The 144,179-nt window shown below is 43.7% G+C and overlaps 3 protein-coding genes and 1 pseudogene across 3 annotated transcripts; all 4 read left to right on the forward strand.

The window, feature by feature from the left end:
- The first annotated feature begins 10,488 nt into the window (after nucleotides 1-10,488).
- LOC147456884 (CASP-like protein 4D1) lies at nucleotides 10,489-96,108 on the forward strand. The gene is made up of 4 exons (XM_086511987.1): nucleotides 10,489-10,644; nucleotides 10,878-11,091; nucleotides 11,455-11,593; nucleotides 95,718-96,108. Exons 2-4 carry the CDS (start codon nucleotides 10,901-10,903, stop codon nucleotides 95,892-95,894), a joined length of 507 nt encoding a protein of 168 aa, XP_086368113.1. The 5' UTR covers nucleotides 10,489-10,644; nucleotides 10,878-10,900; the 3' UTR covers nucleotides 95,895-96,108.
- A 27,758-nt stretch (nucleotides 96,109-123,866) lies between these two features.
- On the forward strand, nucleotides 123,867-125,624 carry LOC147456885 (uncharacterized). The gene has a single exon (XM_086513249.1). It carries the CDS (start codon nucleotides 125,142-125,144, stop codon nucleotides 125,622-125,624), a length of 483 nt encoding a protein of 160 aa, XP_086369375.1. The 5' UTR covers nucleotides 123,867-125,141.
- On the forward strand, nucleotides 125,582-126,855 carry LOC147456886 (uncharacterized). Its single transcript, XM_086513470.1, has one exon. The coding sequence runs from the start codon at nucleotides 125,745-125,747 to the stop codon at nucleotides 126,474-126,476; it is 732 nt and encodes a 243-aa protein (XP_086369596.1). The 5' UTR covers nucleotides 125,582-125,744; the 3' UTR covers nucleotides 126,477-126,855.
- Nucleotides 126,856-127,756: 901 nt separating this feature from the next.
- Nucleotides 127,757-129,112, forward strand: LOC147456887 (uncharacterized; annotated as a pseudogene).
- The last annotated feature ends 15,067 nt before the right edge of the window (nucleotides 129,113-144,179 follow it).

Consider the following 144,179-nt stretch of genomic DNA (forward strand, 5'->3'; position numbering starts at 1 on the left):
GCATCTTCTTGGTTGTGCCAAAATCTCTCTTGCGTCCTAGTTCACATACCATAAGTAGGTGGTGCCCCTATCTTGTTTGGGTTTGGCTGTGGGTTTGTTGTTGTGTTGTGCTTGTGGTTGCCCCAGCCCCAATTGAGCAGCACGGGAGCCTTGAGGGGTGTTTAGAGGCCGCCTCTCTTGTTGCCCGCCCCGGACCGCCTCAGTGCTTAAAGTCCCAATCGGAGCCTTCTTGCTCAAGTTTCTGAGCTTTGTATTCGGCTTGTAGGGACTTTGGCATACCCTAATCCCTTCCTATGTACCTTGTAAGCCCCTTCGTTTGGTTCACACCGGCATGACATTGTAGCCTATATTTTCAACCCAATGGATAATCGTTCATATACACCTTCAAAGCCTCCCAAGTTTGTATGATGATAGCATATTTCACTTTGGAAGCGACAATTTCATATTCATAAAATCAAAGCCCTCCTTTAGATAATGACAACTTAATAGTGAAAGTCTGTTGAGCTTGTGTGCTTGGAGCATGCTGATGATTCTTCAAACATTCACGTGCCATGCATGGTAAAAATCTCAAGGGCCAATCCATTATAGCCATACCTCATGCAAGCTTGCCTTGCCCTTTTTACTAACCCCAGCACGAGCTTCAAAGGTTTTGAAACCTTTAAGGCTTTAGTCTTGCCTGCAAAATCAAAGTTTTAGAAAAATGCAAGAAATGCGACGTACCTTGTTTACTAAGCCCAAAGAGGATGCATCAATGGATGAGATTGAATTTTGAAGCTTGATTGGCATGCAATTCAGCTTAACTTTTCGAGGGTCCAAGTAGATGCACTTGATATTCACTCCCTATTATTAGAAAGCAATATTAATAAAGAAAACAATCAAGTGAATATCCCTGGGAGAGCTTCGACCCTTGTTCCCCTCCTGCAGATCTCTAGAAAGCACCTGCACTCTTCCAAATGAAGATGGACCTTTTTGGCTTGACATCAACTATAAAGAACTAAAGCAACCGTTAAGAATAACTATCGCATGCCACACACACACACTATACTGGCAGGCTGTTAATTCAATTCACTCGAAATCTCCACAGACCTTCACCGAAAGCTTCATATGAGATCTCTCTCACCCTCTAAAAGGCGTATGTAGGATTTGAACACGCACTAGCGACTTGTTCTAACTACATTGAAACTTGCCTAGCCGACCCAAATTCCACGCAATCTTGCTACACCGGGCAACACACAGGTTAAACAAAAATATGAGCCTTCTGTGCACTCACCTCCCCTGCCAGTCGCCCATGACACTTCCCTTGCCAGACGCCGGTTTCACCTCACACCCCTCCTCTGGCCGCAAGATGGTACAAAGGGCTGAGAGCCTTGGCAGCACTGCAAGGAGGCTAGCTTGGAGAATTGTAACTCTCGGGGCATGGCCGCAGGCTGCCATAACTGGAGGGCATTTTGCATCAGCCCCCCTGGCTCCCCCACCCCCTTGTTTGCAGGATGTCGCTCAGACGTCCTCTCTCTGCCCCCAAAAAGTAGAGAGAATCTACTTGCCTATTGTTTGATTTTATGAATTTGTCGCAGCTGGTACCCCCTACTTGCTAGATAGCTTACATGGATTTAAGGTCTTTATGAGACCGCGGGGGATTGGACCATGCAACTCTCCACCCAACCGTGCCATATATAGACTCCTAGCCCCTAAATATAGCGCCCCTTGACCGCATGTCCATCCTGGCCCTTGGCCCTGCCCTTGGCCTGACATTACTCCCCCCTTGGAGAAGCGTTTTCGTCCTCGAAAACACAAGTGGTAGTATCTTCGTAAGAACACTGATGTTTTCCTTATTGGCATCGTCTACACGGGCCAATTGTCCATATGACCGATACCTGGTGCAGTGAGGAGGTTCAATGAAACCAAGAGCAACATCTTGATTTTCAACATTGTTGTCCTTTTGCAACCACCCGTATCTAAATGGTAACTCATGATAACTCATGTGAGTATCTTGAAAAGCTCATAGCTACTGAAAGATAGAATAGGGAGTGTCCTCATGTCAGACTTCTGAACATTTTGGAACACACAGAACCACATGTTCACCCCTAACAAAGGTTACATGCCAACATACTCTGTCAGCACACCTACTAAGTCCTTGACTTATGAAACTATCGGTATCCAACCCCACCGCAACAGGTGTTCAAAGTTGAAAACCTAACCTAAGAAAATACTAGAATAAGGAGAGAATCACCTATTCAGAATGCATTGTGCTAACGTATGCTCTTAGCAGATCCTTTAGCACGGTTTACTAACGTATGCGCTTAGCATATCCTTTAGTACTAAATAGAATACTTGTAAGCTGTCCATCCAATGTGGGATGCATAACAGCAGTAAGAGTGAGGTACTTTCCCCAACCACTTACAGAGAGTCTTCCACGACTGACGACAAACTATGACTCAACCATTGAGTATCCAGCCATATACTCGATATGGAATGGAGACAACCAACTAGGTTGAAGGTAGATTGGAGGTTCCAGCAACCAATCACTAACATCCATACTCAGCCATCACCTTGTATGGCAGGGTGTAAACTCATACAAAATTTGCAAGAGAGATTGCACTAGCAATGAAAAAGGGTGCAGAAAGAATAAAGTCCATGGATTTGCATGCCGCTCCAAATAAATTTGTGTTAAACACTAGGGTCCATAACACCTAGTGTGCATGCATTTAACACAAACATATCCAAACCACAATTCCATCACGAGACTTTCCACGATACTTACGTGAAACTCTTGCAACAAAGTTGGACCATAATAGAATGTGACAACCGGGTCACACCTAGGAACCAACCATGAGACCTTCTCATGAACGTAGCATACTTTGCAGCAAAAGTTGGACCATAATAGAATGTGACAACCCGGTCACACCTAGGAACCAACCATGAGACATTCTCATGAACGTAGCATACTTTGCTATATGTAGAAACGACCTTCCGTTAAGGTGGTTTTACAGCACTTGTAATCACAACAAGTCTGTACTTAGTACCCGACAATTTTTGGCCATTGAAATTGTTCCTGATACTGTGTGCGTCAATTGTTCTAATGAACAGATGCGACCAGCACCTAGGGACTTCGTCGCGATGCATCATTTTGAATTGGGCGCCCGTGTCAGTCCCAGAGACTCATATTCTCCACATGTGGAATATGTCTCAAGTAAGGATGCCAGGAAAAGTGACATCCATCAAGTACGAGTTGTACTTGTGTGTGGAGGTAACTACGAACACTCTGCGACACGAGTGAGAGGGACCCTCATTATCATGCTCCACACTGGCTAAACCAAGCTCCTTGAGTTCCTAGACCATGTTGTATCCCATGTGACAATATGTGCCAAATCGAACCCTACAAGTAGATTCGTAACAGCAGAAGACAAAAAGGTAGATTGGACACTTGGCCCAAAATACTTTGTGCCGACATGCCCTCGGCATGGCTCTGTAACATTCAAGCGTACTTATACGTCTTGAAAAACCAAGTAAAGCATACTGAAAAAGGAATAACACCAAATCAATAGATGCGTACATGGAGATTTGAATGGAATGTTCACTTACCCGTATTCAAACGGAGAGGAGCACGTCTCCTACCTGGAAAAAAAACAAACAGTATTGCACTCGAAACCATGGGTGTTGCCCTCGCAATCCAACCCCTTTGGTTAACATGTACGTAGTGAAAACCCCTTGGTAAGACCCTCTGTAGAAACTGCACAACTAGCAGGTAACGGTTATCAACATAGTCAACCGTATACATATTGATTGGAATCAACCAAAAGTTGAATTTGTCCACTACCGCGTGGTAGATTGCAAAATTCGTTCCTTGAAAGGCTAACTAGGAGAGATCAAACTGTGATCCTCAATGCCTATGGGATGATGTAGCAGTCACCCCGGGTCGTACCCCAAAACAATATGTCCATAGACACTCCGTAGTGCTATAGAGAGAACATGGAATCCACACAAGTGGACTGCCTAGCTCTGGTGGACAGCCATGCTGTCACAACTGATTGCTGCATCTATACTTCCTTGTATAGATCAGCTGCTATGAGTTGAAGATTTATCACAAACTCAACTTGAGTGTCGCACTGAAATCATGTAGTGCAAAAATGACACTGTAAACATCCTGAATGACAAGACCCTTGCTTGTCCATTAATGTCGATGTATACTTCCCTGGGTAGATCTGTTCACTCTTGAAAACAATCACCCAAAGAATGCCAATAGTTGGGCCCTACCCTTGGCCTGACAATGGCTCTTAGCCGGTGTGGCTCATAGCCCTTGTGCAAATTAGTGTTCAATGGACGAACCGATGAAGACTAATTTGAGTAGCATCTTAGCCACGTGGTAGCTGAGAGTTAGAGCACCTTGGCTCAGGTGGACTTACGAGCAAAACACGTATCAAAAGCTGCTGAGAAGATTTTGACGACTATGACGTGTATAGCTGATTTCCATGCTCGTGTGCATCTTATGCCTAACGTGCAGCGTATCCTATAAGCATGCAACAGGTTTCTGCTATGACTCTCTCATTGAGAGAGGTAACAGAAAAACACAACCACATCTTGATCTACCTGCCTTACAGGGTCGTGATTGTATGAAAATGACTTAGCATTGGCACTTTGCCTATGAAATAAGTCCTAGATTTAGGTGCCTTTTAGTGTTGTTGGGTGTTGATAGCAACCAACCATCAGGTTCAACAATCCATCACTTAGTTTGTCCTTGACAGAGTTGCGAGTATAATAGCGGAAGCATAATGCATAAAGTGGTGGAATCCATGCCACCTGCTTAGCATGCCTTGCATGCAAAAATGTAATCCCTTGGCTACTACAACAGTCTCAAGCGTGAGAACCAAAACCATAAGTGCCTTGCACAATCTAAATTGGTAGGAATTCTGTGAGATGATATTCCCTATTTTGCCAGTTTTTGCAAACTTGTGTGCCACGGCCCTTGATGACAAGTCATTGGGCAGTTCCTTGGCACAAGGGAGAAGCCGTGCTTCATGTAAAATTGCCAAAGCACTTTGCTTTGCACAATGACAGTAATTGCCAAGTAAAGTGTAAACATGAAAAATAATAAGAACATAAAATTGGCTAACCTGGTCGTTACGGTCACCAGTTGGCTCAAAAGTCCGTGGAACAAAACTCGCTTAAAATGACTCGTAGCCATATCTGCTGCACGGATGGGAGCTGTTGGATGTAATTATACATCCCTTGTATCATATACGCTCGTCTGTCATGTAATGAAATAAGCTGGAAGCATTTTGCCAAATCCTTCCCAAGTTTGTATGCTCATAGCATAAGCCGAACGTGGGAATTTTCCATGCAATATACTTGGCTTGAAGCCTTGCTTTGCATAAAGAATGTTGTGATACTAGACGACGAAGTCGGCTATTGAGACACAGATATCATGACAAAAAGCATCGACCTTGTCGAGTGATTTCAACTGAAAGTAACCAGTCTTGTGTGGCAAACATCCTCTGTTCGCTTCGAGAAACAGTGACACGAAGTCGGCCATGCCGAGCAACATGCCCCCCCGCATCAAGTCGAGCAATAGGATGTGCCAATCTCCTTGAGATTCTAAAGCATCACGAATTTGCTATGCTTTTGCATCAAAGTCAACCGCTGAGAAGCCATGCTTTGGAGCCAAGTGGTTGGGATTCAAGCCGTGCTTGATTCGAGTTTCCTAAGCAATACACAGCCTTGCTGTTAGAAACATCAGAACCATGTCATACTCAAGCCATGCTTGATTCAAGCTGGCCAGGGAAGCATGGGTCTTATGCTAATAATGGATGCAACATGGCATGCATAAAACAAATTTTCCAATGATAAATATGTCCCATATGCTGAAGTCCAACCTACCCCTTGGGTGGCCATCATGGCGTAAATTGGTATGCACAAACCCAACAGAATGCAGATGATGACATAACCAATTCCAAAAGTAAAGGGAATATCGAAAGCTACTGTTTACCTCAGTAAGTGCTCCTGCTGCCCATGTTCCTCTTGATGCACCTCGCCATCCATACTTGATCCGTACGAAGTACTCGAGCCGCGTCGTGCTCCCCCGAATGCGGTGACGTGGTGTGGTGCAAGAACCCTTTCTTGCGGTCGATCATCGACTCCTCGAGTACCCTTAGCAGGGATGTCTTCTCGGGCTGCACCACCACCACTTCCTTGTGCACATGCTGCATCCTCAAGGCCATGCAAAACTCCTCCGCCATGGGGATCTTCACGAACGTGAGAGAGAGAGAGGGAGAGAGATACCATGCTAAGCCTTGCTCACCTTGCATGCTCCTCCAAGCCCCCCTTCTCCCCGGTACCTTGGACAATACTGTGCCTTGACAATCTTGTCGAAAAATCGAAGAAGAGGATGGGGGAAGAGCAGGGCCTATGGGCAGCCTCCCTTGAAGTCAAGCTGGGCGCCATGGCCGTGGGCTATGACCCTTAATTGGGTGTGGGTACCCCAAAATTAGGGAGCCCCCAAAAAAGAAAAGAAAAATCGAAATACCTCCTGCAGCCATGGCGGCCAACTGCGCAGGCGAGCTCTTGATCACCTTCGCCTCTGTGGTTATCTCCCAGCCGTGCAGCAGGAGCGAAAGTTGATTTGCAGGCCAACGCGCATCCGTGGATGTGTTCCATGACCTGTAAGATGCAGGTCGAAATTCGACCCCGCCTCCTGCTAAGCGGGCTTGCCCACGGTGCGTATCGGCTTCCCCGCCTCGCACGGTTAGCCTCTAATCAAGGGTCGTGCCCGCCTTGCAGCAGGGTTTCCTCTACTCAAGGGGCCATGCCCGCCTTCAACACGCCCTTCCATGGCCCTCCATCGAGGAAGAGAGAGAGAGAGAAGAAAGAGACACGAGAACGATCATGCAATCCTCCATAGCTCCCCCCTTCCCCTGAGCTCTGATACCAATATGAGACCGCGGGGGATTGGACCATGCAACTCTCCACCCAACTGTGCCATATATAGACTCCTAGCCCCTAAATATAGTGCCCCTTGACCGCATGTCCATCCTGGCCCTTGGCCCTGCCCTTGGCCTGACAGTCTTCACAAAGGTAGATCTAAATCGCAGTATTACCAAATAAGAATTAAGGAAGCAGATATCCAAAAACACCCTTCAACATGAGTTTAAGATGTGATATAGCCATTTTGAATTTATATTGATGTCATTTAGACAGACTAATGCAGTGGCTATATTCAGTAGATTGATTCATGACATTTTTAGGCCTTACCTAAACGACCATGTTCTTATCTTCTTCAATGACATTCTAGTCTACTCAATGATTGAGGAAGAGCATGAAGTCCTTGAGGAAGGTGCTAGATCTTCTTTGAAAACACAAACTGTTCTCTCCAAAGATTGAATAATTGGGATTTATTGTATCTCAAGAAGGCATCTTAGTGAACCTTGTTAAAATTCAAGAAATTATCGAATGACCAAGCTTCAGCCAACCATTTGATATGGTCAATGATGCAAGTGCTATAACAATCGGAGGAGTATTGGCTCAAGAAGGCCTACCAATAGCTTGTGGCCTTGATTGTGGACTTTCTTATCAAAAATCCTTTTTAAGTCACATGTGTGTACCCGACAATCCTTGTCAAAAGGATCATGAAAGTGGCATTATCAGATTTGGATTATCAAAGGAAACTTACCCTCGTTTAGAGTGGGGAATCAAAGCAATACCAACAATGTAGCACTTCACATGTAACGAAATATGGCTAATAACATGGATTGTAGCAAAATTAAAGTAACAATAGTAAGCATTTTTTTAAGAGCATTCTTAATGAGCATAAGGAGAGTACTTGATTGAAGGTATCAAAATAATTTTTTTACCTAGTTAGCTTGGCATGAACAATACTTGCAAAAGAGAGAGAGAATTAGAGAAATTTGACAATAATTGAGGACCGGATTTACTTGGAGCCGGTCCCCCCTTGAAAAGGCTTTTCTTTTGTATTATAGATTCTCCTTTGAAGAGAGACTTGGTATAATACATGCTTTGTGTTCCTTGAGACCTTGTTGATGCCATGAAGATGGTAAGCTTCATGCACCAATATTATGCACGTAACTAACTTGCAAAAACATTAACTTGTCCCCGGCCTCAATCCCGAGACCTCAAACACCTTCAAAGGTGGAGAGAGATAGCAGGGAGTCAGGAAGATGAAGAGAAGAAAATGTATCTCTACAAGAAAGAAGTAGAATCCTTACATATAATCAATCACTCTTAGAGCATAGCTTAGCATAGTGAAGATGGAGAGATTGATAAGCATTGCTTTGAGCCTCTTGGTTGGATTTGCATTCCATAGCCAAGGGGTGTTGGTGTAGGCTATGCACTTCTCAAGCTTGGAGAAGGAGATGATTTGTGTGCACAACACAAATGGGGGAGTGTGTGTGTGTGGCTTGTGGAGTATATATGTGTGTGTGTGTGTGTGTGTGAGAGAGAGAGAGAGAGAGAGAGAGAGAGAGAGAGAGATTTGATTTTGCTACTTTAATCTTGCTATAAGCCTATTGGCTCAAGCCTTTGGCTAGCCAATGAATTTCCCTAATCATAACAAGCAAGGGGTGTAAGCACCTCAAGCACCTTAGTCATCAAGCACGACAAGCACCTCAAGAACATGCCTCGCTTGCCTAAGGTCTAAAGTACCTAAAGGTCCTAGATCTAAGGACTTTTAACACTAACCTTTGGAGGTCTTTAGTGAAGCTAACCCTAAGGTCTTTTAAGCTCCATTAGATGCACGTTGCTCTTTGCTAGACTATCTCCTTTTGGACCCTATTGGGATGTAACCATCTCTCCTCTTGGTCCCCTCCTGAGATAAGTCTAGAAGCACTTATTGCACATTGCTCTTTGGTAGACCATCTTCTTTTGGACCCCTATCGAGATGCAACCATATCTCCTTTTGGTCCCCTGCTGAGATAGGTCTAGAAGCACATATCTATATCCTAACTCTTGTTCCCCTTTTATCTTCCCATGTTAAATGATCAGTTTATCATGAGAAAATCATTTGGTAAAGTTAGATATTAGATTTTATGACATCTCATAAGATGGCCATTGCTTATATTATAGAGATAGATTATGTGCACCTAAGGTTACTAACATAATAATAGGCTTCATTGAGTCCAGAACATAATCCACATAGTTTTTCCCAAGGTAGGCTAGCCAAGAAGAATTTTAATATCCAATTAGAACTATGTCTATGTATGAGTGGGCCCGATTAAATTGTTGTTAGTTGAGGATTAGTTTCATACTATGCTGGTTGGCAACCATGCCTCTTAAATGTGGTAAAAAGGGAGTCATCTATAGAACTTAGCTTGTTGAGATTTGAGTCTAATTGTTATAGATGTTCACTCTCATCTTAGTCTTCTGGTTATTGACTTGACTTGTGGTGTAGGACCCTTACATCCACTCATGAATGACAGAGGCTTCCTTCATTTATATTGCTTGTATCTTTGCTTTTCTAAATGGGACTAAGATGTTCTCAATGGAGCCCAAGTACAGAGCAAGATATAACTATCAACTATCCCCAACCTCTTGTTTAGGGACCTTATAGCCAGGAACAACCCAAGAATAACTTTGCTATTTTTAGTGAATACTCAGTGAGGTGTTGTATTCTAAAGCAAGTCCCTATGCTCATTTTTTCAAGGAGGTTATCAATGAGCTACCTATCTCGTATGTGGTCTCTTGGCATGTAATGATGGTTGGATACGCCAAATGCAGGGAGGGCAATGAAGCATTGCACTTTTCTCGAAATGCTAATAAAACACGTTGTTCGGCAATGCTTTGATTGTCAAGCATGCTAAATGTGGTGTACTATCGAAAGCACACACAAGTTTTTTACAAGCTTCCTACGTAGAATGCCATCTCTAGCAAGCACATTAGCTGGATCATGAAGGTCTGTGGTGGGTGTTAGAGATGTAGGTTGTTGGCTAACTTTTGTTATGAGGTGTCTCCCTCCCTCCCTATCTCGCCTTAACCATAGATCGTTGCCAAAGTGGATAGACAGACTAACCTCCCTCGCGACTAAAGAACACGGGGTCTTCATTGACCCGTCATGGGATCTACGACGGGGAGCTGGATGCACGAGATGTGAGGTAGACTCAGCCGTCTAATTTTAAAGGGACGTGTCTGAGTTTACCTTTTTTGTCCTGGTTACTTTCCCTTGCAAGAGATTACTTTATAATATTTTGTTTGGGCTTTGTAGACAACAAAATGCACGCGCCCGAGTGGTTAGCTCGTTGTGCAACCTCACCCCAGGTGGTGGGTTCTAATCCAAGGTGGTGGGTTCAAATCCAAGGAGATGTGGACCAATGATTTTATGCTGGACATTCGCTGTCCTCGAGATTTGTGCGTGTGCTTGCCTGCTGTAGATCCCCGTGTTCTTTATTTCGTGGCTAACCTCCATTGGCCGGCCGGCTTGGACGATGATAATTAAAGCATCAAAGTTTCGAACTCTTTTGCTAAAATGGAATCGAGCGTGGAAGTCACTGGAAGACGTTGGGAAGGCCAACCGAGCAAGCTTTAATTTTCTAAGTTTGGGGAGATTACGATGTTAATAGAACTGCGGGTGGCAACAGTCTGTACATGCTTTCAGGTTAATCCATGCGTAGCTGCCATCTTACTGCATCACAGAGCATTTCGGTAAGTTTCCTTCATACTTTGAGTGCGTGCGTGTGTGTGTGTGGATTTACAATAAAAAAGAAAAAGTGCGTGTGCGTGTGTGTGTGTGTGTGTTGATAGTCTGCATATGAAATCCTCTCACTGCAATGAATTTGGGTTAGATGCGCGCGAACTTGTCCTTCTGTTTGCGTGGTAAAGAGTCTGCATGTCCATCTTCACGTGGGTGCAGTAACAGGTCATGATAGTGTTTCCAGGTTAACAAGACCAAACCCATGCCATGGAGGATGATATGGGAGCAGGTAGAGGAGCGATGGCGACAGAGTCAGGACCTGGATTTGGTGCGCCTGCCCCTGGCAAACGTGCAATGCTTATTGAGTTCTCACTGCGCTTGTTTGCCAGTGTTATCACTGTGATCTCACTCAGCCTTATTGCTTCAGATAGAAACTTCAATTTTGTGCCAGCCTTCAAGTAAGTATGCATTTGCTTACACATGCATTGTGTATGCACAGCCTTGACTTTGGGCCAAAATGGCACAAGAGTGCATTATGATATGAAGTTTCCATTTGTCTAACAATGCAGGGCATGCTGTCTGTTTGGGTGTCTACATGGCATTGATGTATCTACATTACACATATGAAGACATTTGCGCAAGATATGTTGTACTATGTATGTACCTACGTGCTAATATATGTGTAAGACATTCCTCAACCATCCTGTATGTACATGCTAATACATATGTAAGACATGCTTGCAAACATGTAGTAAAACCTCAGTTTTATGGTTATGCAGCTTCCAAACATGTTGTAAAACCTTAGTTTTATAATTATGCAGCTATCTACTTGCAACGACGATTTTGGCTTTTCTCTACTCGGCTGCTCAAAGCATAATCTATATATACCATTTGGCAGCATGTGGGCCAAGTCTGTTGGCAAACACCATTTACATGTATTTCACGATTGCGGGAGACTTGGTAACTTCAGCCTTTCTCTATGCATGACTATGCTTTTCAAAAAAGTAAATTTTCTTTTGTGTTTCAATTCTGGTGAAGACTGCTATTGCGCCACTAAACATTGTGGCCACTGTCTTCCCACTCGCGGATTTGAACAACTTAATTGTGATGGGTGCTGTTTGTGACATGCAACAGAAGGGATTAACAATGCAAATTGCTATGTCAATTATAGGTAGATGCGCACACACTACGTGAAACACGTATATATGTTAAATAGATAGCTGACGGAGAGCAAGAGATCAGAAAGTATTTAGCCTGTGGGAACAATTTTGAGAGACAGCATCGACCAAAGATGTGGAGAGAGTAGAATGTGTCACCACTTTCTTTGGGCTAGAGCTATTGTGCTAGAGGTACTGGGGTCATAAAGTATCACATGTTATGGTCATCAAGCTGCTGCATGAGGAGTTTGGGGTCTCACTTTAGGTTCCCACATGTTGAGATTTTGTTTAGGGCCTATTCATTGTACAACAAGGATTGTGGTGAGTAGAGACTATCACCTGGAATTCGATGCCAGCTAGTCAGCAAGATACATATGGATGCCGCTTTGATGCTGAACTTGTAGCTTGTGGCTTTTTGTGATTGTTTTGACTTGAGTCCTACTTTGCTGAAGTAGGTTGGTAGAGACTCCTAGTCTCCTAGAGAGCCTTGATTTGGTGAGCGGTTAGATTCTTGTCTATAGGCCCTAGGTCTGGGTTCCTGTCTGGTACTAGTTCATGACCATGTAAGCTAGTGCTGGTTACCTGTGACAAGTTAGTGGCGTGGCACCACCAAGTTCCAACCAATGGAATAGATCACGGCCGATAGGCCTAAAGCCTAAAGAAGAAAGAATAGAAGAAATCCCAACTTATGAAGTCCTGCCAAGTGGCCCAAATTATTGATGGGTTAGGATTATCCTAACCCCCGACAACTTACAAGAGTGGGTCGAGTGGCCTAAACCATAAATGAAGCAGATGCTTTTAGATTTCGATGCTTTTCATGTAAAGCTTTTGAGTTTGGGCCAAGGGCCTTTTAATATGTAACTAGGGGCCTCTCTTTGGCATTCTATTATATTCTACCGCAAGGAGGAGAGGAGAGCCCCTTAGCTTTGTACCTTTGTGAAATGATAATAAAGAAATACTGAAAGGGGCGCCAGTCTTTGGGGCCAGTGCCATCTAGGGATGAAACTTTGCCACTTCGTGTCTCACGTGGATTTGCCTTCACTTTCTCTTTTTCAGCTGTTTTGAAGTACTAAAAGTGTTGCCGAGAGTGTAGATTGCGGGTTATCTCTATGTTTCCGTCTGGTCGAGCTCTGGAATTGATTATGGTGGTTTCAAAGTCGAGCTTGCTTCCTTGCCCTTTGCAAACCGAAGCACGATCCTAACAACATGGACGGAGAAACATGGAGATTCCACATATTGTTAATTTTTCCTTTTTTAGAAGAAAAACCGGTCCTAGGTCAACCTATAGAGGGAAGCTATGGAGTTGGATGAAGAAGAAACGACAAGAGGAGAAGGAGAAGAAGAAATAGGAGTTTGCTTCTGTACTAAAAAGCTCTACTATATGTTTTTTAATGATTTCTGTGTTGTAGAGGTCTCTAAAAATCGCTTCAACGGTTGAGAAACAAATGTCAAAGTTGATTCTCTCGACAAGCTCTGCGCACTGAGGCGAACGTGTTTTGATTGCGACAACTTTGGAAAATTAGGGATTTTAGCAGTAAATTAGAGTTCGCACAAAAAATTTCAGCGTGTGTAAAATTGATGTCTTTGGAAGCTCTCGCTATTTGTGTAGAGATAAACAGGTAATGGAAGCGAGAAACATGCATCTGAAAGCCTTTGGCAGCCTAGGAATGGATCCAATAATTTTTCGATTGATGTTAAGAAGCATGAATTTTGTTTTGTTTTATGAGATTTGAATGAATGATGAGTAATGGTGAATGATGAATGATAGAATGAGATTTTAGTGCATGAAGATTCCTATCTGGATGAGATGACCGGATACTATTGTGAACACATCAGAAGTTTTGGAAGGATGAGATGGCTACACAAGGATCTAGGTGCATCAAGAATTCTGTGTGGATAAGATGGCTAGATTGAATGATTGAAACACAATGTTCAATGTGAACTAAGTGCGTGATTTGTGAAAGTGCATGTTCTGTGAATGTACTGTCTTGTAAACTCTAGTACATGGTTATGTAGAGTGAGTGTCTATTGAAGAAAGTTTTTGTCCTTTAGCTATTTTGCAGATGTAATTGAGGACGATTACTTTTATTTAAGAAAGGGGTATGTGATAGGTCAGTGATGTGGCACCATCAAGTTTCGATCAAATGGAATAGATCACGACCGATAGGCCTTAAAGAAGAAGGAACAAAAGAGATCTCAACTTATGAAGTCCTGCCGAGTGTCCTGAAACGAACACTCAGAGAGGATCTCCTGGCTACACGGACCGCCTATAGGCATGCGTCGACGAACCACCCGACCATAGCCACCATCCGACAACACCCCCGTGCTGGGGTTTACGTAGACGTGCACTTGTAAAACCGAGCGTCATACTATCACAAAGTGATAATGTGGCATGGCCTAAAGGACAGAGGGGTGAGAACCCTACTGAAAGTGTCACAAACGAGAGGGCACAACAATATAAAATATACTTGGATTGTCACGAGGACGTGGCAACTGCTAACCTTAGTTGGTTTCTTTCCAATGTTTTTTATTTAATTTTTGGGACCCTCTTTTTGAAGTTGCAAATGGCCAGACATTGTATTGCCAGTGTGAGACAGAGTTTTACCCGCAGATGAGAAGGCCTTGTCGCCACGAGTTCGTCCGGTCGACTGGCACTGGAATCTGAGCAGTAAAAGGGTGTCTAGGCTTAGTTCAAAGTCATTTAGGCCCCCTCGCTACACTTATAAGTTGGTGGGTACTAGTAGGAAATTAACTCAAAAGAGGCAAACTGGACACATGGTGGCCCGGAGCAAAAATGCCAAGCCAGCATGAAGAGGGGATGCCCAAATTGAGAGAGGAGGCTGATTTTAGTTCATTAAGTGAACTACAGTGTGTGGGTGAGTAGTGAGTGCAGGTTTCACAGCTTCAATGGAAAGCTTGCTGTGCTTTATGTAGCGCAATGATTCTGCTCTCGCGCACCTCTCTCCCCTTTTGAATACAGAATTGTGATGCCCCGCTTGAGGGCTACTCATCTGTATGTGGGATTACGCGTGTATGTCGAGGCAAGAGCCTCTTGTCCAGGTACTGGATTAGCTAATTGCTAATCCCTCGCAGGTACAGGTGAATTCGGCGAGATTTCTCGCGAGAAATCTCGTCCGATTCTGAGGGCAGGTAGCCCAACATGTGCGGGAGTACAAGGGCTCACTATGGATGCGTTCGGCTCGCGAAACGGAGCCCAAAACAGGAAATTACAGCCTGTTGTGTAAGTTTGCAGGTTTAGGGTTTTGGCCCTAATCGATCCCTAATATTCCAGGAGGTCTGGGGAAGCGAGGGGATCGCTGTACATGCGATTTGGTGCGTTTTCGAGGCAGAAAACAGAGAATTTAGCGTGCTGCAGATTCACGTCAGGTTTGGGAAAGTGCCCGTATGTGCCGGGAAAGTCATCCATTGTGTGGGGATTTTGTATGTGAAGCTTCCTAGTATGGTTATGCTACCGAAATCGGGCTAGAACAGGTCTTTTCAGCCCGGTTTATGCAAGACTGTTCGTAGGGAAACGCAGGTTTTATCCCCATTTTGATAAGAATAAAAAAATACCAAAAGGGGCGCCAGTCTTTGGGGCCAACAGGTTGTCGGTGTCGCTCTCTAGCTTCCAAGTTGTGTGTGTCTGAAGTGTTATTTTCAGCAATTGGTAGATATTTGCAAAGGTTCTCTGTGTCCTAAAGTCTAAAGTAAAGTTTTGGGTGAAAGCCAAAGTCTACCGCCCTACGGGCCCGTTTTGTGGATAAATACAATTTATCACTTAATATTGAAGCCAGAGAATATATATATATATATATATATGTGTGTGTGTGTGTGTGTGCGCGCGCGTGCGTGCGTGTGTGTAGAGAGAGAGAGAGAGAGAGAGAGAGAGAGAGAGAGAGAGAGAGAGAGAGAGAGTTTATCACTTAATATTGAAGCCAGAGAATATATATATATATATATATATATATATAGAGAGAGAGAGAGAGAGAGAGAGAGAGAGAGAGAGAGAGAGAGAGAGAGAGAGAGAGAGAGAGAGAGAGAGAGAGAGAGAGAGGAGATGGGCTGGTCCCCCCCCCCCCCCCCCCCCCCCACCACCACCAAAAAAAAAAAAAGTAGCTTTATCATTGGGGAGAAGTCTATACAAGCACTTGAAACGAACATATTACCACGCTCGTTCTAGAATAAGACTCGATGGTTCTTGGAAGCCTCAGTCTCCTATTCCTAGGACAGAACCTTATTCCAAGGAACTTTTGTTCCTTATTTCGAATCCTCGAGAATCAAGGTTCTCGCCTTTGGATCTCGCCTTCCAGACTCAGGGCATGGTATATCCTTGCAACTCTTTCCGGACTCTGTTCCCAGAGTCCCACTTTCGTAGAAATCCTTGTAGCAACTCTGCTTTCCTGGACACAAGGTCCTTGGGGAATCTCAAGTCCCGGATCCCAACTCGAGAGCCTAGCGTTCTCAGATCCTTGGATCTACTCCCCAAATTCCGGGTACGCTCTAGTTCCTCTGAGTGCGTTTTCTTCTGCAGAGGCTTATGCCTTCCTTTGCTCCTACTCCCTCGCAAAGAGGAAGTACACCTGCAAACAAACACTCAGAGATCATAACATGAAAATACGTTACCTTCGAAGTCTTGATGCTCGAAATGCAACTCGGTTCTCAAAAAGCAACTTCTTAGAAGAGATCTTTACACAAAGAATCCTCTCTTCCAATCCTACACAGAAAAGAGGTGCGCTCTCGGGTTCCGTCTCATAAATCAGCCCCGTCTCTGACGTTTATGGGCTGAAAACAGAGAAAAACAGCAACTTGTGGTGGTGATGGGCACACTCTCCGTAGGCTCTTCTTCGTGATGGAACTCGCCTACTTGGTCTTTATGACATCCGGTACACTCGGGGCAGCCATGGGCATCACCAGCGGCGGCGTCTTCTCGGCTGAAATCTGCAGTAGCATCTCCTTGTGGCTAGCGCTAGCCTTTTTCTGTCCCTGTGAGTGAGAGAGAGGGCGCTCCTGGCAGCAGGTAGGAATAGGGGGGTTCCTCCCCGCAAGAATAGGGAAGGTGGGGGGCACCTCAAATAGAGAGAGAAGAGATGGCTTTTTCTTGTGCCAAAAAGAGAGGGATAGTGGAGGCGCTACTATTTTGCTGCTTTTTTTATGTGCAGTTGTCTACTTATTAACTGGGCAGCCGGCCTCTTTTTAAAAATGGTATGAACCTTACTAAGTATAACCTTATTAGCTGAAACAAATGCTTGCACAACACTTTCCAGGCGTCCTTTGATGCAACACCAGTGACCACACACAAATGTAATGCAATGTCACAAATTGATGAGGTGGCATCCCTAGCAGACAATAACGAGTTTATAAGTTGTCCCAACTTATGGGTACCTGCCGACAGGGCCCTAGGGACACTAGGGAAATTAACAAAAGCTGGCGGGCTTGCTGTACAAACGCGGAAATTGCGGACAGGCTGTATGGACGACCGGATTTTATGCTGACAGCGCTAACGTTGCAGACCATACGGAATTACGGAAATTGCGCTGACAGTTTTTGCGCTATAGCTTTTGGAGCTTGGTGCTTTTGAGTTGAAGGCTTTTCATGTAACTGCTTTTCCATGGCCAAGGGCCCTTAAATAAGACCCCCCCTGGGCCTCTCCGTGGCTCATATGTGCTGACGAGCCTGTGAGCAGAGAGGACCCGCAAGCAACTCTACTTTGCTCAAGCATTAATACAAAAAGAGATATCGAAAGGGGCGCCAGTCTTTGGGGCCAATCTCTCTGGGCACAGAACAACACCGGACCGTGTCGATTTAAATTTAACCGTGATTTAAGTGTGAAGTATTTTTAAAGCGATTCTCTCGTGTGTCGTGCCAGATTCTCGACTTGGGGTGTCCAAGTCTATTACAGTGATATCAGAGCTTAGTCAATTTCTCTTCTACTGGGAATTCTGATCCCTTTTTCCACGACACACATGGATTTCGGCAAGAATCAGACGAATCCTCCCGACACTTCTGAAACGGGAGGCAACACGGGAAACTTGATGAGCAGATCAAGAATACGGGCCACCTCGGCCTACTGACTATCAACTAATGGAGATGTAATGTCTGCAACAGGTTGATGACCGTCACAAGACGGGCACCACGTGCCAATAGAAAAGAACAAACTGAACAGACTTTTAACACTTCAATAACAACTGAACTGAAAGAGAGAGACGACACGTGACACGGAGTGGCGGAATTCCACCCCAGAGAGTATTGGCCCCAAACCTTGGCGCCCCTTTCGGTATGTTTTTATATTGCATCAACACAGTACAAGCCGGTACTCCAGACTCTGCACCTTCTCCAGGAAGCATGCCAGAGAATGAGCCCTAACCTCATATTTAAAGGCCCTTGGCCTAAAAAGCAATTACAGTGAAAAGCCTTCAAACTTAAAAGCATATGGTGCAAAGCCAAAAAGCTGCAAACGTAAATCATGGAAATCCGTACAGCTTGCCACGTCATCATGCCAGCGTAATTTTTGAAAATCTGCCACGTCATCTTTTTTCTTTTTTTTATAATGCGTGTGGGTCTTGCTTTATTTTAATCCTTTATGTCACTTGGGGCCCCATCGGACGGGTTCCCCATAAGTTGGGAGGACTTCTTTTGTTACTTGTTCTTCTTAGGGTTTAGGCCCCTCGGCCGGCATCTGTAAGTTGGCTCCATTCTTTAGGCTTTGACACGTCAGCAGTTTGTTACAATGATTGCGAACAACAAATGCTCCAGTTTGCAAAGGATCCACAATCTGCCAAATTTTTGACCCGGCACTCGATTGACAAAGTGCATACTCATTGGCAGAAAGCGATTGACACACCAATAAAGTCAGCCCTCAAGAAACCTCCTGTCCTAAGGATAGAGAATAAGGATTTAGCTCGGATCTAGTACTCCGCACACAGACACAAGGGTTGCTTTACTTCACTTGAAAGAATTGAAAGAAAGAGAGACACACAAGAGAGAGAAAAGAGACGACACAAGGATGTTGGGTCCCAACCCTTAAGGGCCCCCTTGCTCTGTTGCCAGAGCAAGTGCTTTCTTTATTCTTGCACAAATGCTACTACAATGACTAGGTGCTGAGATGCTGATGCTAATGGATACTGATGCTACTGATGCTGGGTACTGAAGGGGCACTGAGGTATACTGAGGTTCTATGTCGTAGACGATTATGTCGATGACGAGGTGCTGATGGTCTATGTCGACGACGATGATGTTGACGACGGGTACTGCTGGTCTATGTCGAAGACGGGGAGGTCTGCGACGGGTATTGTTCGTCTATGTCAAAGACGATGATGTTAACGACGGGTATTGCTCGTCTATGTCGAAGATGATGATGTCGACGACGAGGTTAGGGTTGAAATCTGAAACGCTAGGGCTGAAAATTGAGATCGCTAGGAATTTGCTGTGATCGGGTACTGTGCCGACGACGACGACGACGATTGCTGTTCTAAGGGCTGAAAATTGAAAACGCTGGTTGATCTATAAGGCTAAGAATTGGCGCTGATGTAAGGGCTAAAAATGCGGTACTGTGTCGTGGCGATGACGACGACGACGATGGGTTGTCGTCAAGTCCGGGACCTGCGATGACGATGACGATGACGATGACGATGTCGACGACGACGACGGTGTCAAGGTTGAAAAATATTGAAGCTGAAAACTGAAATCTGTCGCAATGGATGGCTTTCCGGTGAGGTTCTGCTATTGGGAATGGAATCGGGAATGCAACTGGGCTAAAGGGATGGTACTGTTGCAAAAACGGTGATGGTTGAAATCTGCTTCAAAGCCGCTAGTGTTGCTGGGTACTGCTGAGAGAAAGACCACCTGTCGGGTGCAACACTTGGTGCAACACCTTTTGCTGCCTCCTCTACCTCTATTGAGTGCCCAATGGTTTTCTTTAGCAATTTGCCCTACCTACTTTTCCAACAAAAGTCACTTATTAATAGATACGTGAAAAATGTGTACTTTGGCAAAAAGGGTTCTATGCTTTGGAAAATGCTCATGCTGAAATTATTACATTGTGCAAGAGAGGGTATGCAACTATCATCGGCCTGGGCATGCACATTCTGCTGGAGGCTCACAAGGTGCAAGGCTAGGTCTTACGCTAGGACTGACGCTAGACTATGGCAGAAGCATGTCCACGTGGCGCAAGTGAAGTGTGCACGTGACAAATGTTTACTGAAGATGAACTTGACAACGTTGTTGAACGACGCGTCAACCAACTTTTGGGGGCGAAGAAGCAATCGAAGAAACGTAATAAGGGGACTGATTACCTTGGTTATCTGGGCTGTCAATCTTCTTTTGCAAGTGCAAGAAAACAGACGAAGCATGTATGCTTCGAAGGACTGTCCAGCTCGTCCTCATCTTCTTCTGACAGTTCAGATAACTCTTCCTCTTCCGATTTGAGTGATGACGACAGAAAGGCAAGAAACGAAGAAAGAACCAGAGATTGGGGAAGAACCAGAAGAAGGCCAAGAAGAGCATACTATGCCACAAATCTTGACATTTTTCTGACAATTTGGACGAGGACTCATCCTCCTTTGAGAGGTGGACTCTGATGACCATATGTTTTATGCAAGAAGAAGCACTTTTACAGAGCCAATCAATATGATTTTCCCGAGGACAAAGGCCAGGACAGGTAGTAAAGTTTGAAACCTTTTGACGGTTTCAAGATGCTCCCAAGGCTTTAGCCTTTATTCAACAGTTTGACATAGCATTCTCTGGAGGGTGCTGCTCAGAGCACTCCAAACTCAGGAGGGTAGCATCATTTTTGAAAGGAAATGCACGAACATGGTGGTCCACTCTTCTCTTAAGAAAAGAAGCCCCGACAAAGTGAATGACTCTTTATTTCCTCTTGGCTGACGCATGAGTACAAACGAGGTGTGATTACCACAAGATGACCAAGGCTGACACTTTGGATGCTTCTTGTGAGAGATTTTGGGATGCTTTTCTACCTGCCTCTTCGTTTAAGAAGATTACTTTCAACAAATCGAGCAATTTTGTTGTGGACCTCCCAAAGTAATCCAAGATTACTGCCTTCAACAAAAGTCCGAGTCCATACAACAACTGATGGGACATTCTAAGCAAAGATTTGCTATGCATCCGGGTGACTTGATTTACCCCACCGATCAAGTTTTGACACCAAGGACTGGATAGAATTCGACAAATGATAACAGAAGGAGAAGGAAGTTTCAGATGAACAAGGATGCACGACCCCGATTGTCCGAGGAACAAAAATTAGAATATCTCAAGGAAGGGAAGTGCTTTGACTGTGGAGAACAAGGACACATCTCTGCAAGGTGCCTTCTTGAGAGGACAATTAGAAGATAGGCTAGAGAGTTCCAGAGCAACTGAAGAACCTGGTAGAAAAGGAAAGATGAAAGCAGGACTGGTACCAGATTCTATGGGGACCGACCCCACATCAGACGGACGAAAGCACATAACTTTGCCGCGCATGGGGCAAAGTATGAGATCAGGAAGCCCTCAACTTCTTCGATGGAGGAGCCAAGGCCAACTTCATTTCACTTGAATTGGCGGCTCGACTTGGAATTACGCCCCATAAAATGGGGAGGCAGTTCTAGCGGCACTCGAATGGGATGTTGCCATTACACCTGTCATTGGCAAACTCCGTTTGCATTGTCAGGGGTATTTAGGGCACAAGGACTTTTACATCATGCCTCTGGAAGGGTGTGATGTCCTCCTAGGAATCCCTTGGTACTACAAGAACAACGCTGTGGTTGATTTTTGAGCCAAGAAGCTACTTTGAAGAATGAGAAGGGTAGGAAAATTTTACGTGATGTAAAATTGTTGGAATTAGGGTTGCAGAGAAACACAGCTTGGAGAAGACGAAGGAAGCTCAAGGGACACAATAGAGAGTGTATTACTTAGTGTGCAATGGAAAGATAGATAGCCCTAGAGTGATGGGCGTATTTACAATGCTCGGGGGAAAAAACCTCCTAAAGAGGGAAAAAATGCCCCGGCGGTCCTAGTGTGTTCACACACATCACTACCACATGTATATGGTAACAAATCCCCCTTGGAGTGATGCGGTGAACGAGAGCTGGTACATGAGTAAAGGGAAGTGCCATGCCCTAAGGACATGATCAATCCACAAAGGGGAGTAAGCCCAAAGCTTTGCGGAAAGCTTCAAGCTTCTCACGAGACAATGCCTTTGTGAACAGATCTGCAAGGTTGTCCTGTGTTGGCACATAAGCCAAGCTGATCTCTCCTGCTGAGAGCCTCTCCCTGACATAGTGGTAATGCACCTCAATGTGCTTTGTGCGAGCATGAAAAACTGGGTTCCTCGCAACTGCCAATGCGCTCTGACTGTCAGTGTAGATAGTGTTGGTAGTGTCTTGTCCAACACCCAAATCAGCCATAAGGCGTCTGAGCCATACACACTCAACCGTAGCTGTGAAGACCGCCCTGTACTCAGCCTCACAACTCGAAGTGGCCACAGTAGGTTGCTTCTTGCTCAACCATGATATACATGAACTGCCAAGCATGAAACAAAAACCACTTGTGGGCACTCGCGTGTCAAAACAACCAGCCCAATCTAAGCATGTAAGTCTGGCGGCAATGATACTCGCGTGTCAAAACAACCAGCCCAATCTGAGTCCGAAAAAGCATGTAAGTCTGGCGGCAATGATCCCCCCTTGGGATAAAACAAGCCAAGATGTAAAGTGCCACTAAGGTAGCGGAAAATCCTCTTGACAGCCTGCCAATGCTTAGACCTTGGGCTATGCATAAATCTGCTGACCTGTGAGACTGCAAACTAAATATCTGGCCTCGTGTTGCATACATAAATGAGGCAGCCAACAGCAGTTTGGTAAAGAGTGACATCAGCAGGATCGCCAGCATCATGTAGACTCAACTTCAAACCTGTTTCCATGGGAGTGGCAATAGGTTTGCAATCCTCAAGTCCAAACTTACATAGCAATGTCTCTATGTAACTTTTCTGACACAAGGCAATACCACCATCACACTGCTTAAACTGTATACCCAAGTAATGATGCAACAGTCCCAAATCTTTCATCTTGAAAGTAGCATTCAAATCAGCCTTAAATTCAGCAATATGTCTCTCATTTGGTTCAGTGATCAGCAAATCATCAACATAAAGAACCACAATGAGAAGTACATCACCCTCACGCTTTACATACAATGTGCTTTCTGTTGGACTGTTACGAAAACCTTGTTTGACCAAATGAGTGTCAGCTTTCTCATACCAAGCACGAGGAGATTGCTTCAACCCATACAAAGCCTTGTTACATTTGCACACTTTGTCCTCTTGTCCTTTTATGACAAAACCGCGAGGCTGCGTTACATAAACTTCCTCAAATATGTCACCATTCAAGAAAGCAGTAACAATGTCTGATTGATGTACATCCCAACCAAAATGAGCTGCCAATGCACATAGAAAATGCACAGTAGTCATACGACAAGTGGGAGCAAAAGTCTCTTCATAATCAATGCCTTTCTGCTGTGCATAACCCTTTGCAATAAGTCGAGCCTTATGGCGATCGATCTCACCATCCGGCTTGCGTTTCAACTTGTAAACCCACTTCATACCAATGGCCTTTTTGCCAGGAGGCAAATCACATAAAGTCCATGTGTCATTTTCTATAAGTGCATTATATTCTGATTGCATGGCAGTCATCCATTTTCTGAATTCTGTGCTTCATCAAAAGACAAAGGCTCCTCAACATCATGTAAACTAGACACAACCAAAGCATTACAATCTGATGCATAAGATGCATGGAGAGAGCCTGAACGAGTACGACTAGACAAAGGTGCATCCAATTGACAGTCACGCAAAGTGTGCACCAGCCATTTTGGCATACCTCTAGCCTGCTCATTTTCAGCCCTTTCCTCATCAAGTACATCATGTACATCTGCATCAGTAATAGGCTGATCTATAACATTTTCAGAAACCCCCATAGGCTGTACATTTGCCTCATTGGAACTTACATTCGTATTTCCACCACCGAAAAGAGGCAACAAAGTGTCATAAATGTCCTGTGAGCTTACATTACTGTCTCTAGTACATGACAGCAAGGGCTGAACAAAATCTTTCACAAACACTACATCCCGAGAAACCAGAATACGTTTTGTTTGCGGATGATACAACCTGCAACCTTTGCTTTCAGCACTATAACCAACAAAAATACATTTGACAGCCTTATCATCCAATTTTCTGCGCTGCACTTGTGGTACCAAAGCATATGCCAAACAACCAAAAACACGCATGTGCTCAATAGAAGGCTTTCTATCATGCCATGCTTCATATGCAGTAATAGACTGCAAAGCTTTTGTAGGACACCTGTTAAGTACATAAGTGGCACACATGATGGCCTCAAGCCAAAAAGAATGTGGCAAAGCTTGACTTTTGACCATACATCGTGCCATTTCCGTCAGTGACCTGTTTTTCCTCTCAGCAACACCATTTTGTTGAGGTGTATAAGGCACTGTACATTGGTGTTTTATCCCACGACTAGCCAGAAATGCATTAAATTCATGAGACATCTACTCCCCCCCTCGATCGGAACGGAGGGTGCCCATAGTACATTTCGAGACATTTTCAACCATAGCCAGAAATTGTTTGAAGCACATAAAAATTTCGGACTTCGCTTTAAGCGGAAATACCCATGCATGCCTAGAGTAATCATCAATGAAAGTCACGAAGTACAGGTAATTGCCCAAGGATAGAGTTTGCATGGGCCCACAAACATCACTATGCACAAGCTGCAACCTGCATGTGGCTTGAACTGAACCATCGTTTGGAAACTTAGAACTCTGCATCTTACCCAAAATACAGTCTTCACAAACATGTTTGACAGGTGCTTCAAGAGGCGGCAAAGAAGCACCCACATCAGATTTCTGCAAACGTAGCAAACTGACAAAATTTAGATGACCAAAACGTGCATGCCAAAGTTTTGTATCTGAAATAGCCCTTGAATCTGCAACAGCATTTGCAAAATTTTGTCCACACTTGTCATACAAAGTGAGCTTATATAGCCGACGGCACAAAAGGCTAGATGCAACAATTTCATCACCAAAACTGAGATCATGAATTGTACATCTGTCATCCACAATTTGACTACAAGTCCAAGTCTAGCAAGTGCGGATATAGACAAGAGATTCTTCTTGATCCAAGGTACATAAAGTGCATCAACAAGTGTGAAAGAACTGCCATTAGCAGCAGTAAGCACAATCTTTCCAACTCCCTGAACTGGATAAGAGGCATTGTTGGCACAAGTGACTGAATTCTCATGAGGGATAGACTCGAGAGAGGTAAACAATTCACGATTTGAGGTAATGTGCTTTGTAGCACCACTGTCGAAATACCACACATGTGAATCTGCAGCAACTGACAAGCATGCATCGTGGACAGCAGGATTGTAAGTGCACTCTGCACTAAAAGCCCATTCTGCATCAACATCAGCATTACAGTCTCTTTTTACAGAAGACTGAACAATGGTTGCATTTGTAGTGGAACCAACATTTGTAGTGGAACCACTCTCTTTCTTCTTAGCCTCTTTTGCCTTCAACTTAGGACACTGCTTGATCAAGTGATCATTAGCTTTACAATAATGGCAACGCATCTTCTTTTTGCCCTTATCACCAGAATTTCCAGACGAATTGCTGCCAGCAGAAGCATTAGGAACAGAATTTTTGCCACTCTTAGCAGAACCATAAGAAGTGGCTGCATTGCTGTTACCACCCTTTCTTTGAGAAGCAATAAAAGCCTATTCAACTGCACGTTGCCTAGTTCTGTTTTTTTTGGAAAGTGACTCTTGTAACAGCAATGTGCATAATGTATCAAACTTTACAACTTCTGGATTTCCTTGGGTCATAAGTCTCCAAGTACTAGCAAAAGTCTGGTAAGAATCTGGTAAGGCATCCAGAACAGTTTGCACAAGTGAACTGTCTGAAATGACTTCATCTGCAGAAATAAGCTGCTCATTGATATCCTTGACACTAGCAAGGAAAGTGTCCATATCATCTTCCTCATGCATAATCTTCGACTCCAGCTCTTTACGCAGCAAAGCAATTTTAGCCTCATTGCGGCTTGCATAAAGACCTGCTAAAATATCCCAAGCCTGTTTTGCAGATTTTGCTGAACGGATGTGAGGAACAATGGTGCGCTTCACAGACAACGCAATCAATGCATGAGCCTGCGCATCCTTAACATCCCAACGAGCTTGTTCTGCCGTAGGCAAAACAACTCTAACAGCTGCAATCCTTGCAGCAAGACCTGCAACATCCTCAACATCGCCTACATCCTCAGAACCAGGACGTACATCAATGCCCTGCACAATGTTCCAGACACCCTTTGACACAAGAAAATGTTGCATCATATAAGCCCACATAGGGTAGTTGTCCCCATCCAAGCCGTCCTCAGCAGTAAACATCTTGAACACATGTGTGTTGTTATTGTCAGCCATGGTAAATGTTGACCTGATGTGAAAACTGTCCGAAAATAGGAGAAATGGAGCAGGAACAACGTGTGCTATATAGCACAAACCGTAGAAGACTATAAGGCACCTGTTATGCAGAAAACGGCACTGACAGAAATTCTGCACAAAATGACGAAATAGCCTGTGCAGTACTGCCTGTAGTGGAAACGGAGGTCGAAATGAGCCCAAATCAAAATTATGAGCAGACCAAGCTCTTCGAGCTATTCCAAAATTTTTGTCGACCTGCGAACGCTCGCCAAAGCTCACTGAAATCGGAGAAAGTGAGCAGGCGTGTGCTGGAGCAGTTGGCGACTAAGCCCGGGAGGACGCAACCTGCTTTGATACCAATTGTTGGAATTAGGGATGCAGAGAAACACACAACTTGGAGAAGACAAAGGAAGCTCAAGGCACACAATAGAGAGTGTATTACTTAGTGTGCAATGGAAAGATAGATAGCCCTAGAGTGATGGGCGTATTTACAAAGCTCGGGGGAAAAAACCTCCTGAAAAGGGAAAAAATGCCCCGGCGGTCCTAGTGTGTTCACACACATCACTACCACATGTATATGGTAACATAAATTGAAGGGCGAGTCCGTCGCACTTGTATTGGCTTTGACCATTTTCAAATTAATGAAATTCAGTCTTTTTCTTTACTCGGTGTCATGTGCACATCTAACCCTATGTGTATGTGGACAATTACTTCATGACTAGGGTTTAGTTTAGCTTAGGAAGTGTTCTGGCACCTTTGTGAATTTGTTCGCAGGCCGTGCATGTCCAGGCACTTAGAGTAGTTGCATTTCCTCTGGTTGCACACACCATGTTCATCAGATTACATTCTGTACCCATCAGGAGCATTTTACAATGCATAGAACCCATTTTCCCTATTTTAGCCATTTTTCACTTATTATTATTAATTGACTTTGTTGGGAAACTGGGTAGGGCAACTTTGGCTAAGTTAATATATAAGAAAGCTAGCGCTCGCACTTTTTGGCAGAAGAGGCAGCAGAGACCCAGTGTCTGACAGTGCACCTTCTCAACAAGACCCCGGTAGGATAACCTAGCGTTTTTCAGCCAACCAAACCACCTAGCGTTTTTGCAGTAGATGGCCCAAGCGTTTTCTGCAGCAACTTAGCTAGCGTTTTTCATCAAGATCAGTCCCAACGTTGTCGAGAAATTTGCGGTCTTGCCAGGAAAGCACCGGGCTTTTGGCTGTGAGTTTGTGAGAGAACTCCAAAAACTATACGAAGGAGTTAAACCATAGATGCCGTGAAGTATAGAGTTTGGAAGGAAGTGCAATCAAAGAAGCTTCATTCTCTCTCGCTTCATTCAGCCAAAAGCACTGGGCTTTTGGCTGTGAGTTTGTGAGAGAACTCCAAAAACTATACGAAGGAGTTAAACCATAGATGCCATGAAGTATAGAGTTTGGAAGGAAGTGCAATCAAAGAAGCTTCATTCTCTCTCGCTTGTGCTCACACACACAAAGAAAAAACACAAAAGAGAATATCAAAACAACACAAAGATGAAAACATCAAGGCTATGGTCATATCGTATCATGGGTAATATGAAAGGGTTAATAGATGAGTTAATGGCGTTCAATCTTTGCCGACCAAACAAACTACAAATGGTTCTTTGGAATTGTAGTTTTGTGCTTATCATAATATATATGTTTTTGTCTAGTGATTGGGATTAATTGTGTGTACAAATCCTCTTGGTTTATAGCAAGATAACTACACTTACATCAAAAGAAAAGTTATAGTCTATAAGAGGTAGTATGATGGGATCCAGTGAAAGAAGTATTTCATTGAGCCTTTCTGGGCCAAAGAGAAACACTCCACGTTGCTGGAAGTGTATTTTACGGCTAATCCATACGTTAATTCTAATAGATCGCACAGAGTGAAAGCGATAGAAATTCTCATCATGTGGATTATTCATCTAGGATAACTCTAGTATGTGCAAAATGTAAATATGAGAGAAGAGAAGGGAAGAAAAGAGAAGAGAGTTCCCTCCCAAGCTCTGTTCTTGCCCGTAGGCAATAAGGATACTGTGGGGAGAGATGTACCTGTAGCAAGGAGAATCTCGAATCGGTAGAGAGAATGAATTTTTAAGAGTGAGAGAGATAGGTTTGGTTAAGGAGATGAGATTAGGTATATATATGTTGGATTAGAGATGAAAAAGAAAACAACAAGAAATCAACAAAGTATCAATGTAGAACACATCTTACTTGTCAAACCCTTCGGCACCATTTTTGATGGAGAGAGAAGAAGAGGAAGAATTTAACTTTGATTGATACACCAAATCCAAGACCTTCTTCGATTAGAGTTGATCTTCCAAGAATAGCTTACAAGAATGGCTAGTCTTTCTCTAGAAGAAAGTGTAAGCTTAGGCTTATGTTAATGGCTAAGTACAATTAAGCATTACTACTCACTCCCTCATGAATTCCTCTCATCAATGGCTTGAATGCTTCAATGGTTTTCAAGGAAGAAGAGGTCCCCTTTTATAGGTGAAAGGAACCCCAAGGGTTTACACAAGAAGAGAAGAGCCAGTGTGAACAGAAACTAGAAAAGTTGGGAATGAGCTGTCCCTGCATGATGTGGGCAGACTGGGGTTGAGTATTTTGATCATATCTCCTCAACTATGGCTCCAAATAAAAAAGTAAAAATATGGGCAGAAAATTGAGCTCATTAGCTACGACTCCCATTTTATATACTTTTTCCAATTCGGATTGGAACCTTGTGTAAAAAAAAATCATCAAAATAGGGTACAGTTTTGGCAGCAAAAGTCTTCTTGTGGTCTCCTTAGCTTAGACTTTTATTTGATTCTAATGGACACCTCATGCCATATGCAAGCATGACATTGCTCCTTGATAATGTTTTGTAATCATGCTTGCAATAATGCGTGTATCTTTGAAATCATGCCACCTAGTGTTTCTCACTAGGATTTGATTCCCTCCTAGTAGCTATTTAAAAAGAAATATAAGAAAAATACATAGAATATATATATATATATATATATATTGGAAGTTACCGTAGATATAGGATCTAGCTACTGTGTGAAATAATATTGAGATAGTAGAAAGAAAAAATCAATGCTTTTTGTTCCAAGTTAAAGAGGCGGAGCTATTGACGCTTTTCCCATAGTACTTTTTGATGGTAAAGTCAGAATACGTTACCTTTGAGATAACTAATAGAAATAGATAGAAAGCATATTATTATACTTAAATATGCATATGTACATTATAGGAAATATAATTATGTATCTAAAAAGTTACAAGATAACTCTTGTAGCATGCGTTTCCACTATGTACGTGTCACAGCACGACATCCACCCTCTCTAAACCTGCACATCCTCTGGTATGTGCCACATTGTCTCTTTGTAAGATTAGCCCTCTTGTACATCTTTCTTACTTTCTTCTTCACTAGATGATTCCAAAGCTTCATCTTCACTTTGATCTTCACCTGTGTTTTGTTCTTCCTCCTCGTCAACATCTTCTGGATCATTGTCTCCTCTGCTCTTAAACATTTTGATCCTTTTTCCTACAATGGGAATCTTTACTTCTGTACCATCTAGTTCGGACAAGCTGTAAGTAGCATTTTCATGCACATGTTTTACAACATACGGCCCAAACCATCTTTTTGAGAACTTAACGCATGACTGTGTGGTGGTTATCAAGGCTACTATTATATACTAAAACCTAGTCACCTTTGTCAATTGCTTTGCTCCTGAGCCGATCTCGCTTATCAAAGTTGTTAGGTGCAGTGGAATGATTGTTTGCGCTTTGCTCAAGATGAGTACTCCGAACTGTGCTCAAGGTCCCCTTTTGTTCTTATGGAAGGGAGAGCCTTCCGTTCTTAATGGAAAGTGCTATGATCAGAGGGCTGTTTTGGGTGGCTGAAAATGACTGTTTGGCTGCGTTTTCGAGGACTAAAAATGGCTATCTTTTGCAACCAACTAGGGCTGAATCTACTACTGTGTAGAATGCTGAAAACGCTGCTGCAAGTGCTGTATTTACTGCTTAAAATGAAAACGCTGGCACATCTGCTAACGCTAGCAAAAACGATAGGGACTGAGGAAAGACTGGCGATGATGGAAACTAAAAACGCCAGGGCTAGGCTTGAGGCCGGCTTGCGGTAGGAATCTGCTAGAACAGAAAACGCTAGGCTGTAGGGTGTCTGTGGTGATGAAGGAATGCTGAAAACGCCAGAGCTTGGAGAGGTACTGCTGAATACCAAAAACGCTAGCTGCAGGGAGAGGTAGCGCCAAGGTTGGGGGGTACTGCTGGTTCTTGCTGAGAAGACGTGTCACGAGGACGTGGCAGTTATTAACCATGTCACAAAGATGTGGCAACTGCTAACCTTGGTTGTTGGTTTCTTTCTAATGGGGTTTATTTTCGTTGTTTTGAGACCCTCTTTTTGAAATAGCAGACGGTCGGACATTGTATGGCCAATGTGAACTGTAGTTTCATCCGCAGACGGGAAGTGGTCGGCACTGGAATTCGTATGATAAGAGGATGTCTAGGCTCAGAACAAGATCATATAGGTCCCCCCGTCGCACTTAGCAAGTTGGTGGATACTAGGAAGTGAACTCAATTAAGGCGTAAAGTCAAGGTGGGACTACCAACAAAAAGTATCCGAGAGTTGGGCCACATTGCACTTTTGGATGCGGTCCCAATGAGGATAGATGGTCAGAAGACCAGTGGGAGCCCAACGGAAGCATCTCCTAAAATTTAGGGAACTGCTATTTTGGGCCGTGAAATGTGTTCGCGTCATTACCTCCGGTATGACTAGGGGAACTTTTATAACTGTGCCGCGAAGTCAACTGACGCGTCGGTTGGGATATTTTTAAGCGGCGAACCCGAAACGGGAAAATGCTTGTAAATGCGCCAAGTGGCACATTTTTGTTCACTTTCCAATGCAAGGAAGAAAGGGCGCTTAATTTTAAGCTTGGAGAGGCTCTTTTTGGAAACTGTCACAGGTTAAGAGCTATGGAGTGCTTCCTTTTCCCTCTTATGTACAATGCGGTGCTAGGAGTGATGCCCTGCACGCTACGCACTGCCCTCTCTCTCCCCTACGAGCAGTATGTTATGTCCCACTAGTGGGCTTTTCATTTGACCAATGTACAGTTATGTGGGTTCATGCGCGATTGCTGAGGCAAGAGCCTCTTGCACAGGTACTGGATTAGCTAGCGGCTAATCCCCCGCAAGTACAGGTGAATTCGGAGAGGTTTCACGCCAGAAATCTCGTCCGATTCAAAGGGCAAGTAGCCCTACAGGTGCGGGAGCTCGAGGTCTTGCTACTGATGCGACCGGCACGCGAAACGGAGCCCAAAACAGGGAATTACAGCCTGCTGTGTATTTTTGCAGGTTTAGGGTTTCGGCCCTAGACGGACCCTAATACCCCCAGGAGGTTCGGGGACGCAAGGGGACCGCTGTACAGGTGAACTGGCGCATTTCCGGGGCAGAAAACAGAGAATTCAGCGCGCTGCAGATTCTCGCCAGGTTTTGCAAAGTGTCCATAAGCGTCGAGAAAGTCGCCTATTGTGTGGGGATACTGAATGTGAAGCGTCCTAGTACAGTTATGCTGCCGAAATCGGGCCAGAACAGGTGTTTCTTAGCCTAGATTGTGCGGGGCAGCTTGTGGGAGATCACAGGTTTTATTCCCTTTGATAAAGAATAAAGAAATACCGAAAGGGGCGCCAATTTTGGGGCCTACAGGTTGTCGGTGTCTGCTCGGAGCATTCTAGCCCCCGAGCCGTGTGTGTGATTAAGTGTTAATTCCCGTTACAGGTTACCTTTGCAAAGTACTCTGTGTGTGTCTAAAGTAAAGAATTTTGGGTGAAAGCCAACGCCTACCGCCCTACGGGCCGGTTACATGGTTCCATCGCTGGGATATCAATCACTTTTTCCTTAAAGAGTGAGCCTGGATTGTTTTGGGATAAAGACACAGAGTGCAGGAACGCGGGGATTACACTATGGCCGACAAGGGGAAGGGAATTATGGAAGAGGGTTCCTCTTCAAAGGATAGGCAGGAGATTCCTATGGTTTTTGAGATTGGCGAGAGCTCACGGCCACGTCAGTCTGTACCTCCTATCAACGTGAATGTCCCTCCAGTAGTACAGGGATTTATGACAGGGCAACTTGAGGATGATGCGTTCAAGACTCAGTTAGTTGCCGCGGTGAATGTCTTTTCGCAGCTGGTGCAGAATCCGAGGTTTATGGAATTCTTGCAAGCGCCATCAGTGCAACAGCAAAATAGGCAACCTACGCCGCGTACGGAGCTTGTTGATGCTCAAGCCTAGTTACTTCATGCGACACAGGAGGAGAGGGAACACTCGCATGTTGCGGAGTTGGGGGCTCCAAAGCAGGTTCCTCCCGTGCTTGAACAGGTGGCTAGAACGCCTATTCCACAGGTTATGCCAGTTCAGCCCGCCACCTCTCAGAGCCAGCATGCTGTCTTGAATGGACAGGGAGCTGGATACCAGGCTATGCACTCAGTTTTTCCACCACCCACGGTACATCCTGGGTATTTCGGGGGTGGATCAGTGTTCCAAAGTATGGCTGGTTATGCGCCTGGAAGTCAGCCGTACATGCCAGGAACAGTGTTCGGGGGTATGCAAGGCATCATGCCAAACCCCATGTATGGTAGTATCGGCATGCAGCAGGGTTTTCAGAGCAACAAGGGTCAGTTTGGGATGCCACAGGGTCATTTTGGCATGGCTGGTTTTTCTGGACAGCAGCCAGACATGGCACCTCTGACGCAAAATGTGAATGGCCAACACGTGCCGATCATGCCTACTACAGTGTCCATGTTGCAGACCATCCCTTATGACAACTTGGGGGCACTAGAGAAGCCGAAGGCTTACAAAGAAGGTGGTGCAGCGGTAAAGTTAGGTACCTTCAGTGGTTTTGAGGATAAGACAAAGGCCCTCACTTTCCTCCAGCAGTTTGATACAGCTTATGCGGGAGGGAATTTTAGAGAGGCCTCGAAGGTCAGGAAAGCTGCCACTTTCTTAAAGGACAATGCGCTTACATGGTGGACGACATTGTTAATGCAAGGACAGGCACCTGCCACTTGGGTTTACTTCAAGCAAATGTTTGCATCTGCTTGGCTGTCAAATAAATTTGAAGCTGACGTCGTGACAGATTGGCACCGGCTTACTTCAGCTTCGTGCAAGAGCTTGTTGGAGTACAATAGGAGGTTTTGTAAAGCGTTACTCTCAGTGACCTCCTACAGATTTGTGCCATTGACAGAGCAGATAGAGAAGTACTGTTGTGGGCTGCCTAAAGGGCTTCGCGATCACTGTACAAAGAACAGAGTGGCTACCCTTACTCAGCTTATGGAAGTTGCGAACACTGGTCTTGCCTTGTTGAAAGGAGAGGACAGTGGATTTCCGAGCAGTGACAAAGGAGGGCAGCAAAAGAAAAATTCAGCGAAGAAGCCCTTTGTGAGAACGGCTCCTGATGTGTCACAGGGGTCAGAAAAGGCTACCAAAGACAAGGATTCAGCCGGGACTTCTGGAGTGCAGGCAAAGAAACAGAAAAGGAAGCCTTTTGTGCGCAAGTCGCTCGAGGAAAAGAAGGTCCTAATGGCTGAGAACAAATGCTTTATATGCGAGCCGCCTGGTCACTTTTCTATCAATTGTCCACAAAGGAAAAGGCCAGCTGACTCAGAGGATAAAGAAGACCAGAAAGGCAAGAAGCCAAAACCCACAGCAGGTTTAGTGCCAGACATGGTGGGTGACAGGCCCAACACATATGCCAGCGAGTTCTGCAGGGCATGGGGTAAAGTTAGGGATCAGACGGCACTCATCTTCTTTGATCCAGGTGCCAAAGCCAACTTTATCTCACCAGAGTTAGCTATGAAGCTGGGCATCAGAGCTGAAGAGATGGGGTACACAGCAGAGGCAAGGTTGGCATGTCCTGGCCACTCAGAGTGTGTTACTCCCATCATTGGAAAACTGTGTCTGCATATTCAATCGTATGTGGACACTAAAGAGTTTTACATCATGCCGCTGGAAGGTTGTGACGCCTTGTTGGGGATCCCGTGGATGTTCCGAGTGCATGGAGTTTTGGATGCCTACAACAAAAAGATCACTGTACAGCATAGGGGCAAAACTCACATCTTGGATGCAAAGCTTAAAGGAGAGTCGGTCCCTATTGTATCTGCTTCTGCTATCACTTCTGTAATAAAGAATCATCTTTCTGTGTACTTGATTTTTGCACGTGATGTCTCAGATAGTGATCAATCAAATTTATCTGTGTTAGATGAAGAAAGGTCAGCATTTTTGCAAAAGTTTAGTGACCGTTTTTCTGATTCATTACCGTCGCAATTGCCGCCAGAGAGACCTGAGGATCATCGGATAGATTTGGTGCCAGGGTGTAGCCCACCAAATAGACCTCCCTACAGGGTTAGTGCGGCGCAACAGAAAGAGATTATGGGCCAGGTTGAGGAGTTATTAGAGAAGGGGCTGATTCAGCCTAGTTCTTCACCCTTTTGCTCCCCAGTGCTCCTAGTGCAGAAGAAGGATGGCTCATGGCGCATGTGTATTGATTACCGTGCGTTGAATAAGAATACCATCAAGAATAGGTTCCCTATTCCTAGAATTGATGATATTCTCGATCGTTTAGAGAGTGCTGCAATTTTCAGCAGGATAGACCTTAAGAGTGGGTACCATCAGATTCGTATAAGGCCAGAGGATGTGCACAAGACTGCGTTTAGAACGACATTTGGTCTCTATGAGTTTCTAGTGATGCCGTTTGGGCTAACAAATGCTCCTGCCATGTTCAACAGAATGATGGACCGGATTTTCCGCTCGCATCAACAGTTTGTTGGAACGTTCTTCGATGACATGATAGTGTATTCGAAGAATGAAGAGGAGCATAGGCGTCACTTGACCATTGTGTTTGAAGAGTTGCGCAGTCTCACAGGTTACTTGTCAATCCTAAGAAAAGTGAATTCTTCCTCGAAGAGATCCACTTTCTGGGCCACATAGTCTCAAAGGATGGTGTTAGAATGGATCCCGCAAAGGTCGAAGCTATCAAGACATGGCCAGACTTGAAGACTGTGCACGATATCAGAAGCTTCTTGGGATTGTGTTCCTACTATAGAATCTTTATCAGAAATTTTGCAGAGATAGCATCGCCTCTTCACGCATTGCAAAAGAAAGAGGTCACTTTCAGATGGACCCAAAAAGAGATTCTAGCTTTTAGTCTCTTAAAGGAAAAGTTGACTTCAGATCCAGTTATTGTTTTGCCAGATCTCAGGAAGTCATTTGTGGTCCAGTGTGACGCGTGTGGCAGTAGCATCGGAGCAGTGCTAATGCAAGATGGACGGGTAGTAGCTTATGAAAGTCGAATTTTGCAAGGGCCAGAGAGGACTATGCAAGTCTATGAGAAAGAGCTCTTGGCCGTGATTCATGCGCTTTCTAGCTGGAAGCACTACCTCTTAGATGCTGATTTTGTTGTCCAAACAGATCACCAGACCTTGCGATACTTCTTGACACAGTCAAAGTTATCCGAAAAGCATATGCGATGGGCAAACATTCTTTCCATGTTCCACTTCCAGATTATGCATGTGGAAGGCAAGAAGAATGTTGTGGTTGATGCGTTATCAAGAAAGCCACAATTTTCAGCTGTGTCAATTCCTTATCATCATGAGTTAGATGACATGAAGAAACAGTATATTGCTGATGAAGATTTTGCAAGGATCTTTGAACAGTTACAAGAGGGGCAATATCACGAGCACTACCTCCTCAGAGATGGTTTTATGATGATGCATGGCAGACTTTGTGTCACTAGGCCACTGCGACATAAGGTCATGGAAGAGAGTCATGTCCCACCGTATGCAGGGCATCGTGGCATTGATGCAACAGTTAAAGCGGTAGAGACATTCTTCTATTGGCCTACCTTGAGGAGAGATGTGGATGCCTTTGTGCGAGCATGCATAGTTTGCCAAAAGGTCAAGTTTGACAGGCAAAAGGCACCTGGGTTGTTACAACCACTGCCGATTCCGGATAAGCCATGGGAAAGCATTGCTATGGACTTTATCTTTGATCTTCTAAGGACGCCAACAGGGAGTGATGGTATATGGATCATTATCTGCAGGTTGAGCAAGCAGGCCCATTTTATCCCTGTCAAGAAGAAGATAAAATCTGATCAGATGGCACGCTTGTTCATGTACAATGTGTTTAAGTACCATGGTATGCCACAATCGATTATCAGTGATCGTGATCCTCGCATGACCAGTTTGTTCTGGAGAGGATTGTTGAGAACATGGGTACTACGCTCAAGTTCTCGTCTTCGTTTCATCCACAAACTGATGGACAGTCAGAAGAGGCTAATTCTACTGTCTTAGATCTGTTGAAATGCTATGTGTCAGATAATAAGGGTAAGTGGGAACAGTATTTGCCTATGCTTGAGTATACGTACAATAATACGGTGCATTCGTCTACTGGCAAGGCACCTTTTGAGATTGTTGAAGGCGGCAAAAAGGTTCCTCCCATTTTGCATACAAAGGACAAGATCTTTGAGGCAGATCGATATGTTGAGAACATGGATGAGATGTATAAGAAGATTAAAGTTGCCTTGGAGAAGACTCAGGCAAAGCAGAAAAAGGCTGCTGATCGTCACCGTCGTGAATTGCTGCTATCACCTGGTGATTGGGTTCTGTTAAGGTTCGAAAAAGCAAGGTTAAAGAAGATGAAGGGCAAGGAACGGCTGTTTCCTAAGCTCAGCATGCGTTACTATGGGCCTTTTCAAGTGCTTGACAAGATCAGCGATGTGGCTTACAGTTTGAAATTGCCTGATGCATGGAAGATTCATAATGCGTTTCACGTGAGTCTTCTAAGGCCCTTCGTGGGTGATGTGCCAAAAGATATGCCAGATAAGGATCAGCCAGAAGTTGAGGAACTTGATGAGATCCTGGTACCTGAGCAAGTTTTGGCACATAAGGACATAAAAATTAAAGGACAAGTTGCAAGACGCTATTTGGTGAAGTTCAAGAACTATCCGCCTATGGATGCAAAGTGGATGGAAGAGTATGAACTGTCAGAGTCACCAAATGTATTGCAGCTTTACCTTGAAGCCTTTGGGTTACAGCCTACTTATGCCCCAACCCAACGTGTGCAAAGGGGGGCTAATGATAGAGCTAGTACATCAAATGTACATATGAATTCAGAGCCATAGATGGAAATGGCAAAAGTATGAAGGTCTCATTAAGTCATTTGTATCTATGTATGTTACGACCTTTCTTGCGGATACATGCGATGGTAAAAGAGTGTTAATAGCACAAGATCATCAATGGCGTGTATTTATGGTATGCACTTGAGGATGTTTGCGATTTCAAGAGGGGGGTATGTCACGAGGACGTGGCAGTTATTAACCATGTGGGGTTTATTTTAGTTGTTTTGAGACCCTCTTTTTGAAATAGCAAACGGTCGGACATTGTATGGCCAATGTGAACGGTAGTTTCATCCGCAGACGGGAAGTGGTCGGCACTGGAATTCGTATGGTAGGAGGATGTCTAGGCTCAGAGCAAGATCATATAGGTCCCCCCGTCGCACTTAGCAAGTTGGTGGATACTAGGAAGTGAACTCAATTAAGGCGTAAAGTCAAGGTGGGACTACCAACAAAAAGTATCCGACAGTTGGGCCACATTGCACTTTTGGATGCGGTCCCAATGAGGATAGATGGTCAGAAGACCAGTGGGAGCCCAACGGAAGCATCTCCTAAAATTTAGGGAACTGCTATTTTGGGCCGTGAAATGTGTTCGCGTCATTACCTCCGGTATGACTAGGGGAACTTTTATAACTGTGCCGCGAAGTCAACTGACGCGTCGGTTGGGATATTTTTAAGCGGCGAACCCGAAACGGGAAAATGCTTGTAAATGCGCCAAGTGGCACATTTTTGTGCACTTTCCAATGCAAGGAAGAAAGGGCGCTGAATTTTAAGCTGGGAGAGGCTCTTTTTGCAAACTGTCACAGGTTAAGAGCTATGGAGTGCTTCCTTTTCCCTCTTATGTACAATGCGGTGCTAGGAGTGATGCCCTGCACGCTACGCACTGCCCTCTCTCTCCCCTACGAGCAGTATGTTATGTCCCACTAGTGGGCTTTTCATTTGACCAATGTACAGTTATGTGGGTTCATGCGCGATTGCCGAGGCAAGAGCCTCTTGCACAGGTACTGGATTAGCTAGCGGCTAATCCCCCGCAAGTACAGGTGAATTCGGAGAGGTTTCACGCCAGAAATCTCGTCCGATTCAAAGGGCAAGTAGCCCTACAGGTGCGGGAGCTCGAGGTCTTGCTACTGATGCGACCGGCACGCGAAACGGAGCCCAAAACAGGGAATTACAGCCTGCTGTGTATTTTTGCAGGTTTAGGGTTTCGGCCCTAGACGGACCCTAATACCCCCAGGAGGTTCGGGGACGCAAGGGGACCGCTGTACAGGTGAACTGGCGCATTTCCGGGGCAGAAAACAGAGAATTCAGCGCGCTGCAGATTCTCGCCAGGTTTTGCAAAGTGTCCATAAGCGTCGGGAAAGTCACCTATTGTGTGGGGATACTGAATGTGAAGCGTCCTAGTACAGTTATGTTGCCGAAATCGGGCCAGAACAAGTGTTTCTTAGCCTAGATTGTGCGGGGCAGCTTGTGGGAGATCACAGGTTTTATTCCCTTTGATAAAGAATAAAGAAATACCGAAAGGGGCGCCAATTTTGGGGCCTACAGGTTGTCGGTGTCTGCTCGGAGCATTCTAGCCCCCGAGCCGTGTGTGATTAAGTGTTAATTCCCGTTACAGGTTACCTTTGCAAAGTACTCTGTGTGTGTCTAAAGTAAAGAATTTCGGGTGAAAGCCAACGTCTACCGCCCTACGGGCCGGTTACAAGACGCCTGTTGAGCGGGGAGCTCCCGCTGCCTCTTCTGCCAGAAAGTGCTAACTTGGGTTTGCTTATATATTTTCTTAGCAAAATTGTCCTGCCTACTTTTGTTGGAAAGTCACTTAAAAATAATAAGTGAAAAATGTCAAAAACAGGGAAAATAGGCTAAATGCATCAGAAAATTTCCCTAACTGATTTTAATGGATTCTGATGGGAATTCTGATGATCATGCTGTGTGCAACCAGAGGATATGCATCTATGCTAAGTGACTGGGCATGCACGGTCTACGAATAGACTCACAAAAGTGCCAGATCTCTTCTAAATCTAGACTGACTAGACTGACTGAACCCTGATCATGCTGTAGCTTGTCCACGGTCACATAGGGTTGGATGTGTCACGTGACATCCCCTCCTTTTCAAAGTGAGGTACTGGTACCGAACTGTATGGCGTCGAGGGAGATCGCCAATAGCATCCGGAATCCTGGAAGGGACTCTTCGTCGGCCCACTCTGATGTGTGGGTCCTACGGTACTTGAACTTCATAAAGGTTTGCAACGCTTGCCTCTTTGGGCCGCGCTGAAAGCGACACAAAGTCTTCTGTGGCTCCTTCCTTGCTGCAACTTTGTCTAGAGACGTGCTTCTTCGTCTTCAAGAATCTCCATGGCTGAAAATTCGTGAAACCATCTCCAACACAAAACCATGAACATACTTATTCTATGTAAAGTGAGTGGAAAAAATCTTGTCTTCTCTAATGATTGTGTATACAATGTAGATGAACATAGAGACGGAGTGAGAAACCGTTCACCAAACATATGCAAACAATGAGATCGAATCTTTCTCTTTTGATCTAAAGCAATCAACTGTGGCAATTCACAACGGAAATGCCCATGCGTGGTGCTCATACTTTCATGTGCTCGTTCGGAAACTGTGTCATACCAAGTAAGAGACATGGAATGTGGCTTCCTTACATACATACTTTTCAGCTTTTCACGAAAAATCTGCATACATTCGTGCTCATCCATGAGAGAAACGTGCTCAACATACAATATGTCATGCCTAGGAAAAGGGATCACATAACGATGTTGACTAAAATACAGGAAACGATCACGAATGAAACATTCGAACAATGCGTGCGTATTAATCATGCGAACACATAATACTTCCTCTGAGGGTTCTTTGAACCTAGGCTCGAGAGCCAAGATCGATCCTTCGGGATTGATCGAATCTGCAACGAGGTTAGCTTCGCTAGAAAAAGCATCCACTAACACATCATCCTGGTGAACAATCGCAGCTTCTTCATGCAACTCATCATGCTTGTGAGAAATCACATCTTGATCATGCAAATCATGCTTATCTTTGTCATCCAGCGCATCATGCAAATCATTATCATTCAAATCATCATGCTTCTCATAATCATGCAAATTCTGTGTGTCATGCTGTGGAGAAAAAGAGACTGAGAGAGTCTCCGTCTCTTGAATCCTTTCAATCTTGTCCTGCATATTAGCAATGAGAGATGGAGAATGAACAATGTCCTCTCCATGAATGACAATAAGAGAATCACTCGTGGCATAGAGAGTTAAAGTATTAGCCGCAAAATCCATGAGAGCGTTATTATCACGAATGAATGACAATAAATGTCCTCTCCATGAATGACAATAAGAGAATCACTTGTGGCATTGAGAGTTAAAGTGTTAGCCGCAAAATCCATGAGAGTGTTATTATCACGAAACAATCGAATGTCCAAAATCATATCACATCCTGAGAGAAGAGAAACAACAAATCTTCTAGTGAAGGCAGCTTGTTGAATTCCAAAAAACACATCAAGGCACTTCTGCGTGATGAGAGCGTCCATACCGGGAACAAAGCCAGAGACCTCGAAAGGAGATCTCGGACTAACTTCGAGGCGGGCTCTTTCAACAAGAGAGGGACTGATCACATCATGCATACTACCTGGGTCAAACAATATCACAAAACGTTGCCCCGACGTACGACCATAACATTTAATGAGAGAATCATCAATGGAAGGCATAGTAACAAGGAATGGCCGTTTTCAGGTCTCCGTTCCCCGTTCCCATTCCAAGTTCCCGTTCCGAATCCCCGTTCCGTGTTTCAAACGTGAGTACCCGTAACAGGGAATGGCAATTTGTTCCGCGTTCCCGTTCCCCGTTCTCGTTCCGGTTTCCCGTTCCTGGTAACTATGATGGAAGGGTCCTGAGAAACTTGGGGCACACTCGTGTTATCATTAATTGCATTGACAGAGGAAGTGGGTTCTGTGGATTCTTTAGATTCATTCGATTCAAGCTTAGGACATGTTCTTTTTATGTGACCCTTAATGTGACAATGAAAACAACGACCTTCCTTATAATAAGTGCTTTGCTCTTCCGACGTGACGTATCCTTCTACAATTCCTTGTGCTACCTTTTCATCTGGAGTAAGCTTAGGTTTAGCAATCGTGTTAGCCTTACCCTTAGATTCATTGGAAGAATTCTTTTCTGAGAGACTATTGGAAGTTTGGTTAGAAGAGTTGCCATTCTTACCATTCTTACTGAAGGGGATCGAGGAGCACCACAGACGGAGAGTGAGAGAGAGAGAAGGAGACACACACGATGTGGGTGGGGAGACTCAAAAGAGTGAGCTGCCCCCTATACACTTATGCTATGTATAAGGTATACATGTGGGCGCCCAGACTCTGGGCGGTCGGGCAAGGCACATGCGCCTATACCCCAACAACCTCCCACTTAAAGGCGAATGTGCCTTTAAGCAAGGGAACCTAGTCAAAAGACTACAAAAGGTGAGAGAAAATCTTTCTCAACCGATGCCCACTGGCTGGCTGTGATCGTGTGCATCCGACTGTCCTGTTCCCGTGTAAGTCCATACACCACCAGACGTACCGCACACGTACTGCAAGTATGTACGCAATACCTGCATATCTCCCTTGTGCACTATGCCATCATCAGTCAACAAACGACTGACAACCCCAACTGCAAATGCTCCCACTGTAGCTGCGATATCCGGTCTCAAGATCAGCATCTCATACATGAGACCACCGAATGCCGATGCAATGCTAGCGGGCCCTGATAGCTCTACGGAGCATGCATCAACATATATATCCCTGGCAATAGGCATCTCTGACTGACAAGGCGTGTCAGCCACATGCATCTCCTGACTGTTCGCAAAAGACGCATCAACCTGTCGTGCAACCTCAGAGCAAACCAGCTGCTCTAGGTGTCTGCTGGAAGACATTTCCTGCACAACTATATCCCCATGCTCATTGTCGAGCATAGAAAGGAACGACTGCATAATCGCTGACATCTCAGTCTCCTCTGCAATCATCCACTGCAAACATGACCACTCAATCTGCTGTGACTCACTAGATCTCTCATGCTCTAACTCCGTATGCATAGACTCTTGCACAACCTCCTCCTGGCGTGACTCACTAGAGCAAGACCGCTCTACCTGTCTATCCTGTATAGAAGTATCTCGCACAACTGATTCTCTGCTTTGCTCCCCACTAGCAAAGAATGCATGTCTGACTCTGTCACCTCTCTGTGTGACTGCTCAAGTCGTGCCCCAACTGTGTGCACAACGAGCTCACTACTCTGCACTCCATGCAAAGCATCCTGCAACCCATGAGCAAAAGAGACTCGCCTGCTCTCTCGCTCTCTACCTGGCTGCGTGATCACAGAGACAACACCGTCTCTCTCGTGATCCACATGCAATGGGTAACCTGTACCACTCCTGGTATCTCTCGCAATCACTAGCGAACCCAAATGCAACGCAAAAGATCGCTCAAGCAGCGATACCCGACATCCACTATCCCGAACTGTCTGACTGAGATCAAATCCCGTCTCAGATCTGGCACATAACGCACATGACGCAGGGTAAATCTCATACCAATGGGCAAGGACAAACATACGTCTCCTGCACCCTCAATGTCATACACAACACCATCAGCCATGTGCACACAACCAAGTCTCCCACTAGAAAACGTGCTAAACCACTCACGATGCGACGTGACATGGAAAGTAGCATCTGAATCTAGTAACCAATGTGAAGACAATGTGCAATCCGTAGACATAAGATCGTCTGAAGACAAGCTAGATGTAAATGTGACATCGCCGTCACAATCATACTCAGTAACCACCGTACTGATCTCACTAGCATCTGTCATGCCCAAATCTGCATCACGCATCTGTCGCCTCCATTGTCTCAAACGCCTGAAACATCGACGCCTAATGTGCCCTCTATATCCACAATGCCAACATGTCAAGTCTCTATGCCGTCGAGACTTGCGTGTGGGATCAATCTCTCCCATGGACATAGAAGTGGGACTAGACTTCCCTGTAGACATGGATGTCGCGTACATAGCGTGTAAACTCTGCCATAAAGCATGAGTTGTAGTCTCCCTCGAGACCTGCCAGTCAACAGACTCAACCAGATGCAAACGAATCGTAGACATTGCTAACTCATCAAGATCCTGCCAATCATCATCACGCATAGACTTGGGCTTCGTCGATAAACCACACAAGGGTTTATCCTGCCCCAAATCCGCCAATGCAACAAGCATATGCTCCTTCCAAGCAACAAAATCTGCACCATCAAACTGTGTCATACCATAACGCTGGAAGTCAAATGAAAAATCAGCCATAATGCTCGCAAAAGAGCAACCAACAATGAGTAGCAAATGTCAACCAAATCAGCCCTAAACTGGCTCGAATCGCATCAAACAAAAGTCTGCAAATATGGTTGCAAATCAGCCCCAAAACAGCCCCAAAATTCAGCTCTTAAACAGTTGCATAAACAAGTCACAAACGTGTCCCAGATCAGCCTAAAACTGAGTCATACATGGACACCTGCAAAGAGGAAACAATGGCTGAAAATTCAGCGCCCAAATAAGCCCTCAAACCTGCCTGTAAACTTGTAAACCTGTAAAACCTGCTGAAAAACCTCAAGCCATTAGTGCTCGAATCCGGCTACCTAGCTCGTAGCCACACAAGCATACATCACAATACTCACTCCTGTGAGTGTGCCAAGATAACTGTACGCCCACACTGTGCGGTATCGATGCATACACACGCACAAGAGCTCTCGCAATGTCAATACAAGCCTCGCGTGCTCTAGTATCACATTGCAATCTGTGAGCTAATCACCAAGCCCACACTGTACGGTATCGATGCATACACACGCACAAATCTCCCATCTACAGAGAACACCGTACGCAAATGCTGAGTGCAACCCGCAATCTCTACCTAGATCGCATAAATGATGCGCATAAAACTCCTAGGAAAATTTCGCCAGAGTTTCATCAGTAAAACGGCCACAAAACCAGTAACCAAACTGATTGCACGCTCAAAACCATGAGCAACCAAAGCGCATCAAACCGCACTCCAAATGCATGCACCAATCTCCACACTTTGCATACATCATTGCAAACACCTGCAAATCTAGTACACAAATATCTGCTCTACCTGTGACTGCCAAAAAACATGCTCGAGGCATACATTGCTGAGCTCAAAATGCAATCACATTAGTCTCCCTGAGCATCAAACCACATAAGGCATACATCGTATCCTCCCACCTGTGAGGAAACTTGCGGCAAATATCACTCTCACATCTGAGAGCAAACCATGTGTGGAATCCTCGACACACAATAAACAACTGCTGCTGCAGAAAATTCAACGTTCAGAATTTTAAAATTCTGATATGACGAGCGCGTCCGGAGCATGCCAAAACCCCAAGGTAGACTCTTGGATCACATGTATCCGAGTCCGGGTGTGAAAGCTATGCCAAAAAATCTTCGTTTCGATCCAAAAACGCAGCATAAACTGCCAAAAGAGGGCTGAAAAATGCAGCTCCTCAACCGTAGCTCGAATGAAGTTTTTGATGGCTCGAATGGCTCGAATGGCTTCAAAAGGGGGGTAAAATGCCAGGACGCCTAGTGGAAACGCTCTCGGAAAGCTGAATTTGCCAATGCCGAAGTCGAAACCCTGTTTGCACTCTTGAAAGTGCGCGCGCGCGGACGCGATTTCGGGAATGAAACTGGCTCTACACTGTCGTCGTGACTGTGCACACACGCGCTCCCTCCGCACCTACGCTCTGATACCAATTGAAGGGGATCGGGGAGCACCACAGACGGAGAGTGAGAGAGAGAGAGAAGGAGACACACACACGATGTGGGTGGGGAGACTCAAAAGAGTGAGCAGCCCCCTATACACTTATGCTATGTATAAGGTATACAAGTCAGTGGGCGCCCAGACTCTGGGCGGTCGGGCAAGGCACATGCGCCTATACCCCAATACTTACCGTTCTTACAGTACGGAGGGTTCTGAGAAGTCTGCGAGGTACTAGTGGATGTCTTGTTCTCCTTAGGCTTTCCCTTGTTGTGCTTCATCTCCTGTACGAGAGCAATCGCTACCGCCTTGTTGAGATTGATTGGATCGAGTACCTCGACCTCGTACTTGATATACTCGTCCAATCCAAAGAGAAAAGCCTCTTTGCGCTCATCATCCGACTTGCGTAATTGGGTACCTAGCTGCAAAACACGATTAGAGAAAGACATAACCGGCATACCATTTTGCGTGAGAGCGTGCCAATCGTCCTTCAATCGTGCAAGGTACTGAGGTTGCATAAACCGCGCCTTGAGCTTGTCTTGGAAATCAGCCCAATTGAAGGAAAGGGGCGTGAATTCGTCGGCTTCCTCTAGGTGCGCGGCTAACTGTGCCTCTTGCCATGCGTAGTACCAATTAATGGCATCACCGGCAAGGTACATAGCTGCCGTCAAAACTTTGCTATTTCTTGTCTTCTTAGTTGTCGCAAAATAAGCATTAAATTGATGCAACCAACAATGAATAACCGTAGCATCCATCTTAGTGTCATACTTACTGAAAGTCAACATCTTTGTGACTGGATGGTTGGAATCCGCATCGTGGCTTGCACCACTTGAGGAACTTCCACGATCTTTGGGTGGTTCGGTCTTCGCGGCTAGCACTTGTCGCAGCAATTCTTGAGTGCGTAGCTCTCGTTGAGCTGCACGCTCGGCTTCCCTTTCTGCTTTTCGGTCATTTCTTTCATCGCGCTCGCGTTCGAGAGCAAGGCGATTGGTTTCTTGTTGTGCCAACGCAACTCGATTCGCTTCTTGTTGTTGTATTGCATTTCTTTCATTGCGTTCTATCGTAATGCGAGTCGCTTCTTGTTGTGCCAGCATCATGTCCATCATTGACTTGACCATCATCTCCATGGGAGTTAGTACAACTCGTGGCGTAGATGGCGAAGGGGGAGGGTCGAAAAAATCTCCTGGTGGGGAAAATTCTTCGTCGCCTCTCTCATGCTCATCACCTGTATGCGAAGTATCCATTCCGCTTCGGGTGACGACCATTGATCTTTGGTTCTTAAGTTCACGAGGAACTTGGATTCTCGAGGGTCTTGGGTTCTTGAGGATCTTGAGATTCTTGAGGTTCTTGAGGTTTTCTTTCGCTTGCAAATCGCGTTTGAGAAGGATCTTCTCTTCACCCGAGTTCTACTCCTTTCTGTGGGCGCACCCCTTGGCGGCCTTGCGCTCACACCAAGGTTGTTTTTTCCCACCTCACGTCGATTGGCCGGCTGCTAAGTGCACGGTCCGCTCTCAATGAGTGAAAAGAGACACAAGGGGAGGCTGGACAAGCCCTTCTTTCTTGGGATTCCTGTCACTCTTCAAAAAACACGATTAGGAATCGACACGCCCAAGCGAACTTGGGTTCGTGCGATCGCAACAAGCAAGAAAAATTCTTGTGATTCTTGTGGTTCTTTCCTTGAGTGATACTGAACACTGCCAAAGCTCTGATACCAATGTTAGGTGCATCCGAATGATTGTTTGCGCTTTGCTCAAGATGAGTGCTCCGAACTGTGCTCAAGGTTCCCTTTGTTCTTATGGAAGGGAGAGCCTTCCGTTCATAATGGAAAGTGCTATGATCACAACAAAGTGAATGGATACTGTGTGTGCAAGTATATGAGACTGAAAGATAAAGAGAGAAGAGAGATATGACACCAGAGACGTAAACCCTCCTCCGAAGGCCCCACTCTCGTCAGCGAGAGTGGTCTACTTATGATTGCACAAAGTGGTACAATGACGATGCATGGAAACTGATGCAACTTGGGACTATGCCGATGACGACGACGACTTTAGGGCTGAAATCTGTGGTCTTCTATCTGCTGAAAATCTGCTAATCTTTGGGCTGTTTTGGGTGGCTGAAAATGACTGTTTGGCTGCGTTTTTGAGGGCTGAAAATGGCTATCTTCTATAACCAACTAGGGCTGAATCTACTACTGTGTGGAATGCTGAAAACGCTGCTGCAAGTGCTGCATTTACGGCTGAAAATGAAAACACTGGCACATTTGCTAACGCTAGCAAAAACGCTAGGGACTGAGGAAAGGCTGGCGATGATGGCAACTGAAAATGCAAGGGCTAGGCTTGAGGCCGGCTTGCGGTAGGAATCTGCTAGAAAAGAAAACGCTAGGCTATAGGGTGTCTGTGGCGATGAAGGAATGCTGAAAACGCCAGAGCTTGGAGAGGTACTGCTGGAGACCAAAAACGCTAGCTGCAGGGAGAGGTAGCACCAAGGTTACTGCGGGTTCTTGCTGAGAAGACGCCTGTTGAGCGGGGAGCTCCTGCTGCCTCTTCTGCCAGAAAGTGCTAACTTGGGTTTGCTTATATATTTTCTTAGCAAAATTGTCCTACCTACTTTTGTTGGAAAGTCACTTAAAAATAATAAGTGAAAAATGTCAAAAATAGGGAAAATAGGCTAAATGCATCGGAAAATTTCCCTAACTGATTCTAATGGATTCTGATGATCATGCTATGTGCAACCAGAGGATATGCATCTATGCTAAGTGATTGGGCATGCACGGTCTACGAATAGACTCACAAAAGTGCCAGATCACTTCTAAATCTAGACTGACTGAACCTTGATCATGCTGTAGCTTGTCCACGGACACATAGGGTTGGATGTGTCACGTGACAAAAGTAGTCCTTGTTTTTCAGCCTTGCATTTTTGAGTCGTTCTTTTGCAGCCTCAATGTCTCCAGGTCTTCTTTCTAGTTGCCTTATGCGCAATGCAAGGAGACCTTTCCTGCTAAGCCCCTCTTGCCAAGGTAGTACATTCCATGTGGGAATTGTATCTTCAATTGGCATCACTGGCTTTTGACCATACATTAGCTCCGCAGGCATGTAGCCAGTTACCGAGCTATGTGTTGCACGATCAACCCATAAAGCATAAGGTAACTGTTTTGGCCATTCACCTACTCTTCCTTCGCAAGCCTTAGCCAAAGCTTTGATGATAGGAGGATGCCCTCTTTCACTCTTTCCATTGCCTTCAGGGTTGTAAGCTGTGGTAAGAGAAAGCTTGATTCCTAATCTGGTAAAGAACTCCCTTGCTTCCTCCGCATCCAGCTCACCTCTATCTGCAGCGATCTTCCCCACACAACCATAACGGCAAATCACCTCATCAAGAAGGAATTTGCACACAGCTTCTGTGGTTTTAGCTCTTAATGCTCTTCCTTCAACCTGGTTAGTTAGGTCCTCTAGTGCAAGAACCAAGTATCTCATCTGCTAGAGTCCTAAAGGCATTGTGACTAGATCCACAACCCATTTATAGTGCATGGCTAGTGGATATGTAGGGTGCAATCCATCACGATGTCGAACATTTGAATACATTTGACAAGTTACACATGACTCTACAAATTGAGATACATCTATATACATACCCTTCCACCAATATTTTTCTTTTGACTTCGAGAAGGCTGCCCATACACCCCTGTGTCCAGCCCATAGACTCTCATGAAACTCTTGCATGAGCTTTACTTGAGTCTCTTTTTTACATATAACTCGTTGTGGTGTCGCACCCTTTTTGTCATGTGACACATCCAACCCTATGTGTCAGTGGACAAGCTACAACATGATCAGGGTTCAGTCAGTCTAGATTAGAAGTGATCCGGCACTTTTGTGAGTCTATTCGTAGACCGTGCATGCCCAGTCACTTAGTGTAGATGCATATCCTCTGGTTGCACACAGCATGATCATGAGTATTCCCTTCAGAATCCGTCAGATTCAGTCAGGAGAATTTTCCAGTGCATTTAGCCTATTTTCCCTATTTTTGGTATTTTTCACTTATTATTTTTAAGTGACTTTCCAACAAAAGTGGTAGGGCAATTTTCCTAAGTTAATATATAAGCAAACCCAAGTTAGCACTTTCTGGGAGAAGAGGCAGCAGGAGCTTCTCGCTCAACAGGCAACTTCTCAGCAGTACCCCCGCCCCCCCCCCCTCCCCCTCAGCACCCCCTAGCGTTTTCCAAGCATTACCATCGCCATCCTCACCCCATCCTTGGCGTTTTCCCCCTACAACAAGCCATCGCCCACAACCTCCATTTCCTGGTGTTTGTGTCTCCTTCAGGCAGCCCCCAAAGCCCAGCGTTTTTGGGATTGCAAAGCAGCAGCAGAATCAGCGTTTTGACATCAGCAATTTCAGCCAAGCTAGCGTTTTTGCCTTGCTGCAACGTTTTGACTTTCAGCCCCAACCTGCCGCAAATACACAGCATTTTCAGCCTTTAGCAAGGTAGCAGATACATCCCAGGTCGGTTGCAGAAGCTCCCCCATCTTTAGCCCAAGAAAACGCAGCCAAAACAGTCATTTTCAGCCACCGAAACAGTCCCGAAATTCAGCGATTAGAAGATCTCAGATTTCAGCCACCAAGTTGTCGTCACCGTCGTCGTCATCGGCATAGTCCAACTTGCATCAGTCCATTGCATACGCATTGTACACCTTTGTGCAATCAAGGTAGACCACTCTCGCGGACGAGAGTGGGGCCTTCGGAGGAGGGTTTTACAAACTCTTGGGTGTCGTATCTCTTCTCTCTCCTTCTCTCAATCTCATTCACTTGCACGCACAATATCCACTCACTTTGTTCGTGATCATAGCACTCTCCATAAGACGGAAAGCTCTCTCTTTCCCTAAGAACTAAAAGGAACCTTGAGCAATAAAGATCACTAATCTTGAGAAAATACAACATTCATTCCGCTGCACCTTACATTGGTATCAGAGCTTTGGCAGTGTTCTGTATCACTCAAGTAAAGAACCATAAGGATTTTTTTTGCTTGTTGAGGTCGCACGAACCCAAGTTCTCTTGGGCGTGTCGATTCCTAATTGTGTTTTGTTGAAGAGTGACAGGAATCCCAAGAAAGAAGGGCTTGTCCAGCCTCCCCTTGTGTCTCTTTTCACTCATTGAGAGCACTTAGCGGTCGGCCAATCGACGTGAGGTGGGAAAAAGCAACCTTGGTGTGAGTGCAAGGCCGCCGAGGGGTGCACCCGCCGCAGAAAGGAGTAGAACTCGGGTGAAGAGAAGATTCTTCTCAAAGACGATTTGCAAGCAAATGAAAACCTCAAGAACCTCAAGAATCAAGACCCTCAAGAACCCAAGTTCCTCGTGAACTTAAGAACCCAAGACACACAAGAACCCACAAGAACCCACGATTGCAGAATGGTCATCACTCGAAGCGGAATGGACACTTCACTTCGCTTGGAGGTGATGAGCATGAGAGAGGCGAAGAAGAATTTTCCCCACCAGGAGGTTTTTCTAACCCTTCCCCATCTACGACACCGATTGCACTAACTCCTATGGAGGCTTTCGACAAGAGAATGATGGACAAGAAGTTAGAAGACAAAGCAAGAGATGCCGAACGAGAAGTAGAAAGAAAAGCCTACGAAGAAGACATGGCAGCCATCGAGCGTCATTACCAAGAAAGAATGGCAGCCATAGCGCGTGAGAGCGAGCAAGCACGCTTGGAAGTCAAAGCAAGACAAGCAGAATATGACCGTGAGACCACAACAAGAATGCAAGCGATGTTGCGACTCTTTTCTCAAATGCAGGCACAGATTCAACAAGATCGGGAACAGGAGACTCTCTCAGCCTCTTCTTCCCCAAAGCATGATACACAGGATTTGCATGATTGTGTGAAGCATGAGGATGATTTGATTGACAATGACTTGCATGACGTTTTGGACGACAATGATAAGCACAATGATTTGCATGATGATTTGTATGATGATTTGGATGACAAAGATAAGCATGATGATTTGAATGATATTGCTAAGCACGATGATTTGGATGCCAATGACAAGCATGATGATTTGTATGACAAGCATGATGATTTGGATGACAAAGATAAGTATGATGATTTGAATGATATTGCTAATCACGATGATTTGGATGCCAATGACAAGCATGATGATTTGCATGATCAAGATGTGATTTCTCACAAGCATGATGAGTTGCATGAAGATGATGTGATTGTTCACAAGGATGATGTGTTAGTGGATGCTTTTTCTAGCGAAGCTAACCTTGTTGTAGATTCGATCAATCACAAAGAACCGATCTTGGCTTTCGAGTCGAGGTCCAAAGAACCCTCACAAGAAGTATTATGTGTTCGCATGATTGATACGCACGCATTGTTCGAGTGTTTCATTCGTCACGGTTTCCTGTATTTTAGTCAGCATTGTTATGTGATCCCTTTTCCTAGGCATGACATATTGTATGTTGAGAATGTTTCTCTCATGGATGAGCACGAATGTATGCGGATTGTTCATGAAAAGCTGAAAAGTTTGTATGTCAGGAAGTCACATTCCATGTCTCTTCATTGGCACGACACAGTTTCCGAAAGAACACATGAAAGTATGAGCACCCAGCATGCGCATTTCCATTGTGAATTGCCACAGTTGATTGGTTTCGATCAAATAGAAAAGATTCGATCTCATTGTTTGCATGTGTTTGATAAACGGGTTGTCATTCCGTCTCTATGTTCATCTACATTGCATACACAGTCTTTAGAGAAGACAATATTTTTTTCCTTCACTTTACATGGAATGGGTATGTTCATGGTTTTGTGTTGGAGATGGTTTCAGGAATTTTCAGCCATGGAGATTCTTGAAGACGAAAGAAGCAGATCTCTAGACGAAGTTGAAGCATCGAAGGAGCCACAGAAGACTTTGTGTCGCTTTCGGCGCGGCCCAAAGAAGCAAGCGTTGCAGACCTTTATGAAGTTCAAGTACCGTACGACCCACACATCAGAGTGGGCCGGCGAAGAGTCCCTTCCAGGATTCCGGATGCTGTTGGCGATCTCCCTCGGCGCCATACAGTTCGGTACCAGTACCTCACTTTGAAAAGGAGGGGATGTCACGTGACACATCCAACCCTATGTGTCAGTGGACAAGCTACAGCATGATCAGGGTTCAGTCAGTCCAGTCAGTCTAGATTAGAAGTGATCTGGCACTTTTGTGAGTCTATTCGTAGACCGTGCATGCCCAGTCACTTAGTGTAGATGCATATCCTCTGGTTGCACACAGCATGATCATCAATATTCCCTTCAGAATCCATCAGATTCAATCAGAGGAATTTTCCAGTGCATTTAGCCTATTTTCCCTATTTTTGGTATTTTTCACTTATTATTTTTAAGTGACTTTCCAACAAGAGTAGGTAGGGTAATTTTGCTAAGTTAATATATAAGCAAACCCAAGTTAGCACTTTCTGGGAGAAGAGGCAGCAGGAGCTTCCCGCTCAACAGGCAACTTCTCAGCAGTAGCCCCCTCCTCAGCACCCCCTAGCGTTTTCCAAGCATTACCATCGCCATCCTCACCCCATTCTTGGCGTTTTCCCCCTACAGCAAGCCATCGCCCACAACCTCCATTTCTTGGTGTTTGTGTCCCCTTCAGGCAGCCCCCAAAGCCCAGCGTTTTTGGGATTGTAGAGCATCAGCAGAATCAGTGTTTTGACATCAGCAATTTCAGCCAAGCTAGCGTTTTTGCTGGCGTTTTTGCCTTGTTGCAGCGTTTTGACTTTCAGCCCTAACCTGCCGCCGATACACAGCATTTTCAGCCTCTAGCAAGGTAGCAGATACATCCCAGATCGGTTATAGAAGTTCCCCCATCTTTAGCCCAAGAAAACGCAGCCAAAACAGTCAATTTCAGCCACCGAAACAGTCCCGAAATTCAGCGATTAGAAGATCTCAGATTTCAGCCACCAAGTCGTCGTCGTCGTCACCGTCGTCGTCATTGGCATAGTCCAACTTGCATCAGTCCATTGCATACACATTGTACACCTTTGTGCAATCAAAGTAGACCACTCTCACCAACGAGTGGGGCCTTCGGAGGAGGGTTTTACAAACTCTTGGGTGTCGTATCTCTTCTCTCTCTTTCTCAATCTCATTCGCTTGCATGCACAATATCCACTCACTTTGTTCGTGATCATAGTACTCTCCATAAGACGGAAAGCTCTCTCTTTCCCGAAGAACTAAAAGGAACCTTGAGCAATAAAGATCACTAATCCTGAGAAAATACAACATTCATTCCGTTGCACCTTACACTTTTGTTTAAGATGCTTCCACAAGTAACCATCCCTTAGAAAGTACCCATATGCTTTTCTGCGTATCCTCTTGAATTCTTGTTCAGACCAATCATCCTGTTTTGCTAGAGTATTCAAGTAGCTTCCAATAAGAAGCCAATCACTTTCATAAAGCTCTTTCAAGAATAATTGAAGTGGATTAGTCATGCAAACATTGTTACCTTTGACATGAGAGATAGAATAGAACTTTGTGCCTACATCATCTGCCTCGCAATGATCTGTGACTCATCTTCATACCTTGCCCTTGATAGCATATCTGCCACTGTATTGTCTTTACCGGCAATGTGCTTAAACTCAGGGTTTAAGGACTTAATGTAGGCAATCCACTGCAACATAGCAATGTCTGGCGTTGAGCAACTTGTAATCATCCCAAGAAGTGGTAGGCAATCTGTTTCTACAACCACACATGCACCAATTAGGTACTCTTTCCCATTTTTCAAGTCTGTAACCATACCCTATAACTCTCTCTTTATCTGTGGATAGTTTCTTTGGCGAGCACTTAGTACCTTTGCTCCAAATCTTACCACATACCTGTGTCCTTCTTCATCATCTTGCCCTATTGCCCATCCAATCCCTGTAGGACTGGTGTCTACTGTCACAATTACTGGCCTTTGATACTCATAGTCTACCTTTCTCAAAGTTGGTGCTGACTGGAGCAACTCCTTCAGTTTTTTCATAGCTTTTACATGTGCTTCTGTCCATTTAAACTTTTGATTCTTTCTAAGCAATTGATAAAGAGGATCAACTACATACGCATAATGTGGAATCCAAATAACATAAAAGACACATGCTCCCAGAAACCTTCTAATCTCAGTGATGCTATTGCATGTTTCTTTCATTCTTTGGATGGAATCTACCTTTGTTGGACAAGGTTTCCTACCATATGGCCCGCACATGTGTCCCACAATGAGCACTTCATTGACACCAAACATAGACTTTTTCCCTGACAATGTAAGATTCACTTCTTCCAACTTGGACAAAATTTTATCTCAATCATATGTGATTTACGACAAACTTGCGACATCCCCTAAAATCCAAAGATTCATCTTTCTCACTTTCTTCACATTTTTTGATAGGCAAATCATCAATGAAAGGCATTGTGATTTGAGGAATAAAGTCACGTAAGACCTTATTCATCCCATTCATCATATGTGCAACCAAGTTGGTTGCTCCCTATGGCAAGGTACACATCCTTACCAAACCCAAAGGTGTCCTCATGGTTGTCAAGTCTCTGCATTCGATTGCAAGCTGAAATTGATCATACTCTAAGTAGAGATCCCCCCATCGAGTAGATTGCCCTCCCTGCAAACGCCTCGACAAACTCATCCACAATTGGACCTGTACCTACATTTCTAATTGTCACCTTGTTCACTGGTTGCATATCTTGAATGAAGCGTAGAGCACAATTCTTCTTCGGAACTATGAACCACCTGTTTGAGTATGGAGCAAAGAAGGCTCCAAAATTCCCATTTGATCCTCTCATTCAGTAGCTGCAGATTCCAAGGCACATGAGGTATTGTGAAAAGTACCATAGGAGCTACAATAGAAGGATCAATACATCCTATCTCATGTGGCTCAAATGCAAAAGCCTTACCATGCTTTGAAAGCATTTCTTTGAAGCACTTTGTCTCCTTCTGTGTTAGAAACTCCTTGCGACCAATCTGCAACTCTTGAAAAGACTCCTTTGTGAAGGTATGCCCAATCTTTTTAGGATTCCTCAAACTTAGTTGCAAAGAAGCCTGCTCAATCTTTTCCCTATTGTTGGCTGGTAAGGGTGAAGCTACTGTTTTCACCTTTTTTGCTACACTCTTGTATTTAGTTTCGACATGGACTTCTGGGCTAAGTTTTTGATCTTCTTTGAAGGCTTCTATGACTAGATACATTTCCATAGAGCATACTTCCACAACACTATTTTCAAGATGCAAATTAGACTCGATTATAGCATCAAGCGCACCCATAGTATCTACAAAAGAAACTTGCTCACACAAACCCAAATCATTTTCAGTAGGCTCTAGCAACCCAATCTCTTTCATGCCTATCTGTGCATTATGTACATATTGCCTCTCACATCTCTTTAAATCTTCAAGTTTTGTAAAACATACTGATCCATTCCTTGTTACCAAGGAGCCCGTTGAAAAAGTTTCACCTATTTTTGGATCAGGCGAGACCCTTTTTCTTTCTGTATCATTGCAATCCCGCTTTACAATTGTACTTGGCCAAAACCCATCATTTCCCTATGGTCATGAAACTCTTTTCTCACCTTTGGTAGAGGATGTTCTCTGAGGTTGTCACGATTTCTTTCATAGTTTACACAAACTTTGAGAAATTGGACAGCACATTTACCATCTTTGTTGCGTATCCTAGCATATGCTGAACCATCGTCCATTACCTTTGTTTCCATTCGAACTCCCACAATGTAGGGTTGTCCAAGGATGAGATGATATGGAGATGTATCCTGTACAAAGAAGTTTTGGTCAATTTTTACATCACCTATTGTCACCTTCACAACTGGACATGCTGCATACAATTCACTGGATGAATTGTTTGCTACTTTTACCATCCAACCATGATCTGTGTCCATCGGCCATTTGCACTTGTTGTAGAGACTCTTTGACATTATGTTTATTTCTGAACCATAGTCAATCAAGGCAACAAATGGATCTTTAAGGTCACCTACCTTGACCAAAGTTTCTGTAGTAGCCCTTGTATAGTGACTTCGTGAATATTAGCTCCTAGGAATAGCTTCAACTTCTTCATCATCATTTGAGAAATGCACTTGCTTCACTTTCCCACTAGATTGGTAGCATCCTACCACAGCTCCATCATCGTCCTTATTTTGCAACTGCATCCCTTGTGTCTTCAAGGTTTCCCCTTCAACCTGTGGACGAGAAACTTCAGCAAGAGTTCCCCTCTTTCTCTTGATGATGTCAATGATCTCCTCATGGAATTCACGCTTTGCAATGCCAAGAACTTTCCCAGAGTAAATTCAATCTTGCTATTCAAGATCCTTTCCTCCGAGACTTTCTTTAAATCTGTAGTAACCTCAATATCAGATTGTAGTTTATAAGTTGGCCTTTTGTCTTAACTTTTGTTGTCTCTTTCTTCTTTCTTGTTGTAGACTCCTCCATGAGTACTTCAGGTGGAGATGCTCCTTGTGTCGAGTGTGTTTTAGAAGGCATTGAGTCGCTTCTTCCCCCACTTGTAAAAGCTCTTTTTGATGGTTCTTCATCAGCATTCTCACGTCTGCGCTTCTTTTCTACAATAGCCTCATTTTGTTGGCATTTTGTAATGTAGGTATACACTGACAATGAGTCCACTGGATCATTCCATCCTGTTTCTAGACGTATGCAATCACCTGCTTCATGTAGAATCTCTTTTGTAAGCTTTCCCTTTTTAGCTAATTGCATGACATTTGGCCAAATTTGACCATGATGGTCACTCACCTCTTCATCACTAAGATGCTCAATTTTCACTCCATAAGTAGCTGCCTTAACTGAAGAGGTGGCTGGTTAGTTGTCATATCTTCAACTAAGGTTTGCATTCTCCCCTTCCCAAAGTTAGTTCTCAAGGGTAGACCTATCTCTCTTAAGTGGATTTTACCATCCTTAAAAAAGACAACATCTTTTGACAAAGCATCACTAAAATCATCACAATCCCTTCTTACACGGTCTGTACTATCACACCAAATACATCTATTAACAAACCCTTCTTTGGGCTGTTGTCTTTGCCTAGGAAGTAGCCCTGATGATTGGCCTTTTTCTTTAAGCTTTGCAAGCTTCACCTTCAAGTCACGCATTCCCTTCACAAGCTCATCTAGCATGGACTCATAAAACTTAGGAGCGATAAAAGTAGGCTTTACCATTTTGTCAGAAGTTGAGGTGGAAGGACTTGTAGTGTTTACTACCATCTTGTCCCTTCTTCTTTGTCGCTTGGCAAGCAGTGAGACAGCACCTTCAACCTCATTCCAGTCGGTCTTTAGTCCTTGCTCAGCATCTTTATAGTCCTTGCTTTGGCTTGACTACCCATTCTAAGAATGTCCTTTTGGTTACTCTCTCAGAGTCCTCCATGAAATATTCCTCCTTCAAAGCTACTTTGAGTTCTTCCCAGTTTCTCCCTTGCCCATCTTTAATTCCCCTAACATGTTCCCTAATTTCTGGAGCAACAACTAGCTCAAAGCTTTGAATTATCTCACCTTCTGACACGCGATGCAACTCCATCTCCTTCACATACTCGCGTAACTACTTGGTTACATCTTTGCCATTGAATTGATCCATTCTATTGGCGACTGCCTGTATGGCCTTCGTTGCTGAATCTCCCTTCTTTCAGTGGCATGTTGTTGTTGCATGAACATTGCAAATGCTTGAAACATTTGCATTGTTGCTGGGTCAAAATGCATACCTTGTTGCTCAACATGATCATCCATGGTTACCCAAAAACTATGTCGGGTTCACAAAAAATATGTCGAGAAATTTGCGGTCTTGCGAGGAAAGCACCGGGCTTTTGGCTGTGAGAGTTTGTGAGAGAACTCCAAAAACTATATGAAGCAGTTAACCATAGATGCCATGAAGTATAGGGTTTGGAAGGAAGTGCAATCAAAGAAGCTTCATTCTTTCTCTCTTGTGCTCACACACAAAGCAAAAAACACAAAAGAGAATATCAAAACAACACAAAGATGAAAACATAAAGGTTATGGTCATATCGTATCATGGGTAATATAAAAAGGTTAATAAATGAGTTAATGGCGTTCAATCTTTGCCGACCAAACAGGCTACAAATGGTTCTTTGGAATTGTAGTTTTGTGCTTACCATAATATATATGTTTTTATCTAGTGATTGGGATTAATTGTGTGTACAAATCCTCTTTGTTCATAGCAAGATAACTACACTTACATCAAAAGAAAAGTTAAAGTCTATAAAAGGTAGTATGATGGGATCCGGTGAAAGGAGTATTTCATTGAGCCTTTCTGGGCCAAAGAGAAACACTCTACGTTGTTGGAAGTGTATTTTACGGCTAATCCATACGTTAATTCTAATAGATCGCACAGAGTGAAAGCGATATAAATTCTCATCATGTGGATTATTCATCTAGGATAACTCTAGTATGTGCAAAATGTAGATATGAGAGAAGAGAAGGGAAGAAAAGAGAAGAGAGTTTCCCTCCCAAGCCCTATTCTTGCCCGTAGGCAATAAGGATACTGCGGGGAGAGATGTACCTGTAGCAAGGAGAACCTAGAATTTGTAGAGAGAATGAATTTCTAAGAGTGAGAGAGAACGTTTGGTTAAGGAGATGAGATTAGGTATATATATGTTGGATTAGAGATGAAAAAGAAAACAATAAGAAATCAACAAAGTATCAATGTAGAACACATCTTACTTGTCAAACCCTAAAGCACCATTTTTGATGAAAAGTAGAGGGGATAATTCAACTTTGATTGATACACCAAATCCAAGACTACCTTCGATTAGAGTTGATCTCCCAAGGATAGCTTACAAGAATGGCTAGTCTTCCTCTAGAAGAAAATGTAGGCTTAGGCTTATGTTAATGGTTAAGTACAATTAAGTATTACTACTCACTCCCTTATGAATTCCTCTCATCAATGGCTTGAATGCTTCAATGGTTTTCAAGGAAGAAAAGGTCCCCTTTTATAGGTGAAGGGAACTCCAAGGGGGTTTACACAAGAAGAGAAGAGCCAGTGTGAACAGAAACTAGAAAAGTTGGGAATGAGCTGTCCCTGCATGATGTGGGCAGACTAGGGCTGAGTATTTTGATCATATCTCCTCAACCATGGCTCCAAATAAAAAAGTAAAAATATGGGCAGAAAATTGAGCTCATTAGTTACGACTCTCATTTTATATACTTTTTCCAATTCGGATTGGAACCTTGTGTAAAAAAAAATCATCAAAATAGGGTACAGTTTTGGCAACAAAAGTCTTCTTGTGGTCCTCTTTGCGTAGACTTTTATTTGATTCCAATGGACACCTCATGCTATATGAAAGCATGCCATTGCTCCTTGACAAAGTTTTGTAATAATGCATTAAAATAAGTGTATCTTTGAAATCATGTTACCTAGTGTCCCACCAGGATTTGATTCTCTCGTAGTAGTTATTTAAAAAGAAATATAAGAAAAATATGAAAAATACATAGAATATATATATTGGAAGTTACCCTATATATAGGATCTATCTAAGGTGTGAGATAATAATGAGATAGTAGAAAGAAAAAATCAATGCTTTTTGCCCCAAGTTAAAGAGGCGGAGCTATTGACGCTTTTCCCATAGTACTTTTTGACGGTAAAGTAAGAATACGTTACTCTTGAGATAAATAATATGAGATAGAAAGCATATTATTATACTTAAATATGTATATATACATTATAGGAAATATAATTATGTATCTAAAAAGTTAGAAGATAACTCTTGTAGCATGCGTTCCCACTATGTACGTGTCACAGTACGACATCGTGTTTGCAATTGCAGATTACCATCAGCGTTTTGCAGATTCCCAGGGACAGAACCATCTAGTGCATCAGCGTTTTCAGTTTTCAGCAGTGAGACTCCGCACAACAGCCTCCAAACCTCGCAGATCTCACCTTCCCGCAGCAGCTCCTCGTTGCACGGTCAGATCATCCAACGTTTACAGATTCAGTCCGCTATTCGCAGATTTGAGTATCTGCGTTTTTAGCGCATCCTCGTCGTGTCATCCTATTTTAGGGTTTAGGCCCCTCGACCGAGATTTGTAGGGGTTAGGCTCGGGGAGCCCTAATCCTCTGGGTCTTTAGTGGATCTGCATTTTGGCTAGGGTTATGCCCCTCGGTTGGAATCTGGAGGTTGGCTAGGGTTAGGCTCGAGGAGCGCTAACCCTTGACACGTCAACATTTTATGACATCCCTCTTCTTGAAAGAAGAGTAATTGACCCCGATTACATCTGCAAAAAACTCAAGTTAGCTGAAAGATTTCCGATGGTCATTTTGAGGTCATTTAATCCTCTCATTCTATATTGGAGCTCTTGATATTCTAGCGTAGCAAAATTAGCCATCACACCCAGGCCGCGTTGGTTTGTAACGGATATCTCAATGCACTAAAGATACATACCCAGGAAATATCGCTCAAGTGGCACATCACAAAAGCAACACAGATGCTTACATATGCATGTTACATGTCACAAAGTGATGATGTGGCATGACCAACTGACAAAGAAATGGCCGACTGGACAAGAGAAACTGAATGGACTAACTTGAAGAACTTATGAAGCACTGGTCGTGGGGCCTAAAACCCTAAAGACCAAAAGCTTGAGCTCTGCAAGAGGTTCCCGTAAAATGTGTTGACATGCTGACCTGGCAGATCGTACGGATGATGACGTGGCAGGGCCGTACAGAGTTTCCGAGAATTACGTTGCAAGCTATATGGACTTCCGCGATTTGCATTGGGCTACTGACGTGGTAGTTTTATGTGAGCTTTTGGGATTAGCTGCTTTTGGGCTTAGTTCTTTTGAACCTGCTTGCTTTTGGGGCTCTGCTTTTGGGCATCCCTTGTAAGAGTAAAAGAGCCCTTGGGGCCTCACTCTAGAGAGTATTTGGATGCAGAGTCTGAGAGCAGAGGTCCCTTGGGAGTTATACTTTGCAATGATCAATGATAAAGCAATACCGAAAGGGGCGTCAGTGTTTGGGGTCAATGCTTCTGAGCGCGGAAATCCGCCTCTCTCTCTGACTCTCTCTCTCTCTCTCTCTCTCTCTCTCTCTCTCTATTTGCGGAGAATCTGATAGAGAGAACACCTCTCGGTAGGCAGGCAAAGAAAAGGTTGAAATTCGGCGTGGGAATTGAAGAAAGAATGAAGAATTGGGCAACTTTTTTTTGCCAGAGTGGAGTACAAACGTCAACTGCAGGTTGACACGTGTGTGAAAAGATTGATAAAGTACTTCAGAGACCCGAGATTCGAGAAACACTTGAAGGTTTATCCGATGGATGAGATTCGCTCGAGATGATATAAGGCCATTGATTCTCCTCTCAAGAAGGGTAGAATGAGTGTAGAAAAGCGGATGCTCTACTCGCAGAAAGAGTTAGACAAAACTCTTGAAAAGAAGATGAACCAGATACCGAAAGGCTTAAAGCACTCTCGGAAGAAACAGAAATCGGTGGGTTTTCCCGACTATTTGGGCCGGAAATCGAGTTTCGAGGTGGCAAGCAGACCCAAGAAGCGTGCTCGTTTCGAGGATGACTCGGATTTTCTTCGTCTTCAGAAAGTTGGACAGTTCGTCATTCTCTAGTTTCAGAGAGGTTGAGAAAAGGCAGAAGAAACGGGGAAAAAACAAGAAGAGCAAGAAAAGTAGATTTTTGAAAAAGTCGAGAAGGCATGGAAGGCGATCTAGCAGTTCAGAGAAGGAGAGCTCGTCCTCTTTTGATAGTGAGCAGATGAGCAAGAAGACCAAGGAGTTCAAGGAAGGGGCTCAAGCCCTCAGGTTTGAGACGTTTTTAGGCTACCAGGACACCCTTCGAACCCTTGAGTTTGTATAGCAGTTTGACGTCGCCTTCTCGAGAGTTGTTTCACGGAACACTCCAAGGTGCGAAGGACGGCATCTTACTTGAAAGAAATTGCACAGACATGGTGGTCTACTTTGTTGTTACGCAGAGAAACACTTGCGATGTGGGTAAAATTCAAGAGAATTTTCAGGTCAACTTCGACATTAGACGAATATGAAAGAGATGTCATCACAACTTGGCATCATTTGAGAATGATTAAGAAAGATATATTGGATGACTACTGTTAAGAGGTTTTGGGATACTTATTTGCCAGTTTCTTCGTTTCGGAAGATTACTTTGAGAGACCAGATTGAGCGGTTTTGCTGTGGTTTGCTAAAAGAGAGTATTGTTTGTAACAGAAGTTTGACTCTATTCAGAGACTTATGGGACATACTAAGCAACGATTTGGGATGCATGCCGGCTAAGACTAATCCTATGGACTCCTATGGACAAAACAATATCCACCACATTAGGGCAAGAGTCTTCCAATAAAGAGAATGAATCGGAGGAGCCGGATGACAGATAATGACAGGATTTCGGAGTCGTACGAGAATCAGATGATAGCGCATTCGAGGGTCCGACGAACTAAGGGAACTTGATCCAAGGTCATTAGAGGAGAAAGAGGAAAATTATGAACCCAATGAAAGAGCTTCTAGAGAAGGGTCTCATTCCGCCCAGTACATCTGTCACGAGTTTGCGGCAACTCTACTTGTTGATTTCTTTTTGGGGGAAATTTTATTTGACTTGTTTTAAAGCACCCCTCTGGAAATGCCAATGCGTGAGTTGCATGGTGTGAGGCGGATAGTGAGAGTCTAGGCCGGACGGCCGGTGAGCACTAGAGTTGGGCAAATGGACTAAGGTTAGCCACCGTGGGGCTATGAGTGTAAATCACCTGATAGCTGGCCGACATTGCATTTTTTGATGTGGTTCCAGTGGTGATTGATGGTCAGATGACCAGTGTGAATGCCATGGAAGCATCTCCTAAAATTTAGGGAACTGCTATTTTGGACCTGAAAATGTGTTCGCGTCATTGCCTCCGGTATGACAAGGAGAACATTTTACAACTCTGCCACGAAGTCACCTGGGCAACCAATCGGGAGATTTTTAGGTGGCAACCCCAAAACGGGAAATGGCTTGTAAACGCGCCAAAGTGGCACATTTCTGTGCACTTTCCTCATGCAAGAAGAAGTGGCGCTGAATTTATAGCGGGGAGGCTTATTTGCAAGTTTTCTGTCACAAGTTAAGAGCTATGGAGTGCTTTCTTTCCCTCTTATGTACAGGGCGGTGCTAGGAGTGATGCCCTACACGCTACGCACTACTCTTTCTCTCCCCTACGAGCAGTCATGTTATGCCCCTCAAGTGGGCTTCTCATTTGACTAATGCACAATTGTGGGGATTTATGCTTCTATGCAGAGGCAAGAGCCTCTCTGAACAGGAACGGGTGTAGCTAACTGCTACACCAAAGTAGGCACCGGTGAGGGTGACAACCTAACCTCACCAAACAGGTGCGATTTCAATGCTGTGTAACGCTGAATTTGGACTGTTTTGCAGCCGTCATGATGTCGGGAGCATTGGGGACAGTGCCCACTGTTAGATGTTCGGGGGCTGTTTAGGGCTGAAAACAGCGAGAAAACCAGTAAATACAGCGCGCTGTAATTACTGTTTTTGTGTAGGAAATAGGGGGACTATGCGAAGCGAGTCAGAGCTTGGGAAACCGTTCAGGGCAAGTTTTGGGGTGGTTGTGCTGCCAAAATTTTGCCTGCACAGGTGATATCTAGTCGTAGCTTGGAAGACTGTCCAGGGCAAGCTTTGGGGTCGTTATGCTGTCAAAATTCTACCAGTATAGGTGCCATCTTGTTGGATACACATAAAGGTCTCAAGGACTCTGGTTTTTGTAGCCTATTCCTCATTCCTGAAAGATAATTCCTCATTCCTGAAAGATAATAAAAAAATACCGAAAGGGGCGCCAACCATTGGGGCCTACAAGTGTCACTGTTTGCTTGGGAGCATTCTAACTTCTTGACCGTGCTTTTGTTTTGAAGTGTAATTCCAGTTTCAGTTACAAGTTCCTTTAAGTCTTTGCTTTGTGTCGTAAAGTCAAGTGTTAAAGAATCGAGTGAAAGCTAACGTCTACCGCCCCACGGGTCAGTTTCATGGTTCCGTCGTCGGGACAAGATCACTTTTTCCTCAAGAAGTGAGCCTTGGTTGGTTTGTGGTGAAGACACAAAGCACAGGAACTTGGAATTACACTATGGCTGACAGGACAGAGTCCAGACGATGCTAGAGAAGAGGGCTCCTCTTCCCAGGGTATACAGGCTATTCCTTTACAACATGAAGTTGGCAAGAGTTCACGACCGCCACTGTCTACACCTTTTGTTTGTGTGAATGCACAACAAGAACAGGTTCAAGGGTTCACAACTGGGCACGTTAAAGAGGATGCATTTAGGACACAATTAGTTGCTGCTGTAAATATCTTCACTCAGTTGGTGCAGAATCCCAGGTTTATGGATTATCTGCAAGCACCATCAGAGTCACAGTAGGCAAGGGAATACCCTCAGCGTACAGAGGCTGTTGAGGCTCAAGCCTAGGTCCCCATGCGACTCAGCAGGACAGGGAACACTCGCATGTTGCGGAGCCAGGGGCTCCAAAACAGGTTCCTCTCGTGCTTGAACAGGTGGCTAGAACGCCTATTCCACAGGTTATGCCAGTTCAGCCCGCCACCTTTCAGAGGCCGCATGCTGTCTTGAATGGAAAGGGAACTGGTTACCAGGCAATGCACCCAGTATTTCGGAGGTGGATCAGTGTTCCAAAGTATGGTTGGTTATGCGCCTGCAAGTCAGCCGTACATGCCAGGAACAGTGTTTGGGGGTATGCAAGGCATCATGCCAAACCCCATGTATGGTAGTATCGGCATGCAACAACGTTTTCGGTGCAACCAGGGCCAGTTTGGGGTGCCACAGGGTCAAGCATGGCTGGTTTTTGTGGACAGCAGCCAAATATCGCACCTTTGACGCAAAATGTGAATGGCCAAGATGTGTCGATCATGCCTACTACAGTGCCCATGTTGCAGACCATTCCTTATGACAACTTGGGGGCACTGGAGAAGCCGAAAGCTTACAAAGAAGGTGGTGCAGCTGTGAAGTTCAGCACCTTTAGTGGCTTCGAGGACAAAGCAAAGGCTCTTACTTTTCTCCCGCAGTTTGATACAGCTTATGCAGGAGGGAATTTAACGGAGGCCTCTAAAGTAAGGAAAGCTGCCACTTTCTTAAAGAACAATGCGCTTACATGCTGGACGACATTGTTAATGCAAGGAGAGGCACCTGCCACTTGGGTTTACTTCAAGCAAATGTTTGCATCTGCTTGGCTGTCAAATGAATTTGAAGCCGATGTCATGACAGATTGGCACCAACTTACTTCGGCTACATGCAAGAGCTTGCTGGAGTACAATAGGAGGTTTTGTAAAGCGTTACTCTCAGTGACCTCCTGCAGATTTGTGCCATTGACAGAGCAGATAGAGAAGTATTGTTGTGGGCTGCCTAAAGGGCTTCGCGATTACTGTACCAAGAACAAAGTGGCTACTCTCACTCAGCTTATGGAAGTTGTTAACACTGGTCTTGCCTTGTTGAAAGGAGAAGACAGTGGGTTTCCGAGCAACGAGAAAGGAGGGTAGCAAAAGAAAAATTCAGCAAAGCAGCCTTTACGAAAGCGGCTCTTGAATCGTCCCAAGGGCCAACGAAGTTCAATAAAGGCAAGGGTTCAACCGAGACTTTTGGAGTGCAGGCAAAGAAGCAGAAAAGGAAGCCTTTTATGCGCAAGACGCTCGAGGAAAAGAAGGTCTTGATGGCTGAAAACAAGCGCTTTATATGCGAGCAGATTGGTCATTTTGCAACCAACTGTTCACAAAAGAAAAGGCCAGCTGACTCAGATGACAGGAAAGGAAAGAAGCCTATGCCCTCTGCAGGTTTAGTGCCAGACATGTTGGGCGACGGGCCTAGTACAGATGCCAGTGAGTTATACAGAGGGTGGGGTAAAGTTAGAGACCAGATGGCACCAATGTTACATGAAACGTTTCGGGGTTTCGAGGTTTCTGAAACGTTTCGTTTTGGAGCTCAGAGAAAGCGAAACACAGGTTTCGTTTTACATGTATGTACTTATAAAATATACATTGAATATACATATAAATTCACCTGTCAAGACATGTGAAATACCAAAATCTAGATATGAGACTTGAGTCACGAGTGAACAAGGTAGGAGTAGAAATTGAAATTCCTAGCCAAGCCAAAACCATGATAAATTACAACGACAAAACAAATAACAATGTCTAAACTCATGTTCGCATAACAAGAATCATGACTCAAATCACACCAGCAGTTCCTAATACATGATCTGAATCTTGAGTCCTGACCAAAAGACCAATAATACATGAGTTGAGTTTTGGCCATACTACATAAAATGCCCAAATATCAATAAGAAACTAGCTAGAGTCCTCCTCATATAGCTTTGTAATGGCTTTAAAAATCCTAAACCACCCGTTTTGGGTCAGCAGGTCAAAAGGGGAGGAAAAAAAAACATCGTCTCGTTTCGCCCGTTTCGTCGAAACGTGTCGGCCGTTTTGGAGTTTCGGAGGGCCGAAACGCGTTTTTATGTCACAGTGGATGGCACTCATCTTCTTTGATCCAGGTGCCAAAGCGAACTTTATCACGCCAGAATTAGCTATGAAGCTAGGCATGAGAGCTGAAGAGATGGGGTACACCACAGAGGCAGGATTGGCATGTCCTGGCCACTCAGAATGCGTCACTCCCATCATTGGAAAGCTGCGTCTGCATATTCAGTCGTATGTGGACACAGAAGAGTTCTGCATCATGTTGCTGGAAGGATGTGATGTCTTGTTGGGGATCCCGTGGATGTTCGGAGTTCATGGAGTCTTGGATGCCTACAACAAAAAGATCACTGTACAACATAGGAGCAAAACTCACATCTTGGATGCAAAGCTAAAAGGAGAGTCAATCCCTATTGTATCTGCTTTTGCTATCACTTCTGTAATAAAGAATCATCTTTCTGCGTACTTGGTTTTTGCACGTGATGTTTCAGATAGTTGCCGTGGAGGGGCTCTTAGAGAAAGGGTTGATTCAGCCTAGCTCGTCACCCTATTGCTCTCCAGTGCTCCTAGTACAGAAAAAGGATGGCTCGTGGCGCATGTGTATTGACTACTGTGCCCTGAATAAGAATACCATCAAGAATATGTTTCCTATTCCAAGGATTTGATGGTATTCTTGACCGCCTACAGGGTGCAACGATTTTCAGCAGGATTGACCTTAAAAGTGGGTACTATCATATTCGAATTAGACTTGAGGATGTGCACAAGACTGCGCTTAGAACGACATTTGGTCTCTACGAGTTCTTAGTGATGCCATTTTGTCTTACGAATGCTCTTGCTACGTTCAACAGGATGATGGATAGGATCTTTCGTCCATATGAGAACTTTGTTGGCACATTCTTTGATGACATGATAGTCTACTTGAAGAATCAAGAGGAATATAGGCATCACTTGACCATTGTGCTCAAAGAGTTGCGCAGGAACATATTGCTCATCAATGGCAAGAAAAGCGAGTTCTTCTTGGAAGAGATCCACTTTCTCGGACACATTGTGTCAAAGGATGGTGTCCGAATGGATCCTGCGAAGGTAAAAGCAATCAAGACATGGCCAGCTTTAAGGACTGTGCACGATGTCCGTAGCTTTTTAGGGCGGTGTTCTTACTACAGAAGATTCATTCGCAACTTTGCAGAGATTGTTTCACCTTTACATGCTTTGCAAAAGAAAGGTCACTTTCAGGTGGACCCAGAAAGAGATTTCAGCTTTTAATCTCTTAAAGGAAAAGATGACTTCATATCCAGTCATTGTTTTGCCAGATCTTAGGAAGTCATTTGTGGTCGAGTGTGACGCTTGTGGCAGTAGCATTGGTGCAGTGCTAATGCAAGATGGTAGGGTAGTAGCCTATGAGAGCAGAATCTTGCAAGGGCCAGAGACGACCATGCAGGTCTATGAAGCTGGGCAAACATTCTCTCCGTGTTTCACTTCTAGATTGTGCATGTGGAAGGCAAGAAGAATGATGTGGCTGATGCGTTATCAAGAAAGCCACAAATTTCAGCTGTGTCAATTCCTTATCATCATGAGCTTGATGACATGAAGGAACAGTATGCGAGTGACGAAGATTTTGCAAGTATCTTTGAACAGTTACAGGAAGGACAATGTCATGAGCACTACCTCCTCAGAGATGGTTTTATGATGATGCATGGCAGACTCTGTGTCACTAGGCCATTGCGACATAAGGTCATGGTAGAGAGTCATGTCCCAATGTATGTAGGGCATCGTGGTATAGATGCTACAGTGAAAGTGGTTGAGACATTCTTTTATTGGCCTACCTTGAGGAGAGACGTGGATGCCTTTGTGCGAGCATGCGTGATTTGCCAAAAGGTCAAAGTTTGACAGGCAAAAGGCACCAGGGCTGTTACAGTCATTGCCGATTCCAGATAAACCATGGGAAAGCATAGCTATGGATTTTATCTTTGATCTTCCAAGAACACATACAGGGAATGATGGAATCTGGACCATTATTTGTAGATTCACTAAGCAAGCTCATTTCAGGAAGAAGATAAAACCAGATCAGATGGCACGTCTCTTTATGTACAATATCTATAAGTACCATGGTATGCCACAGTCGATTGTCAATGACCGTGACCCACAGATAACAAGTCTATTTTGGAAAGGCATATTTGAGAATATGGGCACTACGCTTAAGTTCTCATCATTGTTTCATCCACAGACAGATGGGTAGTTAGAAGAGGCAAATTCTACTGTCTTGGATCTAGTGCTATGTGTCAGAGCACAAGGCGAAGTGGGAGCAGTATTTGCCGTTGGTTGAGTATGCGTACAATAATACAGTGCATTCTTCAATAGGCAAAGCACCTTTTGAAATTGTCGAAGGTCATGTCAAAGTTCCTCCTGTTTTGCATACCAAGGAAGATTTTTCAGGTAGATCAATATGTACAGAATATGGATGAAATGTACCAGAAGATAAAGCATGCCCTTGAAAAGACTCAAGCAAAGCAAAAGAAAGCTGTTGATTTCCACCATCGTGAATTGTTGTTTTCACTTGGTGATTGGCTACTGTTGCGGTTTGAAAAGTCACGCTTAAAGAAGCAAAAAGGTAAAGAAAGTCTCTTTACAAAGCTTAGTATGCGTTACTATAGGCCTTTTCAAGTAACAGAGAAGATGTAAGGTGCAGCGGAAGTGAATGTTGAACTTTGCTCAAGATGAGTGCTCCGAATTGTGCTCAAGGTTCCTTTTTCTTAGGGAAGGGAGAGCCTTCCGTTCTTTAATGAGAGAGTGCAAGTGATCACAAACAAAGTGAATAGACACTGTGCGTGAAGGTGCTGAGACTGAGAGATAGAGAGAGAAGAATACGACACCAGAATGTTGTCAAACCCTCCTCCGAAGGCTCCACTCTCTATGGCGAGAGCTGTCTACTTATGATTGCACAAATCTGTACAATGCTTGGACTTGCCGACGATGTCGACGACGAGACGGTCTGAAATCTGAAAACGCTAAGGGCTGAAATCTACAAATCTTTTGTTGAACCTACACCAGATCAGTACTTGTACTTATGTTTAATCAATCAACTCTAAGTCAGTCGGATCTTAGTTAGTCGGAATTTGATAAGTCGGATTTTGGTCAATCGGATGTAACAGTTATAACTGTCAGAAGTTCCTATTTAAAGGTCATGCTGGTTCACGCGAGAATGTAATTTTTGGGTTGAAATGGAAATTATCCGTGGACCAAGATGAATCAACTGTGTAGTCTCTTGCTCTATGCTTCATGCTTGTTCTGCAATCTGCTGTGTCGGAAGTTGGTGAATAATGAAATGCTGATGAGTTGAATGTATTTGCCATTGTTTTACTGTGTCTTTAGTGTGTGTGACATGTTGTCAACACTTTAGTTCTGTTTGTGTTGAAGAACCCCAACATCTTTATCTGCTGAATTCTGACCCTACGTCGGTGACGATGTCGATGGTGACGACGATGCGCTGAAAACGCAGATGCTGAAATTTGCGTTTTCCGTGCTGAAACTGCAAACTTCGATGGATCTGACGTGTGGCAAGGATCTGCTGTGGGAAGGTGAGATCTGCGAGGTTCGGGGGTTCTACTGCGGGTACTGACTGCTGAAAACTGAAAATGCTGAGTCTAGGGCTGATTCCATCGCGAAGATCTGCAAAAACGATGAGGTGTCTTGCAGATGTAAAAACGCTAGGGCTGAATATGATCTTGCGGGGAAATCTGCGAACGCTAGGGGATCTCCTGCTTCTTGCTGTCGCCAGGCTGTTGCCAATGCAAAAACGCCAAGGCTGGTCTGTCTTTTTGAAAAGGCTAGGTTGTTGTTGAAGAAAAACGCCCAGTCTTCCTGCTCCAAAAACGCTAGGTTGCTGTGGGGAGTTCTACTGAGAAGGTGCCTGTTGAGCAAGTGCTCCTGCTGCCTGTTCTGCCAGAAAGTGCTAGCGCTAGGTTTCTATATATACAAACTTAGCAAAATTGCCCTACTCACTTAAAAATAATAAGTGAAAAATGTCAAAAATAGGGAAAATAGGTTTATGCACTGTAAAAATGCTCCTGATGGGTTCTGATGGAAATCTGATGATCATGCTGTGTGCAACCAAAGGATATGCATCTACTATAAGTGTCTGGACATGCACGGTATGCGAACAGACTCACAAAGGTTCCAGATCACTTCCTATTCTGTGAACCTTGGTCATACTGTAGCTCGTCCACGGACACACAGGGTTGGATGTGTCACGTGACAGAAGATCAGTGACGTCAGTTATAGGCTGAAATTGCGTGAGAACTGGAAGGTTCACAATGCTTTTCACGTGAGTCTTCTTAGACAATTTATTGGTGATGTGCCAGAGGATATGCCAGTTGAAGAGCAGCCAGAAGTTGAAGAGCTTGATGAAATCTTGGTCCCAGAACAGATCGTGGCACACAAGGAAAGAAAAGTCAAAGGCAAGCTTACAAGGCTTATTTGGTGAAGTTCAAGAACTATCCCACCTATGGATGCAAAGTGGATGGAAGAGAGCGAACTGTTAGAGTCACCAAATGTATTGCAGCTATACCTTGAGCCTTTGGTTTACCACCTACGTATGCTCCAACTCAAGAAGAGCAAAGGTCAAAAGGAAAGAGACCTGTGCTAGAGGGGGGTGATCCAAGAGCTAGCACTTCTCATGTATCTATGGATTTAGTGCAATAGAAGTGTACCTTGCTTGGCAATTGCCCTTGGGGAATAAAAGTTTTGTCCAAAAGTCTGTTCAGTGCTATAGAAGTAAGTATGTCTTGTCAGTTGTCTAGAGTACAACAATTGCTTCTAATGAGTACATGTTGACTCATTTTTAAACTGTTGGTTTATTATGCTTGAAAGGATTCGAAGTGTACTAAAAGTTATGGACTCTATTAAAGCCAGTGGCTTAGTGTGAAAGCTATCCACTATGTCAATGGAACAGTCTCACTGTAACAAACTGCTGACATGTCACAGCCTAAAGAATGGAGCCAAGTTATAGGTGCCGGCCGAGGGGCCTAAACCCTAAGAAGAACAAGTAACAGAAGAAGTCCTAACAACTTATGCGGACCCCGTTCGATGGGGCCCCAAGTGACAAAGGATTAATGTCACAAACTCCTGACGTGTCAAAACCCTAAAGAATGGAGCCAACTTGCAGATGCTAGCCGAGGGGCCTAAACCCTAAGAGAACAAGTAACAGAAGAAGTCCTACCAACTTATGGGGACCCCCTCCGATGGGACCCCAGTGATATAAAGGAAGTAAAATAATGCAGGACCCACATACACACATGAAAAATTGATGACGTGGCAGCTGTATGATAGATTTCCGAAATTTGTGTTGACATGATGATGTGGCAGGCTATACGGATTTTCGCGTTTTGCACTGGCTGATGACGTGGCAGGTTGTACGGATTTTCGTGATTTACGCTGACAGCTTTTTGGCTTTGCTTTTGGACCAGATGCTTTTGAGTTTGAAGGCATTTCACTGTAATTGCTTTTTAGGCCAAGGGCCTTTAAATATGAGGTTAGGGCTCATTCTCTGGCATGCTTCTTGGAGAAGGTGCAGAGTTTGGAGTACCGGCTTGTACTGTGTTGATGCAATATAAAGAAATACCGAAAGGGGTGCCAAATCTACTATCTGGGGTGGAATTCCGCCACTCCGTGTCGCATGTCGTCTCTCTCTCTTTCAGTTCAGTTGTTATTGAAATGTTAAAAGTCTGTTCAATCTGTTCTTTTCTATTAGCACGTGGTGCGCGTCTTGTGATAGTGGTATCAGAGCATCAGGCGTGTGCTTTTCTGAAAGCATACAGGTCCTACAAAAGAGCAGACAGAGCTATTGGAAATTTTATTTGAGGTATCTTCGCTCTCCAACCCAGACTTATTAGCCACTGCCACCCTTACTTCATTGCACATCGGGTGCGCTCTTGTCTTCACCGCTCATGTCTTACAGGGCATAAGCCATTAAGAACCCAAGACTTGGAACTCATGGATTCAACATAATATTTGTAGTTTTTGCTCAACGAACTCCACGACATTCTTTCGCGGCATCCTCAACAGAATCTTTCGATGCTGCAAAGTTTTCAACAATTTTTGAACTACATGTTACCCCCTCTGATGTCCCAGGTGGTACCTCCTCCTCCGGCACCAAAAAGTATGAGAGCTTCCAACCGGCAACCTTCTCAGCCGTCTGTTCCGATCGGGGGAGTCTTCATGAATATGGTGCAACCATCTGACCCTGATCCAGTGCAACCGCCTATGCCACCGCCATTGCCCCCACCTCCACCACCACCGCCACCAGGCTACAATGGTTGGAGCCCATATGGATACCCTTATTATCCATACCTGGGATATGCGCCTAGCCAACCCAAAGATTTCAAAGATGGTGGCACGACAATCAAATTTTTCACTTTTTCCGGGGTGAAAGATCGCAAGAAAGCATTGCAGTTCCTACAGCAATTCGACAACATCTATGATTTAGGGAACTATACATAAGAATCCAAGATTTCTCGAGCAGCGGGATTTCTTAAAGATAATGCTATGCAATGGTGGAGTTCAATCGCGACACAACTGCATGCTCCAAGGACCTGGCAAGCTTTTAAGACAGTTTTTGCACGTAGTTACATGAGTCCGGATTTTGGCAGAGTGGGGCAACTTGAAAATGCTTGCCACTGAAAACATGGACGAATATAACCAAAGGTTTCTCGACGTGTATCTTCCGGTGTCCTTTAGATCTGTTCCCTTGGAGGCCCAATGCGAGCGATACACCATTGGACTACCATCACCATTGCAGGAATATTGTCTATCCAAGCAAGTCTCTACCATGCAAGAACTTATGGACCATGCCGCGGTCGGCTACAAATTGATGAAGGGAAAGCTAGAGTTTACCATAGAAGAATCGCTGACCACTAACCACAACTCTCGGCAACAACGAACAAATTTTGGAGAGTCTCGTGAAAATCAACCGCAAAGGCCTCGTTTGACGCCTCAACAACGAGACACCTTACTACAAGAAGGCCGATGCTTTGGATGCTTTCAAACAAGGCATAATCATTCTAATTGTCCTAAGCGCACTGATAGACCAGAGGAGCCGATGCCCGCACCAACGGTCGACAGAACCCCAACGCCACCTCTTGCTAAGAGAGCTAGACCCGCTATTGGACTAGTTTCTGATATTTATGGCATACGCCTTGAGAGTACAAATGAATTGTGTCGAGCATATGGCAAAGTCAATGGCTTCAAAGCCCTTATTTTCTTTGACCCCGGAGCTACAGGGAACTTCATCCATCCAGAATTCTTAAAGCATATGCACTTTGATTATGATACAGAGGGTGGAGAAATTGAAGCTGAGCTAGCCACAGGGCAAACTCAGAAAGTAGTACCGCTCATTGGTGCTCTTCCAGTGACTATTCAAGATTATCATGGAAAAGCTAATTTCCACATCATGAAGTTGGGCAATTGTGATGTTCTATTAGGCATGCCTTGGTATGACAAGAATGATGCGACTCTCCAGGTCCGGAACCGAACCATCACCGTGATGCAGAAGGGCAAGCCAATCGTCCTCCAAGTTCGGTTGTCCAAACAAAACCTTGAATGAACTCTCTAATTGTTTTATAGTTAGATACTTTTGAACTTTGTTTGAGAAAGTATTGTTTGAAATGGATAATATCTGTGTTGAACCTATCTTGGTGCCGATTTGAAATGTTTGACTCTGGTTTTAAAACTGGTTTCAATGATTGGTGATTTTACTCTCGGGTGGAGTAGTGAGAAATGATGTTTGAGAATGCTTGTTCATACTCATGGCTTGGACCCTTGTGGTTATTTGCAGAGGGAATATTGAATGATTGAAAAGTGTTGTTTTTACTCGTGGCTCGGACCCTTGTGGTTATTTTACGGGGGGAGTATTGTTGTTGTGACTCTCGGCTCGGAGCTGGATGGTTATGTGGGAGGAGTATTAAGAACTGGTTATGCGGGAGCAGTGGTTACTCTTATCACCTCCAAACGACGCAGGCTACAGTCTGGGGGGCGTTTGGTTGTAAAAGGCCTCTATATCTCCCGGCCCGGACCTTTTTAGGTTATCCGGGAGGAGTGATGAGGGAGTCGTTGAATATCTCCCGACCCGGACCTTGTTAGGTTATGCGGGAGGAGTGTTCATCGGCGGCTTCATGTTTCTATGTCTTGTAACATGCATATGTGAGCATTTGTAATGCATTGTGATGTGCCAACCACTCAATATTCCTAATTGGATGAGATCGCTTGGGTATGTAATTTTAGTGCATCAAGACACCCGTGGAAGATCAGTACAGTCTGGGTGTGATGGCTACTTTTACTACGCCGGAATATCAAGAGTTCCGATCGGGAAGAAAGGAGAAGCTAACTCCTTGATCAAAACAGCCAAAAGGAGAAGCTAACTCCTTAATAAAAAGAGCAAACTAATTGTCCTTCGGAATGTCCCTTAGAAATTTTTTAGCTAACTTGAGTTGTTTTGCAGATATGTTGTAATCGCGGATGATTACTCTCTTTCAAGAAGCGGAGATGTCACAAACTGCTGACGTGTCAAAACCCTAAAGAATGGAGCCAACTTGCATCGGGCCTAAACCCTAAGAGAACAACTAACAGAAGAAGAAGTCGTACCAACTTATGGGGACCTCGTCCGATGGGGCCACAGTGACATAAAGAAAGTAAAATAATGCAGGACCCACATACACACACACAAAATTGATGACGTGGCAGCTGTACGACAGATTTTTGAAAATTGCGATGACATGATGACGTGGTAGGCTGTACAGATTTTTGCGTTTTGCACTGGCTGATGACGTGGCAGGTTGTACGGATTTCCGTGATTTATGTTGGCAGCCTTTTGGCTTTGCTTTTGGACCAGATGCTTTTGAGTTTGAAGGCTTTTCATTGTAATTGCTTTTTAGGCCAAGGGCCTTTAAATATGAGGCTAAGGCTCATGCTCTGACATGCTTCCTAGAGAAGGTGCAGAGTCTGGAGTACCGGCTTGTACTGTGTCGATGCAATATAAAGAAATACCGAAAGGGTCGCCAAGGTTTGGGGCCAATACTCTTTGGGGTGGAATTCTGCCACTCCGTGTCGCGTCTTGTCTCTCTCTCTCTCTTTTAGTTTAGTTGTTATTGAAGTGTTAAAAGTCTGTTCAGTCTGTTCTTTTCTATTGGCACGTGGTGCGCGTCTTGTGATAATTAAAATAAAGCAGGACCTGCGCACACACACAAGAACTGATGACGTGGCAGAATTCCGAAAATTGCGCTGACATGATGACATGGAAGAATGTACCGATTTCCGTGTTTTGCGCTGGTTGATGACGTGGCAGGTTGTACGGATTTCCATGATTTATGCTGGCAGCTTTTTGGCTTTGCTTTTGGACCAAATGCTTTTTAAGTTTGAAGGCTTTTTACTGTAAACTGCTTTTTAGGCAAAGGGCCTTTAAATATGAGGTTAGGGCTCATTCTTTGGCATGCTTCCTGGAGAAGGTATAGAGTCTGGAGTATCGGCTTGTACTCGGTTGATGCAATATAAAGAAATACCGAAAGGGGCGCCAAGGTTTGGGGCCAATACTCTCTGGGGTGGAATTCCGCCACTCCGTGTCGCATGTTGTCTCTCTCTTTCAGTTCAGTTGTTATTGAAGTGTTAAAAGTTTGTTCAGTCTGCTCTTTTCTATTGGCACGTGGTGCCCGTCTTGTGACACTCACAAATAGACCATACATGAGCTAACAAGTGTTGGATACACAAGAGTGTTAACTACGAGCATGTATGTCTTGTACCATGTCGACCAGGTGTGTGTTGAGCGCAAGGAGTATGCGAGAGCAGGAGGAGATGGTCACACACTGCAGGAAGAAGGATGCGCAGCAGATTGAAAGAGAGAGAGAGAGAAGGCTCAAGCGTAAGAAACCCACAATTATTATTTTTGAGGGTTCTTTGTTTTATTAAGTACACTTATAAGTTGTCCGGCCAAAGTGGCCGGACACTTAATAAAAATGTGTGTACTCACTTGTAAGTGAGTTTTAAGTATAAGTATGTGTACATTATACAAGAGGGGGGCCACAGGGGGCCTTTACCCCCAACAACCTCCCACTTAAAGGCCCAATGTGGTACCTTTAAGAAACTCCCACTAAGCGTATGCAATGCTCATGTTGAGACTTTGCAAGACTTTTAGTGAGGACATGTGCAGGGTTGTCTTGTGTTTTGATCTTTGTCAATGAGACAAGACCATCATCCAAGACTTGTCGTATAAAGTGGTACCGCACATCTATGTGTTTGGTACGAGCATGAAACATGGCATTCTTAGCTAGGCATACAGCACTCTGACTATCACAACCAAGCACTGGAGCATGTGCAGGAAGACCAAAATCCCTGACCAACCTGCCAAGCCATATGGCTTCCTTAGAAGCCTCTGTGGCTGAAATATATTCAGCCTCTGTAGTGCTCAGTGCGACAATCTTTTGCAACCTTGAACACCAAGAAATAGCACCTCCAGCAAGTGTGAAGACATACCCACTGGTAGATTTCCTAGTGTCAAGATCACCTGCCATGTCGAATCACAATAACCCCGCAGCGCAAGTGTACTCCCACCATAGCATATACATATGTCCTGTGTACCTTTCAAATATCTAAAGATGCATTTCACTGCCTCCCAATGTGGTTTGCCAGGATTGGACATAAACCGGCTAACAACTCCCACTGCATGAGCAATGTGTGGACGTGTAGCAACCATGGCATACATCAAAGAACCACAGGTAGATGCATAAGGAATCCCTTTCATGACTTGTTTGGCAGCATCATCTTTTGGGCAATCAAGCTTGCTAAGCTTTGTGTGTGGCGGTAAAGGCACACCAAGAGGCTTAGCATCAGCTATATGAAAACGTTCAAGTACCTTCTTGATGTACTTGTCTTGTGAGAGAAACAACAATCGTTTCTTTCTATCTCGCTTAATGCGCATGCCCAAAATATTTTCAGCTGCACCCAAATCCTTCATAGAAAAGGCTGAATTCAGCTCTTTCTTCAATGCATCTAATGTCTCTCTATGCTTTCCTGCAAGTAGCATATCATCCACATAAAGGACCAACACAATAAGGCTTCCATCCTCAGCCTTTTTAGTGTAAAGACAATGATCTGCATGACTTCGTTTGAACCCATGGTTGAGCATAAAAGTATCAAACTTCTTGTACCACTGTCTAGTGGATTGTTTCAACCCATACAAGCTACGTTTCAATTTGCATACCAAATGCTCTTTCCCTGGAATGACAAAGCCCTCAGGCTGCTGCATATACAGCTCCTCATCCAAGTCACCATGTAAGAAAGCAGTGATCACATCCATTTGATCCAACTCCAAATCAAAGATAGCACATAAAGCAAACAGCACACGGAGAGTGGACATCTTCACCACAGGTGAAAAAATCTCCTGGAAATCAATGCCTTCCTTCTGTGCATAACCCTTAGCAACTAGACGTGCTTTGTACTTGGGTTTGTCAGCAACACATTTGACCTTATAAACCCACTTACCAGGAATAGCTTTCCTTCCTTTGGGCCTTTAAAGGCACAAGCTGCCATGTATTATTTGCATACAATGATTGCATCTCAGATTTCATAGAAAGCTCCCACTTACTCTTATCTTCACATGACTAGGCCTCTTTGTATGTATAAGGCTCTCCCCCATCCGTCAACAAGACACAATCCAAAGAGGGCTGAAACCTCTCTGGTTGTCTTCTTACACGTGTAGACCGCCTCACCCAATGATTTACATTAACCGGCAAGGGTTCTACATCATGCGGAACATTAACCCGATCAATTAGAGGCTGATTTTCAGCATTTATACCCTGCTGTAATTGATTTTCAGGCTGCTGTAATTGATTTTCAGCATGCTGATTTTGACCCTCAGGCTGAATTTCAGCATCCCCTTGCTGTCCATTATCATCTGGCTCAATGATAACACGCTGATCCTCATGACCAGCATCAAAAGGAGCTGAATTTTCAGTAGAAAATGGCTGTGAAAGTGACTGATCATGCTGAAATTTCACCTTTTTCTTATCAAAGTCACTGGATGTGGCATTTTTCAGCAGCTTAGGTTCATTAAATACCACATCCCGGCTGCGAATTACCTTATGTGACCCCGGAATCCAAACTCTATATCCCATTTCACCTTCATTTCCATAACCCAAGAAGATGCCTTTCAAGGATATCATATCGAGTTTGGTCCTCAAGTCAACAGGCACATGTACATAGCATTCACAACCAAAGACTTTTAAGTCGTCATATGAAGCCGGTTTGCCAGACCAAACCTCTTCAGGGATGCCACCATCAAGTGCACGATGTGGAGATCGGTTGCATATATGCACCGCTGTTTTAAGTGCCTCTCCCCAAAACAATTGCGAGAGATTAGCTGTAGACAGCATGCACCGAATCTTCTCACATAACGTGCGATTCATATGCTCAGCCACACCATTTGAAGATGGATTATAAGGGGCAGTGAGCTCCCTTTTAATCCCATTCTCATCACAAAAAACATTAAAATCTTTAGAAACATACTCCCCCCCATTATCTGTACGTACGCATTTAAGTTTCAAACCCTTTTGAGTACAAACAAAGGCATAAAACTTTTTAAATGCATTTAAAACCTCACTCTTGTCCTTGAGCAAATAAACCCATAGCTTACGTGAACAATCATCAATGAAAGACACAAAGTAACGAGAACCACCATGAGTTTTTATTGGCATTGTGCATACATCAGAATGTACAAGATCCAAAATACTAGCCTTTTTAGAGGCTTCATGAGAGTAAGAAGCTTTTACATGCTTCCCAAGTACACAATCATCACAAAAATCAAGTTTAGAGCTTTTTACATCAATCCTACCAAGGGAGGAAAGAGTCTGCAGTCCCTTATGACTCATGTCCAAGACGCTTATGCCAAAGCTCCATGTGTGATTGCACTTCTGCAATTGCAACAAAACGACCAGGTAATGCCTTGCAATGCAGATAGTATAAAGTACCCTTCTTACTGCCTCTAGTCACAAGCATAGATCCCTTTTGGATCTTCCGCATGCCACCACCAAATGTAGTGAAGAAGCCTCTGCTATCCAACTGTCCAACTGAAAACAAACTCTTCTTCATACCAGGCACATATCTAACATCATGAAGAGTGAGTTCGTGGCCATTATCAAGTGCCAGGTGTATGGTGCCAACTCCCTCAATGTCACAAGCATAGTTATTGCTCAAATACACTTTTCCAAGGTTTCCTGCAGTGTATGAGGCAAAACACTCCAAAGAGGGAGTTACATGAGAAGAGGCACCACTGTCAACAATCCAAGATTGTGACAGGCCATCATGAGTAGAAAGCAAAGCATCTATCACATCATGCTTAGTGATATGCATATCCTCACCAGTCATGACATGTGGATCTAAAGATGCAACATAAAGATCACTAGTGTCTTCATTTTCATCAATCTCTTTAATGACAACACTAGAGATCACATTTGCCTTTTCAGGTTCACTTTCCTTAGGGGTAGAGCTGCCCTCTTTGTCATTTTTCTTGCCTTTTGCATTCATTTGCTTCTTGCGCTCCTGCTCTTTCTTAAAATACCTGCAATCGGGCTTTTTATGCCCCTTTCTTCCGCATTGATAGCAAGTGATGTCTTGTTGTTTTTCCTTGCTTTTGCTGCGATTTCTTTGCTTATTTGCAACATTTTGCCTTTTTTCATTGCGTGCACGCACATTATAGGCTGATCCACTGCCACTCCCACTTGACTTGCGTCTAATCTCCTCATTGAGGATAGAACCACACACACCATCATAGGTCAAGTTGGAGTTGTTACTCAAAGAAACAACCAATTCTTCCCAAGACTCTGACAGTGTCATAAGTAGAAAGATAGCCTTGAGCTCATCATCCTCAAAAGCCTGCAAACCTGAATCACTCAACTGACTCAAAATCCCACCAAAGGCATTCAAGTGATCAGAGACAGATTTGGACTCATCAAGCTCTAAGCTTACAAGCTTTCTCATGAGATGGACCTGATTTACAGGAGTCGTATTCTCATAAGTTGCTTTAAGCTTATCCCACACAGCCATAGCTGTGTCAAGTCCCTTGATGTCAACAAGGATATCACCAGTCTCACAGCCATCTTGATGTAAGTAATGGCTTTCCTGTTAAGCTTAGTCCAATCTGCATCTGACATACCCTCTGGCTTTTTTGCAGACAATGCATCATCGCACTCTTTCAAGAAAAGAATGCCCTGTTTGCAATCCTTCCACAAATCAAAACCTGTACCATCAAACCTACGGATCTCAAAGAGGCTCTTAGAGTCCGAGGATGACGAAGTGTCAGTCATAATGAGGCAAAACAAAAGCTGATAATTTTCAGCCAAGAAGTACAATCACTGTACCGCAAAAGAAAATGCAAATATACACTGTAAAAGTGTCTGCAAGAGCAAATATAATGCTGTAATTTACTTCAAAAGTAAAATTTTCAGCAAAATGACATATTGAGCATGTCAAACTCAATGCATAGAACAACCTCACATCAAGTATACATCACCAAATGCATTTGCAATGACCCCAATGTTGTACATGCCACAGTTTCACTGCATAAAGTACATTTGGCAATACACATAAGAAGTGAAAGTTGCTCAAATAATTGAATAAACACCTGTAGGCTCCACAAGCCTCAATCTCTCTGCTCAAATTGACCACAAATGTAAGTGCATAAGTGAAATTTTGCCGAAATTTTCAAAATTCAGCAAAAACCCAAAATTCTCACTGCTCAATGCTCCACTGTAGCTTTGCCACCTGCACCTGTAAGGAGTAAACTTCGTAGTTTTTGCTGAAATTAGCAAAAGCCCCAAGTTCTGTCGCGAATAATTGCTGAAATTTGACAAATTTCAGCAAAGTGGTAGAAAGCCCCAATTCCAAACGTGAAATTGGGTTCCCAAAGTGCCCTGTGACAGTCTGTAAACCTGTTTTTGTTGTTTTTACACCTGAATATGCAGAAAATGGCCTGTTTTTAGCCAAAAACAGCCCAAAAACACTTGTTTTGGACCTGTAATTCCTTGTTTCAGCGTGTAAGCAATGATAGTCGACGTACCGTACTTGGAGAAGAGAGAGAAAGCTACTGTGCTGTTGTTTCTAGAGAGAAAATTTGCGTAGGACAGAGAAACTCCTTCCTACGCGCGAGAGATTTGCCCAAGACACGTAGCCTTGCTCTGATACCAGTTTGTTGAGCGCAAGGAGTATGCGAGAGCAGGAGGAGATGGGAACACACTGCAGGAAGAAGGATGCGCAGCAGATCGAAAGAGAGAGAGAGAAGGCTCAAGCGTAAGAAACCCACGATTATTATTTTTGAGGGTTCTTTGTTTTATTAAGTACACTTATAAGTTGTCCGGCCAAAGTGGCCGGACACTTAGTAAAAATGTGTGTACTCACTTGTAAGTGAGTTTTAAGTATAAGTATGTGTACACTATACAAGAGGGGGGCCACAGGGGGCCTTTACCTCCAACACTGTGTACACACGAAAAGGTTGACAGCCGTGTTACGGTGTCCATGAAGTGCTGTACACACTAATGGATTGATATTCATGCAAACGAGGACGTTTGCGATTTCAAGAGGGGGGTATGTCACGAGTCTGTGGCAACTTTTTCTTTTTGGGGGAAATTTTATTTGACTTGTTTTAAAGCACCCCTCTGGAAATGCCAATGCCCGAGTTGCATGGTGTGAGGCGGACAGTGAGAGTCTAGGCCGGACGGCCAGTGAGCACTAAAGTTGGGCAAATGGACTAAGGTTAGCCACAATGGGGCTACGAGTGTAAATCACCTGATAGCTGGACATTGCATTTTCCGATGTGGTTCCAACGGTGATTGATGGTCAGATGACCAATGTGAGTGCCATGGAAGCATCTCCTAAAATTTAGGGAACTGCTATTTTGGACCTGAAAATGTGATCGCGTCATTACCTCCGGTATGACAAGGGGAACATTTTACAACTCTGATGCGAAGTCACCTGGGTAACCAGTTGGGAGATTTTTAGGCGGAAACCCCGAAACGGGAAATGGCTTGTAAACGCGCCAAGTAGCACATTTCTGTGCACTTTCCTCATGTAAGAAGAAGTGGCATTGAATTTATAACTGGGAGGCTCATTTGCAAGTTTTCTGTCACAAGTTAAGAGCTCTGGAGTGCTTTCTTTCCCTCTTATGTACAGTGCGGTGCCAGGTGTCACGAGGATGTGGCAACTGCTAACCTTAGTTGTTGGTTTCTTTCCAATGATTTTTGTTTAATTTTTGAGACTCTCTTTTTGAAGTTGCAAATGGTCGGACATTGTATGGCCAATGTGAACGGTAGTTTCACCCGGAGACGGAAAGTTGGTCGGCATTGGAACTCGTAAAGTAAAAGGATGCCTAGGTTTAGTTCAAGATCATGTAGGTATCCCCCGTCGCACTTAGCAAGTTGGTGGATACTAGGAAGTGAACTCAATAAAGGCATAAAGTCAAGGTGGGATCACCAACAGAAAGTATCCGACAGTTGGGCCAGATTGCACTTTTGGATGATAAGGATAGATGGTCAGATGACCAGTGGGAGCCCAACGGAATCATTTCCTAAAATTTAGGGAACTGCTATTTTGGGCCATCAAATGTGTTCGCGTCATTACCTCCGGTATGACAAGGGGAAAATTTTATTATTCTGCTGCAAAGTCAACTAATGTACCAGTTGAGAGATTTTCAAGCAGGAAGCCCAATGCGGGGAAATTGCATGCATGAGTGCCAAGTGGCACTTTTTGGTCAATTTACCAAGTTTGGAACAACTGAACTCGTAACTGACTTTTTGGAGCAGTTTTGGAGGCTGATAACACTGATTTTCAGCCATTTCTCTCCATTTTTGAGCTTCCCATGACTTTACCTTGGACCAAGGAGCTCATTTTCAGCATTGGAAGGCATCAAATGCGTGTTTACAGGGCTGTTTTGCTGCGTTTTCAGCGATATGCAGGTTTTGGCAGTCATGAAAAACTTTCCCTTTTTGCATCTATTTGTTCACAAATGCATTACAGGTCAAGGGCAGAAGAGGGGGCGCTCGATTTATGCTTGGGGGATGCTTCATTGAGAACGTGTCACAGGTTAAGAGCTATGGAGTGCTTTCTTTCCCTCTCATGTACAGTGTGGTGCTAGGAGTGATTCCCTGCACGCTACGCATTGCTCTCTCTCCCCCCTACGAGCAGTATGTTATGCCCCACTAGTGGGCTTTTCATTTGACCAATGTACAGTTAATGTGGGTTCATGCGCGATTGCTGAGGCAAGAGCCTCTTGCACAGGTACTGGATTAGCTAGCGGCTAATCCCCCGCAGGTACAGGTGAATTCGGAGAGGTTTCACGTCAAATATCTCGTCCGATTCAAAGGGCAAGTAGCCCTATAGGTGTGGGAGCTCGAGGTCTTGCTACAGATGCGACCGGCACGCGGAACGGAGCCCAAAACAGGGAATTACAGCCTGCTGTGTATTTTTGCAGGTTTAGGGTTTCGGCCCTAAACATACCCTAATACCCCAAGGAGGTTCGGGGACGCGAGGGGACCGCTGTACAGGTGATCTGGCGCGTTTTCGGGGCAGAAAACAGAGAATTCAGCGTGCTGCAGATTCTCGCCAGGTTTTGCAAAGTGTCCATAAGCGTCGGGAAAGTCACCTATTGTGTGGGGATACTGACTGTGAAGCGTCCTAGTACAATTATGCTGCCAAAATTGGGCCAGAATAGGTGTTTCTTAGCCTAGATTGTGCGGGGCAGCTTGTAGGAGATCACAGGTTTTATTCCCTCTGTTAAAGAATAAAGCAATACTGGAAGGGGCGCCAATTTTGGGGCCTACAGGTTGTCGGCGTCTACTCGGAGCATTCTAGCTTCCGAGCCGTGTGTGTACTTAGGTGTTAATCCCCGTTACAGGTTACCTTTGCAAAGTACTCTGTGTGTGTATAAAGTAAAGAATTTCGGGTGAAAGCCAACGCTTAACGTCCCACGGGCCGGTTTCACCAGGAGTGATGCCCTGCACGCTACGCACTGCTCTCTCTCCCCCCTACGAGCAGTTATGTTATGCCCCTCAAGTGGGCTTCTCGTTTAACTAATGTACAGCTGTGGGGATTTATGCTTCTGTGCCGAGGCAAGAGCCTCTTTGAATAGGAACGGGTGTGGCTAACTGCTACACCAAAGCAGGCACTGGTGAGGGTGACAACCTCACCAAACAGGTGAGATTTCAGCGCTGCGTACACGCTGAATTTCGACTATTTTGCAACCGTCATGATGCCGGGAGCATTGGGAACAGTGCCCCACTGTTAGACGATGGTTCGGGGGCTGTTTAGGGCTGAAAACAGCGAGAAAACCGGTAAATACAGCGTGCTGTAATTACTGTTTTTGTGCAGGAAATAGGGGGTCTATGCTATTGGAAACAAGTCAGAGCTTGGGAGACTGCCTATGGCAAGTTTTGGGGCTGTTGTGCTGCCAAAATTTAACCTGCACAGGTGATATCTAGTCGTAGATTGGAAGAGTGTCCAGGGCACGCTTTGGGGCCGTTATGCTGTCAAAATTCTGCTAGTACATGTGCCATCTTGCTGGATACATATAAAGGTCTCAAGGACTTTGGTTTTGGTAGTCTATTCCTCATTCTTGAAAGATAATAAAGAAATACCGAAATAGGCGCCAACCTTTGGGGCCTACAGGTGTCATTTTCTGCTTGGGAGCGTTCTAGCTTCCTGGCCGTGCTTTTGTTTTGAAGTGTAATTCCAGTCTCAGTTACAGGTTCCTTTTAAGTCTTTGCTTTGTGTCGTAAAGTCAAGTGTTAAAGAATCGGGTGAAAGCTAACGTCTACCGCCCCACAGGCCGGCTTCAACATCACCTTATTGTTTGCTAGTGGTGTCGGTTCTCAAAAAGATGGATCTTGGAAAATATGCATTGACTTTAAAGCTCTCAACAAAATCACCATCAAGAACAGATTCCTTGTTCTAAGAATCAATGACATAGAATTGATGTGGAGAGTGGTTATCATCAAATCCGAATTGCTCTTGGGGAAGTCTATAAGACAACATGCAAGACGTCTCTTGGCTTGTACGAGTATTTGGTGATGCCTTTCAATCTTACGAATACTCCAACAATGTTTAACAGGATGATGTACAGGATTTTCAGAGAGCATAGGTCATTTGTGGACACCTTTTTCGACAACATCATCGTCTTCTCCAAGAGTGAGGCAGAGCACAAACACCATCTGTTACAGGTTTTTCTAGGCACTAAGGCAACATTGGTTGCTGGTGTATGGGAAGAAGAGCGAGTTTTTCTTACTTGAGATCCGCTTTTTGGGACACTCTTCTAGCTACAGGGAATGGCTGTTTTCAAATCTTTGTTCCTTGTTTCCTTTCCAGGTTTCGTTCTGAATCCCTGTTTCGTGTTTTAGACGTGAGTATCCGTAATAAGAAATGGCATTTCTTGGGAGTTGCCGTTCTGCCTTCCTCATTCCGATTTCTTGTTTTTGGTAACTATGACAGTTCCGGATCCGGAGTGTCGCGTCATTCTTGTCATGCCAAGGCATGCCCAAGAGAGCGTCGCAATTGCGCAACTTCATGATTTGAAAATGTGCCTTTCCATGGTATCCTTGGATGGTTACTAGAAGAGCACCAATGAGAGGTACCACCTTCTGAGTTTGCTCGATGACTAGCTCCTCGGCTTCAAGTTCTCGAGGTTTTGGATCGTAGTCAAAGTCCATCTGCTTGAGAAAGTCGGGATGGATAAAATTCTTGGTAGCTCCCGGGTTAAAGAAGATAAGGGCTTTCAAGATGTTGATGGCAACACACGTGCCTCCGTCGAAGGATGTAGTCATGCTGACGGCCATAGAAGCACAAAACACAGGTAATGACCCTCTTACTGATCTCTTTGGATCTGTGGTTGATAGCCATATTTCTTTAGGTTGGATTGATGCACATGTTGTGTCATACAATCACTTGTTTCCACGAATCCCTCTTTGTCGTCTTTTAATCCGGCCATTAGAACAAACAATGATTGTGTGGCAGAACTCACGATCTCTATAGCCGAAAGAGGTCACTAGCCCACGATGGTTCGTTTCAATTCATCAGACATAAATATAAGGTACAAGTTCAATTGTAGGTCTAGCTCGCTTAGCTTGAGATTGTCCTCTGTTCTCGGAGCAAGAGGCTGCTCTGAGGGTGTATCTATTCTTTGAAGACATGAAATGTAATTATGCCCTATTTGAAAACACTCAAAGCATCGGCCTTCTTGTAGTAGGGTGTCTCATTGACGCTGTGTCAAACGAGGCCTTTGTGGTTGATTCTCATGAGATTCTGGGGGGTTTGTTTGTTGTGGCTAAGAATTCTGAGTGTTTGCCGGAGTTTCTTCTGTTATAAACTCTAGCTTTCCTTTCATAAGCTTGTATCTGACTGCAACATGGTCCATAAGTTCTTGCATCGTTGATACTTGTTTAGAGAGTCAATACTCCTGTAAAGGTGATGGCATTCCAAATGTATATCGCTCGGATTGGTCCTCGAAGGGAATCAGCTTGAAGAAAGACATCGGAAGGTAGAGATTGAGGAACGTGACAAAATTTGGACTTTGAACAGGGGGGTCATGTAACTGCTCCTGAAAATAGTCTTAAAAGCTTGCCAAGTCCTTGGAGCATGCGGTTGGGTAGCGATTGAGCTCCACTACTGCATAGCATTATCTCTAAGAAATCCCGCAGCTTGAGAAATCTTGGATTCTTATGTATAGTTTCCCAAGGCATAGATGCTGTCAAATTGTTGGAGGAACTGCTAAACATTCTTCCTATCCTTCACTCCAAAAAAAGTGAACAATTTTACTGTCATTCCATCATCCTTGAAATCTTTGGGTTGGCTTGGTGCAAACCCTGGATGTGGATAGTAGGGTTATCCATAAGGGCTCCAACCATTGTACCCAGGTGGCGGCGGGGGAAGTGGTGGCACCGGCGGTTGCACGGGATCAAGGTCAGACTGTTGTACCGTGTTCCTAAAAACACTCCCAACTGGAACAAAAGGTTGAGAGGGTTGTCGGTTAGAGGCTCTTTGTAATAGACTTTTTTTTTTGGAGAAAAAGATCCTTCTATTAGTTAATGAAAACTGCCCATAGGGCTACATCCACCTCTGCAAGAGAGGGCTTCAGCAAGCATGATGGGGAGACTCTCCCAATGAAAAAACAGCATATATACAATGAGGCTAAATCAAGAGATGGGAGGAGGGAAGAGCCACACAGGTGGACAGTAGTGCCATCTGAGCACCCCCTGGACTATGGTGTAGAAAGGCCCAGGGCGCCAGAGTTGAAGGAAAGCCTCGCGACGCTCCCGCATGCGGTCGGAGCTGCCCTGTAGTCCCTCAAGCTGTCCTCTGAGAGTATGGATCAGCTCTAGCCAAAAGTCACGAACAGTCTCTGCTGGTGGCACAGGGTGAGCCTCAAAGATGCGGAAACAGCGGGCCCGCCAGATGAACCAGAGAGCTAGGCCGCTGATGAGCTCCCAACACTCCTCTCTCTCACTACACCACTCTTGTGGAGTAAGCTTTGTAGCAAGCTGGAGTGTAGGTCGCCCCCCCTGCATCACTATCATCCTGCTGGTGGAAGATAGCTCAAACTGAAGTGCCGGGCCCGTGAGGGTGGACCAAGCTGCTGCCCCCCAAGTGTACTGTCGAGCCGTGGAGAGAGCAGGCATCAGCCGAAGAACTCGTAGCCACACCTGCTGGGCCGAGGGACATTCCCAAAGACAGTGACGCTGACTCTCCACCAACTGGTCACAGGCTGCACATGCGGTCGAGAGACCACTATGCACAAGCCAGCTCCGTACTGCTGTGGCTCTGTGTGCAACCAGCCACTGGAACAAAGTGACGCGCCTCGGCTGTCTGGAGTCCCACAGCCTCTGCCAAAAGGCTGCCAAGAACTCGACTGTGAGGTCCTCCTCCTGCCAATGACGTGCTGCAGCGGGGCGGGCCTCTCTCTGTGCTGCAAGTATATGACGTCCAAGCCGAACAGTGTACTGAAAAAAGGGGACTCCTGGGCGGTCTGCAGACGAGAAGGGGTCCCTCCATAGCCACTCACCAGGATCCCACTGTACTCGAGCTAGTGGACAACACTCCCAAGTCCATAGCCTCCAGTGTCCAGTCTCAAGAGCTGCTGGGTCAGGGTCTATGACGCAAGTCCTCCCACAGATGTCCACAACTCGGATCCTCTGGAAACAACACTCTGCTACCTGCGGGGCCTCTACTGCAACTCGCTATAATCGTCCCCCACCCTGAAGCTCGAAGAACAGGGCTGGGACAGTCTCTGAGCAGGCCCTGACTGAAATGAGAACCTCCAGTCGTGTGAAGGCTCCCATCCACCGGGGTGCTACTGGCTCGAGAGGCGTGAGCCACTCAGCTGGAACTGACTCGGAGATGTCCTGACACATGCTCTGCACCCCTCTCATGCCCTGTAGCTGGACAGCCTGTACCTCCTCTGACAAACCTGTGAACTCTAGCCAGTCACCTAGAGAGCGCGCTGGACCTGCTGCCATGGGACCCCAAGAAACATGAGGCCGACTCCCAACCAAGTGGCCTCTCTGAGTGCTAACCATGGGGTTCCAGACGAGGGGCTACCGTAGGCGCTCCTCTGTGCACGTCGGCTGTCTCTGCTCTAGGCCACGCCGCTAGAGCTCTCAAGATCGAAGCAAACTCACAGTGAATCGGTCCTCCAGTCTCTTGCTCAAACCAACTCGGCGCAACTCTGTAAAGATCCATCTGGTCGAAGGTTGCTAAGGGCCTCCTGACTGAGGCACCCTGGCTCGAAGCCTCTACAGCAGGAACTCCTTCCAGGGCTCCTCGCCTGGAAGAAGTCCTCAGACGACGAACTTCCCAAGAAGGGCTCTGCTCTGCTGTGCTGGATCAATGATCCCAAGCCCTCCCTGAGAACAAGGAAGTGTGATGACCGACCAAGCCACCTTGGCTCGGGCAATCTGAGTGTCACGATCTGACCAAAGGAAGTTCCTGATTAGCCTCTCCACCTGGCTGATACAAGAACTCGAGAAGATCCAGCAAGAAGTGATGTACCACATAGTCGCCAACAACACCTGGTTGGCAACTACTACTCTACCAGCCAGCGAAAGTCGTGCTGAGCTCCAATGTAACAGCTTTCTCCTGATGGACAGGAGAAGAGGAGCAATCTGCTGCTCGGGGGACAAGTCCAAACCAACTTGACATCCCAAGTACCGAATTGTAGTCTCTGGAGGAATCCACCTGAAACCCTCTCCTGGCATCCAATCTGGCACAGGAGCACTGCCAACCGAGAAAGCCATTGTCTTTCTCCAGTTGATCAGTGCGCCCGATGCACAGCAGAAGGTCTCCAAAGCCTGCTCACATCTGTGTAGATTGGCCTCCTGGCCCTCTAAGTACAAGGCTGAGTTGTCGGCAAACTCAGCGTCCAGAAGCTCATCTCCCCGTATAGGGAGTGCTAGGCCCCTCAGACCAACCTGCTGTGACACCAAAAATCTGCTCATCACCTTCGCATAGAACAGAAAGAGAAAGGGGGCAAGAGGACAACCCCGTCTGACCGATCGTGTGAGCATGAAGCGCTCACCTCTACCTCCTGCCAAAAGCACCTGACCGTGAGCCTGTTTGTACAAAGCTGACACCCTTCTGATCCAAGCATCTGAGAAGCCCATCCTGCGTAGAGTGCCCTCTAGAAAGTCCCAGTCAACTCTGTCGTATGCCTTCTCAAAATCGAGAAGAAGAATCACAAGGTCCTCCCCACGTAGCCGTGCCAGGGCAGAAGCCTCCCAGAAAGTGAAGATGTTGTCAAGGATACTGCGTTCCTTGACAAAACCTGTCTGAGTCCCATGTATAAGGCTCTCCAAAAGTGGCTGAACCCTCAAACTCAGAGCCTTGGCAAGAATTTTGTAGGTTGAGTTGAGGATGGTGATGGGGCGCCACTGTCGAATCTCATCCAAGGAGCCATCCTCCTTTGGAATGAGGTAAATCAGGCCCTCACTCGTGCTATTTGGCATCACTCCTGGGTGCAGAATGTACTGAAAGGCACTACAAAGATCTGGGCCAAGCAGGTCCCAGTACTCCAAGAAGAAGCTGGGAGTCAGCCCATCGTCACTTGGACAGCTACCATGAGGGAGGGCCCTAAGAGCCGTGTGTAGCTCCTCAAGCTGAAGAGGCATCTCTAGCCTCTGGCGCATCTCCTCCGTCACACAAGACAAGGCATCTGAGCCCAAACCTGCTCCCTGCATGCATCCTGTTGCTCTGACTAGGGCTCAGCCGAAAGTAACTCACGGTAAAAGTCAGTAGCAATTGCACGCATATCCTCGGGCTCACAAACAACTGACCCATCGGGACTCCTCAACTGATTGACCTTGGCATGTGAGTGCCAAGGTTCCACTGTCTCAAAAAAAGCACCTGTCACTCTGTCACCCACCTGAGTCCACTGAGATGCCTGTCGGTGAAAGGCAAACTCATGACGCCTCTCCTCTGTGCAAGCAAGCTCCTGTCGAGCATGTTGTAACTGCTCCTCCAACCATGGACTATCTGGATGCTGCTCCTGCATCCTCTGTAGTGAAGAATGCCTCGTCTGAGACGCTGCTCCTCCTCTCTCGCTGCAGACGTCGAGCCAGAGACTCCTGGAGAAAAAAGTGGCTAGGCTGAGCTAGGCCTAAGGCCACTCTGTCTGGAGGTAGAGCCTGGCTGTCCATGCCCTCTGTCCAGAGAGCCTCTACCCTCTCTCTGAGTGCTGAGTCCAACAAGACCGGCTCTGGGATGCGAAGCATCGTGCTCCCACTCCTCTGTCTGTCTGCCACTGTGAGGATCACTGGTGCATGGTCCGAGAAGGATGTCTCTGTCAGGATGCCCACTGATCCCCCCAAGTCACTGAAGTGGTCACTAGTGTAGAAGCGATCTATCCGCGATAGATTCACTCCTCCCACTCTGCAGTCCGACCTAGAGAAGGCAAGACTCTCTGGAGGCCTCACAAAGCCAGAATGCTGCCATGTATCCGAGACCCTCAAAGTCATACACAACCTCTCCCAAGCTGCTAACTCGACTCCATGCACAATAGCATGGCTGCCTCCGATCCTGTCAGAAGGGTCCTCCAACATGTTGAAGTCCCCTCCTACACACCAATGGTCAACCTGTGGTAAAGACTCAACAATCTATGACCAAAACTCTGCACAAGCACTCGCCACATTGGGCGCATAGATGTTCAGGAAGCCCACAAGGCCACCCTGAACCTGCATAGTAATCCACTGAGCCCTGCTTGGCACAATAATCCCTCTGCCCACAATGGCCTGTTGCAATGAGTCCGCAATAGTCATACATACCCCACCCTGAATGCCTCCAGGTCCAAAAGCAACTGACCAAAAGGTATCATATCGTCCACGCAAAATCTGACCACATCGCCGAATGCGGCTCTCAGACAAATGGTGCTCCTGAAGCATAAGGAGATCAATCTCTCCTCCCACAAGGCAACGTCGAAGCTCTTGACGCAATCGGCCCCGCTGTCACTGAAACTGGGGCCCACCTACTCCCTGCACGTTCCACGAGACGATCCTCATGGGGAGCGAGAGAGAACAGATGTTGCCGCAGCAGCAAGACGGGCTATCTTCGAGGCTGGCTTGGATGGGGAGTAATCCGCATTCGAGCGTCCTCTAGATAGGTGAGATTGCAGTGAGTGCCTAGCCCAAGCCCAAGCAGAGTGAGCCGTGCGTAAAGCAACCTCCTCTGTCCAGGAGTCCTCATGAATGTATACATAGCAAGGCAAACACTGCGTAGCAGCAAAAAAGTACACCACAATGTGCCTACATCCTGCTGAGTCTGGGGGTGTCACCGCAAACTTGGCCAGTGGCCACAAAGTCTGCAGCAAATCTGTAACTCCAAGTTTTCCCATGTGGTGAGAGAACTCGAGAACCTGTGTATGCAACCATCCCACCACTGAGTCGAGGGACCACTCTGTCTCGGTCCTACCACAGAGAGGGAAGGAGAAACCCACTGCCGAGTCCAAGGTCTCTGTCCCCCTAGCGGCGAGGAACAAAGCATGGACCCTGAAGCAGGCTGCCTCGTGGTCTGCTGCGGAATCGTTGAGAAAGCGAGTGAACTCGTAATCGAAGAAATCCCAACGGCGTCGGAGGTCAATGCTCGTTAGACCACGAGGGATAGCTGCAAGGGAAGATGTCTGAATCTGCAGAGGGGGCCGCAAGAAGGGCTGACCCTCTCTCGCTAGGCGACTCGTGGCAAAGGCGCTGCCAAGAGATCTCCTAGTCGCCGGCGAGGGACCAGTCTCCTGAGTCGACTGTGGTACTAAAGCAGGAGGAGGGGGAGAAGGAGCTGGGGGGGCGGAGGGGAGGAGAAGCGGGGTGGGGCGACAAAGGCAGGTGGGCGAGGTGGGGAGAATGAGGAGGAGGGGCACTCTGAAGGTGGGGCGGCTGGCGAGGGTGCAACGGAGGTGGAGGCTGGCGTAGGGGGCTCCTCCTGCTCAAGAGGACCAAAGCGGTTCCCCGTGGGAACCCAATGCTGCTGAGTAGGCACCTGAGGGCCACTCTGAGTGTCAGGCTGTCGCTGTGGCCCCTGGCGTCGTCAGCCACGGGCCTGCTGCCACCCCTCCTCCGCTGGAGCCCCAGGCTCGGAGGGTGGCTCTGAATCTGTGCGCTGTGCCGCTGGTTGTGGCTGCGGACCAGCCTTGGCAGGCTAGGGCTGAGGCTGAGGTGCAGGTCGTGGCCTCCTCCGCGGACAGGCCTTCGCTAGGTGGCCCATTTGTCTACAAATGAAGCACTGGTTTAGGAGACCCGAGTACTCCACACTCTGTCTAAACCAACCCCCACTCACCCGAGGCAAAAGGATGACCTTCGGGAGCGTGTGGGTATCTCTGACCAAGACTCGAACTGAAGGGATGCCAGCCGCCTTGGCAGCTACTAATGCTGCTGTACGGGGGTGTCTCCAGGACAGTCTCGATGGCGGAGCCAATCCTGGAGAGAAGTGGAAGGTACTCCCTTCGTACACCCGGAAAGCAGACTGAAATGGGGATGTCTGCCTCCTCTACTAGCACATCCGAAGTCGGGTCAAAGCCATGTCGCCACTGTCGAAAGTGGGCGCGTGATGCTCGGATGGCCAGTGGACTCATAGCTATGACCTTGGAAGCCATCTCGGAGGTCTTGAACTCGATCTGGTAGTACCCCCGTCCGAGAATCTGGACATCCAAGATCTTGCCCACCTCTGCGAGAAGGCGGGCCTGGAGAAGGTCTCGCAGCTCTCCTCTGCTAGGACGGGTGCCGAGAATTTTGCAGATGACCGAAGTCGCCTGCAAAACGCTCAACCTCAGCGGCTAGGCTCGCTTGCTCTGTCGGCGATAGAGCAAGTCGAATGGTGGGCTCAGCGGGGTCGGGCGAGGGGGCTTCGGATGAGTCCCTCTGTGGTGGAGCTGGAGCCTTCATCTGTGTCTACTGCTGTGGCGAAGAAGCGGACGGTGAAGAGACACTGCAATCGAGCACGCCGAGCACTGTCCGAAGAAACAGTGTTGCAAAGCCAAGTGCAGGAACCTTTGGGAATGACGAAGACAAGGGCGTTGGTGTCGAGGCGTATACCAGCAAGCTGAAAAAACAGCCTACAGTTAGGCGGAAGGCGTAAAGAGAACAGGAGCCCGGGGGGTGAGTCGGAGGGCTGAGGCCAAGAGGCGGGCAGGTGCAGCGATGGCGGAAGGAGCGCGAGGGCAGGCAAAAGAGGGGGGTGGCGGGCATGGGCAGCGAGCAGCAAGGGGAATGTGGGCGGGCTGGGGCAGCACGGGTGTGCGGGAGCAGGAAACGGGGGCAGTTGGCAGCGCGCGGGGGGTGGAGCAGGGCCTCGCGAGCTACGAGGGGGGAGAGGATGCGATGGCGGGGGGGGGGTGAGCGCTAGCAGCAGCGAGCAGCCAAGATGCTTATCTGCATACTTCGTAGTTTGGAACTTTCTTTGTAATAGACTTGGACACTTTAAGTCAGAGATCTGAAGCAAGCTGCAACACATGTGAGAGAAACTGAAACAACTGAACAGAACTGAGAAAAGAGAGAGAGACGACACGGCACGGCGATGTTTTGCGCCCATAAGCACTTGCCCCAAAGTATTTCTTTATTATTAAGCTTCAACAAGTACCTGTGTTTCTGCGGTGGAGCAAAAACCTGTAAGTGATGATTCCTACGGTCGTCTTCATTCTTGGAGAATACAATGTCGTCATTAAAAATAGTGCCCACAAACTGCCTATGCTCTTTGAAGATCCGGCCATCATTCTGTTGAACGTTACAGGAGCATTTGTGAGACCGAATGGCATCACCAAATACTTGTACAATCCGAAGATTGCCCCGAACGCGGTCTTGTACACATCTCCAGGAGTGATCTTGATTTGATGATAGCCACTTTTTTCACGATGATTCTGTTAAAACACAAAGAACTGCGTAGTGTGTCAAGTATATATCTTGATGACTATGTCATTATAAATTAATAGCAAAGATAGTGTGATGAGGTACAACAAAAAAAATGACCCTAAATGTTGTGCTGAAATAGGATTGGGTGTGCATGTGTGCATCTCCTTTGGCTATTTGTGAGGCCGTGTACTGGAGAGTCTTCACCACGACATAGTGATCCTGAATTTAATTCGCACAAGCTGACCTTGAGCAAGATATAGGTGAGTATTACTACTTGTTAATTACCCTCTGGCGCTTTAGGAACTTGAAGAAAGCTTATCGGCAGAAATAGTGTTGTTTGCAAGCCCAATGAAATTGCAACTGTGTCCTAGGAACGAGGAAAGAGAATCTACTGAAGCTCTGAGGCTTATTTAATGGAAGTTGTAATGTGTATAATTCAGTTTCTACTCCAATGTCTTGAACAGATTTCTACAGAGTTTTTGTAAATGCATAAACAGTAAGATGTGGACGGAGCAATAGGTTTTGCATTAAATTGCATATCAAGGTTTTACCAACCTTGCTTAGTTTTTTCGTTGGAGTTTCAGGCTTGATGCTCGATCACTCATTTTGGAAGTTGGCTTCTGACGCTGTCTGTCTTGTTTTCATGTAACAGGTCTGCTGCCTTCTGTTATTGTCTGGAAGCTCAGCAGCTTTTGGAGTTACTACAGGTGTCAATTCTGCTGACAATTTTATCGCTCAAGCCAACGGGTCAGCAAGCCTGGCTCTCATTGCGTTCCTCTTTTGGTGGATCTTTCTGATCAGAGATTTTACTGACCTTAGCAGGAAGTAGATAGCTTTTTTTCCCTCTAGGGACAAGCATCCATACCCCCAAATTGATTTATTTGTTTGTTTGTTCTTTTCTTGTATGTAAATGATGGGGTATGATGCCACAGGTAAATAGGAAATAATGCCTCGTGATCTTGTATTTCATCGTTTTTCTTGACATGATTATTTGGAGAAATGAAGTCTGATTAATAACACCATTTCACAGTAGCAATCTTATATGCAGCTGTCTCATGGGCAAACAATTTTCAGTTTTAAAACAATCATGTGCAAGTTTGCGCACGCGCGCATCTCTCTCTCTCTCTCTCTCTCTCTGGATTGCTCATACAAGTGGAAAATTCTCTTGTACCGTCTTTCTACATGCTAGTGTGCACGTATGCGTGTGCGTGCACACACACATGCTCACAGTTTGAGTGTGTGTTTGCACACGTGGTAAGCATGCATTCATATACCAATACAAGATGCCAAATATGACATCTATCTATCTGGAGCTAGAGCATTCCATACTTATTGAAAGATGTATGGAGAGATATGAGTGTCGTCCTTGGAGGCAAAATATGACCTTTGGGATCAAAAGAAACATATATGTTGCATTATGTGGAGCTCATAAGTGACTCTCAATGCTAGTCTCATTGTGGTTGGAAGACCAATGTGTAGGGGTCTGAAAATACCGGGAAAGAAAGTTTTGATGTGATCAAAAGCTGGGCATTTAAGTAGGGAGTATCGAAGTACTCAGTAGAGTGTGATATTGAGATTGATGAACTTGTCTTGGGGCATAAAGTGCAGAGCCGATGAGACAACTCGTTAGTGCCCCGATGTTGAGTCTTGCATTGTAGAGAATGAGAGTTGAGCTGGATGGAGGTAGTAGTGTTGATTGCCCTCTAGGGGATGGGCTTGAGCGTATATGAGGGTGTGTATGGTTCTTTTCTTCCAATTTGAGTATGGCGCAAGAAATCTTTACGTTCTATTAAGAAACCAAATATATGCTCCTAACAATAAAACATGCTATTTAGCATGTTAATAGTGCTCCCAATCTAAGATATTATATGAACATTCTAAAACAAGCTCAACACATGGCGTGTTTGGATGATGTCTTGCCACATTCATCATTGGAATGAGGTAGTGGCCACCATTGGTATTACCATTGGACTTCATTGACTAGGTTTACCCATCAAGAGACGACCTTATTGGCCAAATTGATCATTGTACATAGTTATCTCAATATGTTCTATTCCCTCACTCATGTTTTGTAAACCTTATTATTGTTTTGTGTAGTGAAGAAGCACCATTAATTGCTAGGCTCTAGCTCCATTGTGTGCTCTCTTGGTTGTGTGCTTGTGTGTTTGCAAGAGCTCAAGCTCTTTTTATCTATCTCATTGCATGGTCAAAGCTTGCTTGTGGCTAAAGAGTTGTGAACTTCAAATAGGAGAAAAAGATGAAGTGGTTGGGGGTAAGGGTTTCTTCATCGTTTTCCCTTGTGTGTTGGTACCACATCTACCACTAGCATTCTTGGGAGGCATGCCCAAAGATCTCCATCTTTGATGGTTTCTACGGGAGATTTTGTTGTTCAAAATTCTATTCAATCCTTTGGTTTGAGTCCTTTAGATTGTAGCTCTTAGTGTGTAGGGTACAAGGATTGGGCATACACATGAAGCCAATTTTCCCAATGAGGTTTGAAACAATTTGGTCTAGCTAGATGTGACCAATAATAAGGCAAGAAACTTACAGATGAAGGTAGAGTTGAATAGTTTGCAAAAGAGGGCTTGTTTGTAAATATTTTGTTTTGAAGATGGACATATATGAATCGCTTGCATCTATTAATGTCAATTTTTATCTTGAGTGATAAGGTGGAAGCATACTCGGGAGGAGAATCTAAATTTTACTAGTCTTATGTCTATGGTGATCGTGGAGAGAAGAACATTGCTGAAGAATCATCTCCAAAAGATGCAAGTAATTTTGAATAGGTCTTTTATGATAACAAACATGTATTGAGGTAACAAAGATTGTCTAAAGGTGTTCATGACCAACCATTGTATAATCCAAACCTCACATTTGGTAAAGACAAGGTGTAGGCCAAGGAGGCGTTTGTACTCGTGAAAAGTAAAACCAAGGTACTTAGCAAAGATATGACAATCAGAGAAAAAATAGAGGTAGTAGGGGAATTTTTCGAGAGAAGGGGAGTCGCATATTTAATGGAATTTTTTACACAAAAATGTAGATAACAATTGCTAGACCAATTTGAGAGTGGGTTTTTCACAAAGGAGGCAACAAAAAATTATGTAACTACTGGTAGGGGCGTAGATGAGCCAAAGAGGTTGTTTGTTTTGCAGCATATGATGAGCACTATGTCTGGTAATGAATGTGTGGTGTGTGGCCATGATGAATGGTTTAAGGACTTTCAAACTTTGGATAGTCTTAGTTATGTTGAGACTACGCATGATATAATGCATTCTATTGTGCACAGAGGGAATGTGGCATTGTCATTGGTAGATGGCAAAGTGATGTCCCTCACTGATGTCTTCAATGCACCATATGCTACAAAGAAATTAGTGTCTTTTTGGCAAATGGTTTGAGTATGCTTTGCAGGTTAAATTCACTTATGGTGATTTGTATGTAGGCATTGTTGGGAGATTGTAGCCCTTGTACACTCATGTACCTTGTGGAGCAACCTTCAATGACATGCCACCATCGTGGCTCCTATGGCTTGAGAGAAAATCACCCATAAGTCAAGCCATTGGTTAAAAGATTTCAAGATGAAAATGGGCCTAAGTTGGGTGTATTCCAAGTGGGAATGACAACCATGTCTCAAATATTGCTCCATAATTTTTTCGATTCCACTTTAAGAAAGCATGACTTTCCTCTACACATTATTGCATCATAACCCTCCATGTTTACCAATTGCACATCAAATATCTCCATGTCAAACCCTCAATAACCCACTTTTACTCTTTCTTGTAGTGGCTTGAAATGCACAATTCTAGCTATGACAAGCTCCACATCAAATGATTGTGATTGAATTGCCTGCTTGAATTTAACCATGACTCCACAATCACACGTGCAACTCTTTATGTCAGCCCACTCCACCTTGTAGTGTCAGCCTCAAGACCAAGTTGCTCGATATGACGTACTATGTTAAAGTTGCAAGAAGACACCCATTTAAATTGCCAAGAGAAAACAAAGCAAAAGCCACCAATGAGTTGAGGTTTGGATGCTACCTTGGAATTGCAACCTCAAGAGAAATCCTACTCCTCATATATCATTTGTATACCCTCTTGTTGGGACCTCACTACATAGCCATCTAAGACTCATAAAAAAGTGTAGCACCTCAAGCTCTTAGGGGTAATGAACTAGTGCTCATTTTCTCCTAAAAGCATGTTGTGCAGCTTGTTGCTGCCACTTTGCATCCTTAGCATAGAAAATCTATTGATCTTTTCTTCTAGCTCCAAGCTAACTCTCTTTTCCACTCCAAAGGCCCACCATTACATTCATCATTCGTTGTTCACTACAATGTGTCATCAATACGCTTGAACTCTGAGAGTGCCTATGCAATGCATACAAATGACTCCGAAATTGACCTTCCCTTGGCCGTGCTTCCCTTTGGACATGCCCTTAAATGCAAGAAGACCTTCTATGTCTTCATAAGTGCTCTACAAAGAACATCCATATGGAATGCATGGTTCTTGCAATCTCCACATGTGTCCCAAGAGATGCACTTGAACGATAAGCATGATGAAGGGGAAGCGTGTTTTAAGTATACAAGCCACATTTGCTACATTTTCTTGACAATAATGTGGAGGGTATTATTATATTTGTTTGCAAAATCTCAAAGGAACAACATCATAAGATTATAGATGGTGGAGCAAACAACAACAAACAAATCAACAATCACAAGCAAAGAAAACTACATTTGAGAAAATTACAATGTCATGCAAGAAATCAACCTATAGAAAACAAGAAAATTGTACACAAACCTGACACATCTTATGACAATCATGTGACTTTAGACGAGGGTGGGTGCATGATCATGTGTACCTACTTTAGATGTCTCTCCCTTTAGGAATGTTTGAAAACGGTCTATTTTTGTTACTTCTACGATATTTTGACTTGGTTGCACTCACTTTTAAGCGGCAAAGATCAATGGCAACACAAAACACATATACTCACTTTTAAGAGGCAAGAATCAACGGCCATACAAAACAAGTAGTTGGAAACACATTGGAAATTCCTCATCGTCAATCGTTGTCACTAAAGTGGAAGTGTGTAAGGACTATCCTAGTTAAGCATTTGTCACGCTCTGGCATAGCGTTGTGACCTTGATGAACAACCAAATGTAACTTCAGCTTGGCTTCTTTGTTTCACATGCCATTTTGCACATCAATTGTGCAAGTTATGCAATCTAATTTTTTGATTTTTTGCTATTATTTTGGGTCTCTGCGTAATTATTTTTCATTTTCCTTTTGAAGATTTATTGTTTAGAAAGGCTAGATTTTCTTACACTAGATTCTTTTAAGATGTAGGAATTATATTGTAAGACCCAACACTCATTTAATAGATTATGAGTGTGCGCTAACAAGAAGCTTGTGTGCATGTGAGAAGCATGTGTAGAAGGCATGGCCCATGTGACAAGCTTGTATAAAATAACCCTTTTTGTTCACAACTAAATCTAATGCAATCACTATGCTCTCTTTCAACATGAATGGTTCTCTTGTCTATCAACCATAACTTTTCAACTGGTATCATAGACATGCTAATGTGAATACATATTTAATCACTTCTATTGATCCTAATTGCCCTGTCTCTTTGCAACGATAATTGTCATTCATACCTCTAATAAACATCTAATTAGTTATTAATTACCTCATTGAGGTCACGTCCATGGGCCACTACCCTCATGAGTGTGATTAAAACTAATTAAGAGTGCCATTAGTTTGTCATTATGTTCATAAATTAGCATCTCTATCTATTTTTGCCCGTTGTGCACAATAATTAGCCTAATTGACTCTTATGTTGGTTGATTAACTTTCTTGATTCACAAGATATGCATAGCCCTCCAGCAATTTTCACCCTTAATCGCTTCATTTGGAGGGTATTAATAATTCTAATAGATGTGTGTGTGTGTGTGGGAGGGGGACAAAGGTACTTTTCAAAATCCAATATTAAGTGTATGTGAGAGTTATTTTAGCATTGAGTTAGGAGGCTATTCAACTCTATTAAAGAGGTTTGACCTCTTGTTCCAAGCCGCCCACACTAAGCTTGGTAGGTTCTTCACAAGTACAAGAATTGCCATTACCTAAGCATCACCTGAAGACCCAATAGCTCAAAATATGTCCACCCAATCAACTCAAGCGTATGCTGGTGTGAGCCACTAAGGTTGCAGACACACAACCCGTGTGCGGGGAAGCTCAGGAATGCAACGATGTGTCACTCACCTCTGTTTTTCTATCATTGCAAGAATCTTGCACCGTCGTGAAGAGGGAGCCCACCGTCGCCACTGCCATAAGGTCTCTCACTCAACCTCGCTCGCACACACACGCTAGATAGGGGGAAAGGGGAACACACCCAGAACCCAAGCAATATGCCTCTCTACAGCCCATGATAATCACCCAATCAACCCAAGGGTATGCTTTTTCAATCGGCACCCATCTTGCTTGGACAATACCCAATCAAATTTGTGAACTACCCCAACCAAGCTCCCATGTGTGCCTTCTACTATTGCCTAAGCATGTAGCACTTACAAGCCTCAATATTGATAGCTGGAGTCATGTGTCCATCATATGCAAAGTTGCACCTTTACTAGACACATGTGCGCCCCTCTTGGTTCTTTGCCCAAACTACGAGCTACATTCAACCCCTCTTGGAAACGGCAACCCACAACATCACCATCATTCTCGTTCTACAGATCTGCCTAACTGATAGTTTGCATTGCTCGACTTGCCTTGCGTACACATGCTACCCCATGTCCTCAACTGTAGCTCATATGCCTGCCTCGTTATTTTTGGTAGTTTGTTTTTGGCGTTTTCTTATGCTGCCACATCATCGAGTACAAGGGAATCATTCTCACACCACATCCACTATATTTTCTGTTGTTAAGCCACATTTTGCAACAAATCCCACAGAAGGTCTTTGCACTTATAAAGTGCTCATGGTAACTCACTCAATGCTTCTATAACTAGACATTCAACATTGTATTATTTTTTTTCATCACCCACCAAGAAACTATGTGTGTCATGAAGCACAATTGCGCTCACACTTTGAGATCCACATATATATTTGTGAAGAATTTAACGCAAAAATGTGACAACCTAAGATCATAGTCAAGGGAAGGACGATACGACTAAGATCAATAACATCATCAACAACAACCAACATGGCGACTATAAAAACCTTTGCACCACTTGTGTGGGGGAGAAGATCCTCCAACCACTAAAATACCCCTATGTATATGTAAAGTTCTTAGTTTGTGTCTCTCCATACCCTCTTGTGTGTGCTAGGGGAAGTTTGCATATCCACCCATATGTTCAAGGGATTTGTGTACTCTACCCTTGTGTGTAGCACATGCTTGTGTTTGTCTACCTACTTTTGTGTGAGGGGAAGATTTGTGTGTCTACACCCTATGTGTCAAGGGGATGCAAATTTGTGTTCTTTCATCCTTATTTGTGTTTGAGGGGAGGCAATTTGTGTGAGTGCTATACCCACAAGGAGAGGGTTGTTGGGGTGTAGGCATTGTAGCACATCGCACTCGTGGGAAAACCCCCTAGTCTAAAAGTCATGTGTAATATTATGTGCACCATCAATAAAGGAAAGAAGTGCATCTCAACAAGAAGCTTGCGTGTATGTGAGAAGCATGTGTAGAAGGCATGGTCAATGTGACAAGTTTGTATTCACAACTAAATCTAATGCAATCATTGTGCTCTCTTTCAACATAAATGGCTCTCTTGTCTATCCACCATAACATTTTTATTATCCCCCATCTCAAGTGTCACCTTATTCACATGGTAGCATGACATGCCACATCACTCACCACCCCATATACCATCATGCATGCCACATCACCCAAGCTGCTAGGTCATCCACAACCTCATATGCCACCTTGTCCATGGTGCTTGCATGACATGCCACATCACTCGCCATCCCATGAGGCACTTTGCATGCCACATCACCCCTCACCAACTCATCCTCCACCTCTTCTACCATCCAATCATTCCATGTCACCAATTTGACACATCATCATCCAATATAGCAAATAAGAGTGCTCCCTTTACCACATCACCATTCCACGTATGCAATTCACATCATCCTGCCATCATGCATGCCACATCACCCAAGCTACCAGGTCATCCGCCACCTCCTCGTATGCACCTTGTACATGGTGCTTGCATGACATGCCACATCACCCGCCATCCCATGAGTCACTTTGCATGCCACATCACCCCTCCAATTCATCACCATATACAATCATGCATGCCAATTCACCCAAGCTGCTAGGTCATCCACCACCTCATATGCCACCTTGTACATGGTCCTTGATGACATGCCACATCACACGCCATCCCATGAGGCACTTTGTATGCCACATCACTCCTCACCAACTCATCCTCCACCTCTTCTACCATCCAATCATTCCATGTCACCAATTTGACACATCATCATCCAACATGGCAAATAAGAGTGCTCCCTTTACCACATCACCATTCCATGTATGCAGTTCACATCATCCTACCATATGGATAACCATATCTTTAATGCATGGCCACCCCAAATTCCAGATCATCCTTCCAAATTTTAATTATAAAAAAATAATTGAAAGGCCATAAAAATTAATAGATAACACCCCATAAAGATATCTTTTTTTTTCAAAGTTTTGATCAAAATAAATATGTTAACATTGTGACTATTTAAATTTTTATATTTATCTGGATAATTTAATACCAAAGTCAGCATAATTGATTTTGTTACATAACACTAAATTACCTAAATAATTGAAAAAATGCCAACTACCAAAATATTAAAAAAAAAAAAAGGTCATGAGTATTTTACTTGATCATTTTTTCTAAAAAAAGATTGTCTACTTCAATCTTGATTTATCTTTATTAGATTGGGACTAGATTACATTAGAGAGCAAAGATATATAACCTTCATTTTTTATTCTCACCTTGTTTGTATGTGTGAGTGTGTGAGGTTTGGAGATCTCCATACATTATTGGTTAAACCATTATCTATCCTTATTCCAACAAGGAATTTCGAGGCTCAGAGTCATGGAGGTTTTAAAAGCACAAAAGAAGACATAGAAATCCCATCCACAAATTTTAAGAGGCCGAAGAGATTGCTCTTGTTGTGGAAGAGAATAGGCAAAAAACTTAGGAGCGGAAGCAACAATCAAGAGTAAGGATTTGCACAAGGGGCCGCAAGAGTCTATTGGTTGCCTTGAGGATGAGGCTTTAGAGATCATTTCCTTCCAAACACACTTTTTGAACTTGATATTGCATCTCTTTTTCCCCCTAACCTATCATCCTTCAATCCCTTCCTCAATTCCTATGCCAATGACCTTTGCACCACCTGTAATAGTGATTTTCTATGGGGGTGGTAACATAATCTTTGCATTGGTGGATGCACCATTTTTAGCATTTCAACACAACACATTTGCATTAAAAAAAGAAATTGCCTCTTTGGAAAGAGAGGTTGCAACCCTCCAACAAAAAAAAGAGTAGGATCCTAGCTTTTAAAGCTTGGCAACACCATTGCACATGAAATAATACCTTGAAATCATACATTTACATCCATTGAAACAATTGCACATATGAGTGGAGCACTTAAATGACGAGTGATGGCCACAAGGTGGTTCATTGTTCTTGCTTTTACATCTCCAATTCACTCTAGCCACTTACACTTAACTTTTGCAAGACAAAAATTTATTTAAGAGGCATGTGGGGGATCGAGCCAAGAAGAGTGAATCAACCTTCTCACTAGTTGTCTCAACACATGTGATGTGATTTCCATCTTGCGTTCACCTAGTGTGAAGGGCATTATTGATGTGGTCACCAAGGACTTGATGGGTAAGTTGGCAAATGTGGTCAGTGGTGAAGGTGACATGTAACATACTTGTGATGAATCCAAGATCAGTATTAAGGAGTACAAGAGGTATTTTTAATTTCTTAAGGATTTCCTTTGTTGGTGAGGTATTGTGGAGAAATTGTTTCTCATTCCACAAAAGATCAACTTTGCAAAGAAGGCTATATACAAATGAAGATGCGATCACTTGTATTGGGGCATAGCTACACATTGAGGACATTGCTTGCATTGCTCTATGCTACATGCATGCCAAAGGTAAGGAGAAAAGTAAAGCGATCTACTTACGATTTTTAGAGAAGGGGTTTCCTTACACAATGTGGAGCAATATATGTGTGGACCTCAAAAGGCTTCAACAAGCTATGCTTTGATTCTATGAGTTACCTCAAGAAGGTGACATAATTTACTTTTTTATTTTGGTTTTATTATTATCATGGACTATGATGGCTAATGTCTTCTTCCCACATGTTTTGAAGTGCTTAGTACAAAGGTTGCCTTTGTGCTTAATCTCAAATAGTGAAAGGAGGTCAAAGGCTTGAGAGGTTGAGCGTCACGAAGCCATGATTGCAAACAAGGCAAAGGGATTCGATCAAGCTATCTCCCATGTTATCATTTAGTGTGCAATTGAAGGAAACATGGTGTTTGAGTGCTATTGAGATGCCCAAAGAGAGAAATGTAGTACTTTCATGGATCTGAGAGAACTCCATGGACTACAAAAGAAATACACTTTCAACTTGTGGGTGAGAAGCTGTAGGTCAAGGGTCTAGGTAGCTTTGAAGTGGAACGATACTTGGGTGGGGACTTAAAGACCATAAAGTGTGTGGTTGGCTTGAAACAAGGGTATCTTATCTCTACCCTTGTTCTTTTTGCACACGGGGGTACAAGTCAAGTAAACGATAATCATACAAGACCTCTACAAAGGGTGATTCAAAAGGATGGAGTGAAGGATGCTGGGGATTTTGTAGATGAGGATGAAGGCAGAAGGGAAAGCGTTTATCTTGAAATCCCCATTCTCAATGCACTACATTGTGCACTAAAGGATATCCCATCTTCCCATTTTCTCTATCCAATGTGCATATTTGTACACTGCATGCCTTCATGTGCATTTCTAAAAGGCTATTGAATCTCCACATTAACTATGCTTATACAATGATGCCTTTGCAAAAGTCCCATGAGGCAATCACCAAAGTCACCTAGTAAAAAGGTGGAGTTTTCTTTCCAATTTTGGGTTTTTAAATTTCTTGTCCACATTTTCAGAAACTAAAAGCATTTTCTCTCTCTACCATTTCTTACAGGGCAAATAAAGGACCTCAAACTTCCCCTAATGTATGGAGTGCTACTACAGGGTCAAGTATGGTGGCGAAGTCGACTTTTAGACTAAACATGGGATACCATTTTGGCACCATTGTAGATTCTTATACACTCAATGTGTAAGAATTGTTTTATAAAATTCAAAGACCAAGTGCCCGATCGTGCGCGTCGAGGAAGCATTGCATGCTCGATTTTTGAATACCCCCAAGCAATGTTTCTCGACATAATGGTTGGAGGGGTATATCAAACATTTTTAAAAAACAAGCAATGTGCAACATGCAACAGTCAACTAGGTGAAAATCTAGATAGGAGCTATCGTGGTGGCAAGTTTAATGAATTTGAACATTGAAGAGACCGATCTTTGATTCCATTGCATTAATTAGTGAGATAATTTCATTAATTAATAACATAATGTCAGGATACAAAAGTGGGGAGGCTAATGCATAAAAATATATTGCACTTTGTCTAGTACTCAAAGTATTAACTTGGCATGAGAGTTACATGTCCTTTGGTTGGACAATCACTCTCTTGGCATGGATAGCACAAAGGTCGGTATCCTCCAACACCGAATTGATGTGCATCTTCGAAGCTTCTTGAAAGTCCTCAAATGCCATGGTTTTTCATGTGATATTAATTTCAATAGCTTCTTTACCATGTTGGCAATGGGGGCTCGGTGAATAAGCAAGTTGGTTGTCTTTTGATAGTAACGGACCTCCAAAAACGTTGTTACAACTTTGCGATGACGCTGGGGTTGTCGAGGGGGCACTAGCACATTGCATGGTGGGTACCATTGAAGTTTTTTGAAGAACACTTTGATTTGGAATGACTGACATGCTTTGCTACCTTGTCCGACTACTCCTCACAAATCTTCTTATGTAAAAAATACTCCCAGCCCTTGAGGTAGTGTCTTACCTACCATTGGCACTCAATGTGTGCCTAAAATTTCAGCACGCTCCCATGGTGGATCCATCTCTCGCTGGGCTCTAGCCTTCATTCTTCTCCTAGGTTGTTATTGTTGCTGTTGCTGTGACGTGCCCTCTCCTTGACCTGTATGCCTCGATGTGGATGAGGAGCACAATGAATGCCCTGAAATCCATAGGCATTTGTGCATATTTTCTACGCATGCCAACTTCTCATTACCTTGGAGAGTGTTTGCATTGGTGGGGGATGTTCCTTGGCAGTTCCCTTTGTGCATGCTATGGGCCATGGAGGGACCTCACTAGTGAGAATCAGAGAATACACAAGTGAATATTGAGTGGGGTCTATATTTATAAGGGCTTAATCAAAAGAGTCATTTCACACTATAAGTTCTATTTTTATAAGTTTTAATTTCACAAGGGGTGCTTCCCATGCCCAAACTTCAATGAAAGCAAATTTACATACATGCAAGAGTTAATGACATTGAGTCCACCTTGACCCTTTCCACACTCTTTGTTGGTGCCATGTTGCATGGTTGGTGGGGGCTTATGACACTTGTTTACTGCAATGTGCTTATGACAATGCAAATTTCTTCTTTCTTTCACAATGTTGGATTGTCACACATGCTCCATGGTGAGCTTGTGAGAAAATGTCATGCAAAAGAAGAAGTTGAACATCTTTTCCACATTATTGAACTGCACCACACCCCCACCATTATTGATATTTTTAAAGTACACTCCCCTAGCTCAATAATGAGACATTTTCATGCGTTGTGTGCTAAAAATCTCAAGAGAACCATACTTGTGTATAAAAATTTCTTCATCTCAAACAAGATACGATGCTCACACAAGAGAGTAATGATAATTATGAATTGAATGAGACCTCTTTAATTACTTGTAATGTGTGATGTAAAACTACCATGTAATGCGTGATGTAGCTCTCACCCAAGCTAGAGTCAAGACCTTTGTGAAGTCCACCAATAGTGCTTGGAATGATTAGCATTGCTTCTCTGTTATAATGGTAAGACCCATTAGCTTGACCATTTTATCAATGGTCTGCCAAAAATGCTTACCCCTGCTTGCAATCTCATTTGGGCAATAAAAGTGAAATGTGAAAATAAGTTAGTGAGCCCCTTGTTTTATAGTGGGGACCTTTTTATAAAGGGCCATTTTCCAAAAATGGAGAAAATTTGCACTTTTTAGTAACCAAATCATGCATTTACAATGGAATTTCACATAGACAAGGCTAAATAGTGATGCTAACATCTCAATAATTACACAAAAATGGAAAAACAAATTGTACACAAGACAACTACTGTTGAATGAAATTGTTTTTGAATCTAAGATGTGCCAAAGGTGGACATGTCGATTACATGGAATTTTCTCAAAATCATAGGACCAATAGAGTTGTAACAACGATAGCATAATTTCTTTCACACCCCAATCCTCCTCAGACTTTATTTTGCCTTCCATTCTCTTTTCACTCTGCAAATATTCAACATGAAGTGAGCCGTTGAACATAAAACATTGTAGGAACAAAATTCTTTAGTGAAAACATCCTCATCTTGTAACCATGGAGACAAACTTGAGCTTGCAAAAGGTCCTCAAAGTTCATAATGGCCAAATGTTCTCGCATGTTGTTGAGAGTCCAATGTCCAATGCTTGTTCACTTGGATAGTGTCCAAAACATTATTGGGCATCTTCACCATAATTAACTTCCTCAACAACACATTGTAATAGATGTGCAAGTGGAATATGGGAAAATTATATGTATAAGGAAGCGTGGGACTTTAAATAACACATCCCAATACTTGATGCTCTAACCCTATAGTGGTACCTATCTCCATTGTGCATTCCCTCTACAAAATCCCCATTCACTTCTAGCAAAATAAGGAAACACAACTCAAGTCCATAGATCTAGACGTTTTAGTACATTTCAAGGAGTTTTACACATCTATACTATCTTTGCTTCAAAGATGGTATTGAGCCAATTAAACTTTCAAATAAAGAGGCTCTCTTGGACTCCATTCTCTCCCTAAGTATTCAATTGACTATCATTTTGGAAATGTGTCAATTGTTTTTGCAAAGAAGACAAGTTGATTGACACATTTCCACCATGACACTTGTGGGTGCTCACATGGCACCAACAAAGAGTGCGAAAATGTTGTTGCCACCCATGAGAGTAACCAACAAGTTTCAATGAGTGGAAAGAAAGCTCAATACTTTTTGAAGAAAGCTTACCCAAGAAACTCTTGCCAAGTTGAAGCTCAAAACAATGCCAACCATAGTGCGATCTCTTCTTTTGTGTGCCTAAAATCAAAGCATACACGGATGCATATATAGCCTCTGTGAGTGCCTCTCTACCCACACTCACCCCTCTATCATGCTTTATCCTCTTTCTTGAGGATACCACGCACAAGGAAAAGGTATATTTTTACACATTTATCACTCTTCTCCTTGACCTTGCACCATAATTGACATCCACATGGATGCATTTGCTGAGATTGGTGCATTCATGGAGGAGTACATTGTCAAATGCATTGTACCTATCCCTCATACATGCAAGAAGTTGAGTTCCTTGCACCTTTTGTGCCATCCACAAAGGAGATCGCTCTTTCTCAAAGCGGTTGACATGCTTCTAAGAAATTTTCATTGATGAGGGTATTCCTTTGATGAGTAGGTTTCACGACTGTTGGCACTTTAAGAAGTGAAAATCAAGGGTGGAGTTCCTCTCTTGCACTGCCATTTTCATCTTCCTTGTCAGTGAGGAGCCTAATTTAGAGAAGGTGCAATTGCCATACCTACAGGTGTCATTTTCAAGGATGGCAAGGGTTTTTAGAGAGTCCCCATCAACCTTGCCATAGGGGGCCATGCACTTTTTCTCGAGTACCCCAAGGGGCTTGAGGAGGTGGTGCAGACACCACGTGTTGTGGATACCTCTAGCATCACTCTAGAGAATGCACCGCTGTCAAATGAGACCATGCATCCCAAAAGTAGAGATCAACCACTTGTTGTTGGTAGTGTGGAAAGGGAGGAATTGCTTTTTTTTTTTCATGACCTAGAGAAAGGCTTTGGCATGCACATGGATGAGTGACTATGTGTTGTAAACCAATGCAAGTTTCCCCTTAACTCCACTCTAGTTGCCCTTGAGACCAAGTTTGTGCATGTTGGCTACTCCATCACTAACACTATTACGCGTGTTTGAGAGGAGGTTTTGTGAGTAGAAGAGTTCGACATTCTAGAGGAAGATTTTTAATACACGCAAGCAAGGTTGTGGCTACTAGGAAACTGATGTTAGTGCATCAACCCCCCCCCCCGCCCCCAAAACCTTGAGTGCCACGTCTCGGCCGTTGGATCATGCAGTGAACTGGGGGTGAACTAGGGGTGAACTAGGGATGGGTGAATTGGGGGTGAACTAGGGGTGGGTAAACTAGGGGCGGGTGGACTGGGGGTGAACTAAGGGTGAACTAGGGGCGGATAAACTAGGGCATGTGCCATGCCAACATGGGCAGCGACACGCGTTAGCGTGGTGGTAGGACAATTGTGTGGCAATCGAGACGTCCTGGGTTCGATCCGCACCCCGTGAGGTGGGTGAACTAGGGGAGTGAATTAGGAGTGAACTCGGAACGCCATTTTTGCCTTGAGTTCACCCCCTAATTCACCCCTAGTTCACCCCCAGTTCACCGAGTTGACGGATGGCTGAGATTGCATGGCAATTTTTGCTTCTCTTTCCCACCATAGATCCCCCTGGGTTGGAGCTGTGTCATATAGTGACGAGGGGTCCCAACCATGGGATCAAGGGCTCTTGTCCAAAATCAAGGGCACTCACAGATCTCATTCATCGCTAGATAAAACTAAACTCGGGATCTCGAGATTAGTTTTTATGGTGGGGTCCACCAAAAGTAAACTCGAGATCGTAAGGTCAGTTTTTATATCGAGATCTATTGTTTGAACTTTAAGACCCTATGCACTTAAGGGGAGCCCCTTCTGTGACAAGCCTGAGGTTGTGGATGCCACCAAGTCGTGCATTGACTTGGATACCAAGGGGAATAGGGAGGAGGAGGACAAAGAGTATGAGGTAAAATGTTGAATTGTGTTTTCTCTTTTTTCATAAACTAATTTTTCTTTTTCTAACCCTTACTTGGATTGCGAGATGATGCTCTAGATCTTAATGCATTTGCAACATGAATAGGTGGCACTCACGTAGCCTCTGGACCACAACCCTCACTGTCACACTACATTGAAAACTCCCCCAAGAGATGTGTCAATTTTACACATTTGCAACGTGAATAGGTGGCACTCACACAACCTTCGGACCACAACCCTCCCTAGCACATTACATTGGAGAACTCCTCCCAGAGATGTGACCATTTTACACATTTGCAACGTGAATAGGTGGCACTCAGATAGCCTTCGGACCACAACCCTCCCTGGCACACTACATTGGAAAACTCCCCAAAGAGATGTGGCCATTTTACACAATTAATTCACTCCCCAAGGCTATTTCATGAAATGGGCATTGAAGGACTTGAATAAGGTCTTGTGTCTTACCACCATTTCCCAAACCCTCACGTCATGATTCTAGTGTATAAATCCCTAGCATCTACTAGATGAATTTCATGGTGCTTGGCCAAATATGGATCCATATCTTTCTTGGATAGGAGAACCCTAAAAAATACCACACTTCATCTTGCTTGGTGAATTGTGCAAGAGATACCAAAAAATGGCAAAGAGAGTTTTGGGGGCACACCACGAATGATGTAATTTGCTTCCATTGAGCTATTAATGAAATGTATAGATTCATTGTTCTATCTTCTGCATTGTGTTGAATTATTTTTTTGTCTTTTAAGCGTGTTACACTATGAATTTTCATTAATCACAGTTGCACAACCTTTATTTCACTAAATTTAATGGACTCTAATGGACCTCTTTTTAGCTGATTTGTGCACCCTTGTGGCCACCTTTTGAACCTCTCTCAGCCCTTATTTGACCATTTGGAGCCTAAATAAGCATGAAAATTGACAAAAAATCATGTTTTTAGCCATCACCCCCTCCAAGACATTGGAAAAAAGCAGTTCAACTACTAAAGAGCAGTAGCAGTTTGCACAAGGACGTGCAATGGCAAGGATGGAGGGAGTGTTTGGTCAATGCAATTGATGGGCAACTTCCTAGCCAACCACACCCTCTCTATAATAATCCATTCTATGTTTATGGGAAAGCCTTGTAAAACAGTCCCTATGATTTTTGAGCTGAATATTGTACATTCCAAGTTTTTTTTTTTAATGAGCCCAAAGCCAACCAATGGCCATATGAAAAGCCCTAGATATAATGAATTTAAAAAAACCCCCTTAGTTTGAATATATTATAACATTATCTTAAAGTTTTGAAGAGCTTTTGTACATAAGATTGTGAGCGACTACTCAGTAGAAACTGGCAATCATTGTTTTCCACGATCTAGTATTCAAAAATTGATTCCAAAAAGTGCATTGTGCTCCTTATATCTTGCTCTTTCATTTAATTATAAACATTTTCAGTTTTGTTGTGGTTCGGGGCTATGTGTCTATGGGATATATCTACAAATTTGAGTACCGAAATGGTTGTTTTTTGACATTTTGACCATAGGAGAGTTTGTTAGACCCTAGGGCGACCTATTTGGATTGTTCTATTGCAAATTTCAAGACCTGGACCATGATGGATCGTGATTTTGATACCTTTTTAGATAAACTTTTTAATTTGTAGATTAGTGCCCTTAGGCCTAAAAGTTTCGATGTGATCCGAGTAAAAGAGGCAGCAAAATAATTATGTAACCACTAGTAGGAATGGAGTGTAGGTTTGGAGCGAGTTTTGCAGGTGAGCTATGGAGCGATCTTTTGATTTCTGTTGTGCCTTGTAGCAAGTTCTTCCCCAAAAAAGATCACTCAAAAAGATCGCTCCCCCAACCAAAGAAATTACTCAAAAGATTACTAATGTTCCAGATTGGTTTGTCTGACTTGACTCTCTTGCTTCCTTCTGTGGCAAATTTTAGCTAAAGAAATGTAGAGTAGAAAACACACTTCTTAAAAGAAATAGTTGCATGTTTGTGTTTAGAGATTCAAACAGTATTAAAAGCATGCTTCAGTTGTGGCCCAATGAAGCTCAAACATAGCACTTATATCATCCAACATCACTACTCTCTAGAGTCCCATTGAGAGAGAGAGAGAGAGAGAGAGAGAGAGAGAGAGAGAGAGAGAGAGAGAGAGAGAGAGAGAGAGAGAGAGAGAGAGAGAGAGACGAGACGGGAAGGCCAAAATCCCTCCCCTCCAAAGAATCGCCCAAAAGTAAGTAAGGTGAGAATTTTCTCAATGAGGCATATATAGACACACTTGTCGGACCACTAATCTAAAGGACCAGTAAAACCAAAGAGTTGATGTCAGCCCCTGGCTCTCATAGCATTGCTGGAGCTGAATATGAAAACCCTGCATCTATGGTTTGTCAAAGAATGTAGCAACAGTGTTTTAGAAAAATCAGTTTCACAAACATACAAAAATCCCTCCAAGAAAAATCTGAACCGTGTAATTTTACAATACTAGCTAGTATTTTTGCAAAATTACACTATTTTCCATGTATTTTAAGCGGAATTTTCTCCTTCTTGCCCTATCCTCAATCGAGAAGATATGCTTGATGACCTTCGTAGATTTGCTTCTTCAATGAAGGCGCCCTACGTGCATTCAATCTAGGTACACATGTGACACATGCTCTGTATCCGCTTGTTTGAAGCCCTGAATGTATACACATGATAATAGATCAGCTTGAGAAAAACCAAGATTTACAGTGTCTGAGTGAGGAGTGTAAATAGATCACCTGAGCATTCTGTTATTCCGGGATAGTCATGCATGGTCCACATTAGAATGCCTCTGATAAAGCATTCCGTCGACCTGTGTGTCGGCTCATGTCTACCACTTCTATGCCAATCCGCAATTGTTGTAGCTCTTCCAATAGTGGACGAAGATACACATCCATATTCTTCACTTTATACCGCCCTGACACAATCAAGCTTTGCCACAGTTGCCCCTTCTTGGTAGTCAACCACGGGGGAATGTTGTAGTTGACAATGACAACGGGCCTTACAATGTAAGATATTGATCTCTGACCAAATGGATTTACGCCATCCATAGCAGGCCTAGGTGCAAATTTAGAGCTTCCCTGGAAAAATCCAGCCATGTTTTGTCTATATATTTCCAAGCTGCACAATCTACAAGAATCCGTAGCACACCATCCGAAGATTTATTCTCCTCATGCCATGATGCTAGGGTGGCCATGGACTTACATTTGAAGAAATGCTTGATGCGAGGAAGCAAAGGAAAATGTCACAAAACCTTTTGTGGATTTTTTGTTCCGTGGAGATCTACTCGATATCTCTCGGAATCACATTTCAGACACTTCTCCATGTCTATGTATTCCTCTCTGAAAAGAATGCAGTCATTAGGACAAGCATGAATCAAATTGTAATCCATTCCCAAGTTTCGCAAGATCTTTCGTACTTCCTCTATGGAATCTGGCATCACATTATCAGCTGGCAGTATGTGCTCTTTGAGCAATCTACACATAAAAAAAAATGTGGTACACTTGTTAAGTAATTTGTCAGATGGAGTAATTTGTCAATGCGGTACATGCCGTTGATGTCGATGGAGTACGACAAGCCCTCTCGTCTGTGACGCGTGAACCTGGGTGTCTCGGCAGGGATCTCTAGCGGCATCTCGATGGGAGTACAGACTCAGGTGTCTCCAGTGGAGTCTGGTCCCCGAAGCGAGGAGTGTCGACTGGGGTGACTTCGGGAGGAGTAGGTAGTGGTGTGTAGCCAGGAACGGCCGATAGCCGTGCAAAACCTAGCATAGATGGCGATGCCATGGCTGGTGTGGGGGCGAGCAAAGAAGGGGAAGGTAAAGAGACTAGTCGAACATGAGGCAGTGTCGAGGCATCAATGGCAACATCCCCACAGTAGAGACGGATCACCTCCTTCGTGATTGCAACCTCAGTCTCCATCGCACTCGGAGCGCAGTGCTGCATCGGTGTATTAGACTTTCACGACAGACCGAGGAGTGTCCTTGCTTGTGAGAACATACGTGGAGCATACCTGGAGTGGAAGCAATGACGATTAAACACAATTTAAATTTCTCAAGTATAGCGTATAGACAAGAATGGACAAAAAGCCACGTGAATACAATATATATTATAAAATGGAGTAAAATTGTTCAAATACAATGTTTATGGCTTTAAGAGTTCTCTCTCTCATCCTCGCATAGCTCAACATAACTCCCTATGTCTATATAAGGTTCTCTGTCTAGGCATATGTCCTCTGTTTCATTTTGTAGATCCTCTGCATACACCCCATAGAGAGTAGCAGCTTGATGGTCATGTGGCACCACCTCAGCGGCTTCTTACTGAGCATCTTATCCGATCTCCTCCATTGATGCCATTGTGATTGGTACATGGTAGCCCTCATAGGTCCGTGCACTACGAGGGGCTACCTCTATGATGTACCACCAGCTTGATGCAGACTTTATAGGATAAAATATCACCTGCCAGAGCTACATAACTTACAAGAGAGCTTCCAAGCACATAACTTTTAAAATTGCATGTTAACTATTTACATACTTACTTGTTCACAATGCTCGGGTAGTACGAAAGTGTCTCTTGGGTTCCATTTTTTAGTTGAATCCACCTCAAGGAAACCAGACTCTCCTCTGTGCATAGAGGCGTTGCAACCCTCCATGTTTATCTTGAACCATTGCACGTGGAACAAGTCGAGAAAAAATCCTCTATAATCAATCCTCAAAATCTCTTGTAGCGTGCAAAGTAAGTGAGTTCCGCCACCACAGGATCTGTATCAGAGGACCGTCGTCGACTAGACTGTTCAAATATTGCCATGATTCCACAATCTTAAGTAAAACACTTTTTTTCGATCCGTTCCATCCTAAAATGTCAACCTTTACACCATGCTGCTGTGTATGACTTATACTACAACCAACAAAGATTATGAGTGGCCGTTCAAACATCTAGAAAGTCACTAGTCATACATTGCAAACTTACCTTTGTCGCGCAACCCCGAGAGTACTCCCACTCCTCCTTAGTCACTTCTTCACCGCATTGTTGTGCACTTTTCAATTGGTTGTGCAACCTTCTTAAGCTCAAGAATGTTGGTAGGCTCTTCAGACCCACCGGATAATGCATCGGTGGTCGTCTTCCCCGTCTCCATTCAATCCATGCCCTTTGTCGCTCTTGCTTTGCATCCTTGTATTGTGAAATCCACTTTTGCATCACTGGATTGTGAAGCATGCAAAATCGATTGATTTTAGCCTCTAGATCTTCCGTCATCTTCTTCTCAAAACCGAGATTGCACATGAAAATCCCAAAAATGCGCTCATCATCCATGGTTTACCATAGCATGTCCCGGGTTTTATCAAATACGTCTAGCCACTAGGGACTAGGGACTCTGATACCAGCCAACCTTGTGCCATGCTACCCTCTGGACGTGCCTTCTGATGCACATATCCCTTGAGTGTTTTCATGAAACATTCTAAAAAGAACATCCATTTGGAATGTATTGTGCCAGCTATTTCCACCTCATCAACTATGTGAACAAGAAGATGCACCCGAATGGTTAGCATGGTAGTAGGAAAGTGTTTTTCAGACATGCACACAACCTCCACAACGTTTAGTTTGGCAAATGGTATGGAGTCTACATTGATCTCCTTTTGTGAGATCCATTGCACCAACTTCACAAGTTTGTAGATTGTGTTACAGACGTCAACAGACAAACATCCCTCAATGTCCGTCGGCAAAATAAACTGCAAAACACGTCTAGCAATGATATTAAAGTCCACACACAAATTTGTTACACAATTCCCACTATCATATATTCCACTTCAAACATACCTGACACATTTTATGCCAGTTTATGCCAGTCGTGTGACTTCAAACCGATAAGCTTTCCTTCTTTAGTGAAACACGTTCGGAGTGAGTGTATTACGCCAGTGGGGGTCCATACATATCGAATGGTCTCTTTTACTTTGTGTTCTTGGGCTCTTGTCAAAATCCATGGCGCTTTAGGGAGTTTTATCGATCCATTGGATGTAGTCTGTGGCCAATATTGCTCCATACGATCCACATTTCTAAGGTCAACCTTGGCTCCCAAAGTATCTTTCTTGCCAGTTAGATGGTCCCACAACAGATTACCTGTAATGGAATTTGCCTATTCAATTTGAGAATAGCGGAATTTAATGAGAGTACTTTCAAGAAATGATTTTGTGAGCATAGCGGGTATACATAATTGAAGATAGCAACATAATCATAGCAATTAGTTAACTTGGCATAGACAATACTTTTGCAAGAGAGAGAGTTTAGAGAACATGACAACAATTGAGGACCGGATTTATGTGGAGCCGGTCCCCCCTCCAATAGGCATTTGTATTATGATTTCTCCCATAAAGAGAGACTTGTTACAATACAGTCTTTGTGTTCCTTGTGACCTAGGTGATGCCATGAAGATGGAAGGCTTCATGCACCACAAACATAACATAAACTTGAAGAAAGCTTTAACTATCCCAAGCCTCAGTCCCAAGACCTCAAACACCTTCGAAGGTGGAGAGAGCTAGCAGGGAATGAGGGTAGGGAAGAGGAAGAAGAAACATTTCGTAGGAGAAAGAATTAGTTCCTCACTTATCATACTCTTGTTGCTAGCATACATAATAGCATAGTAATGAAGAAGAAGGAGATGGCAAGCTTAAGCATTGAAGCATGGCTCTTGGTTGGATTTGCACTCCATAGCCAAGAGTGTTGGTGTAGGCTCTCAACCTCTACTTGCTTGGAGAGGGAGCTCTTGCACTTTGCATATCACACCATGAGAGTGCTTGTGAGTGTGTGTGGGTGAGTATACCCCCTAGGCACCCCCCTAGCTTGCTTGGGTCGACCCCCCCTTGTAGCTCATGCCTGAAGCTCATTGGACCCCTCCAGGCCTAGCCAATCACAAGCAGGAGCCATTACAAGCAACATGGGTAGCCTTGGGACAAGTGTCCCCCTTTCCCCTTTGAGAGAGAGGACTTGATAAATGCTAAAACAATTAGATAATTCATGTAATTTATCATTGGAACCCTTTGAAGCCTAGCCAATAGGCTTCAAGCAACACATGAAGGTAACATGGGTAGGGGCCTGATATGTGTCCTTGCTGCCTCTTCAAGATGGGCTTCCCTTGTGTGTGTGAGTGGGTGTTCTCTCTCTAGGCCCTAGGAAAAGGGCTCGCCCCCCCTCTTGTAGGAATGCTTTTGACTTTTAGGTGATCAAGCACCTTACTCACCAAGCATGACAAAGCACTTGAACTAGGGGGGGTTCCCACAAGCATCTCAGGCAAGCTTCTCAAGGCACCTCAAGTACTTTAATCATGCAGCAAGTCAAGCACCTCAAGATGGAGCCAGTCAAGCACCTCAAGCATCTTAATCAAGCACCTCAAGCATGAAAAACACCTCAAGCATGACAAGCACCTCAAGCAGGACAAGCACCTCGAGCTTGGGCCGGGTTCCCACCTCAAGCTCAGCCCTAGCTTACTTAAGGTCAAAAGGACTTTTACACACATTTATTGGAGGTCTTCAATGAAGCTAACCCTAAGGTCTTATGCTCCATTGGTTAGCCTTGCTCTTTGATAGACCATCTCCCTTTTGGGCCCCTTTACATTGGCCCCGTGTTGAGATAGATCTAAAAGCACATACCTATATCTTAACACTTGTTCCCGTTTATTCTCCCACATTAAGTGATCAATTTAATATGAGAACATCATTTGGGTTAGTTAGATATTAGATTTTATGACATTACCCACATTCTTGAATATATGCATTAGATCGAGCAAGTGATTGATCATGAGTCTGGGCCAATATGGTAACTCATACCATAGAGAGAGTCTTTTTTATCCCTGGGGACAAGCCGTCATCACACATCTCCTTCTGCTCTAACCATGCTTGTGCAGACATCCTCGATGGCTCTCTTCCCAAAAAGCTGTTGTGTAACACATGATTCTCTAGAAGATACGCTTGATGACCTTCGTAGATTTGCTTCTTCAATGATGGCGCCCGACGTGCATTAAGTCTAGGTCCACATGTGACACATGCTCTGTATCCGCTTGTTTGAACCCCTGCATGTATACTCATGACAATAGATAATCTTGAGAAAAACCACGATTTACAGTGTTTGAGTTTGTGTGTAAATCACGTGAGCATTCTGTTAGTCCGAGATAGTCATGCATGGTCCACATTAGTGTAAGGTTTCCAGTTTCTAAAACCTTAGAAATTGTACAAACCTTGATCAAATTAACTTGGTTGTTAAGAAAACACTGTAGAATGATCCAACTATGGTAAATATTGGTATTTTTGGAACCGTAACCAGAGCTTTACTAGGGTTATAATTTTTCAGAACCAAATTCTGATAAAATCTGGAAAAGTTACGGGCTCTGAAAGGTTACACTATGAATTTAATTAGTTAAGTAAAATTGAATGGTTTCAGTAATTATTACTGCTAAAGACTTTTTATCCTAAGGTTCTAGAAATTGCAGATATTTCCAAAATTAATCATTAAAAATCAACAATCTAGCAGAAAATCGATTTTGTATTTCTGAGGGGCTGTGTGGGGTAATGATGAACTTTCCCAGACTAGATTTAGCAGCAGGGAGCATTTTTGGAGCTGTAGGGCTGCTTGGGATGCAAGTTACTGCCATTTTCCAGCCTGTAAGTGCCCAAAAACCTATAAATATGACCCTTGCTTCACAATTTCAGACAGACTCGGAGCCTTGGTACATCCTCTCTCATCTAGAGAGACCTCTATGCAAAAATCACTAGAGAGCAAAGCTCTAGTTGGTTAATCAACGGTAATTAGCACTAACCTTTCTTAATTAGCAAAGCTAGGTTAACCTATTTACAAATTTCTTAATTAATTGAAGATTAAACCTATGTATACTCTAAAATTCTCTCTTAATTCAAAATTATCTGTTGATTATTATGATTAAGCTTAGGGATACTAAGCTAATTAATTATTATATCATATTAGGGCTAAAATTACTCATTTTATCCATAATTTAATGATAATTATACTAAATAAGTTTAGATTAAAATGAGATAATTATCAAAGCTGTGTTAGACTATCATTATGCTAAAAAAATTATCTTGTAATTTTTTGAGTAATTTTCATAATTAATTAAGCAGAATTACACTGTTTTTAAGAGAAAAGTAAAGAGGGAAAATAGCAAACTAATTCAAAATGCTTTGAGATAACTATCAGAGGTAAATCACATCTTAAGAAACCTGTGATAATTATTTTAATCTCAGATAATTAGTTTACCTAATTATCATAGTAGAATTACACTGTTTTCAGGGGAAATTAAAAGGGGAAAAATAGCAAATGGATGCAAAATGATTTGAGATAATTATGAGACATAAATCATATTTTATGGAACCTGTGATAGTTGTCTTAACCTTAGATAATTAGTTTAACTAATTATCTCAACATAATTACACTGTTTTTAGGAGAAATTAAAAGGGGGAAAATAGAAAATTTATCCAAAATTATTTGATATAATTATAACAGGTAAATCAAATTTTATGAAATGTGTGATAATTATATTAACCTCTGATAATTAGTTTAACTAATTATCTTAGCATAATTACACTATTTTTAGGGAAAATTAAAAAGGAGAAAATAGCAAACTGATTCAAAATGCTTTGAGATAATCATCAGAGGTGAATAACATCTTATGAAACATGTGATAATTATCTTACCCTCAGATAATTAGTTTAACTAATTATCTTAGCATAATTATACTGTTTTTAAGAGAAATTAAAAGGGAGAAAATAGCAAATTTATTAAAAATTATTTGAGATAAATATCAGAGGTAAATCACATCTTATGAAATCCTTAATAATTATCTTAATCTTAAATAATTAGTTTAACTAATTATCTCAGTAGAAAAACACTCTTTTTAAGAAAAACTTAATGATAGAAAATAGTAAATTAAATTAAAAACCTTTGAAATAATTATCAAAGGTAAATCACATTTTAACAAACCCGTGATAATTATCTTAACCACAGATAATTAGTTTAACTAATTATCTTAGTAGAAAAACACTATTTTTGAGGGTAAAGGGAAAAATTAGCAAATCATGTAATATGATTACATACTATTTATCAGAGTTAGACTACATGATAAAAGGCCATGATAATTATGTCAAGGTTAGAAACTTAGTATAAATATTTATCTAAGTCAAATTATACTAATTCTAGCTGAAAACTAAAGAGGGAAACTCGTAAATCATACTATATGAGTACATGCTATGTATTAGAGCTAGATTACATGATGAAAAGGCTGTGATAATTATGTTAAGGTTAGAAACTTAGTATAGATATTTATCTAAGTCAAAATATACTAATTTTGGCTAAAATTTAAAGGGGAAAATTAGTAAATCATGTTATATGATTACATTCTATTTATTAGAGTTAGATTACATGATAAAAAGGTGGTGATAATTATGTCAAGGTTAGAAAAATAGTATAGATATTTATTTAAGTCAAATTATACTAATTTTAGCTTAAAATTGAAGATGGAAATTATATAATTTAGTTGAAAAATAATAAGATAATTACTAGAGGTAAAAAATATCCTTGTTTACTTGTGATAATTATACCATAATTTATTAGTAAGTTTAGAAAATTATAATTGACTAAAAGTCCTATTTTTGACCAAAGATTAATTAAAATAAACAGACTTTGTGGTCAAAAGTTTTTAGCAAAATTATAGTAAGTGTAAACCTATGATATAAAGTTGAGGAAATAAAATCTTTGAGAGAAAATAAATAGAATAAATATTAAGCTCAAAATAAGCAGATTCCAAGCTTAGGATTCGATGGAAAAATTGGGAAAAAGATATACAAATTATAAGAAAATTAGGATAGCTTAGAAAACCCTTAGGAAAGCTGTGGAAAAAGTTATCATGCCTATATATGAAAATAAGAAATTACTAGGTCAAGAATTTACCAATTAAGACTATAAAGTTAACCTAGATTTGGGAAAAATTGGATACAAAGGTTAAGTTTAGCTTTCGGATAATTTACCTAATGATTAAACGTCCTTTTTATAAGGATAAGAAGTTATGGCACCTAAAAGGACCCGAGCAAATCCTACATCTGATGATGAGGACGTAGCTCCAAAACGAACTTGAGCGTCGCACGACGACGAAGCCGGGCCTAGTAGTAGGGGACTACATAGGAGAGTCTTCAGGTGCCAACGCAGGAGCAAATGGCCAATAAATCCCAGGTGGGTTTCCCATTATTCAATTAAGTCTTTAAATAGTTTAAGTTCTTTTATAAGTTAGCATTGCATACGTAAGGAGTGAGTAAGAATAAGAAATTGAATAATTGACCAAAAATGGAGGGTAACTTCCAACGTGCATTGTTTAAAATGTAGGAAAGAATTGTTTGGGTTAAAATTGATTGAATTAAGAAAGATATGATTGATCATCCTTAAGACAGCTTGTCTCAAAACACCTCTGACTCCTTGGTATATTTTGATGATAATGATGGCTTTCCAGCCATGGGTAAGTCGGTTACCCCCATGAACGTTGAGTTTCTACTCCATGTCATGTCTTGATGTTTCTACATAAGTTAGGATACCATTTTTTAATCCTAGGGGAGCCGCCCGGTTGTATGGGCAACTGGTTTGGTGCATGGGCACCCGGAACCTTGGGTGGGGGTTTATCCAATCCGGATTGTGAATAAGGAATGGGTGCCATTTTTTCACCCTTAGGTGATCTTGAGACAATAAGAGTACTGGTCATGGTTATTATGGACAATGTTTTGATTGACAGTACCCTGTCTTAAGTTTAAAGATGTCTGTTTGCTAAAGAATGTTTTCAATACTGTTTTCAAGAGCTGTTTTAATAAAATCCTGTTATGAAGGATAAAAAAAATCATTATTTTAATTGTGATAAGAACGTTGGTACGGCCAAACTCTGTCGACCTATGGAAGTGCAGGAAGTCGAGGCATGGCAATTTGCAGGCAGATGGTAAGGTGTTGCAGTGGCTATTTGATGCAAGATATGGCCGGCACTATCGTGATGTGTATGTCAAATGTGGATTTTAGCAGACCAACGGGGGTTTTCAACCTCAGCCGCTCGGGTCTCTTAAAGGCTCTTGCACGGGCTAGTACCATGATTTGTGATATGTTGAATGCTTGCACTGCTTGGACAAGGTCCGAGTTTTGGTGATGCTTGAAGATGAATGGGTAACAGCTTATGATCATGAGGCCGGCGGCATGAAAAGTGATCCTCAGGCTTGCTTCTGTTCATTGGCAACGCGACGGGAAGCTAGTCGCATTTTTTATGAGGGGTGGAGTTCAAGCTTCGAAGGGTGTGTAGATGGAAAGGTTGAAGGAGGTATTCGTCGATGGTTGCTGGCGTGTGCATGGGGGCCAAGCCCAAAATCTTTTTAAAGCTATTAAAAGAAAAAAGCGAGCTGCTACAGTGAACGAACAGCGCAACAGGAAAGAAAGGGCCACTTGGGCCATGCATGAGGGAGAAGCGCCAGTTGGATGACAGGGGGACCATACAGGAACGGTGGGGAGGCCAATTTATAGGTGAAGCGACCAATAGCGAGGTCGCGATTGGCGGCTGTAGTGGTAGCGGGCAAGGTGTCTAGGCCACGAGGTGGCGCATGTTGAACAGATGGGTTGGCCGCCAACGAGGGCGTGAGAACTAGGTGCTGCACGGCAACGCAACAGAAGCTTAAGAGGGGAGGATGGCGCTGCTGGGGGAAGGCCGCTAGGGGCCCATGGGGCAGTGAGGTGGTGGGGCTGAATATGATAGGGGCAGGGCTGGTTTGCAGAGGTAAGAAGCCAGGAGAAGGAGGGGTTAAGAGGAGGGCCATGGCCTGAGGGGTGAAGACACCGAGAGGGGTGGCGGGCCTGAGTACGGGACTACCGGGCAGCTATACAAGGCCGGGAGGTGTCACAAAGGCGGGAGCGCCATATTGGAGGTGCATACTGAGAGCCTGAGGGGCAGCCAAGGCAGGAAAGGAGCCGCCAAGAGCTTCCAGAAGCCAGTGGATACGGGTGAAGGCGCTGCAGATTTGGGAATTTTTGGGGTCGGGTCCCACCAAGGTGAAGGCCGTTAGGACTACAAACGGGAGGGTACGGCCATGAGCAAGGGGTGATGCCCGTGATGGCGAGGATTGGAGTCACGAGGGATTGAACGAGCAAGTGAGTACAGGAAGTTGGCGGTTTTGTTGACCACACAGTTGCTTGGTGAGGCCGGGGTTTCCTCACAAGGGGCATGCCATATCAAGTGAAGATGATCGAAAGCAAAGGAGGCAAGGAGTCAATTGAGCACTGAAAAGGGGAGATCATCAGCGTGTTTGGAGCATCATACACATTTTTCTGAAGAGTTTTCCTTGATATTTGTCCACTCTATTCTCAAATTAGTGTTAATCATCTCTCTCGATTTTGTGTCTAATAGTATGTCGGGTATATGTGTGCTTCCGATGGGTGTTGAGCGTGTGCTCTCTATAAGGATGTTGGTGTGTTCAAATCCACAAGCTTGAAGGGAAACGGGTGCTTGCCAAAGATTTGATTGGGGTTTTTAGTGTCGATTGTTATTGGACTGCCTATATGTCATACGGTGCTCTACAATGTTATAGATGGAGGCTATCTGAACCTACTTTGCAAACGGATCTATCTAGTCAGGGTTGGTCGGGATCGGGCTTGGACATTAGTTGTTTGCAGATTGTGTATCTGGAAGTGTGTTTGCTAGGGGATAGGGGTGCTATGAGATCACTGAGCTATATAGAGGCATTGAGTTTATGTGCTGGTGGTTTTCCCATTTCCCCCTTTCCATCTTGTGGTGCCCCCACCGAGGACCCACTAATTGCTTCCTAACAAGGTGTTCTTGACTCAAGATGAAGCAGGAGTTTGGTTCGGTGTTCAAAGGAGATGAGGATGCAGATGATTGGCTTGCAGATTTTGAGCTATTTATGCTGACAGTACTGCGGATGCGAGCTGATGAAGCAAAGCTCCATACTCTACCTTTGGTGCTGCGAGGTAAAGCAAAGGTTTGGTTCGATGCCTTAGAAGAGGTGCACAAGCAAACTTGGATCGGATTTCGCGAACAGTTCTCACAAAGGTATAGAAAGGTGGTGTCGGCTTCAGAAGCAGATGCGAAGATCAAAGGTTTGCAACAGGACATAAGTGCCAATTTTGATGCTTTTGTTGATAAATTTGAAGCTTATTGGGAGGATTTGGCGGTTGCTACCCAAGCAACCAATGTGGGATATTTGAAGCTCGAAAGGTTTTTATCCTGCTTGCATCCCTATGTTCGTGAGAGAGTTGATTATGAAGATCCAAGCACTTATGATGAAGCCGTTAGAATTGCCAAAGTATAGAGTCGAAAGATGAAGAAGAAGATGGAGGTAGGTTTGATACAGTCGGCAATCATGGTAGCCAGTGGACCTAGGCCCAAATAGATTGAAGAGCATCATGAGATAAAAGCTCCTTTGATCGATATGAATGTGATCAAAGCACATGAAGCTAATGCCATGGTAGAAGAGATAGAAGAAGTGCCAACCAGGGCTCAACAGTTGCAGAGAGGAGTCTACCGAGTGCCACCTAATGTGCTTGACCAAGTGCCTTCCGAAAAAGAAGCGGGGGAGAACATAGCTGAAGTGCCAAAGTCAGTGAGCTTTGTGGAGAAAGACGAGCTCTGTTCGAGCTATAGCAGTGCCTTGGATACGGACAGCACATGGGAAACGGAGTCCGCTCTCTCAAGGTATGAGACCTATGATGTTATGTATGTCGATAATTTGGTCCAAGAAGAGCAGGTTGCAGGTGAAGAGTCAGTTTGCGAAGACCAGGGGGTTGGGAAACCCTCTCTCTTGCCTTGTGATGGTCAGGCCCTGTTGACGGAGGAGGAATGTCTTGATGAAGATGATTGGGGATTCGATGAGCCGGTGGTGGATGTAGATGACGAGTGGCAGGTTTTGGTTGCTAAAGCTATGGCAAGGATAAAGGATATGCGAGGTTGTGTACCTGCTCCATTACCGCTTGAAGAGCCTACATATGAGGTTTTGCTAATGTTTGCTTTGGATGATCAGTTGCCACAGGTTGGTGCCATGCTGCTGATGGATTTGTTGATAAAAGTTGTTATGCAAGCACCACTATGTCACTTGCTACAGGTTGTGTTTTTCAAAGACGATGAAGCTATGGAGAGCTCGCTAACCGATGGCTGGGAGACATAGGATGCAGAAGATATGCGGGTGTGTAGGTTTGTTTTGGGCGTGGAGATAGTCCATGTATACAACTTTTTGAAGGGTGTTGCTATGAAGTTTCTACAAGACAGGTTGGCTGACAAAGTTACAGGTGCAAAGCAAGGAATACTTGCCTATGTTTTACAGACGGATGATGATGATCAAAGCTTTATTTTTGATCCTGGTGGAAGCTTCATTACAATTGGGAGAGCCTATGGCTCTCCTATTGACCCAAGCGGGCTCTACAGCAGATGAATCTCTCTCTCTATCTATCTAATGCTTCTTGTACATAGTATCTATCAATTTTCTTCTTATGCAATGATATCCTATCTAAATAATACTATGGTTGAGCATAAATGCTCAACGAGGGGGTGGGCAATGATGGTACGACCAAACTCTCTCGACCTATGGAAGTTCAGGAAGTCGAGGCATGGCAATTTGCAGGCAGATGGCAAAGTGTTGCAGTGGCTATTTGATGCAAGATATGGCCGGCACTATCGTGATGTGTATGTCAAATGTGGATTTTAGCAGACCAACGGGGGTTTTCAAGCTCAGCCACTCGGGTCTCTTAAAGGCTCTTTCATGGGCTAGTACCATGATTTGTGATATGTTGAATGCTTGCACTGCTTGGACAAGGTCCGAGTTGTGGTGATGCTTGAAGATGAATGGGTAACAGCTTATGATCATGAGGCTGGCGACATAAAAAGTGATCCTCAGGCTTGCTTCTGGTCATTGGCAACGCGACGGGAAGCTAGTCACATTTTTTTATGAGGGGTGGAGTTCAAGCTTCAAAGGGTGTGCAGGTGGAAAGGTTGAAGGAGGTATTCGTCGATGGTTGTTGGCGTGTGCATGGGGGACAAGCCCAAAATCGTTTTAAAGCTATTAAAAGAAAAAAGCAAGCTGCTGCAGTGAACGAACAACGCGACAGGAAGGAAGGGCCACTTGGGCCATGCATGAGGGAGAAGCGCCAGTTGGATGACAGGGAGACCATACACGAATGGTGGGGAGGTCAATTTATAGGTGAAGCGACCAATAGCGAGGTCACGATTGGCGGCTGCAGTGGTAGCGGGCAAGGTGTCTAGGCCACGAGGTGGCGCATGTTGAACAGATAGGTTGGCCGCCAACGAGGGCGTGAGAAGGAGGTGCTGCAGGGCAGCGCAACAGAAGCCGAGGAGGGGAGGATGGCGCTGCTGGGGGAAGGCCGCTAGGGGCCCATGGGGCAGTGAGGTGGTGGGGCTGAATACGATAGGGGCAGGGCTGGTTTGCAAGAGGTAAGAAGCCAGAAGAAGGAGGGGTTAGGAGGAGGTCCATGGCCTGAGGGGTGAAGACACCGAGAGGGGTGGTGGGCCTGAGTACGGGACTGACGGGCTGCTACCCAAGCAACCAATGTGGGATATTTGAAGCTCGAAAGGTTTTTATCCTACTTGCATCCCTATGTTCGTGAGAGAGTCGATTATGAAGATCCAAGCACTTATGATGAAGCCGTTAGAATTGCCAAAGTAAAGAGTCGAAAGATGAAGAAGAAGATGGAGGTAGGTTTGATACAGTCGGCAATCATGGTAGCCAGTGGACCTAGGCCCAAACAGATTGAAGAGCATCATGAGATAAAAGCTCCTTTGGTCGATATGAATGTGATCAAAGCACATGAAGCTAATGCCATGGTAGAAGAGATAGAAGAAGTGCCAACGAGGGCTCAACAGTTGCAGAGAGGAGTCTACCGAGTGCCACCTAATGTGCTTGACCAAGTGCCTTCCGAAAAAGAAGCAGGGGAGAAGATAGCTGAAGTGCCAAAGTCAGTTAGCTTTGTGGAGAAAGCCGAGCTGTGTTCGAGCTATAGCAGTGCCTTGGATACGGACAACACATGGGAAACGGAGTCCGCTCTCTCAAGGTATGAGACCTATGATGTTATGTATGTCGATAATTTGGTCAAAGAAGAGCAGGTTGCATGTGAAGATTCAGCCTGCTAAGACCAGGGGTTTGGGAAACCCTCTCTCTTGCCTTGTGATGGTCAGGCCCTGCTGACGGAGGAGGAATGTCTTGATGAAGATGATTGGGGATTCGATGAGCCGGTGGTCGATGTAGATGACGAGTGGCAGGTTTTGGTTGCTAAAGCTATGGCAAGGATAAAGGATATGCGAGGTTGTGTGCCTGCTCCATTACCGCTTGAAGAGCCTACAAATAAGGTTTTGCTAGTGTTTGCTTTGGATGATCAGTTGCCACAGGTTGTTGCCATGCTGCTGATGGATTTGTTGATAAAAGTTGTTATGCAAGCACCACTATGCCACTTGCTACAGGTTGTGTTTTTCAAAGACGATGAAGCTATGGAGAGCTCGCTAACTGATGGCTGGGAGACATAGGATGCAGAAGATATGCGGGTGTGCAGGTTTGTTTTGGGCGTGGAGATAGTCCATGTATACAACTTTTTGAAGGGTGTTGCTATGAAGTTTCTACAAGACAGGTTGGCTGACAAAGTTACAGGTGCAAAGCAAGGAATACTTGCCTATGTTTTACAGACGGATGATGATGATCAAAGCTTTTTTTTTGATCCTGGTGGAAGCCTCATTACAATTGGGAGAGCCTATGGATTTCCTATTGACCCAGGCGGGCTCTACAACAGATGAATCTCTCTCTCTATCTATCTAATGCTTCTTGTACATAGTATCTATCAATTTTCTTCTTATGCAATGATATCCTATCTAAATAATACTATGGTTGAGCATAAATGCTCAACGAGGGGGTGGGCAATGATGGTATGGCCAAACTCTCTCGACCTATGGAAGTGCAGGAAGTCGAGGCATGGCAATTTGCAGGAAGATGGCAAAGTGTTGCAGTGGCTATTTGATGCAAGATATGGCCGGCACTATCGTGATGTGTATGCCAAATGTGGATTTTAGCAGACCAACGGGGGTTTTCAAGCTCAGCCGCTCGAGTCTCTTAAAGGCTCTTGCACGGGCTAGTACCATGATTTGTGATATGTTGAATGCTTGCATTGCTTGGACAAGGTCTGAGTTTTGGTGATGCTTGAAGATGAATGGGTAACAACTTATGATCATGAGGCCGGCGACATAGAAAGTGATCCTCAGGCTTGCTTATGGTCATTGGCAACACGATGGGAAGCTAGTCGCATTTTTTTATGAGGGGTGGAGTTCAAGCTTCGAAGGGTGTGCACTAAAATGTTTAGAAAACTTCTTCACTTGGAAGAGGATTCCACTAGCGGCTGTAACCTCACATCTGTTAGGGGAAAAAAAGCGTTGGTTAAGGATACCTGAGCCCAATTGTGGCAGTTATAGAGCTGAAATAGTTTTCTGGACTTTTAATATGTTGTCCCGTTCCGCTGCGAGACAGGACTAGGTCTTCTTCTAAGGCTATAGACCCAAGCAATTGTCAATGGTAAAGGTTTATTCCTTGGATTTTTCTTGTTTAGAGACTCTGATTTTTATTAGACCTAGAGACTTGTCAAGGATCCCATCCCGATCTTGGTATTGGCGGGTTGGGGACCTCACAATTGCCTCTGATCAAAGCATTCCGTTGACGTGTGTGTCGGCTCATATCCACCACTTCTATGCCAATCCACAATTGTTGTAGCTCTTCCAATAGTGAAAAAAGATACACATCCATATTATTCACTTTATACCGCCCCGACACAATCAAGCTTTGCCACAGTTGCCCCTTCTTGGTAGTCAACCACGGGGGAATGTTGTAGTTGACAATGAAAACGGGCCATACACTGTAAGATATTGATCTCTGACCAAATGGATTTACGCCATCCATAGCCAGGCCTAGGTGCAAATTTAGAGCTTCCCTGGAAAAATCCAGCCATGTTTCGTCTATATATTTCCAAGCTGCACAATCTACAAGAATCCGTAGCACACCATCCGAAGATTTATTCTCCTCATGCCATGATGCTAGGGTGGCCATGGACTTACATTTGAAGAAATGCTTGATGCGAGGAAGCAAAGGAAAATGTCACAAAACCTTTTGTGGATTTTTTGTTCCGTGGAGATCTACTCGATATCTCTCGGAATCACATTTCAGACACTTCTCCATGTCTATGTATTCCTCTCTGAAAAGAATGCAGTCATTAGGACAAGCATGAATCAAATTGTAATCCATTCCCAAGTTTTGCAAGATCTTTCGTACTTCCTCTATGGAATCTGGCATCACATTATCAGCTGGCAGTATGTGCTCTTTGAGCAATCTACACATCGAAAAAAATGCGGTACACTTGTTAAGTATTTGTCAGATCATTATATATCTAGAGTTTTTTTATTAAAGTAAAAACATTGTAATAGATCAGCTAAAAAGCACTGTGACGCTAGTGTCACTCCATCCAAAGTTTGCCTGCATGTTGAGAAGAACCACGAGCGCCTTCAATCTAGACACACATGCTTCATCATACAATGGTGTATCAGCTTCACTTTTCATATCATCATAGATAAGCCTGTCCGAATTCATGATTGTCTCAATCATTTCATTGATCTCGGACTCAAACATTGCGTCATTGGGAATGTGGTCTACATGATCATCCTCCGAGCTGTCAGAGGCTACATCTTGTGGCCTCACGTATGCGGCTTGACCAAAGCGCCTACAAACACGTCTATTGGGTTGCAAGATTGCTGCCTGTTGGCCAGCGTCAGAGTCCGATGAGTTATAATTGGCAGAAACTCGATCTATAATAGATGGATCAAACTCGCCAAATTCGTGAACATGCTGCAAAGAAACGCGTCTTGTCCGTTGCACAGCATGCTTGTATTGATTACAAGGACATAAGATCCTTGTTGAGAGATAGGTGTTTCGGTTGGACGGCCCCACATCCTCGTCACTACTCATAATGAATGTAAAAAACTTTTAGCCTGGACATAAATTTAATCTTTTGTTGGCATCCTCCATCTTCTCTCTCTCTCTCTCTCTCTCTCTCTCTCTCTCTCTCTCTCTCTCTATTCACACTGTAAACTACCTCACATTCTCTAGTCATATCCAATCTCCGCACACCTCGGTTTAGAGGTGCACGGAGATCAGAACCACCGGGTTATAATCTCGTCTTTATTGGTGGTCAATGCCTATATTTGTGGGTACAAGAAATCTACACACCCACGTCTACATGATAGTGCATGTAGTGGACAAAACCCCTTTTCCTCTTCTCTAGCTGTAGCAATTCACATCATCCTAACAACTCTTCACAGCAGATCTTTGTTCAAGCGATTACTTAGCACATTACATGTTGGCCTCAAATTTGAGTATCATACCGTTGAAAGCTTTCCAACTTAAGATTGCATCTGTAGAGAGAAAGAGAGGGATCACCGTTCACCTAACTCTATTCTTTTTTCCGTAATCCCAAAGGTAGACTTTAATATAAAAACTAAATCCAAAATATAATCTTAAATCTAACCCAATTGAACATATGGTGATTTGCGGCTAATTGAATATGGTTAGTGTGTGAGTTAATAGGTGTCATGTTTTGATGGGAATATACATATTGTTGTGTAAGTAGTGTCTGCTCTTTGGGAAAAGCCTTCATTGACATGTCCTAAAATCTAACCTAAATCTAATCTAATCTAATCTAATCTTAAATCGAACATAAATCTAGATCTAATCTAATCTTACACTCAAAATAAACCTAAATTTAATATAATCTTAAATCTACCCTAAACCTAAATATAATCTAGCTTAAATTTAAATCTAATCTTAAATCTTGTCTTAATCTTAAATCTAAATCTAATTTAATCTTAAACTCAACATAAACCTAAATCTAATCCAATCTTAAATCCTAAACCTATATGTAATCTAACTTAAATTTAACCTAGCTAATCTTAAATCTTGCCCTAATTTTAAATCTAACGTACATCTAAATCTAACCTAATCTTAATCTAACGTAAATCTAAATCTAACCTAATCTTAAACTCAACATAAACATAAATCTAAATGTAATCTAGCCTAATCTTAAATCTAATTTAAAACTTAACCTAATCTTAAGTCTTAACCTAATTTTAAATTTAGCATAAATTTTAATTATAAGTTAAATATAATCTAACTTAATTTTAGATCTTAATCTAATCTAATTTTAATTAAATGTAATTTTAAATCTAACCTAACTCTAAATCTTAATATAACATTTCATTTCATATTTTCTCTACTTTTTATCTCTCTCTCTCTCTCTCTCTCTCTCTCTCTTTGTTTTCTCCCCTTACCTCTCTCTCTCTCTCTCTTTGTTTTCTCCCCTTACCTCTCTCTTTTTGTCTGTCCCCCCCCTCTCTCTCTCTTTGGTTTTTTTTTCTCTCTCTATCTCTCTCTCTCTCTCTCTCTTTCTCTTTGTTTTCTCCTCTCTCTCTCTCTCTCTCTCTGTCTCTCTCTCTCTTTCTCTTTGCTTTATATCTCTCTCTCATTCTCTCTCTTTACTTTATCTCTCTCACTCACTCACTCTCTCTCTCTCTCTCTCTCTCTTTTCCTCTCTCAATGTGTGTGTGTATACATTCTTTGTTTATGCATGTGTGTGCGTGTATGTGTTTTTTTGTTTATGCATGTGTGTACTCTCTCTCTCTTTCAAAGACACAATGTGTGTGTGTATGTGTGTGTGTGTGTGTGTGTGTGTGTGTGTGTGTGAGAGAGAGAGAGAGAGAGAGAGAGAGAGAGAGAGAGAGAGAGAGAGAGAGCGGAAGGGAACTTGAGAGAGAGGAGAGGGAAGGAGCATACCTGGCTCTCCTTCATCTCCTCGTGTGTGTGTGTGTGTGTGTGTGGGGGGGGGGGGGGGGGGGGGGGGGGAAGAGAGAGAGAGAGAGGGACAGTGGGAGTTACCTATTTCGCTTGAGTGCCAAAAACTCAGAACTGAGATTTGAGTTTTTGGCGCTCACGGATTATTTTTACCCCTGTCGGCGTCGCTATGGGCATCGCTATGCAACGAAGAAAATAGCGACGCCTATAGTGACGCTCATAGCGATGCCGTGGATTTTCACTTTTGAGCGTTGCACTGCGAGTGTCGCTAATGTGAAGTACCTCTTGTAGTGTTTCTATAAGTGTATCATATTTTGATTGCATGGCAACCATCCAATCTTTTTGAATTTTGTGCTTCATCAAAGATAAAGGTTCGTCAGCATCACATAAGCTAGACACAGCCAAAGCATAACAATCTGATGCATGGCAAGAACCTGAACGAGTACGACTAGACAAAGGTGCATCCAATTTAATGTCACACAAAGTATGCACCAACCATTTTGGCATACCTCTAGCCTACTCATTCTCATCCCTTTCCTCATCAAGTACATCATGTACACCTTCATTAGTAATAGGTTGATCTTGTATCATTTTCAAAAACCCACATAGGCTACAACATTTGCCTCATCGAAATTTATATTTGCACTTCCACCACTGAAAAGAGGCAACAAAGTGTCATAAATATCATGTGAGCTGACATTATTGTCTCTAGTACATGACAACAAGGGTTGAACAGAATCTTCCACAAACACAACATCCTGTGAGACCAAAATACACTTTGTTTATGGATGATACAACATATAACCTTTGCTTTTAGCACTATAACCAACAAAAATACATTTGACAGCCTTATCTTCCAATTTTTTGCGATGTGTTTGTGGCACCAAAACATATGCCAAACAGTCAAAAACACACATGTGCTCAATAGAAGGCTTTCTATCATGCCATGCTTCATATGGAGTAATAGACTGCAAAGCTTTTGTAAGAAACTTGTTTAGTAATTAAGTGGCACACATGATGGCCTCAAGCCAAAAGGAATGCGGCAAAGCTTGACTTTTGACCATACATCGTGCCATTTTTGTAAATGACATGTTTTTCCTCTCAGCAACACCATTTTATTGAGGCATATACGGAATTGTACATTGGTGTTTTATCCATAACTAGCCAGAAATGCATTAAATTTAAGAGACATATACTCCACCCCTTGATCTGAACGGAGGGTACTGATTGTACATTTTAAGAAATTTTCAGCCATACCCAACAAATTGTTTAAAGCACATAAACACTTTGGATTTTTCTTTAAGCGAATACACCCATGCATGCCTGGAGTAATCATCAATGAAAGTCACGAAGTAAAGGTAATTGCCCAAGGATGGAGTTTGCATGGACCCACAAACATTACTTGCACAAGTTGCAACCTACATGTGGCCCTAACTGAACCATCCTTATGAAACTTTAAATGTTGCAACTTAGCCCAATACAACCTTCACAAACATGTTTGATAGGTGCTTCAAGAGGAGGCAAAGAAGCAACCATATCAAATTTTTGCAAATGCAAAAATTGGCAAAATTTAGATGCCCAAAACATGCGTGCCAAAGTTTTGCATTTGAATAGCCTTAGAATCCACAACTGCATTTGCAAAATTCTACTCACACTTGTAATACAAAATGAGCTTATACAGCTCATGATATAAAATGCCTGATGCAAAAATATCATCACCAAAACTGAGATCATGAACTATACATTTGTCATCCACAAATTTTACAACAAGACCAAGTCTAGCAAGTGTAGATATAGAAAAAAGATTCTTCTTGATCCTAGGTACATACAATACATCAACAAGTGTGAAAGAACTACCATTTGCAGTAGCAGTAAGCACAATATTTACAACTCCTTGAAACGGATAAGAGGCACCAGAATTCCCAGATGAAGTATTGCCAACAAAAGCATTAGGAACATAAGATTTTCCACTTGCAAAAGAACCATGAGAAGTGGTTACATTGTTGTTACCACCTTTTCTTTGAGTAGCAATAAAAGACTGTTCAATTGCACACAACAACAATGTGCATAATGCATCAAACTTGATAACTTCAGGATTTCCTTGGGTCATAAGTCTCCAAGTACTAGCAAAAGTTTGGTAAGAATCTAGCAAAGCATCAAGAACAATCTGCACAAGGGAACTATCAAAATTGACTTTGCATGAAGAATTAAGTTGCTCATTTTTATCCTTGACACTAGCAACAAGAAAAGTGTCCATTTCATCTTCCTCATGCATAATCTTTGACTTCAGCTCTTTACACAACAACACAATTCTTTCCTCATTGTGACTTGCATAAAGACCAGCATCCATAATATCCCAAGCCCGTTTTGCAAATTTTGTTGAACAAATGTGAGGAGTAATAGTGCACTTCACAGATAATGCAATCAATGCATGAGCTTGTGCATCTTTTACATCCCAACGAGCTTTCTCCACCATAGGTAAAATAGCTTTGGTAGCAGCAATCCTTCCACCGAAACCTGCAACATCCTCTACATCCTCAAAACCAAGACGTACATCAATGCCCCGCACAATATTCCAAATTCCCTTTGACACAAGGACATGTTGCATCTTATAAGCCCACATAGAGTAGTTGTCCCTATCCAATCTATCCTCAACAACAACAGACATCTTGAACACATTGTTAAGTATGGAGCCTGATTTACCCTTGTAATTTTCTGTGGTAAAAGTGCACATTTGTAAGGCCCCCATTATGAGGAGAAGCGATCGTGCGTGAAGGAAAATCACTCACCGGAAACCAAAATTTTCACGGACAAGAATCAGGGGCAACTTTAAAGGCCTCGGGGGCGGAGGCCCCCGAGACTTTTTTTTGCCGGAATATTCTTTTTCTTCGGAATATTATGGCCGGACGGCGGCCGAAAAGTGGTTGGAAAACAACCGGTCGGTTGGCCTGTGGCTGGTAGTCAATGGCCGATGGCCGGTGGTCGGAAGTCAATGGCCGGTGGCCGGTGGCCGAATTCAATGGCCGGTGGCCGAATTCAAAAGAGGACTTGTCTTCTCAAGGGCGGCCACACAAGGGCGGCCACACATGGGCAGATTGGAGGATCCGATTTGGACTTATTCCCACAAGGGCGGCTACACATGGCTGTCTCTCATAAGAGAGGGCAGCCCTTTTGGCCTAAAAAAGGAGGCCACTTCTACACACATTTCATAGTGTGAAGTTGATGCAACAAGGTGAGTGTGAGGTGGTGAGAGTGAAGCAAGGCGGGAGGTCCATTAAGGGTATAATCCCTTTGTAAAATACTTCTTGTTTTGAAGTACTAAAGCCATTGAGTGGCTGCTTTCCCGTGGACGTAGCCCACATTGGGTGAACCACGTATATTGTGTGTACTCTCTCTCTCTCTCTACTCTATAATCTCGTGTATATAAATCTGTCTCTCTCCATTAAGTAATCTACTCAATTATCTATTTAGCTACGTCTTATTTCCTAACAACTGGTATTAGAGCAAGGTTTGCTCGTAGCTAAATTATCTCAAGGAAAGGATTTCTTGAATTGAGTGGGAGTTATGGCGGAGGAAGGGAAGCTCAAGATTGAGAAGTTCAACGGCAAAAACTACCAACATTGGAAGATGCAGATTGAAGACTATCTCTACCAGAAGGACCTCTATTTGCCACTAGGCGGTCTTGTGAAAATACCCGCAACAATGGCAGATGAAGCATGGATTGTTCTTGATCGAAAGGCACTGGGAACAATCCGGTTAAGCTTGGCGTCAACGGTGGCCTTCAATGTTTCGGAGATGAAGACCACGGAGGACTTGATGAAGTCACTTGACGACTTCTACGAGAAACCATCGGCATCCAATAAGGTATTTCTTATGAAGCGCTTGTTCAATCTAAAGATGGCAGAGAATGGTTTAGTTGCAGAACACCTAAATGACTTTAACACAAACATAAGTCAACTTCGATCAGTGAAAATCAATTTTGATGACGAAGTGTGAGATCTCCTTATACTATCATCTCTACCGGATAGTTGGGACAGCCTTGTGATGGCTGTAAGTAATTCTATCTTTTGCACAAATACTCTTAAGTTTGATGATGTTGTGGGTGTTCTCCTAAGCGAGGAAATGCGAAGGAGAAGCACAGGAGAATCATCAAGTGCTGCACTATCAGTGGAAACAAGAGGAAGGCTTAAGGAGAGGTTCAAAAACCAAAAGGGTCGTGATCGCTCAAGGTGGAGCAAGTCACGCACAAAGTCAGTTCTTGAATGTTGGAACTGCGGCAAGAAGGGCCACGTCAAGAAGGATTGCTGGTCCAAGAAGAAGAAGGAGACAGAGTCTCAAGACAACAAGCCAACATCGGAGGCCAATGTGGCAGGTAAAGTAGAGCAAGATGCTCTAATTCTCTCATTAGACAATGTGTCTAATTCTTGGATAGTAGATTCCGGGGCTTCATTCGATGCGACACCACACAAGCAACATTTCCAAGACTGCACCAAAGGTAATTTTGGGTATGTATACTTGGGAGATGATGAAGCTTGTGAGATTGTCGGCAAAGGTACAGTTTCTGTCAAAACTGCTAACGGAAATGAATGGAAGCTTAAAGATGTTAGGCATGTTCCTTCTCTTCGCAAAAATTTGATCTCTACAGGACAATTGGACGATGAAGGTCACAACATTGCATTCGGAAACAAATGGTGGAAGATCTCAAAGGGATCTTTGGTGGTTGCCAAGGGTGAAAAAGTCGGTACACTTTACTTGTGTACTGTTAGCATGCAACCTTCAGCTTGTGCAGCAACTACAGAAGTTGACAGTGCGGTGTGGCACTACCGACTTGGGCATATGAGTGCCAAAGGAATGCAAATCCTTCAAACAAAGAAGCTTCTACCAGGTTTGAAAGAAGTGGACTTAGAGTTCTGTGAAGATTGTGTTTATGGTAAACAAAAGAGGGTAAAATTTCAAAAATCAGGAAATGAAAGAAAAAATAAAAAACTTGAGTTGGTTCATTCTGATATTTGGGGTCCTGCAAGTACACCATCACTTGGTGGCTCATTGTACTATGTAACATTCATAGACGATGCGACTAGAAAAACATGGGTTTATGTCATGAAGAATAAATCCGATGTATTTTCCATATTTCAAAGGTGGAAAGCCTTTGTGGAGAATGAAACAGGTACCAAGGTTAAATGCCTCAGATCCGACAATGGAGGCGAATATTTCAGCCAAGCTTTTGAAAGCTTTTGTGCTAGCAATGGCATTCGGAGGCAAAGGACAACCCCAAGGACACCTCAACAAAATGGCATTTCGGAAAGGATGAACATGACAATCATGGAACGAGCACGAAGCATGCGGCTACATGCAGACCTACCGCTTGAGCTTTGGGCAGAAGCTGTAAGTACGTCTGTGTACTTAATCAATCGGTCACCCTCAACAACATTGGATGGGGGAGTTCCAGAAGAGGCATGGACAGGTAAATCGGTGAATTATGCATTTCTCAAAGTGTTTGGGTGTGAGGCTTTCATGCACATAGATAGAAGCCTAAGATCAAAGTTAGATGCAAAGTCCAAAAAGTGTTTCTTCATTGGCTATGGAGAAGGAGACTTTGGGTATCGCTTATGGAATCCTGAAGATGGTAAAATCTTAAGGAGTAGGGATGTAATTTTTAACGAACAAAATATGTACAAAGATTACTTGGAAAGAAAACAAACAAAAGAAACAGGTGATGAGTACATGGAGCTTGAGGATGGTGAAGACTCAAGGACTGCAAACGGTGAGATTGTGCAACAACGTCAACCAAATGAGGAGCCTCAACCTATTCCCCGAAGATCTACAAGAACAAGTAGACCTCCAGAAAGGTTTGTTCCTTCCTTCAACCATCTCTTGATCTCAGATTCTGGAGAGCCGGAATCATATGAAGAAGCTATGCAACATGAATCCAAAGAAGAATGGACGAAGAGCATGCAAGTGGAGATGGACTCACTACATCGCAACCAAACATGGGAGTTGGTTGAGTTGCCTAAAGGTAAGCGGGCACTTCAAAACAAATGGGTATACAAGCTAAAGGAAGAAGAAGGTGGGAAGAAAAGGTACAAGTCTAGGCTTGTGGTAAAAGGTTTTTCTCAAAAGAAAGGTATTGACTTCAATGAAATATTTTCTCCTGTTGTAAAAATGAACTCAATTAGGCTTGTCTTAAGCCTTGTGGCTGCTCATGATCTAAATCTCAAGCAAATGGATGTAAATACGGCATTCCCTCACGGTGACTTAGAGGAGGAAATCTACATGCTTCAACCAAAGGGGTATGAAGTAAAAGGTAAGGAGAACATGGTTTGCAGATTAAAGAAGAGCTTGTATGGTTTAAAGCAAGCATCAAGACAATGGTACTTGAAGTTTGATCGATGGATGTTGGATCATGGATTCACAAGATGCAACTCGGATCACTGCGTCTACACGGAGAATTTGGGAGATGGGAAATTCATCATCCTAATGTTGTATGTTGATGACATGTTGATTGCAAGTGCTAACATGCAGGACATCAAAGACCTAAAAGAGGAGCTGTCCAAATCTTTTTCAATGAAAGATTTAGGTGCTGCAAAGAGGATACTTGGTATGAAAATATCAAGGGACAGGACGAAGAAGACAATAAAGCTATCTCAAGAAGATTACATCAAGAAGGTACTAGAAAGGTTTGCAATGCAAAATGCAAAACCAGTTTCTACACCTTTGGCTGGTCATTTTAAACTAACGAAGGATATGTGTCCAAAGACACAAGAGGAGATAGACTATATGTCTAAAGTTCCATATGCTGCAACGGTAGGTTCTCTAATGTATGCTATGGTCTGGACAAGGCCAGACATTGCACATGCAGTGGGAGTTGTGAGTAGGTTCATGGACAACCCAAGTAAAGAGCATTGGCAAGCTGTGAAGTTGATACTTAGGTATCTAAAAGGGACAACAACAAATGCTTTGTATTTTGGAGGAACTAATATTTTTCTAGAAGGGTATGCTGATGCAGATATGGCAGGTGACAAAGATACTCGAAGGAGCACTACTGGCTATGTGTTCACGGTTGGAGGCACAGCAGTAAGCTGGGCTTCAAAGCTGCAGAAAGTGGTTTCACTTTCTACCACGGAAGCAGAGTATGTAGCAATGACCGAGGCAAGCAAAGAAATTCTGTGGCTTCACAGATTAGAAGAGCTTGGATTCAAACAAGACAATTGTGTCTTGTACAGTGATAGCCAAAGCGCTATCCATCTTGCGAAGAACTCAGCCTTTCATTCAAGGACAAAGCACATTGAGGTGAGATATCACTTCATACGCACTCTGTTGGAAGAGGGACAACTAAAGCTAGGAAAGGTGCATACAAGTGAAAATCCTGCAGACATGTTTACAAAGGTGGTCAACAAGGAGAAGTTGAGATTTTGCTCATCTTCAATCGGCATTCAAGGATAAAAAGCCAGAATGGAAAGCAGTGACAGGTTTGGTTTGGAGATCAGTCTCCAAGTGGGAGATTGTTAAGTATGGAGCCTGATTTACCCTTGTAATTTTTTGTGGTAAAAGCGCACATTTGTAAGGCCCCCATTATGAGGAGAAGCCATCGTGCGTGAAGGAAAATCACTCACCGGAAACCAAAATTTTCACGGACAAGAATCAGGGGCAACTTTAAAGGCCGGAATATTCTTTTCCTCTGAAATATTATGGCCGGACGGCGGCCGAAAAGTGGTCGAAAAACAACCGGTCGGTTGGCCGGTGACCGGTAGTCAATGGCCGATGGCCGGTGGTCGGAAGTCAATGGCCGGTGGCCGGTGGTCGGAAGTCAATGGCCGGTGGCCGGTGGCCGAATTCGAGAGCGGACTTGTCTCCTCAAGGGCGGCCACACATGGGCGGATTGGAGGGTCCGATTTGGACTTATTCCCACAAGGGCGGCTACACATGGCTGTCTCTCATAAGAGAGGGCAGCCCTTTTGGCCTATAAAAGGAGGCCATTTCTACACACATTTCATAGTGTGAAGTTGATGCAACAAGGTGAGTGTGAGGTGGTGAGAGTAAAACAAGGTGGGAGCTCCATTAAGGGTATAATCCCTTTGTAAACTACTTCTTGTTTTGAAGTACTAAAGCCATTCAGTGGCTGCTTTCCCGTGGACGTAGCCCACATTGGGTGAACCACGTATATCGTGTGTACTCTCTCTCTCTCTCTCTCTCTCTCTCTACTCTATAATCTCGTGTATATAAATCTGTCTCTCTCCATTAAGTAATCTACTCAATTATCTATTTAGCTACGTCTTATTTCCTAACACACATTTGTGTTGTTGTCAGCTGCCAGGGAAAATGTTGCACCTAATGTGAAAACTGTCCAAAAAGAGGAGAAACAAAGCGGGAACAACACGTGCTATATAGCACAAACCATAGAATATTGTAAAGGACTTGCTACGCAAAAAAAGGCATTGACAAAAATTTTGCACAAAATGACAAAATGAAAAAATAGTTTATGCAGTACTACCTTTAGTGGAAATGGAGGCCAAAATGAGTCCAAATGAAAATTTTGAGTAGACCAAGCTCTATGAGCTTACGTGAAGTATCACTCGACCTGCTAACGCTCGCCAAAGCTCACAAAAATTGGAGAAAGTGAGCAAGCATGTGCTGGAGCTATTGGCGACTAAGCGCGGGAGGATGCAACCTGCTTTGATACCAAATGTTAGAATTAGGATTGCAAGCATGTGCTGGAGCTATTGGCGACTAGCATGGGAGGATGCAACTTGCTCTGAGACCAAATGTTAGAATTAGGATTGAAAGAAAACACACATAGCTTGGAGAAGATGAAAGAAGCTCAAGGCACACAACAAAGAGTGTATTACTTAGTGTGCAATGGAAAGATCAGATAGCCCTAGAGTGATGGGTGTATATACAATGCATGGGGGAAAAGACCTCCTAGTGAGGGAAAAACTTCCCCGATGGCCCTAAGTGTGTTCACACACACCATTACCACATGTATATGGTAACATGGATCGTGATTTAACTTTCTTGGATGTTGGGAATGAGATTCATATGCTTGATTCTAGACATCATCCTAAGGCTATTGATGAAGTTAGATGAAAATTTTGGACATGAAAAGTAAAAATTAGTTCATTTTTAGTTTTTAAAGCCATACTTCTATTTTTTGTACTAAGATTATTTTTTGACCTTCTTTTTGTCCATGATTAGAGCACTTTTCATTTCCCTTTGCTTGGTTTTTCTCGAACCCTTGTGTAGGTGTGTCTAGATTGTATATTGTACCAATCTTTAGTTTATCATTTCAACTTCCAAATTTCCTGATTCAAGCATCAAAAAGTTAGTGTACATCCTAGACAATGTTAGCATTTGTTAGTGTTAGTACAGTGTTCTTTTGTGACTTGGTGGGTTTTTTTTTCTTATTGCACCCTACTGAGACCATTTGGCACTTTTATTCTAAGAGGTTGGCTAGTACATGAATCACAATTCATGTTCCTTACCCAAACTTCACAAAGTTTATACCACGCATTATTGGGGTGTTGGTGATTATTTCCTACTATTAGAATCTTAGTTTTGTGGTGTTGGACCATACTTGCCCAAATTCTCGATGATTTCCTCAAAGTTTGGGGTTTTTTTCCCTATGGGTGAGGTTTTCCTTGGACCTATATAATGCTTTGCCTTGCTAATATCCCTATCATGCTGCTATTATTCTTCATTCTCCATTGTAGTAGATACATGAATCATCATCCATGTGCCTGCAAATTTTTTAAAGCTAATAGTTGCAGTGTTGAAATGCTTTTATGAGCATTAAATGATAATTTCAAATCTTGATTTGGGTATCCCTAACACTTTCATGCATTCCCTTTCACCCAAGGTTTGTCCTATATATCTTATGATGGATATGGACCCCACTATATGTGCATGTTGAGTTTGACAATTTGCAACCTTTAAGTACCACACAAGGTTCATACATATTTGATCTAGCAAGTGGTGGTGGCATGAGCAGAGGGAACATGAACTGCTACAATCTCATAAGGTTACAAAATATCTCTCTCTCTCTCTCTCTCTCTCTCTCTCTCTCTCTCTCTCTCTCGCTCGCTAGATAAGTGTATATGAGATAAAACCTAGAAATTTTCTTGTACTTTTCACTCTATTGACCATTCATGCTAGATTTGGATGAGCCCAATTTTGGACATGCTTGAAGTGCTTGTTGTTAAAGAATATGATGTTAAAGAATATGTCCATTGTTCTATGGGCGCCCGGACACTGACTATACTATGTTGTAAATATACTTTGGATAATAGTTCAAAGAGTAGAAGAGAGGAGAGCAGCACGTTGAATGGCTACAGGGTAACGATTGTGTGTGTGTGTCTCGATGTGTGTTGGTGTGTGTGCGTAGTCTTCTTTTCTACCTTCTCCATCACCTACGCACTCTACAAAGTGGTATCAGAGCTCACTTTAAGGAGCTACAGTCAATACACAGATTTTCACAACTCTGGAAAACAGCAAAAAAGAGAGGTTTTTTGGTCATAACTCCCTCACCCGAACTCGGAATACAGTGATAGGAGTCTATCTTTATGTTTTTGGGCATTCCGGACGCATTGGCATACTCAGTTTTGCCAAAATCTGTAATTTTATGTAGTAAACAGCCAGCTCACACAAGCATAGGAGATGTCCAGTTTTGTACTCGGCAGTAGATTTACAGGTTATAGGTGAAGAATTCAGCATTTACACAGGTTTTGGAGAGAGACATAGAGATTTTGCATCATGATATTGTGTTATCGAAGATTATGTTTGGTTGTTGTGGGTCTGTTATGGACAGCCGCCTATGTAAGAAAGGTTGTGGGAAGAAGTTGAGGCGGTTATATTGTCAGATTGAGTACTTTGTGGTTATGTATGGATATGTGGTCAATGTATTTTGGAAAACTGCAGCCTTTTTGAGGGTCGAGTGAGGTTTTTTGAAGCCTTGCCTTGGGAGCTTTGGTACCTTGGCAAGGTGGATTAGGT

Source organism: Adiantum capillus-veneris, chromosome 5 (assembly GCF_014529385.1).
Source record: "Adiantum capillus-veneris isolate H3 chromosome 5, ASM1452938v2, whole genome shotgun sequence".
Lineage (NCBI taxonomy): Eukaryota > Viridiplantae > Streptophyta > Polypodiopsida > Polypodiales > Pteridaceae > Adiantum > Adiantum capillus-veneris.

Coding starts and splice junctions, on each gene's coding strand:
- LOC147456886 (XM_086513470.1), top strand. CDS start 125,745: ATGAATGTGATCAAAGCACATGAAGCTAATGCCATGGTAGAAGAGATA.
- LOC147456884 (XM_086511987.1), top strand. CDS start 10,901: ATGGAGGATGATATGGGAGCAGGTAGAGGAGCGATGGCGACAGAGTCA. Junction 11,092..11,454: donor AATTTTGTGCCAGCCTTCAA/GTAAGTATGCAT, acceptor ATAATTATGCAG/CTATCTACTTGCAACGACGA. Junction 11,594..95,717: donor TCACGATTGCGGGAGACTTG/GTAACTTCAGCC, acceptor TTCATGTAACAG/GTCTGCTGCCTTCTGTTATT.
- LOC147456885 (XM_086513249.1), top strand. CDS start 125,142: ATGAAGCAGGAGTTTGGTTCGGTGTTCAAAGGAGATGAGGATGCAGAT.